This window comes from Symphodus melops, assembly GCF_947650265.1.
Source record: "Symphodus melops genome assembly, chromosome: 15".
Taxonomy (NCBI): domain Eukaryota; kingdom Metazoa; phylum Chordata; class Actinopteri; order Labriformes; family Labridae; genus Symphodus; species Symphodus melops.
Window position 1 is genome coordinate 7,564,052 of NC_136705.1, and position 144,179 is coordinate 7,708,230.

At 38.3% G+C, this 144,179-nt stretch overlaps 3 protein-coding genes across 15 annotated transcripts; 1 reads left to right on the forward strand and 2 right to left on the reverse strand.

The window, feature by feature from the left end:
- Positions 1–3,750: 3,750 nt before the first annotated feature.
- On the forward strand, positions 3,751–24,863 carry LOC306835550 (uncharacterized protein). Of its 2 annotated transcripts, XR_013780659.1 has the most exons (8): positions 3,751–4,543; positions 11,781–11,942; positions 16,489–16,651; positions 19,654–19,772; positions 21,146–21,267; positions 22,632–22,742; positions 23,284–24,316; positions 24,363–24,863. XR_013780659.1 is itself a non-coding variant. In XM_079362163.1 (7 exons), exons 1-6 carry the CDS (start codon positions 3,797–3,799, stop codon positions 22,732–22,734), a joined length of 1,416 nt encoding a protein of 471 aa, XP_079218289.1. In that variant the 5' UTR covers positions 3,751–3,796; the 3' UTR covers positions 22,735–22,742; positions 23,284–24,863. The 2 variants fall into 2 exon arrangements, 1 of the variants encoding a protein (XP_079218289.1); XM_079362163.1 differs by having other exon boundaries at positions 23,284–24,863.
- Positions 24,864–28,530: 3,667 nt separating this feature from the next.
- Positions 28,531–47,003, reverse strand: prkg2l (protein kinase cGMP-dependent 2, like). Its single transcript, XM_079363265.1, has 20 exons — positions 46,817–47,003; positions 45,970–46,153; positions 44,945–45,307; positions 43,335–43,501; positions 42,735–42,848; positions 41,691–41,796; positions 41,140–41,203; positions 40,958–41,035; positions 40,525–40,619; positions 39,268–39,336; positions 38,798–38,896; positions 38,559–38,706; positions 37,794–37,930; positions 36,606–36,695; positions 35,004–35,145; positions 34,729–34,892; positions 33,246–33,368; positions 32,830–32,892; positions 30,863–30,929; positions 28,531–29,945 (listed from the first exon to the last, which is right to left on the reverse strand). The coding sequence occupies exons 2-20, from the start codon at positions 46,086–46,088 to the stop codon at positions 29,850–29,852; spliced, it is 2,304 nt and encodes a 767-aa protein (XP_079219391.1). The 5' UTR covers positions 46,089–46,153; positions 46,817–47,003; the 3' UTR covers positions 28,531–29,849.
- An 825-nt stretch (positions 47,004–47,828) lies between these two features.
- Positions 47,829–102,375, reverse strand: col13a1 (collagen, type XIII, alpha 1). Of its 12 annotated transcripts, none has more exons than XM_079362996.1 (40): positions 102,333–102,375; positions 98,525–98,560; positions 97,110–97,136; positions 93,572–93,622; positions 91,743–91,778; positions 91,096–91,122; positions 90,805–90,831; positions 89,386–89,412; positions 89,253–89,279; positions 88,966–88,992; positions 85,717–85,779; positions 83,436–83,519; positions 82,775–82,816; positions 82,647–82,664; positions 82,079–82,105; positions 81,806–81,850; positions 78,105–78,131; positions 77,192–77,236; positions 73,547–73,582; positions 73,403–73,456; positions 71,935–72,021; positions 71,750–71,776; positions 71,588–71,623; positions 71,416–71,472; positions 71,302–71,325; positions 71,167–71,211; positions 70,821–70,865; positions 70,524–70,658; positions 69,073–69,144; positions 68,835–68,876; positions 68,660–68,710; positions 67,265–67,291; positions 67,049–67,135; positions 65,950–65,985; positions 64,453–64,506; positions 64,293–64,346; positions 63,518–63,553; positions 57,970–58,056; positions 54,591–54,629; positions 47,829–51,718 (listed from the first exon to the last, which is right to left on the reverse strand). In XM_079362996.1, exons 2-40 carry the CDS (start codon positions 98,543–98,545, stop codon positions 51,686–51,688), a joined length of 1,785 nt encoding a protein of 594 aa, XP_079219122.1. In that variant the 5' UTR covers positions 98,546–98,560; positions 102,333–102,375; the 3' UTR covers positions 47,829–51,685. The 12 variants fall into 12 exon arrangements, with proteins under 12 accessions (XP_079219122.1, XP_079219128.1, XP_079219127.1 ...); XM_079363002.1 differs by lacking the exon at positions 85,717–85,779 and adding an exon at positions 86,275–86,316 and having other exon boundaries at positions 83,436–83,516; positions 102,333–102,353; XM_079363001.1 differs by lacking the exon at positions 85,717–85,779 and adding an exon at positions 86,275–86,316 and having other exon boundaries at positions 102,333–102,353.
- Positions 102,376–144,179: the final 41,804 nt, after the last annotated feature.

Sequence of the window (144,179 nt, forward strand, 5' to 3'; positions counted from 1 at the left end):
AGCTACCGAGGACATAATCACACTAGAAAAAAAACAACAACAACAATGAGCTTTAGTGACCTGCTGAAGTCATAATGGAAAGCTGTATGAATCCTACTACTTTTCCCAGTATTTGGCAAAACACAGGAAATGAGATTTCCATCTCCTGAAAAAAATGTTTTTCGACTGACAGCTTGAGGTGAGCCACTAAAATGAAAAGAGTATTATAGCAGCTAGTGACATACTCCAACACCAAGAAGTCACCACATCTTACATGTCTCGGTGATGAAAATATGTTGTTAAAAGTGAAATAAAAGGCAGACCTGACTGAATATGTAACAATAAAACTTTAAAGTAAAGACAAATATACACATGGTGTCATATTCTCAATCCTTTATGGGGTCACTTTGTGTTACAGTTAGTGTGTCAAGAGAGCCAATTGAATGTCCCCCATTTCTAAAGCTCAAACTCCCCCACGAAGAGATAAAAAAAACATGGTCGCCGGTTGTACCAAATCTGATCTGATTGGTCGGCTGAGCTGCTCTCTTGTGATGGTCAGTCGTTCGGCTTTGTTCTGGGCTATGTCCCGCCCCTTTTACCATATTGGGAATGCCGCAGTCAGTCCAAGGGGAGCTTGTGCTTGCTACAACGAGCCAATGGGCTTGGATCAGTGACATCATGGGTTTGTGATAGCCTGCAGCTGGAATCTCACTGGAATTTTCTGATTTAACAGTAAAATAAGCAGGAGCTCAAGCTTTATTGTTTATGACTATACAAACTTCATGTAGGCCTAGAAAAAAAGACACATGCAGTTAAATGTGTTTCTAATTAACGTTAGTTACAATAATATAATATTATAAATGGTAAAATAACCTAAATTATGAAAAGTAATGTCATGCATTCTGTTATCCATATTGCACCACATATTGCAATTTTAAGCTGCACAAAATACTGGCACAGTGGCTCGCTGACTCTGGTGCTAGCGTAGAGTGAAGAGACACATCCAATATGGCGGCAACGTTTGATGCGTTCCAGCATGTCATGAGGCGTCTATGTATATTTTGTCCATGGTTTCATGCGGCTATTTGCTACTGCTAACAGAGGAGGTAAGAGAAACCATATTTCCGCGGACTTTGAATTTTTGCACATAGATGTACCTTAACATGCACAAGACACCTGGAAAACACATTAAAGAGGATATAAAACCAGAAAAAAAACAGAAGATGGGACCTTTAAGACATTTTAAAATTATTTTTAAGATGTAATTATAAGCTCTGCTGAATATAAAGGTCAAAGTTCGGCTGAAAAAGCAGTAACAGATGATAAGGTTCATAATAATGTAAACAGTTCACACGACAAGTTGCCGTCCTTTTTCATTGGAACAAAGCAAAAATGCTTTTGTTTTTTGTTGGATTGCCATGTTAGAATTTACAATTTCATCAGTAATCACTGGATCAGATACATTTAGTGATTGCTTGATTCTGGTTACTCTTTATGAAAACAAAGGAGGCGTACATTTGATGTTGATGTTTTTAGAGGCAAACTTCTTTGTTTTTGTGTTAACTTCTGTGGGAAAACACAGATGTTGTTTGACATGGGAAGAGCCCCAGAGCCTCCAGAAGCTGATATTGCACAACCAAACATGGTACTATCAGTGCTTTGGCAGAGTCGTTCCACAACAGAGTTGTCAAAACAAAGCTCATTTTCCAGGTACCGTGACTGTGTTGTAGTTTACTGGGCCACATTTTTTGATTAAAATGGTCTGTTTATAAACCTATCCTGTTTTCCCATTAATATAATGTACCTTTAATTCATCATGAAGATATTCAACATTTGAGATGTTCAATCGCAGTTACAATCAAAGTTGAACCCTTCTAAAATGAGCTCCAATCAGCTAGCATCCTGTTTGTAACTAATTACTTGGGATTCATTCATCCGTCGTTGCAGGCCCCCACCCTTCACAATCACTGCAACCCCTCTGCCAAGTAAGAACCACACAAAAAAAGTGGTTGTCCTTATATACACACACTGAATTTGCACTTTTGCTCCTGCCTTTTTGTGCCTTTCATCAATAAGCCGGAGACTTACACTTCAGTCCAAATTCTCACAATATGCTTTTGAGTAAATTCCCCTCCAAGGACTCCCTCCTCTTTAGTTCCCCTCTGAGGGGATAAAAGAGTCAGATTTACCACTTCAAAGAACTTTTAATCTCATATTTGCCTGGGCATGAGCTCCAATTCAGCCTGCAGGAAACTGCCCAGCATTCACTTTTGTTTTAGTGTGATCTAGCACTCAGGGAAAAATATTTCTTACAAAATAGTGCTTGGCTGCAGTTTTATCTATAGAGGACTTATAAACCATTAAAACATCCCCTATAAGCTTATCAGGGCCCCTGCCTCTCCCCGAGGAAAAAGGGGGCTGTTTTTTGTCTTTTCTCTTAAGTTTAGAAGGGTGAAAAAAACATCAGTTGACTGACAGACAGGTGTATCACATTCCCCACAGTGAGAAAGTGGAGAGGACACATTTGACTGCTCCTGGTAATGGTCTAAGCTGGAGCTTCAGATCAAAGCTGGACAGTCTGGTAGAAGACACTGATAAATTGTACAAGTCCTGTGGTATTTGAGTTATAATATGCAGTATTACGTAAATGCCACTCCTTAAGTTTCACCCAGGCTTAGCTGTTTAAATTGATGGTGCATATGGGTCTTTCATAGTCAAAAGACTGAATCCAGTCCCCATAAACGAATGTTCATAGAAGGTGTGGAATACCTGAGCTTCTCTTCATTTGAAAACTTTTCACATAGAATGTCCTTCAAATTAATTATAGTAGTACCCCAGTAAGGTATTACGTGATCTAAATATCACTGAAATACCTCAAGTCGAGCTAATCCACTCTTTGGCAGCCCTTAGCTACACTTTTGGCCAAAGCTCAGGTATTTCAAGGTCTTTGTTTCTTCTTTCATAATCATGTTAGACTGTGAGAAAGCATTACACACTAGCAGCTCAGGTATGTAGATGGTACTTCACCATAATAAGTCAGTTCAAAGGCCAAACAATTAGAAAGGTTTATCTTATAGAAAGACCTTTAGGGTCCAGAGGATCCACATCTCTTGCGATTGGGAAAGTACTATGTTTGGGTGACATTGCTGAAGGGAAACTCTAACTGAGAGAAGGGGTTTGGGGATTGTGATGTGTTCACAATCACACACAAATAAACAATAAATTATTTGCCATTTCTATCTTCACCAATCATGTGTACATTATAACACCAAATAAAGACAACAGCTTTTTTTAAATGACACAAAAACACATCTATCTTCAAAGAAACAATTAAAGGAACTTCAAAATGCATGCAATCTCCTGCACAGACAAACATGCAATGTTTTTGTCTCAACATGTTGTTAGTACAGTAAGTTCATTTAAAGTAAGACAAAGTGCAATTACTTCCATATGAACTTGTCTAATAAGATAAATGTGCAAAGTTTTTACTGGTAATGTACAAAAATCTACAACATTTTTTAGGGGTGGCCATGCCAACCGTGGCTACCCTTCTGAACTAAGTAACATGATTATTATTGTTCATAGTATTATAGACTTGCACCCTGGAGCACAACAGTAGGACATTATAGCAGTGTTAAGCTTTAGAAGTTAATGTCCACCAATTGAATTTGGTGAAAAGAGGCACCCAAAGGAAAATATTTTCAAAGAGAAACTTTGTGTATATAATGCAGCTAATTAACTCGAATTTCTCTGTCGTCTGTTGTCAGGAAAAGGAGACAGAGATGCTGTACTGGACACAGAAGTTGTCCTGACAAAAATGAAGCTCTTCAGCAATCTCCGTGAGGGCCTTCTGATCAGCGACGACTCTTCATCCACCATCTCCACAGTGTCAGGTCTTGAGCAACAAATCCCAGACCACTCAAATGCCTCTGAGGAGCAATCACACCAAGGTGACAAATCCATTCAACCAAGGATTGAGACAGACTACCTGTCAACCATTTTCTCAGATTCTCAGCTGCCAAGGTTGTATAAATTTGAGTCAGAAGACTCTGGAGTGGAGCTGCCTAGTGGAGCTAATTCTCCGTCCACACCAACAGGCTCTGAGCAGAGTTTTGTGGTGCACAGCCGAGAATCATCCTGCGACTCCTGCAACTTAAACTCTGATGCTACCGCTATCCCTGATAAACTTGTCACCTTTGGACAGATATCAGAGATTAAACAGGAAGAGGACTCAGGTGAAAACAATCCAAGTACAGCAGTGGATACACAGGACAATGTGTTCATTCCCTCAGTAGAACTTCACATAGGTGAGGAGGATGATATTGATCCATGTAGGGCTTTAGGAGTTAGTCCTGAAGGAGAAGAAGACGTTTCTGTACAGCTAAAAGAGCAACATACAATAACTGAAAGGACCTGCTTAGAGGACATGGGGCCTGGGGCGAAATCCTCAACAGATGCATGTGATGACATGATGGACAAAGATTTTGAACCCGAATGTCGATGGAGAAGTGGCACCAGTGAAAGCTTGGAGGAGTACATGGATGAATGCTGCAGACTAAGTCAGGTAAATAGAAAAAGCTTTGTCTCTGTCCCAGCTATTGAACCATCTTTCCCTTTTCAACACCATATTATGAGCGACGGGTACTTCAGTTGGCACAATAGTCATTCGAGATTGTCAATATGACCTATCCTCATTACCCAGCTGGAACCAATTTGAGCAGACTTTTTTTTATCAACCACAAATGGACAGGATACAAACTATGCAAACACTAGTTGTAAATTACACATTTGTGAGTGCATCATTTATGCAGAAATACTTTGAATGGAACAAAATGCATCAATATTTGACAGTTTAAAATGAGGTACTATATTTGAAAATATATTCACTGAAACACATTTCAAGAGCAACAAATGTTCTCCTTTGATTGATGGTTCATTAATAATTGAAGAACTATGGCCAGGAAATGGTTTGAAAAATATGTTAGTATTCTCTGGTTGACAAAATATTTTATGGAGATGCTGTTTTATAAATGACTTTTAACACATTTTTGCAATTCTGGATTAAATGTTGCTGATAAGTAAAAGGGCCCTATTACAGAATGACCTGTTCTGCAGGACTGGTCATGAATTCCAGTTCACCACTTTTAACATCTTTCAACAATGTGGACAGTATGTCAGAGTGTGTGTGTGCATGTGTATTGGTTTATTCTTGAGTGCTTGCAAAACTCTTGAATACGGACAGTTTTTTTTACCAGCTCCTCCAGACTTTCTGGATGTGCAACAAAGTAATTTTGTGACCTCTGTCATTACCTCTAATTTTAAACTCTTTCCAGTCTCTATGTCACCAGGTAAGTGCATCATTGAAACTGAAATAAGGTCAACACAGTCAGTCATTTTGCAGGCTGTAGTCAAAGGTGTTATAAACACAGAGATATCTTTTGATTTTCCTACATACTCTTTAAGCCAGTAGTAACAGTTCAATGTAAAAAGCCCTGCAGCTGCACCTATACAAAATCCCTTCCTGTGAAGACGATAAAAAAGCAACTGTATTCATTCATAAGAACAGGTCTGGCCATGCTTCATTCATGTCATTAGGAAAACATAGTCATTTCCTTGTTCACATACAGTGGGCTGTACAGAAAGAGCACCTGACAGCTGTGGAAGCTGCAAAGTCATAATCACCTGTTTGATGTTCTTGAAAACATCACAGTCAAGCGCTGAGACTGTCTTTCATTAGTGGCAGCTATTAGACTGAAAATCTGATACAGCCTTCAGTTTCTACATGAATGCCTTCTGTTGTTTAGACTCCAGAATCCCGAAAAAAGCTACTTACAAAGAGTTTAAAGTAGCTTTTAATTAGTTATTGAATTCCCATATAAGGATACAACTTTAGCAATTTGTCATTTTCCATTTATCACATGGACACCTCCTCAAGTTTTAGATATTAAAAATAAATGTTATTTGTTAAGAGTCTAACAATTGGAAGTGAGGAAAAAAATTGATTGATGTAAAAATCAAGATTATTCGCTTCTAAGATTTAAAATCGATTCATGAATGTGTGTGTATATATTTCTATGAATATATATATATATATATATATATATATATACACACGTTTAATGCATGTAAGTATGTATGTATATGTGTGTGTGTGTATATGTGTGTATATGTGTATATATATGTGTATATATATTATATATATATATTATATATTATATATATATTATATATTATATATATATATACATATTATTATAATATTATAATATATAATATAATATATTTTATTATTATAATAATATAAACATTATATATATATATATATAATACTCGCCATACAATGCATAGGTTGGCCAGATTGTGACTTCATTGATTTGCATTTATGGGACTAATCAATAACAATAACAGATGACAATTCTTAAATAAGTCAAATGTTAAATTACACTTACTCAGTAGTTTTAAAGAAAGTTCCAGTCGCTCTAAATCCCAGGTGCACTGGGATGAAATCAGCAGAACATAAACAGACCTCGGCTATATAAAACAAAAGAGATATATTAGCCTTAAAGTCCATGAACTATATTTCAAATGGCTCAGTCTCTGCAAGCTAAAAAAAAAACTTCTTGTGAAATACAGATTTTCCATCGTGTTTTTTTTTTCATCTTTTCCTCAAAGACCTTTCAAAATAATGGCATGTTCAAAGGCTTTTCTGAAGACAAGCCTTTTATTATTTTTGGCGCATCAAGGTAACCCAAACATAAGGACTGTTTGCACTCAGACAGAGGCAGGAAAGGGGGGGGGGTGTTACAGTCTATGGCAACTTTTTCATGGATGTCATACAGCACCTGTTCATCTGTATGAAGGTACTGGAGATTTTTTTCAGCGATACTGTCACTGAACGCTGCCCCTCTCTCATCTAGGCTCCTTCTTGTTGCTTGGCTGCCTACCTTGATGCATGAAATAGGTGTCAAATATCTCAAATTACACACATATTTACCCAGATAAAGGCTCTTTGAAAAGTCCCTGGGGCCCCTGTGAGGTAATGGCATGTGGCAGTAGCTTTTAGGGGCCTGGCATGATGGACTGTAGGGGTACATTGCTGACAGGCTGTATGGTAGTGCGGCTCCCACTGTCATCTGCATCACTTGTCACCACAGCTAATAATATAATTCCTTTCCCTGCCAAATTATTCTCTGAAGTCTACAGCAGAGGGACATTTGATTGGCTCATCTCAAACATCAACATTTACCCACACGTCCCCCTTTCTCCTGCTCTAATCCTCTGTATGTCATTGAATAGATCAAGAATTGATTCTATAATCTCTTTATGTCTTACCATTCAGACATTTGTAATAGAAGGAATGCACTGCTGTCATGTGTCTGACACCAGGTAGCGACAGTTATAATGTGAAGGTTAAAATTAATGCTTAGAGGGAAAAAATAACCACTTTATTGACTAAATCCCTCCACAAACACAACTAAAAAGAAAACAGCTTCGACATAACATGACAACATACAGGCCGACTCACAGATATTGAAAGGAAGGCTAACATGATTTCTCTGCAAAATGATATGCCACCAGTTGAGCAGTTAGATACAGACAATTAGATGGAATGCTAAGTGCTTTGAAAGTTAATCCCATTTTTAAATGATCCAACTCCCACTCAGTAGCTATTGCTTCAAAATATAGACCATTTGTGCCATGCATTGTGGTTGGAAAACTGCTGATTTAAACAAATGAATGCACTCTTTTTAGAATGCATGACATTGAAATGTTTTTTTTTCTTAATGACAATGTTAACATGGATATTTTTGCATTAATAGATGTTTTGGTGTCTGTTGGTCCTTGCAGAGTCTAGTACAGTTTAAGGCAACTGGTCTGAACTACAGCATGTATTTCAACAAAGACTAGAAACCATAGAATTATTTTGGATGCCTAACATCGACAATAGCAACAAAAACCTTTTCAATGTTCACATTAATGTTACCTTTGAGCTACCAGATAAAATCTTAATCAAAGCTGTGTCCCCCCCATGTTTCGGTTAATTGCCACACTTCTACTCCAGTTCCCAAGTCATCTGTTTGAAAGTGATGTACCATTTATCACCATCGAAAAGCCACATAATATTTGATGGTATTTGAAAAGTATATTTTCAGCTGACCTCATAATAGATGAGCACAACATGAAACCAATTAAACAGTTCCACTAAAGGATGGTGTCAGCTACAGCTTCAGAATGTGAAAAACTATAAAAAATGAATATGAACATCTACTGTAATGGCTTTATACTTCTTTGTTAAAACTTTACCAAGTTAAGAACAATAAAACAAGAACATTTTATACATTTTCACAGACTGAAACTAAATCAGGATCAGGTGCCAAAACTAACAGTAAACAGAACATCTCCAACACACAGTCTTCCAACTCCATCCTGAGTTCTTTGAAAGATAGACTGCAGAGAAGTGAGGCAGAAACACAATCTGTGTGTGCTGAGGAGTCTGGTGTCTGGCTGAGAGAAGCCGTGTACGTGATCTGCTTGTACTTCCCTCCCTATCTGGATGCTCCACACACATCTGGCGGTTCATTCCTTTCCAACACAGTCATGGTCAGGACATTTTTTGATAGAGCCTAAATAATGGAAAGATCGATAAGTGAAGAGAAGACGTCACTTTCCATTACCACCCTCCCGACATTATCATTTAATCTAAAATGGATAAACATGGAATCTTACAGAAACTCATATTTCTCAAAATTGAAGAAGTGGGTTGGTCCTTGTAACCGTCAATAATATTCCCATTCTTTTAAAATCCTTTGAACCCGTACAGACAAACAATAAACCTTAATTGTTCGATACTTTGAAAGTATCTCTTAAACACATGGTAATGACTATTTTCTCTCCGGCTAACAAGCAGCTCAAAGCTTCTAAAGTTGCTGCAGAATGATATACATGGAGTTATTTGACAGCCTGAAGAATTAGAGGCTTAACATGTCCCTCTGTGTCGTATAAGTACCATGATAAATTGCGGTATTCAATAACTTGGGAATGAAATGGGACGTGTATGTTTGTAATAATAAAGGTGATATATGTGGTGTGACTGATAGTGGCTAGTTCCAAGCAATTTATCTCTTCAAACAGTCCATTCTGGAAGAGACCGAGGGTGGTTCTGATTTAACCCTTGCATATTTTCGCTGCAGAAGAAATCTGGGAAGCCACTTCGTGATTATGATCCTAAAGATGAAGTTCTAGCTTTACCTGTTTATATAAGTAGAGTAAAATCATCAGTTATGGTTACAGAAACAAATAGTGACAATAGAATTGTATTTTGTAAGTGCAGCTGCAACAGCATCACTACGGGTTTAGGAGGCTTTTTTGCCTCGACAACTCCGAAATGTTTCCCTGTGATTTTTTTTTAAGTATGTCCAATTTGAACAAGTCCCAGAGTGAAACAAGTAGTTACTGTCAAACCATATGCCCTCTCTAGCTCTGGATAGTCATGAGTTACCCAAAAAGTTCTGGAGGTCATGGCTAGTGAAAGTCTCACAGCCTGCTTTCACAGCAACTGAATTATTAATTTATGTCAGGACCTACAGACAATTTAAACCAAAATCTCAAAAAGTGTATCTGGAGAAAATTACCCCCTACCTTTAAATAATAACACCTCTCACTGAAGTTACTCTTGACTAGTGCACTTAAAATACTCTATTAAACCCCTAGGATAATGGAACATATTGCATTCCTGATCTCAGGCAATAGTGGACCTAATGTTTCATGTCAATACAAGCACACAATGTAAAGGTCCGAGATTTATCTAAATTTGCTTTATTTCTTGTTTATGGCTTTCAGCATTTCCCATCCTTTTCACACCACTCAGTTCTCACGTGTGACATTATTGCCCCTTGAGTCATGGGATTAGAGGAAACTCAGAGGAAGTGCAACTAGGGCGCGCGTGTTTGTTTGTGTGAGTTTGCCAATTTTAAAATGGGTTTGTGCACGCAAAGGGGGCATTCCTGAGCCCCACTCTCTTCCCGACAGTGGATCACTCAGTGGTCTTTGTGTGGCTGTGGATAAGATCAGCACCAGCCCTGGTAATGTTACTGTCAAAAGCCAGAACAGTGCCTGATTACGACCCTCCCCCCTCATCAAGGACTATACCAGTGAGGAAGTGAGGGTCATCTCCTGGAAGGAATACCCTTCCTTATCTTAATTAGCCACGAGAATCTGCAAGAGTTCTGCTGTATGGATGTAGTGGTGGGTCTGAGCAGTTCATGGATTAGGACCTTTAAACCAGAAAGTGTTTGATCTAAAAAAAAAAAAAAGTGCACTCACTTGTTTGCTTGGATATAGCTTTTAAAGTACAGTATCTCTATCCCTCCAAACAAGCTAACTACTACTTTTCTTGCCGCAATGCTTGGAGAGTATTTTGTTGTAAATGTTTACTATAATCTAACAGGTTCATTGTCAAGAGCAATTCAGGTTCGTCCATCAGAGGAAATAAGTGATAAGTGATGTCAGTACCTCAGCCTGTTAGCCCATTGTTTTGCAAGTGTTTCCACCAGAGCCCCCAGTTGTCTGAATGGAGTTTCAGAGTCAGCAGCCTGGGAAAGAGGGGAGGAAACCCCAACCTGAGCTCACATCCTGCTTTTGTCGGGACACTTTTAGGAATGTAGATGAATGGATAAATATTTGCTCAAAATTTCCTTTTTTCATGATCCTGACGAACGTGAACATCTGCAACTCCAGGGCCAGCAGGCACATAAACCCAACACGTATTCAGCCTATTCATCCTTCTGTGGTGATGCAATAAAGCATGTTTCAATTTAAACACATGTGACTGAAGCTCTGTAAATCCCACATTAATCCTACCTGTCCAGTCCATACTGTAGTTGTAGTTGATGTTCAAATCTTTTTTTTTTCTTTACGCTAGAGTACCTTTAATATGTTTTGTCTATTGTTTATAATGCATTAATTTCTACCCCGCTATTGTAGAAAATAAGACATCTGACAATTAGTCAAAAAGATTTACTGTCTTTAGCATGTGATGATGCAACAATAATGAAGGGGTTAGGGTTAGCACCAACTCATTAGATTCTGTTATTCATCTTTGTTGGATGAGGTTGACTCAAATGTATTGAGAGCAGGCAGCCAGCAACAGTGGAATGCTTTTATGAGTGCAGCTTATGTGAATCACTTGTGAAAGTGCTCTGGGAAACCTGTTACTACTCTGTTTCCCAGGCATGGTAGAAATCAAACTTCCCACTACATGTTTACACCAAAGAAGGTGCACAAAAAATGATGATGTTACAATGGACTTCAGCTCGTATAGCGCTTAGCTAGTCTTCTGGCTTGTCAGACCAGCACCGCATGTCACACCTACCCATTCACACACTGATGGCTGGTTGCTATATATATTGACCATCAAGTGACTAATCTAAGCTGGTTGGGAAGGAGAAGGTCAGGGGGGGTTTATTTACGATCATATGTGGTCATATTAAACTAACTAACAAACACTCTACTGAATGAAGAACTGGTATGGCGGTCCAATTGAACAATTTAAAGGGGACACTATTTTGACGAGGCATTTAGTACCAGCACTGATTGAGTTTGTAATAGTCTGAAGAAAAGCTTTTATTACCTTAGATATATTTGTTTTGTCGTATGAAATATTAATGTCCACAGTGAAGCATTCTGTAATGTGATATTCATCGCAAATAAACGTATTATCATCCATCCTTGTGCAAAAATTAGCATAAACCCAGTATTACCTCTGGTATCTTAGCTAACCTTCACACTTTCTGTTTGTCCAGTCACAGCAGGTGAGTTCAAACCCTCTGGGTTCAGGCCTCGGTTACCTGGAGCACATCTGCCAACTCCTGGAGAAGATCGGCCAGCTGCAGGAGACCAACCTACGGCTACAGAGGCAGGTCTGCTGCCTGCAAAAAGACAGCAGGATGACAAAGACCAAAGAGGTGTGCCACTGTTATTTTTCTTCCAGTGTTTCAGGGTGTTTGTGACCAAGTAGTATTTCCATCTTTAGAAGACAGCTGCTTTTGGAAATTGACTACCTAACAAAAGTAAATTAGCATGAACACAGCAGGTTTTCTTTGATAATATATTGAGACATATACAGCACCTAGGACATGATTTACAAAAGGACTGCTCTGCTTTTTATTTGAATGTTGTGCAAAGGAGACAAAAAGACACTCTACTTCAATAGAAATACAGATACAAATACAGATAGACTGTAAATGTGCCCCTGAGAAAACACCATCTCAGTGTGCCAGTGTTTCCGGTTTATATTTAGATATGTCATTTAATATTTGGGCCAACATTTTCCTCTTGTAATGCATAAAAGCCTCTTTACAATATATATGAAATTAAAAAATGACGGCCCTTATTAGCCATTTGCAATTTGGGTAAAACAGGCTCAGACAGCTCATATCCACAACAGATACAGAATAAGCAAACTTTACAGCAGAAACCCAAGCTAAGCAGGTGTTTAAATAACGGGAACTTTTTTTGTTAACATTATGAAGCTACATTTGTGTTCAAGTTGGAACAAAAAAAATGTTCTTCTTCCACATCAGAATTTTTATACCAGCTTCTCGAACCTTTTGCATCGGTATAATCACCACTTTTCACGACACCACAGTGACAGTTTTGGGCTACAGTTCTTTGAATAAGAGGAATGTTCCTCCTTGGTAGAGATCTTGGCAAAACATCTGAAGACGGGGTTTTCGAAATCGCTGACTGACACTTGCGCAGTCAGTTTTGGCTTGGACACTAGAACTTCTTTTGTAGCAACGACTAGAGTCAGCAGGAGATGCCGACTTCAAAGCTCCCAAAGCATCCAAGCAAAGAGGGTGACTGAGAGAGAGAGAGAGGGAGAGAGAGAGAGAAGAGAGAGAGAGAGAGAGAGAGAGAGAGAGAGAGAGAGAGAGAGAGAGAGAGAGAGAGAGACAGAGAGACAGAGAGAAGAGAGAGAGACAGAGAGAAAGAGACAGAGAGAGAGAGAGAATGGCTCATTGTCATGTTTCCAATGTGTACAACCACTCATTTGAAGTTCATAAATCTTAAAATCTAAAATGGAAGTTCAGAATCTATGATTCACTTTGAACTTTCTCATGACAGAAAGTGAATATTTGCTCTTACGAGATGGACCACACCAGCTGCTCATTGACTGACTCCCTGCTGTTAGGCTCTCTATAGCAAATAAAAGTCTTCAGACCTGAGTGAACAGTGTCTAAGGTGTATTATGGACCATTACTGACAGCTCTAAGTATGCGTGGCGGCATGGTCCACTGTTCAGCACTTGATTTAAAGAAGCTAGGTCATCGTCAAACAAAAATCAGTTCTCGTCAGTCGTATCATCAGTAAGTAGACCATTTGAATGATGTAGTTTTGTCAGAGAGCATTTCAGTAGCACACTTAATCTAGATCACAGTTTTGAAGTACATGCAGCCTCTTGTATAACAAACTTTGGTTTCCCTCATTATCACCTCTTTAGTATCTTCACTTATTCATGGGCAGGAAGCAATGGAAGCAACATTCCTTAGTGCCTTTTTCTCCTTGACTAACTTTGTAATACCTCCAACAGCCTTATCCTTTGATGATGGGTTAAGGGTCATTGGTCACCCCGTGGGTGTCTCTTTTCAATCCCTAAAGATGTGATAAACTGCTGTTTGAGGGCTTACCACACAGATTGGACGTAACATTCACCTGCATTTTAACATGTGAATATATGAATATCAGCTTCAAAAATATATTGTGGTCCAATACAATTTAAAGATCTGCTTTTAATGTTAAATTCACAAAGACAAAAAGGTTTAGATTGTGATTACATTAACTACATGTTTTCATAGTTGAAAATTGCAAAGTTGTTAAATTAACCTAATACTGTATATGAAATAGGTTTTTTTCTATATTCCACCCCACACTTTAAAATGTGATGTTACAGTAGGGTTGGGAGTGGAGCTGGAACCGCCATCTGTTTAACACTGGATATAAAATACATTGAGTTTGAGCTCAGAACATTTCCTTTTACCTTCCCTTCAAGATAGCAGGACAGGCCAGTGAAACCTCCTTTTAATTTGAAAGAGCTAAACATAATTACGTTTAGTTTATTCCATTCTGTCCAAAATGAGGGATCCATAGAGGAGACACTCACATGCCCCTTAAAATGTCCAGAGACCAGGGGGACAGTTGCTTTCCAAGCAGGTTTTCCAAAGTTTGACCCCATATTTCCTGTTTTTTTTTTTGTTTTTTTTCAAATAGACTGCCTTGCCCAGATGGTTGCACAGAAATGCTGGCCAAAAGGAAACTTTTTGTCCACTTCCAATTTCCATTTGGGAAAGTTTTGTTCCTGTTTTGATGCTAATTATATGTCTACTTCGTAGGACCAATAGGAACCTTTGTGAAATTGTTACAAAGGTCACTAGTATATCTTGTTACGTTCTTATATTTGTACCCCCAAGAAAGGTTCTCAAAATGTTTATAAAACACTTGTAAACACAACTCATTAAAGTAAAATGACTAATCCATTCTCGAGAATAGCAAATGGATTTGAGCTTTTATTTGACTACTCACAGCACTTTTATAACGCATCACACCTACCCATTTACACACTGTTGTTAGAGGTTGCTATGTAAAGTGACCATCAGTATTAATTTATTCATTCACATACATTAATGCATCACCAATCAAGCAGCGGGAGCAACTTAGGGTTAAGTGTCTTGTCCAAGGAACTACAGAAGCTTGGTACCTTCGGGTGAAAAACATGAAACTCATCCACTGAGCTACAGTGTGCTGACACAATAAATGCTCTGTGCAGCTAAAAGACTAGAACAAGATATAAGTGCAGTCTATTTTCTATTCTAGTTTTACCAAAATGGTGGACAGAGATTTTCCATCGATAAGGCCATTTATTTATGAATAGGCAAAGTCAGTTTTCATTAATTATTAGAAATCCCTTTGACTTGACCCAGGAGACAAGGAAACTATGTAGTTAATATTTAGATATTAAACTTGTACTATAGTCTATTTTTGTAACTCATGATTCATTTTGTTACCCCTAATTAACTGATGCTCTCTTAACTCTTAACAGGGGTTAACAATTTGTATCAATTCATTTAAGATCTGGCTAACTCATCCAACTTTGCTAACCGCCTTCTGAACCATTTCCACGAGTAAAAACAAAGAATAAATAAGAGGCATGACGGACGTGGACTTTCAGCTCTCCTCTTTAGCACTCCTAGAATACAAATAACCAGCTATTGTATGAAAACGTAAATATGGATGACAAGATGCTTTTCTGTTGAAACCAGGAAGGAAACGTATGTGTATGTTGACTTGTGCTCTGATATGTTGTTTTAGGGGCCCATGTGAACTTTTCCCCCTGAGAAGGTGACACTTAACTTCAGTGCAGGAAAAGAGATCATGTAAAAAAAAATTGCCATATTGTAGATCAGTCATAGAAGTGAGGAGGGATGTGAACCTCAGTTTGACTTATGCACTGGGATGACTCAAGTGTTTGAATTGTGCTTTTCAGTACTCGGGTACAAAAGTCACAAAAGATAATATACAGTATGAAGACATACTACATATGTCATATTGAATAATATCAGTGTTGTCCTGTCAAATAAAACGTTTGCTTACAAGCAAAGACAAAGTAACACACGTCAGGTATGTTTTTTTTAGGTAATTTTTATCTAAATGCATTTGTATGCCTCAACATCACACTCCTTTATGAGGGTCCAGATGTAAGCTCGCAGTGAGACTCACAGTTTGTTTTTATCTACACACATTGATTCTGTAGTTAACATGTTAAACGTTCAGGTTTTGACATCATACTGTGCTGATTAAATTACTCTCATTAAGGCATAGTAAGTGAATCTTTCTAAGCACTTGAACAGTACTCTGCTCAGTCAGCATATGCGCAGGCTGTCCCCACGCGGAGAATATCAACAGATCCATCACATGTTGTTCAAGCTGTGTATGAGATCCTGCCCTCTGGCAGACACCATTAAAAACCACAGATTAAATTGTTTCTAACAAAGAAAAATAAAAAGTTTTGGTGCGTGGTGTTTGTACCTTTTACTCCTAACAAAAGTACTAGACCTACATGTCTTTGGTGATTGTAATTGGTAAGTGCTAATCTGTTAACATATCGTTTAATACTGCATGTCTTCAATTTGTATGTGTTCATAATAATTTGGTCACAGCAACATATGTGAACACATTGTCCCAAAGTCACTATAAATCTGAATCGTAACATTTCTGATTGTGTCACATTTTATGAAATCGTATTGTATCATAGGCTATCATATTTAAAAAACACTATTACAACTGTCTTATGTCACAACTGAACCAATTTAGATACCCACTATGATAAAATTACAATAAAAAAACACAATACATGTATACGTTCTTAAAATAAATCATGTTGAAATACTTGATTTAAGAAGTCCCATATTATCATGCTGATTGTATCTTTTCCTGTCTTGGCTATCTCCGCAGGACTTTTTCCAGCATCATTGCAGCTGTGGAGCAGCCAGTCTGGCCTTCCAGGAGGTCCAGAGGAGACACACAAGAAGTGAGTGTTTATCACCCAGTGGGACACTCTCCGACCTGTCCACCATCCCAGAGGTCACCCGGCATCCATTCATTTACGCCAGGAGAGGTAACTGTGAATTGTGTTTTCCTTTTTTAAGTTTACAATGAGGGATTCAACAGAAAACAAACTGAAGATAGCAATTTATTTCAAAGAGTAATACAACAAACTTACCACAATGAAAACCTCCGGGGGACTAAACAGATTTTCGTCGTTTGAGTGTTCATAAATCCTTCTCAAGTCGTTTTTCTTTCAGTACAGAATGTGACACATGCTTGAAAAACTCTCAATTTAAAGATTGCTAACTTTCAGTTTGACATCTACAAAAGGAGGTTTAGACAGCTTGTCAGCTTGAGCATTCAGTCATCAAGCTTTTTTTGAACAGTGCTGCCCACTAATTGCTCCGGTAAGTGCATTGTTTAGTGGTCAAGATTATAAAGGTTGATGTTTCAGGGAGGAGCAGGAACAAACCAAACTAGCAATGGATTGACCTGCAGAATTGAAGGATGAATGGTGAGCTTATATGGACCAGAATTTGATTTCTAGCCTTTAGATTCACTATTTAGTTTTCTGAGCCCTGTAGAAATATACTGAGTATCTCAGGGACATTTTTTCCTGTAAGTCTGAGTCAAGCTGAGAGCCCTGGAGGTAACTGAAACCAGCCCTAATTACGAGAAAGATCAGCACTTAATAACCTGCTCCAAAGGGATGTGTCAACAAACAAAGACAGGCCCAACCATGAATTAAAGTTTTTAATTTCAGTGTTCGTCTTGAAATGGATATGTTATTAAAAAGCTTTATGTTTCACAACCTGACCCTGAAGCTACCCCAATGTTTTCCACCTGGGTGTTTACCCTGTCATCAGACGCAAGCTCCAGGTGATGTTTGTCATACGGGAACACAGTCATTTCCCGAGGTTATCATTACTGTGTTGTTTTCCGAGTGGCTCACGTTGCCTGAGGAGGTGATGTTGGCCGACGGCTCCTGGTCCCGGGGGGTTAGAAGATGAAATTATAACTCGAGTGGGAGACTCGAGCGGAATTCCTGGCATCCTTCTCATGACGGGAACACAAAACGTCCCGTGGACTCAGGAATGCCTCGGTTCTTCCTCAGATGGGCAGGAAACTAGAAAAGAGGTTGAGAAGTCAGGAGAGATGTGGGGCCTGGATTAGGTGCAGTGAAGAGGAGGGGACAGCTCTCCCTCAGGCAAGGTTAAATGTTCTACCGCTGAGCTTTGCTATGAAATATTTGCAGAATAAGGGGAAAAAGTGGGGAATCATTTATTAGAGACAGACAGAACTTTTAAAATTGTTTTATTTAATAGTGATGATGCAATTTCCAATGGTTCCAAAGCAAAGCATGAAACTGTGATGTGATGTCCAGAGAGTTTATAGCTTTGGCTAATTCTCAACTGCTACAAAATTATGTAAAAAAATTAAAATACATATACCATAATAAATCAATAGAAAATTATATACACCAGTATGAGTAAATAATTTAAAATACAAGACACTTTTAGCTGGCAATTAATCCTTTTTCATTTTTAACCTGGGAATTTTTTTTTGTATTACAGTTTTTTCCAGAGTTGTCAGCCTTTTAAAAGTGTGTGAATTGTGGCTCTTACGCAATGCCTGTTCAAGGCAGCTACGAATGCCCCTTGTTACGTCTATAGCCTGCAATCTGAAACACATGGAGGCTGAACGGTGGGGAATATCTGCTCTGGCCCTGATCTGCCTCAAGTGGTGGTAATAGAAGTGTAATGGGGGGAAGACAGCGGCCATGTGTATCCTTGGAGACAACAGGGCCTATCAGCTCCGCGTCTCTGTGCATGTCTGAGTGTTTGAAGGTTCTTCCATAATGGGATGTAAAGGCACACACTGGGATGCCAATATTATGCTGTTTCACATGCAATATCTAACTGTAAAAACAGTGGAACTTCAGTAAGGAACAGGGTTTAGACTTATGTTGTTCTTGGATTTTTGGTTGTTGCATTCACTGATGCAAAACACCCTTGAGCGAGTGTAAACAGGACATACATCTGTTGCTGTAGTTTTCTGTTGTTGTTTTTTTTTTTCAATCTCAGGGTTCAATGATCAATAGAAACTCTGAGCCTATGTGACAAAGGGAGGTGTGTTTACATGGTCTTTGGAAAAGTGAAGAGTGGGATGAACAGAGGCTAAAAAAACAGGCCTGTGCGGATTTCCATCACCATTTGTCATAACAGTCATCGCTCTCCTCCCAACATGCAAGCAGAGGCCTCCAGCATGCCAAAAACACCTCTCATCACAAACCAAATATAAACAGAACATTGCATAAGCCTTTACCCCCTTGGCCTTTAAAGATTTTTTACTGTGGAAAAACCTGGAATTCAAATACTGACTTGTGCTTTTTATCATTGGATTAACAAACAAGACCAGTCCAAAAAGCCTACGTCTGTTTGACACATAAGTTGCCCTGCAGTCTGTTGGTTGCACCTGCTCTTTGTAATCTTTTACTTTTCACAGCAAAGCACCCGCAGCTTTTCACATCTCATTTGTGTATTAGTTTCCCCCACACCTGACTACACACCAAACATCATCAGAATTAATGAGAGTTTGGTTTTGGTACACACAACACCAATAAAATCCATTTAAATGGAAAATGTAAATGTAACATTTGGAAACAATCAGGAGACTTGATACTAAGGAGAGGAACTGTAGTTAATGTGTAGCAAAAAAGCTTTAAACAAAGCTGAGATTAATACATCATTCTAACATGCCAGGCTTTGAAGTGGTCGTTATAGTTTGAAACTGGTCAAGGCTTTTAGCAGCCCAGTTTAGGCCTCACAGACTGATACCATACAGCTGTTTTCATCTTAAAAGGCTCTGATATATTCACTGTATAAAACCAGCTCAGCGGTCATTTAGCAGATATGGGCCAAACTGCAAGTGTTTCTCTGAGCAGAGCCGAGATACAACAAGACCAAGGGATGATTAATCTGGTGTTGAACCTCTGTTTTTTGCACTCTAATCAACAATAATGCACAATTATTTACTTTATCAAATAACAGTTGTTCATGATTTGTGTTTCAGACACGAGCTGTGAGGACTTGACCCCAGTGTGGAGGAAAAGCCTGAACCGAAGGAGCTACACTGAGGGGGAGGTCCGCTTCAGAGACAGCACCGAGGGACTGTCCATCCCCCATCGCAGGGTGGGTATCCTGCACGTGTTTCCAGGTCCACAACAGAGATCATACACTGTTCAGCAGTTTCTCCCTTTTGTTAAACATTTCAAAGCTCCCGACACACCTACATGCTGTGAATCACAGCAGGTTTTCCGACGTCCTAATGTCAGCTGAACAGAAATATCAGTGATGAAACATCATCATCATGATTTTTGTTGCCTGTGGGAGTAACTGGGCAGTATTCATTGGAAGAAATTCACAGGACGGATATTCATTCTCTAAATTGATTCTCGTTCTAAGCTGTGATACAGCAGTCATACATGACCAATTTTTCCAAAGGTGTCAGATTAATTTAAACTCAATTTTCACTTTCTGGATTTCTTCCTATGGTTGTCACAAGTGAACATTTTAAATGGAAGGATACCGACTAGGATACCTTTGACATACTGAGTTTGACTATCTCGTTCATTTCTTTGTGGCTTTAGAGCAACGGGCCTCTGAAAAAAAAGCAAGACCTTGTGCTTCAAGTAAACTATTGTGTATTAAAGGTAATAGAAAGTTCTTAACGTGTCGACAAAATGAAGGAGAAAATGTTGCTCTTAACTTGGAGTTTTGCTGTTTTTTCTGTTTCAAGATAATTTAGATAATTTATTGTTTATTCTATCTTATTCTTTATATTGTTAATTTTTTTGTTACCTGCTATATTTTATTTTATTGTATATGCTGCTGGAACCTAAATTTCCTTGAGGGAGTCATCCCAAAAGGATCAATAAAGTTCAGTCTAAGTCTAAGTCGTTACAGTAGTCAAAATCACATTGATCACATCAGGCAAAAAACACCACATTTCAGTTTCTGGTTAAAGAAGTTAGTTAGTTAGTTAGATGCTTTATGGTCTCCCGTAGGAGAACTTTGCTTTGGACACAAGAGAAGTTATAGCACAAAACAAGGAACACAGCACAACACAAACGTCTGTATACTGTACATGTAACATAAACTTCCAAACAACACAAAGTACACATACATACCTTCATTTAAAATTCCTGCACACACTCCTTCTGTTGCACATATGCTCGTATAACATTAATTATTTCTATTGCACTGATTTTTATTGCACTGCTATTATTGTATTGCACTTCCCTATACCATTGATTTTATTGCGCAGTCCCTTTATGAATCTCTCATTCACACACTCACAAACACTCACACACTATATCTTGCACTATTTAATAATTTAATGGAGGTAGGTAGAAAAGACAGCTTATATCTGTTTAACTTGCAGTTTGGCACCCTGAAGATCAATAAAATGTTTAATCTTTTGGTGCTTTCCAGCTCTAGCTTTTGTTTGTTGCTTGTCACAGCTTCAAATGAATGTTGTTGTTCTTGTGTTTCCCTTTGTTCAGCTGAGTGAAAGCTACTCATGGGGCCGAGTCAAAGACTTGGTGAGGAGGACTAAGCTGAGGAACCAGAGCCGACTTGGACTGACCTCCACCTCACTGAAGATGTCCTGTCCACAGCTGTACAGGTGAGGAGACTCCAATATGTATTATCAATACTGCACAATTATTTTATAATTCAATATGAACGGCATTTAAGACCAAATACCTATGACCAGTTATAATTTAGGAAAAGAAGAAACACTTTAACATATCCCCCTTGCTTTTTCAACTGACAAATGTATCTTAATTAATTGACAAAAACGGGGATTGCTTTTCATCTGTAGAAGAGGAATCTTTTTTGTTAGCTTTGTTTTAGTTTTAGGAGTTGTTACCTCTTGCCTAGTGAGGGCAGCTTACATCCAGCGGATGGGGAATCTTATTTTCACATCGTACAATTATATTAGAGCAAAACAATGCTGACAACAGTCATGACACAAACGGCTAAAATGTGTCCACAAACACACGCGCGCGCGCGCGCACACACACACACACACACACACACACACACACACACACACACACACACACACACACACACACACACACACACACACACACACACACACACACACACACACACACACACACACACACACACACACACACACACACACATAGGACAGTTTGTTGAATTTGTACACTTTGTACACAATAATTGTTGAATCCAGTTTTCTCATCACTCTTTTTTCAGTCAAAATCTTATACAATATTTGTTTCCAAACTGTCTAAACAGGCACAAACCTGATCCTTTCTCATCTATTTGGGTTAAAATGGCTCCACAGTAACTCCCCTGTAAAAGAGCGTTGCTTGTTTCCCTTGTTTGTGAGACTCAACTTAAAAAAAGGGGAGAAGGAATGTAAGCTATTTGACTGCAGTGAATAAAAGCCAGCATGAGGGGAAAATGATTATTTTCTGTGTGGAAAGTAGTGACAGCTTCTGTAAATTTTTCAGTAAGAAGCAGTCTGTGTCAGGTTCCTGGCAGATGGAAGTATAAGTAGCATTTGCTCCTTTTTGCCTGATTGAGGAGCCTCTGAATGTGGATGAAGTGAACTTTTGAAAGGTTCTGCTGTGTAGGAATCTGAGGGGAGGCGGAGGAGCCTTCAGCCTCTCTCGCTGTCCTGATCAGGGTTTGGCACAGAACCAGCCGGGTGGAGGAGGAGGAGGGGGAAGGCGGGGGGGGGGGGTCAGGCCTGAGGTATGACTGGAGGAGTGGGATCATTCCTGCATGGATTTAAGCTCAGGCCTGGTGAGATATGGCTGCAGTCCAGGATTCATTAGAAAGAACATCACCCTCCTACTGAGACGTGCACGCTCGCCTGCTGCAGACTTTCTGACACTGTGGGGAAAAAAGGACAATTAATGTTTTCTTACACTAATGGAGGAAGTGGTTTATAGATAAACCACATAATGTTTAAAGCTCTCAATAATTAATATATCTCCTTCTTTACAGACCTGATCTGGAACCAGTGGAACCAGCTGTCAGGAACAGAAACAGGAACTCCATGATCACCTTGGGCCACCAGAGCAAACTGGACTTCCCTTGGCAACAATAATAATCCAGGTCGGTCAGGCATTTTTTAAAATGTTTCCTTAATTTTGCCAAACTTGATAGCTTACATAACAAATCACAAATCCAGATTGGGGTCAAAAAATTTTCTTAACAACAAATCCACTTTACTTGAATTACTTAAATAAGGGAAATACTGAGTCAAACTTATGACCAGTTATATACATCTACACTTATACACTCACATACACAAAGACATCCCAGCTTGCATGACATGTACATGTCAGTCATAGTAAAGTATGCCATCATAAAATCCTCAATGCATATCCAACTTCTCAATTACAAAATATAACATATACAGATTATAATCATACATGTCCTGAGTGTATCTTTGATGGAAAGTGCTGTTCATTGTGAAGTGATAATATTGTCACCACTGTCTATTTATAATATACAGAGCGTGGACTCAGGATGCAGGTGTAAGGCTAGTTTAAGGTCACTATCCTGTTTCACGCAGAGCGAGGAGGGCTCTTCAACTTTCCCTCTGCATGGTGTCATTTAATGTGTCTCTAAACTCTGCTCGATGTCTGCTCAGATCACGATGACGATGAGAAGGGGAGGACATCAAGAAGTTACACAGAAGATGATAGAAGACAAGCAGAAACAGAGAAACAGAGAAGAAGGAGGGGATGAAGAACAAAGAAGAAACCAGAGGGAAATAAAGGAGAGGACTCTTGAATAAGGGATGTTCTGCATGTGAGGGAGGATAAGAGAGAAAATGAGACTGACCATTTGTATACAGTATATGTACAAAAAAATAAGCCATGCTGTCAATGATGTTACATTTTTTTAAATCATGTACACTGTGACGAATGCTACCATTTTATGTTGATACCATTTACACTATACATGTTCATGAACCACACATCTCATAACTTTTTTTTACAGTGTTGTAAATATGTTACGGACGAATGACAGAGTGCTTGTACATTATGTCTGAGTTGTTGTGTCAGTGGAGTGAATGCAGAGATCATGTGTGTGAAGAGAGCCCGAGATAAACCCTTACAGAATGTACAAAGCATACATCATGTTAGCATGAGGGCTGGCGATAACACGACAGATACCACAGCTTGCCTCAGAGAGTACTTTGAAAATGTTCAGTTCATAAACTCTGACAATGTCAAAAATATATACTGCCTAAGATTATTGACCTGCAGAAGTATTGTCTAACACGTTATGTGCTGTGACTTGTATTCTGAGACAGTCTTGCGTTACTGAAATTCACTTGTTTTCGTTCCAGACACGACATGAATAACAGTTCAAGAAAATAGAATCACTCTTTTTAAATCTGGAATCAAAGAGAAAATTTTTCCAATGTATTATACATTTTGAAACCAGTAAACCAACATTAATTTCCACCCTTATACAACGATTGGTCATGTGTTTGGTGGTCTTTCTGACTTGCTTTAAATAAGACCGCAAGCAACACCATGCAGACCAATGAGAGGACTGACAAAAGGTCGAAGAATAAAATGCTTTGTATTTGAATGGTAAATGGCTGTTACACCGAAGGTCCAACTACCCAATCACACGCTGATAGAAGAGGTTGCTACGTAAAATGTACGTCAGTATTTACTTATCCATTCATACACATTTATACTTTGCTGTACGAAGCAGCAGGAGCAACTTGGGGTTACATGTAGCTGCAGGAACTCGGGATTAAACCTCGACCTTTGGATGAAAGATGACCAATTCTACAACCTAATCATAGCGGCCCCAAAGACAATACATGTTTAAATCCTGACAAGCTAACGCCTCAACAGATTCAAGTCCAATTCTTTAATCATTGGTGGTAACTAAAAATTGAAAATTGAAAATTAAGCCATTGCGGAAGTACAAATATTTGTTTTGTCTTAATAATACAAAGAGTAACTCCTTCATATACTATTACTTTAAAAAGGATACATGTTTGGACTTCACTTTTGTAAGTGTCTGTTCATTGTTAAAGGGACATATGTTGAACTTTGTAATGCAAGACAATTTTTTTTTACTTTTTGTAAATTAAAACTGATGTTCATCTGTTGGACATCGGACTACACTACATTTAATGTATGCTGCAGTATGCATATTGCATCAGTACACAAATTTATTTTTCAAAATAAAGTGAATGAAAAGTAGACTTGTACATGCCACTGATTGTTTTTCGAACACACATCTTTGTGTTAATTGAATGCTGTTCTTTACATGGTCACAACAGTGAATGTCCTCAATCAACTTGTCAAATATCATGACAGCAGAGCTGATAGAATAAAAAAGAATTAAATCACAAAGACAGAGGCTAAAGCCAAGCAATACAAGGGGTCAGAGGTTACTCAGTGATTTTCAGTAATGAGCAGTGATAATGTAAGACAGGTTTATTGCATATTCAGTTGGAGTTAGCTTCTTTATTAAGTAAATAGGCTCTACATAATCAACAGAAAGTCCAAATGCTGTTTTATGTTGAAATGGAAAACTCTAATTACAGAGCTTTATGAATTTTGCATTGAAAGTAACCTGACATACAGATGTCTAGAACATTGTATTTCTATAGATTTATTGACAGCTGCCCTTTTTCTGTTTTTCACCTGCAGGCAAGACAATTAGCCATGTAAGGAAAAAATGTAACTCTTTGACATAACTGAATAATTAATGATCACATCTGTGCTTTTACTATTAACTTAAACAACAGTCAAAAACACAGTTGATGTTTGAGTCAGTTTTCTTGGCTCAGATCAAGACTCTAATGGACTTTGCCTGCCGGTGCTGGAAACTGCTGTGAACACATGAAACGTTCCTCAGCCTTGAGCGGCCTCAGGTGGTGACACAAAGTAACAACAAACAAAAGCCTTCATATTCTTACTATGTCTGTGAGGAAAAGTGTCCAAATGTTGCTGTTGACGTTTTCACCGCACTATACAGTTTAGGAAGTTAGATTCAAAAGAATAATTAAAATCTTTGTATCAGTTTCCATAAAGGTCAGACCCAAAAACACCTGATCTGCATTTTGTACACCTTTAGGTTTTCGAAACAGTAAAGGTGTTCGTGTTTTGGTTATTAAGACCTTTAAACCTTGCTAAGAACATTCTGTTTTTTATTGTTCCCTGAACAGACTTCCGGGATCAAACATTCTCTGTGCTGTGGGAATGACAAGTATCCCAACATCCCATCAAACACTCAAAAACCTCTGTGGCAGAAGTTAAACTCTGAACAAAGAGTTGTTTCTCTCACTCTGGAGTGAAAACAACAAGCAAACTGTTTGCCAGTATCCTCCTTCAGATGGGATCGAAAAAAGTGTGAGACATGCATTCAAATGTGATAACCCACAGAATTATTACACCCACTGCTCTGCACATCCAGTATAAGCAGAATATTACAAAACCTTCTCTCAGCTGAAAATGATGGTCTGTTATTACAATTATCGCTCCTCAGAAGGTCACCAAAGCAACACTGTAAACATTGTGCCAGCATAAAGAAGACAAGTGTCATGTTTGGTGTGTTTCCATGTGCTGTTGTTGTGTCTCCCCTTTCCCTCACTAATCATTCAATTAGGTTCAGCTGCGGTCACAGGTGTCCACCAATTATCATCACCATCCTCAGGTTATTTAAACTGGCTCCTTGCAGGAAGCCAGCACCAGATTATTGTCTCATCTCCATGGTTTGTTCTCTAGCGTTGCTCTTGCTCCTCGTGCATTCTGGATATTTGTATTTACTTGTGTTTGTTAACCTCTCGTGTTTTCTCATTTCCCATAGTTCCCGTTCCCGTCCTTCCTGCGCCTCCGTCTACCCCTGTTCGTCTCGTGTGTCTGATCTGGCTCATCTTCACGCGTGCTTTAGGTCTAGGGTTGTTTGGTCACATTAGAGTCACTTTGATTATTGTATTGCACATTTTCACCCCGTGTCACATATTAATAAATTGTTGTTTGTTAATCATCTTTTTGTCTCTGAGTCGTGCGCTTGGTTCCAAAGATTTTCTGAATCGTAACAACAAGAGACTTAATAAACACTATCATCTGTCTGTGAACACCGGATAAAAATCACTGACATAAGACCGTTTCTGTACAGGTATACAAGTGCCTGAGTCCACATAAAACCTGCAAGCATGTGACTTTCAAGTTCCAGATGTAAGCCTTTTAAAAGCAAAGTTACATTATGCTGGACTGTATAAAAAAAAAGATGCATGAAAACGCCAAGAAGTAGAGCCAAAACATTTAGAGCTCCCCTACAGTCTGGTTGCTGTATAGGTCATAAACCTCATCCTCCTACTGTACATAAGTATATATATAAGTATATAAATATATAAGTTTTTTAGAGCAATAGAATAGAATAATGCCAGCTTTGGTAAGCAGAAGGTTCAATTCATGGGCTCCATACCAGATACCTTTCTGTGCAGGTCTCGTCTCCAATAGATACTGTATCCCCAGAGGTGAAGAGATATATCATCGATTGGAATAAGGACCAGGATAAAACAAGTTAAGTATTGCATTGAGGAAGATAAAAGAAAACTTTAATACTGTGAAAACAGATGTGATATAAAGCTGTGTCGAAGTTCTTCAAGTGTAAATTGAGTTCCTGTATGATTAGAAATTAAAGGGCCACATTTAAAGCAAGAAGACACAATACAATTGTAAGACAGATGGTGTGGTTAAGTTTTTAACATCACACAGTTAAAGCTGATTCCCCCCTTAAAAAAATAAAAAAACCCTACAACTTAGAAATGTCTGAAATGTTGACTATAGATAACAAACAGTATTTAAAAGCCAGACATTGTATGACTTTAAATACTGTGTATGCTTGCTTGCTTGCTCTCACTCTGCTCTGCGGAGTTCTGTCATCTTTAAGTAGTCATTATATCCAATGGTTTCACTACATTAAACACTGGCATTAAAGCTGTTGGCACTTAATGCCAATCAAACCTCTGTTGTTTGAAGTCACTAACGTTGCCATGGTAATAAAGGGATGGAGGAGCTCTTGAGCTTAATCTGCAGGAGGGAAACGGATTGAAAGACACAGAGCTCAGAACAGAGCTGAGATAGACGAGGGAAGCCAGATGAGTTTCTTCTTCAGTTATTCACAGACAGCAGAAAAAGCAGGAATGGAATTCAGTTGAACTCGTAACTTTTCAAGCTCAAGTTATAAGATGTAAACTACATAAATACTGATGACTAGCTGATGTGCCACCATGTAATAGATACATGAGGAATAACTCCATTGATGTCACATATCAACATCAGTCTAGTGACAAAGGAGGTACTGCTCAGTCTTTTGAAACTGTTGTATAATGTCAGATTACTTGAGTTTGAGACAGACTCAATAGGGACATACTCGGATTCTTCCCACATATAAAATGTGTAACTCTGTTTAAAATATTTTTCACAACCATGTCTGTTAGTTTGGGCGTTCAATTGGACTCAAGTCCATTTATCTTTCACTACAAATCCAATGTTTCCTTCCGAAGATGAAAATCTGTAAAAGCAGCTAACAAGATCACATGTATATAGCTGGTCACAATATTTTTTAACTAACTTTACTTGAACAGGTGGAAGAGCACCGTCATTTATTAAAAACTGGTGAGCTGCTTTTGAAAGGAGTCTAATGTCCACAACAGAAAGACAATTTTACTTACAAACGTCCATCTATCCATCATCTATAATAATTTTGGTGTTTTGTGAAATTATGACTGATTTCCAAATTTAAGCAATGACATGTTTTATTGTACTTGACCAGAATGCCTCCTTTTAAAAAAGTAATCATTACACTTTGACAGACAGACAGTTGACAAAATTGACAGACATTTTGTCTTTTAGTAAAGACGAAATGAACAAAATACTTCAAAGTACCTGCTAATACTTGAATATGAAGCCTCTTCGAGAAAAACAACAGTATTGAAATACTGAGCATGAAGAGAAACAATTTTTTTATTCTTCATTTACTGGGAACCTATGAAGTCCTGCATGGAGAAACAATATTACAATTTGGGATAAACAACATCACTAATATTTTGCATAATGAATTTCATTATAACATGTTCCCAACAACCATGACACAAGCTATATCAAATGGGTTTATTATAATTAGCATGGATCAAAACAGTGGGTTTGTAAATTAGTCAGATGACAGGTTTGAGTCCAAAGTCTCTTTATGAATAAGCTTGTGAGTGGACAGAAGGAGAGTGGATCATATAACAATGCATCAGGGGCAGCTATGGCTCAGTGGCAGAGTCACTTATCTCTCGCCTGGAAGGTTGAGAGTTGAATTCCCAGCTCCTTTAGCTCACATGTCCAATGTGTCCTTAGACAACTCCAAGATGCTTTAGCGATATGAATGGATTAATACTGATGGACACTTCAGCAGCCCCTGCCATCGGTGTGAATAGGTAGGTTTGTGAAAGTGCTTAAAGTTGTCAGTAGATCTATCTATCAATCTATCAATCTATCAATCTATCTATCTATCTATCTATCTATCTATCTATCTATCTATCTATCTATCTATCTATCTTATATATCATATATGCATATATAAGGTGTACATGTTTGTGGAAGATGTTTATTTATCCTTAATCACAAAGTCACTCCTTCTGTACTATATGTTATACAGAAACTGAGTTCAGAGTTATTGACTTGCAGTTCCACCTACAGAAGCTCTTTTTCATACCCAGAAGTAAACTCAGCTACAAAAGGGTTTTGGCAATATTTCTCTGCAGGAGAAAGGTTTATAAGAGATTTTAAATTTGACAGGATTAAAATCATTTCCTTGAATGCAGGACCCCTGGGAGTGGCAGGGTTGGTCTTCTCTAAACTGGAAGGTCTGGGGTTCAATCCCCAGCACCTGCATCCGAATTTCTGATGTGTCATTGGGCAAGACACTAGCCAAAAGCAGCTCCGACTGCTTCATTGGTGGCATGTGAATTGTATGAATGTGATTAGTCAATACTAATGGACACTTTAAATAGCAGCCTCTGTCATCAGTGCGTGAATGGGTGTGCAAGAGCACTTTGAGTAGTCAGAAGATCAGAACAGCGTGACAAGCTGAACTCCAGTCCCTGTTACCTGTGTTACCTGTGAGAAAAACCAAAGAAAAGTTTGTTTTGCCAGGTCCTCTGTCCTTTTAACATCCACAGAGTCCTCAGAAGTCTTTATCCCAGCCGGACAGCTCATCAGGAGGCTCCTCCGTCTCAGGAGGAAACATATCGAAATGACTGTGATCCAGCGGCCCCTTCAGCTGCGGACAAAGAAAATCATAATGAAATCATTACATCTGTCTGTATGGGGCCATTCTCAAAATCCAGGATTTTTTTTTATCAGTGCTAATCCACACTGCAAGTTGAAAATCTGAACCTTAAGAAATCACAATATGCTCAGTAATCGCACAATGAAATGAACTTTTATAATCCTATTTATTTAAGCTTAGATCTGGTTGATTGCTTCAATGAATTTGAACAAGAGACAATAGACATTGATAACTACTAATTTGCAAACAGAAAATATATCCATCTTTATTTTTCTTTAACCACACATGTTTAAAATATCAGTATGAGTAAAATAATTTCAATTTAATTTATTCTTTTAAACTTTATTTATTTTATTTTCAACTCTAGTCCTTTGGCAAGATGTTAAGCTAGGCAAAAGGTGGCTTAAAGATAAAAACATATTACAGAATACACACAGCAACAGATAACAGCAGTTTAACATGATGCCAATAGACTGGCTCCATTAAAACATTTAACCATAAAACTATTCAAACAAACCATCCAGGGTTAGACAGGACAGCGACAGCACTACATAGCAACAAAAAAAAAACATGCATTCTTAAATTAAAAGAATTCATTTTTAAACATTCATAGTGGATAGCCATGTGCATATTCTCTTATCAGTAAAGAGACCCTCCATTGCAATACATGAACACATGTAAGATGCTACATTACTTTGTTTTTCCATTTCTTCTTCTTTCATTTTTTTTGTCTCTTTCTTCTGTCTTTTTCTTTTTTTCCTCTTTCTGTATTTTTTTCCCTCTTTCTGTCTTTGTTTCTCTTTCTGTCTTTGTTTCTCTTTCTGTCTTTGTTTCTGTGGAGAGTTTTCACATTTTCACTCCAGCATGCTGTCTATACTTCTCTACAGTTGGTAAATGGTCATACGCACTTCTCTCCTAAGTGGAGACAGCAGCTTGTGGCGCCTTAGACCCTCCCAGTTAAAGCCCTGGAACCACCTACAATATGAGGACACACAAACAAAGACTTAAAGAAACTGCAAAGTTTTATTCTCCACTATTGCATATAAACATTAGATTAGGTGATTTTCACATATTCCTTATCCTGTGAACATTTGCACAATCTTGGAACAGTATGTTCAAATCTTTTCTTTAAGAAACAGACTACATGTTTTTCCACATTCATTTATTTCATTCACTTTATTAACACAATGCTAGCTAAAAAGAGCTGACATAATATTTAGGCTAAAAAAACCCCTTGATAGATAGTCCAGTGGGTCCGGCTGTTGGATTTGGAACAGGAGAATCATTGAATCAGGTTTCTGTATGAACCAAAGTGAGGATTTTCTGAGAGAAGCCAGTTCCCTTTCCTTTGCCTTGAACAAGGCACCTCAACATCCAAGGGGCTCTTTTCATGTACATCCCTTCACTCTGACACCTTAGTTAGTTAGCATGTTCAAAAAGAGAGGAAAACATCTGAAACATCTCTCTGGGGTTTAAAAGTTAGAAGTCTTCTTCTGTTTCCTTCTTCAATATTGCTACTGCACTATTTCTCAAGTGCCAACCAAGCATCAAGCATCTGGCATTGAAAAATGAAGCCAATGGGAAAGTGAAAAGGGTCTGATTTTGGCTGGCTGCAGAAGCAGTGGAAGTCGGTCAAAAAAAAAAAAAAAATGTTTACAGCCTGATACAAAAATCAGGCTAATTAACTTATGTCTTGTTTGACACAGACTGTACGGGAGGGATTTTTTTTAATAACAAACCTGTTTTGATTTCATAAATGATACAAGTTATTCACAATAAGGGACGTAGCTTTGTCCATTATCATCTACAGTCTATGGTGTCTTCTATACAAATATGCGTCTTAGGTTGTTTAAACAAGCAGCACACTCATACACTTCTATATAGAACAACACCAGACAACATTATCAATAAGAAGTATGGTGGTTGGTGGTTTGATCCCCATCTGAAGTTCCTGCGTCAAAGTGGCAAGTCACTAATCCCCAAACCAAAACACTGTTTGAGTATGTGTAAATTTGTTTTATTAATACAGCACTTTCCATAACATCCTCTACCATCAATGTATGAATGTGTGTGTGAATATGTGAATGTGAAATGTCTTGTTAAAGTGCTTTGAGTGATCAGAAAACTAGAAATGTGCTTTAAGTACAGTAAGGATTAGAACTAATGTGGTTACACATTAACACAGGCCCTGTGTGGCAATTACTAAGTGTGAGAAACTCTTGCAAAATGTGGGATTCTTGACGGAAAGGGAATGTGCAGTACCAAATGCTGGAAATAACCTGCAAGTGAATGAGTGAGGGGTCATTTTCTTGTGTCTTGGCAAAAGATTTGGCGTACATTGATATGGCGTGATACAGACTTTGTGATGACAGAAAGATGTTTTGCTTATTTTGTGGAACTTTTAAGGCAGATTAGTCCATTTTGCTTTTCGTGTGGTTGGTCTCTCAAACTTTTCGAGGACATAATTAAGACGGAGGGACCAGATATGCACTTCTGGTATTTGATACATTCCCTTTCGTTTATAAATTTGTTTGGGGACTGGTAAAAGTGTTCTTCCATTTGTAAATTTGTCTCAGCGCTTGTAAGAGTGTTTCACATCATGTACATTTTTTTCAGTCTTTGGTAGAAGTGTTTTGGGTTTTGTAATTTTGTTTCATAAAATGTAAAAAGGTTTTTTGAAATGTACATTTATCTCAAGCTTTGTAAAAGAATTTCACACTTTCTAATTTTGTTTTGCACTTCCCAGCCACCATAGTTGTATCAGTACTTTGGAGTTGTTTTTATAGTTTTATACGTAACCTCAAGGAACATAAAAAACAAAAAACAAAAACAAACTAAAGAAACAGGGGTTGGTTAAAATAGAAGATATACTTACTTGTGTTTCTTGATGTCAATGATGCCGTTCTTTTTGTTTCCCAGCCTCTCTACTGGGTTAAGTCTGAGAAGGAAAAAGTCACTACTTTCAAAGGCTTGATAACCCCTTGGAGTGTTATATTTGAAAACAAACAGAGGGGAAACCAGGAAACAAACTTGATCAAATTAATCTAAAACATTGTTAAATAATCCAGCAGCGCCACCAAACACAATTAGTTGCTGCAGCGTCTGATGACAGTATGACAAATACAAACCAACAACATCACTGTGATAGTTGTGCCTAGCACTGGTGAAACAACATAGTAATACAATTACCCATAATTATTGTCAGTGACACGGTCTGGTCTGCCTCACACAAATGAACAGCCACCAAGCTTTATAATCTCATATCTGATTGTACTTTCTGATTCACCGTACTTGCAGAGTCTCCTGATGAGGTCATCTGGACGCTTGCCTATTTTCTTGGGAAAGTCCACCTTCTCAATGCCATGGAGGACCATGGTGTAAATCTTTATGGGGTCTGAGCCAGCAAATGGTGGACTGAAAGACAAACAGAGGTTTAAATGTATTGTTCATTACAAAGATAAATATCCAGACTACACAGTTTAAAGGCAGAGTTGGTCATTTTCTCCAAACATATTTTTCAAGATTTTGGTTGAAATTGTCATTCAGTCCTGACAGAAATTAATAATTTATGACCACTGAAAAAGGAACAAAGAAAGTGCGTCATCTGAAAAAAACAATGTCAATGTCTGACACGAGGTACAAATTTGATGAATTAATCATGCCTCCCTGTCTCCCTGCTGGTACACTAGCCAACACTCAAAGTGCGTCACAGATGACAGAGTTTATACTGTGACATGTCCTTACCGCTGAATGAGACATGACACAGCATAGATTCTTCACAATGCAAGTGTCAAGCTGAGATCCGCTTCAGGAGCAACAGCACTCATGCATGTAAGTGAGGCCCGTGGCTCTTGAGGGAGCACAGAAGGGTGGGGATGGGTGTAGATGGAGCACTCAGGGAATGCTAGTTTTCAACCCTGCCTTTAAAATTGAGGTCAAAATAAATTTTATCTGAACAGTTCAGTTACAAAACACATCATTATGAAGAGCCTTTTTAATTATACGTTGATGCAATTCCTACCAAACCAATTCATTTTCTAAATAGCATTGTTGCTTTTATACCAAAAGTGTAAATTGTAATATTCCTCTGGACTGAAATGCAGATAATGGGGTTTTATGTAATTTTAATGGAAAACTGTGGAAGTGAAAATGAGATTTGACGATGATAATCCTGTTAATATATATGTAATATGTAATTATACAGTAGACAACAAAATCAATAGTTCAAACAGTTTACAAATCCAGGGAAGATTATATTTCTGACCCTGGAGCTACATAACCAAAAGGTTGTTGTCACCAGGACCTCAACCACAGAACCAAATTTAATCCTATTCACCATGGGGTTAGCTCAAGTGCAGTGATTATGAAGCGCATTGCTCATTATGAGGGTTTTAATTGGGTCATTTGTTTAAACTGCTATGCTGATGAGACCTTATTGTATATATTCATATCACACCTGCCAGTTATCTTTAGATTCCATCCAGCATGCCAAAACGTAAAAGAGGAACAGAACAACTATAACAGTGTTTGGCCACAAAGACTGAAAAGCAAATCCGTTGCTTTAAGGCAACAACATGTAACCATCTTACCTCAAGATAAAAGCTGGAGAACAAATTTACTCACTCACTGAACTGTTCACATCCTGTTAGTGATGCATAAGTAACTCTTCGCTTGATATTGCAAAACATTGCTAGATGTCGCTTGATGTTAAAAATTCATTTGTGCATTAAATTCTTTCAAATCTTTAAAGTGTTTTGTCATTTTTCTTACTTACTTGCCAGTGAGCAGTTCAAATATTAGGATTCCTAAAGACCAGCAGTCAGCTCCAAAGTCATGGCCTTTGCTCAGGATGACCTCTGGGGCCACATACTCTGGAGTACCACAAAAAGTCCAGGTCTTCTTTCCACGGCCAATTTTTTTTGCAAAGCCGAAGTCTGCCTGAGGAAAATTAGATGAATAACAGAAATTGTTTTTCTTTAAGACAGATACAGACTAAATAACATCCAATGCAGTAAATCAGAGCAACTAATATTTAGAGAAACGGCTTACCATTTTGACATAGCCTTCAGCATCCAGTAGAAGGTTTTCAGGTTTCAGGTCTCTGTAGACGATGCCCATAGTGTGGAGGTAATCAAAGGCCTCTAAGACACAACCGGTACAGAACCTGGCTGTGGCATCATCGAAACAACTCCTGTCAGGTTACAAAGACATCAACAATTGCTAACATGATGAGAGCAAACTTATTACAACTAAGGGTAAATGTGTTTTCTTTTAAGGGAAAACCCTTTAATTTCAAACTCTCTCTGTTATTAACAGAAGAAATAAATGCATTTATAAACACTGACAGTAGAGAAAGAACAGGAAACAAGGTTCAACATTGTAAAGTCATAGCATGGACTAAACTGTTAGCTTTCTTATTTTCTGCATGTGGCAGTAAAATTATATTTTTTAAATTGGAAATTCACTTTCGATGTTTTCCGGCTTTCTTAAAACTGATTTAATTTAAATTGGCATAACTTTGGGTTTAGATAACAAGGAAGTTCTGGAGAAAGTTTCATGATCTTCTCTTGTTTAGTTTGTTAGTAACTTGCTCTTGTTGCTGAGCTTTGATTTCCTGTTTTATTTTTTCATTCGTATCCTCAGGTTTCTCTGTATGCTGTGCTTTTTTTCTGTTAATATTTCTTTGGTTAATGATTTACAAAAAATGTGGTTTAGGAGTTTGTGTGGTGACAGGGAAAACAGAGTTTTGGGCTTGTAAAGACACATTGTGAGTTTCTCCTGCGTTTGACATCACTATTCCTTTTGTTTACATGAGATTAATGGAATAGCAGAAATAATCAAACTAGTACTCTCACTATGTTGATGGGCAGAGGTGCCTGAATGAACCCTTTTCTATATGAATTGGTCATTGCAGAGGAATGGCATGAACATTCATCATCATTTTTGACTTGGCATGCTCATGACAGATTTTCGTGTGGATGAGCATGTTTTTGAGAATGTGGATGGGATTATTTTTTTAAACAAAGGAGGAAAATAACCTTTAAAAAAAACATGCCTATGTGTGGACTAGGCCTTTGTCTCAGCGTTCCTCCCCTTCTGTGTCAGTTAATTTGTCTTCCACTCACGTGTCTTGTTCTTTAGTCGCACAAAAAGTCCTGTCTTGGATGTCACACAGTCTACAAAAAAATATCCCATACAAGATTCGATGTAGCATTCCAGGGTGACATGGTAAATGTACCTTTTGTCTGTAGATCAATGCATGTATAAATAGACTTCTACACTTACAGACAGTTCATCACTAATGACTATTTTTGTTTAGACCCTAAAGTGAACCGTCGGTTAATCTAAACTATAAACAGGCTTTTTAGGAAATTGCCTGATTCAATCCTACTGCCTTGAACAGCTTCCAAAGCAATTAAGCTTTGAAGAGTCAGTGAAGAGCAGGAGGAAATCCTGTCTTTGTTGGACAACAGCTTTTATGTACTCATGCATGTGTAAGTACACTGTTTGCAGTGGATGGCAACAGACTTTCAACTACAGAGGCCAGTGAGACCTTTGTTTTAAAGCCAGTACTTAATTCACTCTTTAAATATGAAATCACATAGTTTCATGGGTAGTTTTCATGAATGTATCTAAAGAACCTACACTCACATGTCCCGCAGCACAGTCCACAGCTCTCCCCCGAGACATGCCTCCAGCAGCATGTAGACGTACTTGTCATCACGAAATGTTCGGAATAATCTAAAACACAAATTAAGTGACTGTTAATTAAAAACTGTGTCACAATAAACAGCTTACAGTTAAACTGCATGCTATTAATGCTGTATATTGATGTCTCATAGAGGCCTGTCTCTTGCTTCATTTTGCCCACATGAACTTTAAGCTAGGATTAGGGACTCTAGAAAGAAGGGCTTCATTCCTGTACAGCTTCAAATACAAGGACTTGAGGACTGAGGCGAGGGTCTGTTACTATACTGACTGTCCCACACCAGCAGAATAATTTGTTTTCTGCTAAGGTATTTAAGCATTGGTAGAAGCGCAAAGAACAATAGGTGGGAGGAACCTTTGAATCGAGTAACAGGTAGCTCCTAAAACTAAAAGTCCTTAGTGTTTTAAGAGACTTTTTCTGGGACACAGACTTTGTATTGATAGCTTGTATGAACAAAAAAAAGGCCCATAACATACAAAGGTTACAATTCTATTGGCCTATAGAGATGAAATGCCACAAATTAACCCAGCAATTTGCATAAAATCCTTTTGATCCAGGCTATACAATGTCTCACTCTAAACTTCATAGCCAACACACACACACAAATGACACGTCTTTCTCAGTTTTTGGACTCTTAGACCAACATAAAACATGTAATAGAACTGAACTGATAAGAAAGAAATCAAGTGAGTGATAGTTGGAATTTACAGGAGAGTGCACATCACGTTTGAGCTGAACTTTTCTCTCGGACTGACAGTCAACAGACTGCTTGAACAAGGCCTTTGTTCCTCACAGTCACAGTCCAGATAAATCTCAGTGCAGTGGTCAGCAGCATTCTCACAGCGGGTTACGTAGCAACTCCTCTGAGAAACCAACACACCGACCCGTCCCGGGTTTTTCTGCTTTCTTGAGAATACAAGAGGTTATGTGGATTGATCCTTTGCTTAAGTTACCGATGCTTTAACCTCTTTTGTTCAACATCTACATGCATCCACCAGATAAGGTTGGGAAAAAAACACTCAATACTGGAACATAACACTGCAGATTGACAATACAGTTACTCATAATAAAAACATTGCTGTTTGTGGGTTGAAGAAACGTGAATGTGTAGTGTTTTGCGTGGCCCACACCTGATGATGAACACTGAGTTTGTTTGCTGAAGAATGTTTTTCTCAGAATAGATGTGCTCCTGCTGTCTGGTGTCCACAATGTGTTTCTTCTTAATGCACTTCAGTGCAAATGCCGTGTCCTCATCCTTCAGCTTCACCTTAGAACGAGACAACAAGAGCTTATTGAGCAACGTCACTGGAATAAATAAACATTAAATATATATCACAGTTATCATTACTATAACACAACAAATCTTGTCTCAGATGTTTATATATGAATACTAGTTTGGCTAAAGAAAAACTTTAGGAGACCAATAGATATAATACGATTACGATGAGAAAAAACACATGTGATTTGTCATGGTAACGTTAGGTACAGTACTATATGGTTCTAAGTAATGCAATACAGATGTTAGTTACAATATGATATAATACAATATGATTCGATGAGATACAATACTGTCTGATATGGCGATACAATACGACACGGCACGACATAACAGGATATGATGTCAACAAACTTTGTGGCCCCTGTAGGGACTTTGGGACACAAATTCTGCAGCAAGTCAAATTTCAGTGGTATTAATATTTAGTATCAAACAAACACTTGAACATTTTTGAGAATAACTATTAGCTGTTGGTAACCTCATTATTGTTTATAATTGTGCTAATTATTGTGGATCAAGAAAGCAGAAGAAATTAAACTATTGAAACCTCCCTATAATTTTGGCTAAGGTATACATGATCTTAAGTAATAGTAGTTATATAGTTGTTTATTCAGCTCACCAGCTCCACTCGTCCAAATCCTCCCATGCCCAATGTAGCTACGATCTCTAGCTCCTGGAAAGGCTGGTGTGGAGGCAGCAGGCTGATCCTCTCCCTCAACCTTCTCAGCTCCTGAGCCTCTGCAGAGTCAATCTGAGGTGAGTAAGGCCTACGCAAGGAACAACACAGGACAACAGTTACTTAGCAATAGGAGGGCTAATTTGCAAAAGATAACTTTAACTGAAGAAAGCAGCACTCACAGAGCATTTCTTCTCTCATCACACCTGGAGAGCTCTTCCACATATTCCTTAAGGTAAGCCTGAAGCTCCTCATAAGTTCCCACCATTTGGTTGAAATTACTGATGGGAGAAACAACAACCTGAGTGCATGTTTAAGTTTGTAAAGTTTGAGTTTGCAAAGGCAAGTCTGTTAAGGTCTGCAAAGGCAGATTCTCTAAGAGTTCAAAATAAAACAATATGATGCAGTTTTTCTCACGCAAGAATAACTTAGTTAACAACGATCAATGGCTAACCGTGTGTAGTTAAAAATGCTGATGGAGTTTATGTGGATGAGGTGTCACATTCTTGTGTGACACTTTGTGTGTTAAACTGGATGAGCTCCTAAATCAGGGCAAAATATTTATATATTGTGTAAAACTAGAATTGAATGTTGAAATACTTGACAAGGTACGGCTAATAATATTGTTCAAAAACTGTCCAGCTATACTCACTCTCTGTCCACCACCAGGCAGTGGGTGTCGTTCTCATTGCAGATAATGTTTGCTGAACGCACATCCTCACTGCAAACAAACATGTACAGTTCAGTTGACCACTCTGCAAAACATCTGTACAAAATATGTTCAAACACTCATGTCTGCAGTGTGAGGAGGTGTCTTTGTCAGAATACAAGTGATCGAACATACTGATGGTGAGTGTGTTCATATTGTATCACACTGCTGAGTTATCTGTACTGCTGCTGGCTGTGGGCTGTCACAAGATAAATTCAGGTAAGGGAATCTAATTATGTGGAAACATATCATATCATCATTAAATGACGGGCACAGACTGTATTGCGTTGATAACTTTTTCATCGCTAATCTAAGAATTAAATGTGGTAACTTTTGCTTTAAAAAACCAACATGACCACAGCAAAATGCTAAACTCAAGGCTTCAAAAGGGCATTTGACAAATTAGGCAGCCTATGGTCGTCTCTTCAAGTCAAAGCACACTGAGCAAGCCAGTGCACCACGTTAAAACCTGGTTCGGTCACGTTTTACTTTACAGGTCCGTAAATTTCATTGTAAATAGGTGATAATTAGATGATAATTGGATAAGCTTTTTATTATTTCTTTAAAATTACCCCCAAATTTCATAACAATTGAGAGCAAATTACCATGTAACTTCTTTGAAACGATGCCTAAATTTCATTGTAAGCAAGTCCAAACCTGATCGCTGCACCATTGAGGGTGCAAGCGCCATGACGCAGGCTGGAGCAGAGCAGTGCCGAGTGCAGAAAAAGTACATCAAAAAATAAACTAAGGCCACCGATGTGACACATTTCACAATGTACAGTAATGTGTAAGTTCAGAGCTGGTGATGAGGCTACCTGTGCCGACTGTGAGTGGACTTATTGATTGGCGTGAGACAAACTCTTTCATTGTTATTATAATAACATGTTTTAACAATGACATGAAAGCTTTGCTCACTAAAAGATGAAAACGTGTTACAGAGTTGGTACATTCAACTTCAAGTTTCATTTAGTTTTATAGGCGTTCCAGTCTTAATGTTTTTTTGTTAATCATACAAAGCTGTGCTCAATCATTTATTACTAAAAATTGTAATCGTTGTAATCGTAATTGCTTACAATTAAATGGTCATTATTTCAAGTTGCGTGCTAATTTTATGTGGCTTTTAAATATTAATGTTATACCTTGGATTTAAAATTCCTCTGCTGTATCCTTAGTCATGAATGGAGCTGTTGTTAGTACCTGATCAGAGCTTTCTCTCCAAAATAGTCTCCAACTCCCAAAGTCTTGATTTCCTGTGGTCCAGCAAACCCATCTGTGCTCTGAGTGACAATGACCTACACAAATAAAACAATAAAAGTGGAACACTCAAAAACTTTTATTTCACGAATGAATAAGCGACATCTTCGTCTTGTGATGTCACACCACACATTTTCAGCGTTTTTGCAGACTTTAATTTTTGCAAATAAATGTGCCTACACATGCACAAGACACCTGAAAAACACTAAGAGCAGAATATGGGAACCATTTGGCTAAGCACACGTTTCCCATCTATTCTTGGTTTGGTTATAACATAGTGAACATGCTACATAGTCTAATATTCAGAAATGTTAGAATAATAAGAAATATCAAACCTCTAGTACAACAGTTTGTAAAGATTGTGTAGAAATCTCACCTCTCCATTGGCGATGATAAAAAATGTGTTCCCTTCTTCACCTTCTCGAATAATATACTCCCCTTTTTCAAAACAGTCCTGCAAACACAACAGGGCACTCGTAATATTATTTTCAACTTTCACAATCTGAGTTGAAACGAAGTCCAAGCAGAAAAACAATTGGTAAAAAAACACTTTCTTACCACTTCTAGACAATCAACAATCCTGGCTAGTTTCTCTTCAGGCAGTCCTCTCAGCAGAGAAACACTTCACAACAAGAAAACACAAACTCTTTGAAGCTGTCAGGATTTGTTATACAAAGAGTAATGGACGGCTCAATTCAGTGGCTGCTACATCAGTGCTCATGAAGCATGTAATGTTTTCCTGAGACGTATGTTCTCATAGAAAAAAAAAATACAGTATTTATAACTATTAGTGAAACTTAATGAAAAGACTAACATTCTCATGGTGTATACAGAATACACTTAGATAGGCCTGTTAATAATAATATAGTACTTACCTAAAATTAGAACCTGCAGTTTATTCTATTATTGAGCACTAGCCCACCAAGCTTTGGTTATACAAGAATTCTTTTCTGCCCCCATCACTGGGCATTCAGTATCACTTACATTTTAGTCTTATAGCCTATACATGTAAATATCAACTATATAAAAATAGCAAGGTCCTACTGTCTGGGCAGAAAGGTTCAATGATGTCGTATTTGTCACTTTAAATCCAGACCCTAAAGGTTTACCTGCTCAAAAAGCTGAAGTACTCTTCATGTCGGGCCTGTGTGGTCCTCATCATGATGGTCTGAAAAGTCTGACGCTCCAGAGCCCAGATGTGAGACTGGGACACAGCTGGATGGAAGCAGAACCATTAACAATTCATTAGCCATTCATTAGGAGAGTGAGGGGTCCTTCTTAATAAACTGGGTTCTGAATGGAGAGTAGATAAATGTGTTTCCCTTCTTCAAAAATCTTGTGAAATTGTAACACATCTCCATTTTGTCATCTAAACTGAAAAAAAAGAAAAAGGTTTTAGGTTCGTGTGCATACATGACATACAGTATATCACTACATACTATGGATGTAATTGCTAGACTGGGCTAGCTTGCATGTTTTTTATCAGTGATAGAATTAAACTTAAAAACAGGTGTGCTTTGATAAAATACTTAAATAAGAGTATTTATACCAAACTCACAGGACGGAAAACTTGGGAATGTACATATATGAATTTAGCAGTATGTTAGGATACAAAATAAAACCTATTCATATTAGTATGCATTTTAGCGTCTTGTGTAACAACATTATGAATTAAGTGTTTCATTTTCCATCAGTGTATGAATGTGGTGTGAATAGGGGATTTTATTTAATTTTTGGGCTTTTTTGCCATTATTGTAGAAATAGGACAGTGCGTAGAGATCAGTGAGAGAGAGTTGGGATTGACACGCTGAAAAGGAGCCACAGGTTGAATTCAAACCTGAGCCACTCGCATTGAGGACTATAGCCTCCATACATGGGACGTGCACACTAACCACTGCACAACCAGCGACCCAAGAATAGGGGAACTTGATCTGCTTTAGTAGTCAGAAGACTGAAAAGTATAAAATGTATTTAATGTTGCCCTTTGAGAATTATCATCTGTTCATGCACCATACAGTGGGTAGGTGTGTTACACAAGACATGGACATGGTTGTCAAACACAATACATTTGACTCACGAGCTCCAGGGAATGTATGCAAAAGGTGACATGACTGTGTTTATCTTATAGAAGAAAAAGAGCTTCTTCTACTCACACTTCACTGTTGCTGTTCTCTTACAGTTGTACAGGATCGCCAGTTCTCCGAAAGCTGTGCCAGGTCGCACCTCCCCCAAAAGCTTCCCATTCTGGATAACCTCCAGCAAACCCTCTACAGGAAGGTAAACACAGAAACTCTTTTTTAATTATCTTTGCACAACTGTTTCCCTGATTTATCTGTCAATCACTTGCCCCCTGTTTGGACCTCAATTAAACCAGAAGTGATCAATGCAAAACCTTAGGGGATTAGAGTCAATGGTTCTGAGAGGGAATCTTCCAAATATACTTTTTTTGGGGTCAAATTATATATAATTTTTGGTCTTAGAATTCTTCCAGAGAGTAGCCCCTCCATGGTGTGACAAAGGCCTTTCCTGTGTTTCTTGCATCCTTATTGCTATTTATTTCATTTCCTAGTACCTTAATTGTTTCAATAAAAATCTTTTGATAATTCTAAATACTTAATATATACAAACACTTCAACTGCAATTTAAAATGCTTAAACATACATGCATCCAAAATGATTTCTTTCTAAATCTAGTTGCTATCCCAACATGTAATTAAAACAAGGACATTATGCCACACATTGTGCTGAACTAACCTGCGAGGACATACAGGTAGTTTCCAGGTTCCCCCTCCTGGATGACCAACTGGCCCTCAGTGTAAACCTTCTCATACATACAGTCAACCATCTCCCTCATGTGCTGAGCCTCCAGCTTATTAAGGAAGTCATTTTTCATGATTGCACTGTTGATGAGCTTCTTGGTGCTGAGATGGAGAGAAGAAACAGAAACAAAGAGTGACAGTGTCAATATAAAGCCAGTTAGCCAGTTAGCCTTAATGCATTACAGCCTGACCCATTCATCTGAAGGATAATATCGACCAATCAAGTGACTATCAGTATGGTTAATTTTATCGCAGATATGTTCCAATATTATCAGATTTACTCATTATTCAAATGTCATTTTATTTCACTAGTAATACAGAGAAAAGTGAGCATCATCGCATTTCACAGTGTCACGCAGTGATGCACGCACATGAGCAGTTACTTTTCAGTTAAGTACCCATCTTGTCTTTGTCAAAACTCCCTCCATTTGAGAGATCAACATAATAAATGTGTGCATCTAAATCTATTTAGCTCTACAGATCGAACAGAGATCAAAGGATTTTGGCCAATATATCAGTATCAGATTATTTTCTCTCGCCAATATCAATCTGTAGTGGCCTCCAAAAAGTCCCATACTGGTCAGGCCCTAATATGCACCCAAAATTAGACAAAAAATCTCAAATCTCAAATGTCTGTTTGGAATAACAAATCACATTTTCTTTGTGTTGAGATTAAAGAGCAGCAGTTATTGTTATTACCTCTCCTAATCATTGACCTCGCTCTGAATATGATACTGGACTTAGCTTCATTTTTCAAAAACATGTCTGATACACTATCAGTGTTGGTTCATTTTTAAAGCGTTGTAAATCTGGATCCTAGGTTAGACCTCTGCATTAATTGTGCCGTTTCAATTTATTTGCAGATTCGATTGAGACTGTTTTTTTGTGAATAACTGATTAGCACATCACACGGATAATTTTCTCTAGCATTCAGTGAAGTAGCGAGCTGAATGGGTCTCAGAGTAGTGGGCAAGGGAAGCAGCAGAGGTTGTGTAATTGAAGCTCATAATGACCCACCCCCTGCATTTTGATTCTGAGGCCTTTTGTTTCCCTCCATTTCTATTATGCTGCCATGCTAATAAAGGCTTTCAGATGTTCAATGATATTACAAAGGCTCCGCTCTACGTCCTCCTGCCAATGACATCTATGGGTCGAACATGGTTAATTAAACTGTTTAAACAGTTGTCATACGTTTCACACAATTGAAGAACTTGGTATATGCATTGCTTTTCCCTAGCAGACTGATTTGTTTACTGCTCGGCTCATAGTATTACCAGCATGTAAGGCTCCAGCAGTGAGCTCAATCAGGCAGCAAAGATGGGAGGAGAGGACATGCCTGGCACTTCCGGTCTGCTGTGTTTTACAGCAAAAACCAAATTAAGAATGTGTGGACTTTCAATCCCAGATTATATGAAGTTGATATTCATGTGTGAAATCATTCAATAGCCTGGAATTAACATGTTTAGCGTTAGTCCCTTTCAAGTCTACACAGGGTGTCTTTCACATTCAAAGCATACATTTCTGTTGGGTTTCCTCTTAACCTACCCTGAATCTTTACGGATGGTCTTGGCGATGGAGATGTTTGTCACCCTGCCCCCTCTACAGAAGTTTTCTGACGTAGGTTCAGCAGAGACGCCCTCTTTCGCTTTGAGCCTGCGGTGGACCTCCACAGCGACCTTGTGGAAGCGGTTTGACCCCTGGTTGATGACACTGAAACGTCTGTGGCTGTGGCGGCACAAGGCTGGCGACGAGCAGCACAGGCTGTTGTAGCCTATTGCATCCTGGAGCTTGTCAATCTGGGAGATCTTGGCCTCCAGTTCTCTCTGGAGATTCCATAACTGAATCTCTTGGGCTCTGAATTTTTGGTTCCGATGAGCCAGGTCCGCTTCCAGGTGAGCAATCCTCATCCTGAGTAAAAGAATGTGTTTAATCTGACAACAAATGAGGATGGAGACTAAATCTGCAGTAGGTAAACTCAGTTTTCCCTTTCAGATAAATATCCAAATGTTGACCTGAGTTTACATCAACTCTATGAAAGAATACAATTCTTTCTTCTCAGATGGAAAATATATTAGATGCAGTTTTTATCCTTAATAAAACAAATATTCCTACAACACAGGTCCCAATGTGCACTCATAAATCCCTTCAACGTGGTAAGGTGGCGGTTCACCTCCCAACAAATTGAGAAAGGTAAAATTTTCTGCCCAATCCCAACCCAACTTGGCCAATGTCCACAGCTAAGTTTACAGAAAACAGATACAGTCACACTGATAGATCACCACTTAGAAACGACAAACATCCGGGGGGATGAGAAGACAGTTTGTAAAAAAATTGCCAAGTTTTCTAATCTGCGTTTCAAGGGATCGACTATACATAGTTTTTATTTTATTTTTTTAAAAAGGCTATAACTTAGACATGTGTTATGCATATGTGAACAGATTTCAGTCATTCAAACAACTTGAAGTTGAGTTATTGAAACAAAAAACACATCAGGTTTTAGTAGGTCCTAAGGCAAGAGGGTCAGTCAGGCTTGATTTTTTGGGCCTTTGGGTCATGAGCTTGTTTCTAACCTGAGTTCTGTCTCCAGGCCGGTAGGGTCCAGGTGGATGGAGGCCAGGCAGCTGTTCTCCTCAGCCTTTGGGGCTTTTATTGAACCGTTGCCCATGGCCAGGCATTGGCTGGCCACCATAGGAAAAGCCCTCAAGTCAAAATCCCAGCAGTGAAGGCGTCCTTATCTTCTTTAATACCGCCAGTCTTCAGTGCAAAAATATTTCAGAGATAAAAATGACCAATAGGACTACAAATCAATTAATAATGGCTTCTAACAGTGTTTTCTTTGATCAGCCTAGACGACTACAAACTGAGTGCTCATTGGCAAATAAGCGTTAGACTAAATAATAGACACTGCTGTCAAAGTGGTAAGGCAATTCAATTTAAAACTCACCGGTACCATCTGTTGGCTAAATAATTGGGACATTTCGCTGACAGAAAAATCCCTTTAGATTACACTCCTGGCCAAGATAACCATAAATCATCATTATGATAAAAAAAGACACATTAAAAAGCCTATGGCTTCATGAAATGGGAAAACGTTTATATTTCTGTTGTCATTATCTGCCACAACTGTAACAATGGGCAGGATATATTCATGTTGCTTAGTTTCTCAAATGAACACAATCTAGGTAACAGCAACATCTGACTGCCGTTTTTTTTAATTTTACTTTTGATCAAATCATCCCTCAATCATGCTATCAACAAACTAAAGTAGCAATGCATACTCACGTGCACCATCCTGCCAAGTTAATGATATTGTATATAAACATTAGTCCCAAAATAGGGTCATTTCAAGAATGCAGCCTTCAGTTTACCCAAAATGCATTGTCTATTTAGAAAGAAATAGAATTACGCATTACTTACTCACAGAGCTGCTTAGAACATGTGTGGAAAAGGATGATCTTGATGCTGGAACGACTACATGATCACATCATCACTATAAAACAGCGGAGTGTTGTTTAGTTGCAGTCGAGAAGCACACTGACATCCATCTGTGTCTGGAAGAGCTCCTGCACCGTTCTTCTCAAATGTAACAAGTGGATCTTCTGACGATGTGGAAGTATCTGGTGACCCCTGGTGGTCGTGTGGTGTGTGACACGATGAGAGAGTTGGAGTTGATGTCCAAGTGAAATGGACATCAAAAAAAGAAAGAAACGTAATTATCTAAAGTTAACAAAAGTTAGAAGTCATTGAATACATGTATGACACACATTTTACACATTGTTTAAAAGTGAATGGCTGGACTTATAAACATACATTTTGAAGAGGCTTTCCTCATGTTATTGGTGCTAGAAAATGAATGTCATGATGGCAGATACATAATAGAATGATCACTTCCTATTTAACATATATATATTTAATATATATATTTAATAGAAAGAGAAACACTGCACTCCTATGTAGAATTTCAAACGCTGATAACAAAATTGCAAACAGACAGAGTTCTGTTTGTTCTAGCTCAATATAGAAGGCTGATAAAGTCGGTCCTCTCTCAAGAAGATTGGGACCCCATGTTGCTCCTGCTGCTTCTTCAGTGGCATATAAACGAGTATGCATGGTATTAACTAAAACTGGTGGTCATTTTAAACGGCAGCCTCTGGTAGATGTGACCTATGGTTTAAAATAATTTTGAATAGTCAGAAGACTCGACTTCTTCTTTTATTTATCTATTTGATGGTTACATTTAACCCCTAGTCCTTTCAGATCACATACATTCTTATTTCAACGCACTGATATGGTAGAGAGACCTTGAAGTTACATTGTATTTTTGCTTACCTTTTTATTCCAGAAGAATTATGCCAGGTGCAAGTAAAGAGATTTTTTATTCTGCAAAAATCAACTACAAAAGAAATACTTGACCATCAACACAAATGAACTTGTTCTAATAAATGTTGGTTTATTTATTCTGACTCAGAGGCAAATTGCTTCAAAATCGTATTTATATTGAACAGAGAACCTTTTTGGCAATCAACGACAACAGCTGCCCTTAGTTGATTATAAAAATTAAAAATAAATCTTTTGGAAAACAAAGAAAAACAGAAGTTTAGCTTAAATACGTTCAGTTCTGACACCACACTAAACTCACAGATACTCACATGTAGACTGCAGTGAATACTCGCCTGTGGATGGAAGTCACACTGAAGCTTGGAAAACAAATGTCTATGTCTGAATTTAATGCCTGGGGAGCACAGAAATCTGAAAATGTCACTTAGCTGACAGATTTCAATGAATGTCCAGATAAAACATCAATTGCATCTTATGTTACATCAGGGAAAAACAAGAGAAAAACAAATGTCAATAGTGCTTCATAAGGATGATCAATAGCATGCTTATTCTGTATAATGCCCTCCTATCCAGATCTTGTTCTTATCTGACAAGTACAAACCAAAAAAATCATTCTAATTACACATAGTCATTCCTATTTCAATCATATAAAACAGGTTTACTGTGATTATTGCCACCTTCATTGTCTACTTACTCTTCTTTGAAAATACAGAAAATGTCATCTGGAAAAAGGTTGTACAACTGTTGCTGTGACTATGAAGCAGAAAGTGTTCAACATGTAGAGTAAGGCAGGAGTACAAACAACAAAGAATCAAAGGTCTTAAGTATAAAGGTAACACAGTAACACAGTGATTCCTCATTGGCCATAGTATAGCACCATATTGCCACAATTAACCAAACGAGGGCACCGGTTTGAAGTGGTGTTGTACTTTTTCCTACCTGCAGTGCTGAAGTGAAGTCAAGAAATATCAGCAACCTAATTAAGAAGATGTAGACTAAGAAGATGTAGAGATACAAGCCTGCACCTGGCTGCACATTTTTGAGTAAATCCTACTCTTCTTCCACTCTTCGTGAGTTATAGATACAAAACTGCTGTTATGAGAACCAACAAGAACACAGTTGCTGTGCTAGAAAATTAAATGAAAGTTGGGAGTTTTGATTGAGATTGGAGTCATGCAATGTAAGGCAGAATGCTCCCATATATTTTATTTTTAACAGAAATTCCGAAATTTCAGGGGACCCCATTAGGGGTTGGGAACCAAAGGTTGGGAATGCCTGCCTTAGACAATAGAGCAAGTTCCTGTGGATGGCTTTGCAGCTCAAGTCAAGCCTACTTTTTAATCACACAGACAAGGAACGTCATTAAATGTAATTTTGAAATGTTGTTTCTGCGATTAAAACCAAATCCATTCTGAGAGTGAGTGCTGTTACAACCTGAACCAGAACAAGACTGGGATGAAACTGTGAAAGGACAACACATACAACACACCAACAGTCGTTCTGTCACAGGTCTGGAAGATCAAGAGAAATTGCTAAACTTTCAAATCTAGCAAGACAGATTTCAGTAGATTAAGCTGTTTTCCACTTCAGACGTTGTTTTGTTAAGCGAATCACCTCTACTATCAGATGCCAACAAGAAGCTATGTGATCAGCTACTGTACATCCCAAGCTGCAGTAAAAAAAAAAACAGGACATGGACATTCCTACATACCCAAAGTTTCTAGGATCTGCTTATAAGCCTTCCGGTTTTTTGAAAATTACTAAACTTGTAACTTATCCAAATAGAAACCAGAAAACAAAACCTGATATAAAACAGATTTCTTTGTGTAACAAAAAGGAGGTTGGATTATCAGGCTTATTTTGTCCTGTTTGATTTTACTTTTTGACTATTGTTTGATTGCATAAAAGCTTTTCCCCCAAAGCTAATCACACTAAGTATATTACATATTTCACAGGCAGCCATTAAAAACTCTGTCAAACCAACCACGTTATACAGTTACAACTTTGATACAAAGAGTTAATGCATAGAGTTCATGTAAAATAAGTCAAATAATGCCTTTATAAGTTCACATACATGATGATCCAAAGTTAAAGTCAAATATTAAAACATAAAAACTAATGTTCTGTAACCCAAAATCATGCTCAATGTATTTTTTTGTCCTCCTCTCCGCAGTTTTCAGTGTGTAACATAGAGAGAACACCTTTTCACCCTTTAGGCTGAAAGCAAATAAAATAAATGAAAAAACCTTTAAAAAACGGTGCTAGTTTAACGGATGTGCAAAATAATGTAAAGCAGAAGATACTTAGAAACATTGAGATGTAACATGATCAATTCTATAAAAATCTGAGGAAGATTATCTTTTAAAATACACGATTCCTTGAATTTGAAAATTTTTACATATTAAATAACGAATTTTGAACATATTTGATTTTCTAAATTGGGAATCCTTGATCAAATCCTCATTTGTTTGATGTCTGAGAGAGCTCAGGGTGCTGCAACTCGAGATAACCCAAAAGTTTACAGACAAATACAAAAATCAAATCAAATATGAAACACCTTCACAGATTGGTGTTATGATGATGTCATCTTAACACAAACATTTATACAAAACACAACCAGATAGAGAAAGAACAGAAAAGGGTCATGGTTGTAATTTGTCTTTGTGCTTGTGTATTGTGATCCTGCAGTCCTCGAGCTCTTTCAGTTATTGTTATTTTGCTAAAATTAGATATTTTTTCTGGATCAAACAAGATTAGAGTTTTTCTATTTCAAAGTGTTCTCAAACACTGAAAAAATAAAGAATAAATACAAATCAAACACCATTTTGACGCCGGGCTGTTTACAAGGCAGCTGTCAAAATGACTTAAGGAATGCTATCTGATTTTCATTGAAACAGGAAAGGCTTCTTGTGTGTTTACAATGCAACAAAAGGGCATTTCTTTTGAATGATAAATAAATAACTTACTGAAAATATCTTTGTCTGTTGACATTGAGTAGGACAGAAAATAGAAATACTGTCTTTTCACGCAATAGATCATGTCGCATGTTAAAGAGATTTTATATTTTTCAACTGTGGAAAAGTAAAGCTTTGAAAAGTGATAGTGAAAAGAAGCCAAAAATATTTGAATTTTGTAAATGTGTCAAGAAAAAATAGTCAATCATCTGCATATAATGCAGTCGTCAACGCATCATCACATGAAAACTGCCCTTTGAGAATTTCGCTGCTTTTTCCGCATGTAAAATCATGTTTCATCAAAGCAACCTATTTACAAAGATAGAGTACTTTTATACATACAATCCCTTGTCTTATATTACATAATAATTACAATTACAGCATTGAAAAAAGCAATATCATACAATACATAACCAGGCATGATGTGTGATGCTCGGTTTAAAGTACTCCCTATTCAGCACAATCATTACAAACAAATGCCATAGCTGCAGGTAAAGGGATTTTTGAAATGGCAGTGAGTGAGTTAATATCAAGAAGGAATCATCAAGAGGGTATCCCTTTGTTTTTGTTTTTCATGGAAACACATGGCATCTATATCTGCTCTGTGAGCTGCTCTGAAATCTTTATCACAGTTACAGTATCGATGTCACATCAATCACAACAAATATAATTATGCTAAAGTGTCCATGCCACCCTCTCCCCAATTTGATCAGGAGTTAAATAGATAAAACTGTATGCAGTCAAAAGGCAGGTACAGTGATGGTTGTCCCATCCTGAGAGCCTTAATTGACCAACCAGAGGATGGTGCATTGTCTCTACTTTCCAGTCTTATTGAAGTGAATGTGCTCACTGCTGCTGACTTTACTGGCCCTGAGTCCAGCCTCCTGGAAAAATGTTGAAATGCCAACTCCAGGTAAAGATAAAAACTCAAAGATATATCCAAATGTCTTCAAGTTTCCTTTTTGAAGCTTCATGGAGGCAGCCTCTGGTAGCCCTACTTCTTGGCCAGTTGGAAAGGATGTTGTCCCTTGAAACGTGTGAATAGAGTGAAATTTAGAAACATGAGGAAAAAGAATTTCCAAGAATTTGTGGGCCTGTCATTTTTAAGGATAATTTCTGGCATTTTGGCCATTACTATCTCTGCAATCATTGGCATAGAAGAACCATAATGGGATGAGAGTAAATTGCAGTAGCCTTCATGTAGATGCACATTTACTGAATTTATTTATCATTTATTAAAATCAAGTTTTGGTCCTCACACATATAACCTTTACAGCCATTAAAACGCACACACAAAAAGATGCTGTTATTCAATCCATGCCTTGATGCACACACAAATTGATCTTTATATCAAATAGTGGAAGCATTCTAAAGAATGAGTAAACCAATAAAACTGAACAAACTAAATTGGCTGATTTAGTTTCTGTTCAATGTAAGAACCCATCAATTATTTATTTCTTGAGACTTGAGTTCACTTCTGTAGCTAAAGTTTAGCGTGTAATTCATTATTGAAGCAGGACTACATTTTTCACATCTTCCAGTACCCAATCTAATTGCGCTTTTTTCAGTTTGTGATATTGTGAATTGGTTAAACATTTGTTTCTTTGTGAGCTTCACTTACATCTACAATCTTATCAGTTCAGTGATTACTGGGGGATATTATTTCAACGAGAAAAATAATCTGCTTTAGATAAAACTACAGGTGAAATGTTATAGGTAGGTTTCCTACTTTGTTGGCCCATTCAGTCATGGCAGGATGATTCCTTCAAATTAGTCTGGTTCTGCCCAAAGTATCTGTCTGTTAAGTCTTCATTTTTCTCTTGCCACTTTTAAGTGTTCACCCATTGGTGAAAATTACATTTAAAAAATAGTATGGTCTAAACCCTCTATTTAACTTAAGTGTCCTAAAATAACTTTCTTTGGTGCTGTATACATTGATTGATTGATAAATGTTAGACCTCTGTTAACGATCCAACATTTCTGCTGTGATAAAAACTCCAAAATTACTTAAGAATACGTTTCACTTATTTTGATTATAAAAAATTAACTAACACCACATTAACAGACTGTAACCTTCAGTAAGTCCTTAAACTGAACTCTGTGACATTAAGCCTCAGCTAAACCTGGTTTGCATTATTAACATCTGTACAATTGTAGTAAGAATAAAACCAATATAGTCAGAGATGTTTATTTAATCATGATTGTCACTTTGAACACAATCAACAATTAGAACATTTCAAAACAAATCTGTACATAAGTATTTAGGATCAGTATGACAGCAAAATGAAGGCTTGCTAGTGTCTATGGCATGAGTTAATGTGAGGTACTGTGCAGTAAAAGGACACAAAGGATATTTTATTTCTGGAATGAATCCACCAACAATCTCTCATGGCAACATCAAACCCAGGCAGAGCATAACACAAACAAAGCTTAGTCAAAGAGCAGCAGCAGATAATGGACCAAGCTCCACTCAAACCAGTCGGTCCATTTCTTCAACACTGAGGCACTCAGTAGAGTTAATGAGGTTAGCTTAATGAGCTCCATAGAAAAATGCTTTTGAATAAAATGTTCTATAATTTTTGATTATAAAAAGGTCTAAACTCTCCAAACAGGTAACATTTGTCTTCATAAATGGATGAGATAATGTGACGATTGCAGCAGCATGCCTTAAAGGGGAGCAGCAATATTTCCATACAACAACATGGGCAGTATACTGTGCCACAGAATAGAGGACAGACAAACACCCTCTTACACACTACAGTTAATACACAGAACCTGACAGCCGTTAAGCAATAAGTAGCTGTCAGTAAAATGTGGCAACACTATTTACAATGACCTGAAACCAGAAGCTACAACATACAAGAAGCTAAAACATAGTGCTGTTGCTTTCCTGCCGTACAACTAAACATTTGGTTTTCAGGCTTAGTCTTACTTAAAATTCAAAAGCTTCAAATGATTAAGAGATCTTGGCTGACGCCCTCCTCAAGGACAAGTGTTGGGTTGTCAGGAAAAATTGATTCTTCATGAAAATGAAAGAGACCTAAAACTTGAATGCACAAGCCATTCAAATCAACCCTAATTCAATTAGTTTAAGCAGCACAACACATTAGATAAAAGAAAGATAAGCATCTTCTGATCATTGCAAAGCGTATCTTAATCTGATTTCCCTAGCATTTTGGGTATTTTTTTTCCCAAAGAAAATTAATACGGATTAAGTTCGATATGAAACTCTCATAAAAATCTCATACTCTGCTCAGCCATTAATATGATCTTTAAGGATAACTGTTTGTCAGTATTATATGACCACATGGCCTCAAAAATAGAAATGTTTACTCTAATAGTTTTAGCTTGTATTGCAGTGCTTGCCAATGTTTATCTTCAACACTGTATCCCTAAGAGATGAGTTCAACTAAGACACCTCAAATGTTAACATCATCTTTCCAGCCCCACAACTCAGTGCAGCATGGTCTATCACAAGAGAACACAATAACATAATACAATAAGTTAATAAGCATCATCCAGTTCACATTATGCACAAATATCATGCATATGTAGCCACATTATAACTTTTACTTATCTGTCATATGAAAACAATGCATAGATATAACAATCCAATACATAAACACTATCATATGTATTAAAATAAACAATCTGTACAAATATTTTGCCTTTTTTTTTTAGAGTTTTTAATTTTATTTTTCCACATATAACAAGTAAAGTAAAAAAATAAATATCCTATGTACAATCACACAAGCCATTCCAAAGTTATCGTCACTGCAAGGAGAAAGCAACATATTAAATGTTAGATCAAACCAAAATCATGGTTAAGTTAGCATTCAGTATGTAAGTTGGTAACAGTGATAGGAACCCAAACAACAGTGTCAAACCCTCCGACTTACTTTATTCCAACATCCTGGTACAGGTAAGCCGTCGTCTCCCTGGATAAAGTAGAACAAGACACTTAATGAGAAATGCTGAATGTTGAGATGGTACAAAAATGTATCATACCAGTGTGCAACAAGAAAGTATACAGTACAAAGCAATTAACAAAGACATTTTATATTTGGCAAATAGATTATCTAGACTAGTATCAAGTATCATTGTAAAAGTTCGGCCATTCTGATTTGTGGAAGTAAAAGTCTGGCTCCAATTCTATACACACATTGCAATCAAAACATACTTCTTTTTTTTCAATACTGAATTTTATTCAATGAATTGTTTGCGATTCGCATAATTAATGGAAGAAAAGTAACCTTACTGAAAACATAATTGCGACAACAGTGCAACAGGTCGGTCAGCTTCGTCAATATAAAAGTTAAGAGATATTACAATAGGTAGAGAAAACTATTCCACCAATCAGAAGTTGAAGATCCTGATTCTGCATATGCATGCTGGGTGAGTAAGACTGCATTGAAACAGCAATGAGTCTACTTATGTGCACCACACAGTCTGATGGAAAATGTCAACGTTTCATCACATCTCTTTTTTTTTTCTAGTTTACATATAAAGAAATTGAAGTTGTGAAAAAATACATTTACCTTAAGTTTTGTTGCCACAATTTAGAACATGTAACACACCCTGCTTATTGATAAGACTGACAATTCTGAGTGTCAAAACCAGCACATGAATCAGTCCTCGTCTTTGGTAATCTATTGAAATGACAAGAGTTCTACATTTTCTTCAACTATAATGAAGCTAATGACTGACCTCTTCCCCATTGTAACAACCATGAGTACTGGGTTGATTGCCATTTGCATAAGAAATTGAAGAGACTAAAGCAAGATTATTGAATTATCCAGAAAAGGGCCACACACTTTTGTACAAGTGCATAAAATATTTTCAAGGAAACTTCTGCAGTAGTTAAATTCACTTCCAGAACCAGTTGATTCCCTATAACTCTGCTACTCATTAGCAACAAAAAATACAGATAGCTTCCCTACAAAGATAAGCAGTCCTTTTATGCACACATTTGTTAACATTGAGGCACTATGTTTTATTTAGAAGTAAATCAAAAGTGCTCAATGACCAAACACAAACTGCTTTGTGACTCAGAGGTAGATATCACTGAAGTTTTTGTCGTTTCTCGAAAAGGCAGACTGTTGGAAGAAAAATAAACCAATGGATGTTAGCTATTGCTAACCTCAGTCCACAACATATTTCAAAACAAGATTTATTCCCAAGTTTTCAAGTAATTTGCAGGCATATCGATGTGCTAAGATTCAAATATATAGCATTAGCAGGAAAGATGAAATCAATCAATTTAAAAAAAACTGATACTTTATCAATCACCTTCATCAAAGTTAATAAAACATATCTATGAAGCATGATGTCGTTGGTAAGGTATAGTATGCTCCAATGCTAAATCTAACCAGCTAAAAGCCAGACTGCATGAGTCCCTCAGGACTTAATGTGCAGAATGTTGGACAAAAAACAGATTGAGACTCCTGTTTAGGAAATTACGAAAAAAGAATTAAGTTGCTTCTAGTTGTCCTTTTTGGGATGCAATGACACATTTGCTTTCAATAACAATTCACAGCAGTGAAAAATAACAGTATTTGGATATTGTATGAAGTGTCAAATTCTGACAAGTGTCTATATTCAATACCTTGAACCCACAGTCAGAGCAGACAGAAGACAGTGGAAACAAAAGCAGAAACCATGTGAAGTATTGGATATAAAAATGAATCGTGCTTCAATGATACGTTCCATGCCTTAACCAGGTCTTGCTTTGGCTGAATAAAAGCAACTCAATTGCCTTTCACCCCATGTGGTATTCTGATGCCTTAAAGATGTAAATTAAAGAATAAGATGGTGCTCCATGCAAGACATAGTTTAGCAAACAATGGCCAATTAAGACAGGCTCTAGCATTCTTTGTGACATAAAAAATGAACATTATTTATTTTATATAACTGGTGATGTCTGAATTAAAGATGTGCATGCAAAACTAGCAAAGTATTAGTGGAATACAAAGATTCCAAAGTTAAACAGAGATTACTTTTCAAAATAAAAGTCTTGTTCATGTTACTTGTAAGGGTAGTCAATAGGAAAAAGTAACATATTAATAGCTGAGCCAACAGATTTGTTATTAGATTTAACCTTCCATGCAAACATGCATGTTTTTGTTAATGTTCTTAGGTTGCCCAGAATCTGGGTTTTGTTTAAAAATAGTTCGAGGCATGCTGGGAAAATGAAGGGAAAGAAAGAGCACCATACCACAGGGCAAGGGGCATCCAGCCCATCCAGGCCTGGCAAGCCTGGTTCACCTTTCTCCCCTTTAAAGCCTCGGAAACCCTGTTTGTGAAATCAACCATTTCAAAACCAGTTTTTCAGTGTGCGTAGCCACGCCGCACTTGTCCTCCGCTTCTCCACAGCAGGAGGATCTCCATCTCTGTCCACTGCGCAACTGGATGCAGGTTTCCTACACATGCAGGTAACCTGGGGCTGACAGGAACTAGGCTCGCTGTGTTGAGTTTTTGAGGAACAAATAGGTTCTGGTTGAAGAAAGGAAATTGTTTCTTTGAGAGCAGAGTGGAGGTTGGATCTCTATGGGATAGGGGTTTCAATTTGGAGTTCTGCCACTCCACGTGTCTGGATCAGAAAGTATTCTCAGGATCAGGCTTGGGCCAATTATCCAATCCTGAGCAAGAGGCAAGGTCTGGGAATTGATCCTTTGCGTCAAGAGCCATTGGTGCAGAGATAAGCTAGAGAAGGCAGATACACAAGGCCTTTACCTATCTGGTTTAAGAACATCTTGAAATCTGAAAGAGGACACTATTAAAAGTGTTGAGCTTGTATATTAAAAATATTTGTCCTGCACAGAATTATAGATGTCTGAAATCTGTCCCTATAAAGTGTTTTGCAAAAAATGTTCAGGAGGTGAATGATCGACAAAAAAATACTTTGGTTTATTTCAAAACTCTTCAGCAGTTGGTGCCTGGATCCTGTCAGCCTGACTCCTGAAAAAAAAAGTTTCCTCAGGCAGAGTTGGTCAGTAGTCCAAGCCATTTTCAACCTGTTTTCAACTGAAAGCTAGGACATTACCTTTACAGGCATGGGATGATTTAATGGATACCGTTTGGCATATTGTCCATTCGACAGAATTACACATAATCCCTCAGGCTGCTGTGACACTTGGACCAAACCCTTCCTGAGGTTGATTAGAGCCACTTATTACCAGAGGCAAAAGGAAGCTGGCAACGATATAATACATGTTGTAGTATTCTTCGATAGTGCTCCTTCCTTGTGCCTCTTGGTTACACATTGTACTACTGACATACCAACGGACAGGGGGCATCTAATCCAGGTGCTCCTTGGTCTCCCTTATCCCCTTTGGCCCCCCTGTTTCCTTTCTTGCCCCTCTCTCCCTGCAAACAACAGCGTATTAAAAAAGACAAACTTTAGTCCTCCTAATTAAGCCAGACATAAAGCAAATCTTTGTTTGTTGTAGATTTCAAAAGTGAGATTGACATAAATGTAGTTAAGACAGAATAAGAATGTTTTTACACAGGCCTGCTAATGTGTTTGTTTAGCCTTTTGCTTTTTTTTTTAAAGACAAATCATTTTGTAAATTTGTAAATCTAGTGAAAAAGGAAAGTAAGTAGAGGGGGTTAGGGAGGAGAGATTAAAGCGAGTGCGCATATTGGGTGTTGGATCATTTTAAACCCATTGCCATTATACTTTGCCCATAATTACAAAGAGAAGTCCCACTGGGCATTGTGGAAGAACATATCTGAACATATTTGAATCCTAAGAAAATGGATCACATCAGTCCAGTTCTGAGGTCCTTACACTGGCTGCCAGTCTGTCAGAGGATACATTTTAAATTCCTGCTGATGGTTTATAAAGCGCTCAATGGTTCAGGGCCAAAATACTTGAGTGATCTGCTGATGACCACTCAGAAACAACCTTCAGCTTCTATGCTCCTTATATCTGGAACAAACTCCCAGAAAGCTGAATCTCTCAGCTCTTTTAAATCAAGGTTAAAGACTCACCTGTTTACTGCTGCCTTTAACTAAAATATTTTAATAAAGGTTTTAATCTTTTACTCTGCACTGTAACTTTTAAATCCTTTTTATATTCTTCCTTAAATTAATTTTATTTGGATTATTTTTACTTCAACAACTTTTAAGTTTTAATAATGTCAGTGATTTTTAACTTTTTATTATTGTTATTATTTTTTGTGTATGGATCTTTTCTTTCCTCTGTCATGATGCTTTTGATGTCTTGTGTAAAGCACTTTGAATTGCCTTGTTGTTGAAATGTGCTATACAAATAGACTTGCCTTGCCTTGCCTAATAGGAAGATCTATGATCTATGATGATTTTGACAGGGGAGGAACTTAATGTTTTTATGTTTTACTTGAGTTAATTCAATTTAATTCTATTCAAAAGACTTTATTTGTCCCTTGGAGGCAATTCAAAGGCACACAGAGCAGTAAATGAACAACAGTGCAGCTATATTAAAATCACAGAAAATAAAGCGTTGATAAAAAGTAAAGATGCAAAATTGAAATACAAAAAGTAAATTGCAAAGTTAAATATATCAAAGACGAGTGGAGGTACGTATAACTGGACCGTTATCGGACTAAAGATGTAAACAGAAATATATACAGTAATATTTCTGTACAGAATGATGGTTAATGTTGGTTGGAATCCTTTTCCTAGACAATAACTGTTTCCTATTTCTTCCCAAAGTTCCTGTTACCAAGAGGATAACGTTTCCTAACCTAGACCAAAGAACTCTTGACCTAAATGGGCAACTTTAACTTACACAGATTTGATCAGCAGAAATGGTTATGTCAAATGATGCTGAATGGTCACATTACAAGTAATTGAAAAAGACTCAGGGAGCAGGGAGACATCTAAGAGTCTGAGGAAGCCAGCCCTCCAGGACTGGAGTTTGACACCCCTGGTCTATGTTGAACCAACTAAACACAACGAAGAAGAAGACTTCGGAAAATATTGGAACCTTTTGATGAAAGATTGTGCGAATTGGTTTGGAACCGCAAACATAAGATGTTACCTTGCCCAGTCAAGGGAACTACGACAGAGCAAATTGGTATAAACCCAATGTCACCCAATGTCAGTTAAACAGCAGCAAAGAAGAAGTGGAGGTCTGCGCAAGCCTGGGTCCACCATTGGATGTATATTATCAATGTCCATCCCAACATAAATGGTGTGTGGGAGTAAAATGTAAGTGATGATTATTTTGTTTAAATGTTCTTACACATGTATTTCCAAGATAAAGAAAACCTTAATTTAGACCATGGTCCCAAAGTGAAGCTGATGCTGTAAAACAGAATACTAAAGAATACTCATATAAATGTTTTTGTGGTTGACATATGCAGTTATATGTGGGTTCATTTTGCCATCTGATATATATTAAATTATCTTTGCCAAAAGTAGATTATCCTCTGCAGGCCACGAGGAATAATGCAGGTTATAGGCGCCACTACATTGGCTTTACTTTGAAACCAGTGGATTCATCCATTTCTTTTATACAGTCTATGGTAAAAACTGGCGGTGCTAACGTAATAAATGCAGGTGTTGACAATATCTACTGTAGCATCAACCTATTTTGCCTTTAAAAGTCTACCATGAGTACTATCATGTTTAATAAGTACAATACTATATCAGTGCACCACCATAAAAGTAGGAGCACTTGGCAAAAAAAACCCAACAACATTTCCTAGATGTTGCAGATCATGATAAATCATGATCATAGCATTATCACAATAACAGAACCCCCCAAAAGATTCTACAAGCGATATTTATAACACATATTTTGAATACATTATAATAGGAACAATAGCATGCTGCTTGCCTTTCTGCAGTGCTCTTCTATTACTGCCCAAGCATCACTTGCTAAACTATAATCACATTTTCATTATTTTTATTATGTCTTCTGTCTAAAAGGATTTACTGAATTTGGCACACACTCAGAGCCCTTCTGTGAGTGATACTGAAAACAGAGGCAAATTTAGGCAAGGCATAGGCTAATGCAGTTACTTTTATAGCCATGAAATGTTTCTTCACGCCAACTTGCTAAATATTAGATGTATTGTTGTGTCACTGGTGTAACTGTCACCCGCTGCACATTGGCTATTTTAGCTTGCAGATCATACAAAGGAGAAAGGACCCAACAAATGAATCGTCAGCACATTTTGTAAAGGCACTGCTTACATGTTGAATGTCCAGCCCTGACATTTTGTGAGATCAAATAAAAACATCTTCATAGTAATGACCAAAATCTAAAAGTACATTTTGACAGGGATGGGTGCGCACCGCTTGAAAAGTAAGGTATGCATAAGGGGTCAGTAATTGGAGGGAGAGCTTAAAGGCTAGCAAGGAAAAGGTTCTGTTAAATATTAAAGTAGTAGAAGGTGAATAAGGTGAATTAGAAAGGAGGTGTAAGAGGAGGAAGATTAACCAAGGGCTACATTAGAATGCAGGAGGAGGAGGAGGAGCAGGAGGCCAAAGTTTGTGAGAGGGAGAGAGGGCAACCCCGGCAATAAAAAGAGCCACAGGCCACAGAGCAAGGTGGAGGGAGGTAAAAGGGGATAGGAAGACCTGCGGAAACAAAGGAACAAAGGACAAAGAGTAAAAAAACACCAACACTATCCCATAGCTTTGTCTTCAGCACCTTCGACTGACGAGCCACATTCAGACTGGCTTAGCAGAGGATTCTGTTTAACATCCTGGAGATATTCATTTTAAAATAGCTTCTTTTGACTGGAAATCAGTTGAAAGTGCTGAGAGAGCTTATGAAATGGGAAGACTTAAAAGATGGGAATGGAAATATTAAAAGAGGCACATGTTAATGGGAGGGAAACATTCTCTTAGAGGAAGGGTATTTGTACATTTCAAACAGATACTCTGGTACACTTTAATCTTAAATAGTGAAAAACATTTTGTAGAGCTGTTTTGATATTAAGGCCTACTAATAAATGTTCAAGATAGTAGAAATATGCTTTTTTTTATTTCTGTCATCGATAAGAAGATGCATAGATATATTCTACAGAGCAAGGAGTCAGAATTTGAAAAAGTATCTGGCTAATTAGGAGCTAATTTCTTTATTATTTTCTCTAGAAAGTTACTAACTGTGTGGGTCTGCTTGGTGCTGGGCAGGTACTGCAGTGATTTAATCAATGCCTTCCAGTGAACACAAGCCCATACTTTTGCTTTACAGTAGGAAATGCTTTTTACAATATTCACACAGCATCCATGTTTCTCTTACATTATGCCACAGGTTGGTAGCTCAAATCTGATTTTATATTACATTACTGTACTAATGTAATTAGGGGAACTCACCTTTCATTTTCAAGTGACCATTTCTTCATAAACGATTACAGGAAATTATTTTTGATCTTAAACATCTGGAGGGCAACATTTGTAACATTTTAGCTGTTGCCTTTAAGAAGTAAATAGTGACCATTGCTTAAGCTAGAAATACCTTACCTATTGTGTTGCAAAACTCAAAAACTTTTTTTTATAACTAATGTTGAAGTGGCTGACTGCTCATGTTACAGTAGCTGCCGTCTGTCATAAACTAAAACTTTTAAATGGTCACATATTAATCGCCTTTTCAACAATTTTAAATACGTCTCAGAGTTTCCCAAATCATGTCTTGAAGTTTCTGGCTTAAAAAATCCACTCTGGTCCAATATTTTAGCATGCCTATAGACCCCCCTATTTCAGACCTATTCAGAACAGGCTGTTTCTGTGACTATCACTTTAAATGCAAATGGATTGTGTTTGACCACACCCCTCTGGAAGGGGATGTGGCTTGGACTTTCTTGCCCCATGCCTTATTGTTTAGAGTTGAGAAGTCAGATTCAGAGGGCAAACCAAACACGTAGCTGTGGGAGTGCCACCCAACTGGGGGAGGGGTTACTTCCCATTGTGATAAAACAAAGGTAAAATCTACAAACAAGCCATTTCAGCAAACCTTAAATGAAAAGTGGGGCAAGCAAAAGACAGAGAGGATGGAGTTTTCTTATAATTGGGGGGTTTGTAGCCATTATTAGGGACACGTAATAATGTCAGTAATAATGAATAGAAACATGGTCAAGATTTTTGTGACCGTTAAAGTATGTTTAGCTTAAAATATTGCCATATTGTATATCTATGTGAATTGCTCTCCAGTGTCTCTTTAGTTGCAGATCAATCGAGATCAAGTCAAATTATAATTATTTATCAGATACTTTGAGCTTTCCAACCGAAGCAGGACATCAGAGGAAGATGGCCTATGTGTGAAGTAGAGCAATTATAGCACAGACAGCAAGCCCAAACAGGATATTTATAGGCTGTAAATATCAGTAAGCAGATAAAATGTGAATGCAATGTTCTGTGAATTTGCTGTTGATATACATTTCATGAAATATTAATGTCTGTTTTGACAAACAATAAATGACAATAAATCTTCTCTTAAACTAAACGTAACTTCTTTAACTTTACATTTTTCTCTTGCATTTAAAGTTTATTTGACATGAATTTATAAACTCTAGCTGTTCTAATCAAAATGCTGAAAAAGAAATACATTTGCCTTATAAAGCACGAGACATCATACTGAAAATGATGAACTATTAAAAAGTAATCAAAGCAAACTATACAACTTATCTGGTCTTCTTCCAAGTCTGATATTAAAGATAACGGCTGATCTACTGATATTCAGCTCTTAATGTCTCATGTTCTCCTTGAGGGAGTCTTTCAAGTAGAGTGATTATGCATGAAGAAGACTAATGAAGTGACCTTATCCATGTGTGATTACAGATCCTAGTCCTTCGTTCTGCATTTTTAAAACTTGCAAAAACATGTAATTTCTTACCCGATTCCCTTTGAATCCTTGTGGTCCTACTAAACCCTGCAAAAGAAATAATTGCCATTATTAGATGCCGCACCTTTGTCCCATGAAGACAAGCTTAAGTGCATTTTAAAAAACCTTGGTCCTCTTTCACCAACAGTTTGTGAGAACAAATGTGTTCTTCAATCCTACTAGTGAGCCAAGCAAGAAGATTCTGGGATTCACAAATGGTTTCTTTAATTAACAAATATTAATTGAGTTTATTGCATTCCACGTGTCTTTTTTGTGTTTCTGTCTAACCACTTCTTGCACTCCTGAATAAAACAGCATGTTTGCTGCTGAATTCCTGCAGTAGTACCTCCACACAACAACTCATGAAGTTTTTTTCACCATTAGCATTCCGTTGCTCCACTGATGCCATATTCAGCGCTTCATTAGAAGAGTGTTTCTGTATCTGCATGCATGGCCCTGCACACATGCCCTTTTATGGGCATTAGAGAATGATTGCCTATGCTAACTGGGAACAACATGCATAAGTGAACACATTTACGAACACAAGGAGATAAGAACACAGCTGCAGCTATTTAAGAACAACTTAGTGAACCTGACAGAGGGTTTTCTTGGAAATCTTCTTAATAACTGAACACATAAGTCAATTCAATGACGCTGAACTGGCCAACCTTAATCCTTAACTAAGGATATATAAGAAGTTCTCTTTAGTCTGTCATTATACAGGCTTTAATAAAGTAACAGATGCTACCTGATGTAATGAATATTTAAATTGTAATTAAAGACTTACTGGGATGCCTTGAGGCCCAATTGGTCCTGGTATTCCTGCGTCTCCCTTTTCACCCTGTTGAAATAAAACAATACATAGGTGTTATATTCTTTAAATGTTTCTGTAAAACTATATAATTTTTTTGTCTAAAAATTGAGAACACAAACACAACTATACTTACTCTCTCTCCCTTTGGTCCTGCCGGCCCTGCAACACCTGCTGGTCCTATTAGACCCTTTCCAAAATTAAAAAAAAAGCATAGCCTGTCAACTAATACAGAGAACAGTACCACTGAAATAATCATTATCAAATACCTTTAAATCAGCAAATCAACAAGCTTTCTGGTGGACATGAAAAGATGTCATCTTATACTGTATATCACTGACCGCTTTTTGGGGTCTTAACACACACCAAGCTTGTTGAAGTACTGTCAAAACCGTTAAAAAGGAGGGAAAATGAATAAAATGTCAACAGCCTCAGATATCTGTCCAATGAACAGTCAGAATTTGATAGGATGATCTTGCATCTCAGGCATATCCAGTATGTATTATGCTGTGTGGAATACAGATGTGCAAATGCACTGTATGACATGTCAACATGCAGCACAGGCTCCTCTGCATGCTACTTTTAAAGTTCCTAGCAAAGGCTACTTTGCAGCCTGCCGCAGATACAGGCAGGAAACGGTTAAAGCAGGAAGAGGACTGAGGATTTACACTGCTACTGTTTCACATATAAGACAAACAATTTCAAAGCAGCACTGGGCAATATTGCACATTCGTGATTCCAGTTCGGAGAATTTGAAGAGATATCAGGAATAACAATAGGTAGCAGTAGCTCAGTCCGTAGGGACTTGGGAACCGGAGGGTCGCCAGTTCAAGTCCTGATGCGGACCAAAATATGGAAGTTGGTCTGGCACCTGGAGAGGTGCCAGACCAACTTCTCGAGCACTGCTGAGGTGTGAGGTGCCCTTGAGCAAGGCACCGAACACCCCACCAGCTCAGGAGGTGCTTCCAGTGGGGGCAGCTGCAGAGTATGAACTAGATTAATAAAGTATATAAAACAAAAATGAATTAAAAAAAGGCTCAAATAATGTAACTTTCAAAGTATGACTTTTTTGGGCTTTCTACCCAAAGCCATTTTTACAAGGTAACTCATTTTATGGTAATTAAAGTTTTTTTTTTCCTCAATTGTATCACAATTAACACATTTTGGATTTAAACACTATACATGTACAGTAATGCTCATGACTGTGTGTATGGAGTGAGCTAACAATAACTTCACCAGGTCGAACAGGCAATGTATCGCTCTGAGTTGAAGTCTTATTTGTCTGCAAAAGAAAAGGCTGCTTCGCTTGGATTTCAGACTTCAGACTGACTTCTTTAAAAGTTTATTTTAAACCCTGAAATGGTGATATATACAGTGCAGATTTGCCATGTGTGCCATGAAAATACAGTAGTATCTTCAAACCAGTGCATACTCAGAAACCTGACTTGAACCGTCCTGTCATCACATAGCTACTTCAGGAAGAATAAAGAGAGACAGGACAAGCAGAAAGGCAAGCAGACAAGACGAGCAGACATAGCAGACATCAAGCAAAGTGCAGCAGGGGGGTGGAGGAGAAAGAGGAAGAAGAGGAGGAGAAGGCTGATGGGACTGGAACAGGACTTGCACCACTCACCACAGGACCTGGTCTGCCGTCTAACCCATGAGCCCCCTGTATAGCGTTGTACATAGTTAGAGAGCAGAGATGGTGGGATGAAGGTGGGGGAGGGGTGGAGGGGGTGGGGGGAGTGAGTGAAGCTGTGACTCAAGTGACACAAAAATCATATTCAGATGATGACGGGTGATGGAAGTGGCGGAGGGATAGTTAAAGTAAGTGAAAGTGATTTGTGAGTAATTTATTTTACTGGTTATAGAAGTGGCATCAAGTCTTTGTCACCATGATGGTCATTTATAACCTGAAACCTATTATTTATAGCATGTACTGTATATGTTTATGTAGCCGTACTTTTCAAACTGAAACAGCTGCAATGGTGGAGGTTGACACAATGCAAGGTTTTCTACTTTCCAGAAATATATGCCATCATCCATCTTTGACCTGATGCAGAATGTTGCCACCTCATTGGCCTCCGTACAATACAGTATATAATATACCTTCAGTTGTTTTTTTTCCCCTCCAATGTTCTAAGCGCATGTTGGTGCCCCCAAAAACGGCAGTCTATTTCAAGTGGAATTTATAGTTCCTGCCATCACAAGCAGTGCAAATTAACTACAAAATAATTTGATATAGCTTTCTGCTGTCAAAGTATGATGCAAACCTTCTTGTATTCTTCATTCTTTGTGGTTACATCATAGATTAATTAAATATTTTATACGATACAACAAAGATATAATACGATTTATAGTTTGACATTAACAAAGAAGATACCATGCAAATTCTGATGGCTTTAAATTTGAGTCTTTTGAGTGATTTTTGAGTCAACCTTATTATACAAAGCTTGGTTCTCTGATAGAGTTTTAAAGACACTGGAAGGACTTAATACAGAATAGAGCCATGATTTTGATTGTGTGTGAACAAACAAACAACAAAATTACACACTGATGGAAACTGAGAAACGGATTACAATGACATAACATCTGAGACATAAGACAAAAGTCAGTAACACATTTCTAAACCAGAATTAAAGCAGTATCAGTTTTGAACACATATTATGATGCTAAAAAATATGTTTTGAAGCTGCCATGTATTGCAGCATTCAGGTCAGGTGTTTACTTACAGGAAGTCCAAGATGGCCTCTATCTCCTTTGTCACCCTTCAGGCCTGCCGCTCCTTTTTCTCCTCTGAGACCTATGCCTGGTTCTCCCTGAAAGACATGTTGGAATATAATTCCATTCTGAAATCCTTATGTATAAGATGGCAATGAGTGGACAATGAATCAGGGACTTGATAAAATCAGAAGCATTTGGATAATATTTATACTATCATAACTTACCTTAGGCCCTGAAGGTCCTTGGGATCCCTAGGTGAATCAGAAAAGTAAGACATTACTATCACAATCTATGCTAAGTCTACATGTCTTCCATTAATTACAACCAGAATATCAAGAGATAAGTACAAGAAGTACAAGTGTGACAAGTGTGAGCAACCTTATTTTGTGGGGATCCATTTAATTAGCAGCTTTTTATACTGTTACTTTGTACCTCCAAATAAATATAAATAGAGTTGAGAACACTTTTGTTTTGGGGTATGTGATATGAGGTCAAACAATTATTTAAAAACTAGAATACCACATATCCTTTATGCAGACAATAGTAAACACTACATGTTGAATCATAATGACCTAAGCTTGACCACATCAGATGTTTGAGCAATCAATATATACTCAAAGAAAGAAAAAACTGGGTGTTGTAAATCCAGTGGACCAAATTCAGTTTCCATTTTGTCATTAATTTAATCTGCAGAAGGTTTTAAGGGGGCTTAACGAGTAGTTGACGTGGAGATTTTAAAGGGAAGTTTAAAAAATATACTTCCATGGTTAGATTATTTAAATGGTAAATGGACTTGGACTTATAAAGGACTTTTCCAGTCTTCTGGACCACTTACAGTTGCTTTTACAGTACATGTCAAATTCACCCATTCACGCCACTTCCCACACTGATGACATGGGCTGTATGTAAAGTATTATCTTATCCCAATCAAAGGCATTCACACACTGCTGGCTATGCCACTCATTGTTCATTTGGGGTTCTTTGCCTGAAGACAATTTGACATGTGGATGCAGAAAATGGAAATAAACAGTAAATCCCAATTTTCCATTTGAAAGAAAACTTTCGACCATTGAACCACAGCCAAGTCAATGCATTTAAACTTAATTTGATCTGAGTGACTACAAAGTACAGAGCCAGCCACTTTGGATGCAATTAATGATATTCTTAGAAACAAAGTTGCATCAGTTTTTGTATTATTATTATTTTTTTAATTTCTTTTTGGCCTTTTAAGCATTTATTAGATACTGATAGAGGACAGAGTCAGAAATCAAGGAGAGAGAGAGGGGAGTGACATGCGGGAAAGAGTCGAACCCGGGCCGCCCACGTTGAAGACTATAGCCTCCATAGGTGGGGACATGAGCACTAACTACTGCACCACCAGCGCCCCCACATCATTTTCTATATTAAAAGCCCTTTACATTCTTAGCTCTTTTATGTGATACTGATAGCCTTCTTACTGATTAACTCAGTGTCAGAAGGAGGTCATGTTTTTCTCATGACACAGTACATCTGCCATACATACAGAACATCACTCTGAACTAAAGATTATAAGTGAGATTTAGTTTGTTTAAGTCTAAACTCATCCTGAATTTGAGTTGTTCATTTGGATAATAACTTACTGCTGGGCCAACTGGTCCTGGAGGTCCCTGAGGCCCTGGAGGACCATAGATCTAAATACAAACACAGAAAAAAGGCAACGTTTCCATTCAAAATGATTGCTTGTGAAACATGTTGTGCTTTAAGTCACTAAAAAGTGCATTGAACTGATATGCAGGTTAAATATTTCAGTCTCACCATTTCTGACCTTCCTCCTTCTCCAGGTGAACCTTTGGGGCCCTGTGACATAGATGAACACATATGTTCACAGTATAAATCTCCACATCCAAAAAGTATAAAGTGAAGGTAAATTGAACTCAACACAACACTTTTTTTTTTTTTACAAACATTCACACAGGTTTCAATTCAAAATGCATTCCAGTGTCCCCCTTTTGCCAGGTCAGAAAGATGCAACCTGAGGGGCACCATTGCGTACCATTGCACCCGGTAATCCAATAGGGCCAGGGGCCCCGTTAGCCCCCTTTTCACCAGTAGGGCCATCTAAACCCTACAGAACAAGGAAGGGAGATAGACATCACAATAACGACAGATAGTTCAAATTGTTTGCCAATTCCAATTTGATGCGCTGATCTTAATTTAACTCAAGGAAAGATTATATTGGCAGTTTTGTTTAATCAAGTGTTGTTAATAATATTGTGAACCTAAAACCAATTAGAACAAGGAGCTACATCTCTTATCTATTTTTTACTTTGCAACGAGAAATCTGGAAAGTAACTGTAAGTGCTGTTGAAGCAGTTTATACAAAACAAACGCATTCATCATTTTTGCGCCACATGGATTTAAAATTGGATTAAGTGTTCCATATAAATCTGTTGGATGCTTACTTTGTCATACTCGGATCTGTTTCAAAGGGCTATTCCCATATCTCCCCATCACGCCCAATGCACCTGTTTAATGATTTACTTTTAAGGTGGGCTGGGTTTGGATGTTAAGTCAAAATTTGAAAGAAAAAGATACAACAGTATCTAAGATTGAGGCTTTAGCCCCTCCTCTTTAAAGCAGCTGGTCCAGCATTCACTGTGGTCATAAATGATACAATTACTAAATAATTTATTTGATCATATGTTATCTTTAAGTAATATTTTAAATGATAAAAAGAGGGAGTGTTTTCTTTTAAAAATATAAACCTTTCCTCCCATTTGCTTCACTTGAGTAAACAATAAAAATATCAACTAAGATTGTTAATAAATATAGGCTATATGATGAGACCACATGGGATTGGTTCTTGAACAGAAAAACTAGCATCCAACTGTTATTGAAGAACAGTAAGTTAAAGTATTAAACAAGCAAGCAAGCAAGTATGTAGAAATGCTTTTCCCCCCATTCCTAATTTTAAAAACCCTCCCCCAAAAAACAGCAACCATTTTAGACATAATTACCCACAACTGAATCCTTGCATATGTTTTTCTACAACAACCCAATATTTATTTTCTTAGATTTATGAAGATTCAGTTGTCACGGATGCAATGCTGTCCATACTCTTTCAACAAGAAACACGCCTACTAAGGTTTCCAAGAAGCATACAAAATAAATTCAGTGTCAAATAGTTTAGCTTACTATCACAAACACACTCAGGGCTGTATGTACAGTATGTACCAAAGTTACACTAAGCTACATATAGCATAGACATTAAAAATGGGACACAGTTGGGATCCACATGACAGGAAATTAATAGTTTAACCCAGTGTCATTCCTTGGTCTCCTCCTATCTAGCGAGTCTCTAATTAGAAAATAAGAGGGCAGCTGGAATAGCCAAGGTCTTTCCACAGGCGTAATTACAGATGACAAAACCTAGTTTAGGTCAGAAAACCCCAGACATTGATGTGATGTGACGTGGTGTAGTTTCTACTTGAAACAGTTACTTACAGGTGATCCAGATTGACCCATGTCTCCTTTGTCTCCCTTGGGTCCAGGAAAGCCCATGACACCACTCTCCCCTCTGGGACCTTCAGGACCAACTGGGCCTGCGGGACCCTGCTCTCCAGGCTTTCCCCTGGGTCCCTGAATTACAAGTGGTAAGTGTCACCTCAAATAGGTGGAGGGAATCTCAAAGCTGATCTCTACATGCTAGTTTGCCGTCACAATTAATGGAATGCTATCAGAATACACGTAAAATTAAAACTTCTTGTTTAGTAATACAGAGTACTGATAACTTAATGTCACCTTTTCTCCATCTAGTCCTGGGGCGCCTGGTAGTCCAACTTCACCCTGAGGACACACCGAGTTTCAACATCTGTATCATTTTAGTCTTCTCATTCAGAAAATAATCTTAATACATCTGAATTCCAGAAATTAATAATTTAAAATCTGTGTCCAGCTAAACCAGGAGGGACCCAGCTGTCTTTTTTTTTTGCTCAAATAGCTCCTGTCAATTTAATGTGGCTATACTGAAGGGCACACATAACATGAACACATTAAACTATCAACTACTTATTCATTTTCTGAATTTATTAATTGGCATTACATTTGAAGACTAGTGTCATGAAAAATGTTTAAAAATGGGTCCTACCTTGGCACCAGAGATACCAGGAGGTCCTGGTAATCCAGGAGGGCCCTAAGAAGAGAATGGATCACATCATTTAAATGAAGTGTATAGTATAACCAGGTTTGCTCATGTCATGGCTTATGCCTGGAAAGTACTTACCATCATGGGTATGTTTCGGATATCCTGTGGAGGAATATGAAATGTTAATTCTACAATTTATTATAATATTCAGCTTTTCTACATGCAAATATGCAACTCCATTACAAAACATACATTTTCATTGTTTTGGATTTCGGCCTTCCCTGGTTCCCCAGTTGGGCCAGGAGGACCCTACAAGGAGAAAAAAAATACATAAGTAACCTTCATCCTTAAGAAAGTGTTTCTAAAATGGTCGTTTGTGCTATAAGTCACACGTTGGTATGAGCTTGCTATGGTTATGACTTACTCTTGGTCCAGTTACACCTTCAGGGCCTACCTCCCCCTATAGGTGGATGAAGGTATGATGTTTAATTTCCCCAAAAACATTCTAAACTTGTGTAAGTATAATGATGATCAAGTTTTATTAAAATAAAATGTTCTTTTTTTTTTAAAGCTATGCATTTCTTACCTTGTCTCCCTGGTCACCTTTGTCCCCCTAAAAAAATATCATACATTTATTTCTTTGAACTCTGGCTTTGGTTAAAGTTACTCCATAACCATGTTGCAGTTACCTAGCATGCAGATATACTAGAAGAAGAAGTTATACTTTATTAATCCCACGAGGGGAAATTCAGTTGAACTATTTCCCTTTACCTTCTGTCCCAAGAGGCCTGGCAGTCCTGGTGAGCCTGGTTCTCCTTTTATTCCCTGGGCTGTAAGGCTTGGCTCTCCCTTGTCACCCTGCATTCAAAGAAGATAAAGTCTTAGCTGAACTGATTATATCTTGCAGCAGAGAAGAAAATAACAAATGGAGTTGACTGAAACATAGATCGATGATGCCACTGTAAATACTCCACTAGGAACTTGTCTTACCTAACTTCCATTCAGTTATGTTTTAGTCATAACTCTTTAATAGGAATAATATTATAATTACCCATAGTTCATTTACTACTATTTAAATGTCAAAGTGTTAGTTCCTAAGGATGTAAATTATATTATCTGGGTCTCTTGTTCTTAAGTCATAATGAGATTCTCATCAACTGTGTCATGTACTGGATGATCTGTACTTCCCCTTGACCAGTTTTGACTCCCATCAATAGTATATCCTTGACTTCACTTATACGAGACTTTGCTCTAAATAAACGGGTCTTCATCTTGGCCAAGTGATTAGATCCAAGCAAATGCTGATTGATACTATCATTTCCACCATTACCGATTCAACATGGGACTACAGTGTAAAATTAACATCCCACAGACTTTATTTTACCACCTGAAGGTCCCTGTAAACTTCTGCTGAAAGTAAAGGGATTTTTTGTATGCCTAATCAGTTCTGATTAGGAGAGAACTGGTCTGACTTTTTTTTAACTTGTCAACAGACTGATCTTTAAAAGTCTTCAGACCTCGGCTGAAACACTGAAAACCATGGGCTTGTCCAACCTGTATTCCCTTTTTTTTATTCTCCCACTCCATCTTTTTTTATTGTTTGATTATTTTGTTTTATTACTGTTTTATGCATAGTGTTGCTTTTACTGATATTGTCTCTGTTGTTTTATCCTGTAAAGCACTTTGTAAACCCTGTTTTGGAAAAGTACTATATAAATAAAGATTATTATTATTAAAAACAAGCTTCGCAAAATCAAAATCCCCTGTGACTCCGATGGGAATGCAGTTCATGCTATGGAGATACATGGTTTAGGTAAAAGCCAAGTAGCAAGAAGGATTATTGTGTAAAGTGTGATTGTAATAATGGTGTCTTACAATCCATCTTCGATTCAGAGAGATACAAGAATGTTGTTAGAAATGACAAATGGTATTACAAAGTTTGTAATGTGCAACACACAATGTTTTGCACAATTCTTCCATTCTGAAGAAGAAATTAAGACTGGCCAATAGTAGAAGTACCATCCATCATAAAGACAACAGCACTCCAACAATTACCAAGTAAAAAACAGCCAACATCACAAAGATAGAACACAACACACTGAGAATGTATGAACGTATATGCAAGTCACAAACAAATAACAGTTGTGATGAATATCTGACTTGACAGATGGCCAGTTAATATTGACGCATGACTGACAGAAGCACAACCATTCAGTTAAGATGCTCAGTCCAGTCCTACCCTGTAGCCCCTTTTTCCAGGGATGCCAGGAGTACCATGGACGCCGGCCTGGCCCTTTGCAGCAGAGGAAATACATTTATGACCTGGTGATTTTATTGGGATATGTAATAAACGCCAGACACACTGTTCAGGAAATGACTTTACCTTAAACCCAGGAGTGCCTGGGAAACCCCGTTCTCCCTATAATGTCAACAATGGCATAAAGGTCAAAGATTGCAGAAAATTAAGAAAAGGAGATCAGTCGATAATCTTTTTCTTACACATGTTCAAAAAAAGACCTATAAGGTAATTGTTAATACGATTACTTCCTTAAATTTGGCAAACAGGGCACACGCCAATAGGTCCAATGGGGTCAAGGCCCCTTAAGCCAAAGCCTTTGTACAATGTGACAGTTAGAATGCATTGTAGTCATGAAAAGACACTCAACAGCTACCAGAAAATTACCACAAACACATGTAAAACAATTGCACTGACTATATCTTTCAGTCTGACTGTCCTTCGTATGAAAAAGGAGCAATAGATTAGGGCCTAAGGTATTAAAAATGATTAATTTAAGAATATACTCTTAAATTTAAAACTAATACTAATTAAAATCTGCTCAATCAAGTGCTAGCCACAGTGTTATGAACCCTCGCAAGCTGGTTGTTAAAAATAGAAAGGAAACATGTATGAGTCATTAGTTCATCTGTGTTGATGCACGTCGTTTAGGATAACGAGTAGAAGCTTGAGAGATTATTAGCTATCACAGCTGTGACCACACAAGCAAAGACATTGCTGGCTAGTTAAAGGAGTTCCTACAATTCAAATCCCTTTGGAATCAGCATGCTAGTTTTACACAGAGACCAATAACAGTTACCAATGAAAATGTTGTCTTAAAGAGCTTGGTGGCTTTTTTTTTGAAGATCCACAATGCACCAATACTAGACCAATATAGGCTACGTGTTCTCCACACAATTGTACACATTTAATCTGCTTAAGCAATGACTCATTCTGCTAGTCCTTTGTAAAAATCAGTCTGTTCTAATAGTGCATCCATGGATACAATTTCTTCAATATAAATTGTTGAAAGAGCCATATATTTCACCAAACCTACCAAAAAGGGAACCCAAGATCACCTCTTTTACAATTGTAAATTGTACCCTAACCCTATCTTTGCAGAAGTACAATCAGAGAACACTACAATAAGTTAAGGGGCTGTTAATCGTGATTGTGCTAACGCTATTACTATACTAAGACAAAATGGCAAGCCTTAAAGTTACAGTAGATTTTGAAAGTTCTTTTTGCATCTATAGGAAAGCTGTAATATGGAGATATGAGAGACTGCATACAGAAGGAGTGTCTGGAAGAGTTACAAGTTTGTGGTCAGATACTGTAAAAGCAGTGCAGGACCTCAATTACAAGCATTATCCTCAGGAGTGCCTTGGTGCTGATGGCTCCAAATGCACGGAGAGGTTCAAACAGACACTCCCCAACAACCAACTGCCCCAAACAGGAAACAACCCCTTCTTTTGATCTATGATTGCTCCAACTAGCTTTTAGCATGCCTTTGGTTGCCTCAAAAGTGTGTCCTTCATCCACCTGCTTTCTATTTAAACAACTAGCTTCTGTGAAATACATCAAGCGTAAGCCTACATGGATTTTTTATTTGCATGACATGTCATCATTTATCAATATGCTAATCTGTTTGTTGAAACCATGCAGCCACAGGCCCTTCAATTCAGAGAAGTACAAGTTCAAACCAATCAGTCACTCGCAAACTAAAAACAAACTGCAATTATCTTACAATGATGCTGGACGGTCATTAGTTTTCATTCTGTTTGTGCAGTAGCCAAGTCATCCCGTCACACTACATTTCAGAGGAAGCACGAGGGCATGCAGCTATTCACTGCCAGGATTTCCATAAAGTACACTTTCCATGTGCACTCCAAATAGTAAAATAGTTTGATTGGCTGCAGAACAACAGGATTAGTATGATGGCGCAAAGTGTTGTGTGTAAGAACAATTGTACCTTTTTTCAGATTTTAGAACAATAAACAAAATATTAAGATATAAAAGATTTATGAGCTATACTGTAGCTGTTTCTCAGTGGGGAAACCACCACAAATACATCAGATTTAAGCCTAACAAGGATTGGCTTTCTTTTTGGGTATGTCCTCAAATGGACTATCTGTCTGTCTGTCTGTCTGTCTGTCTGTCTGTCTGTCTGTCTGTCTGTCTGTCTGTCTGTCTGTCTGTCTGTCTGTCTGTCTGTCTGTCTGTCTACTGATTAACACATATATGGGTTGTTGCATGCTTGCACTGCCAGTCTGCCTGTCCAAAATATTTGGGGAGAATAATAAAACGAAGATGATGAAGAGATGATTTCATTGCCATCTTTCTCTCTGCTTATAATATTTCCTCCAGCTGGGCAGCTCATTGCCTAGCATTTGCTGTGAACAAAAAAAGACAGGAAGAAGCAAAAAGTGAAACAGTTGGCATACACTCTCCCTTGTCATGAAATCCAATCTCTCTGTCCCTCTCAGTTCCCACATGGAAAGTTAAATTCAAAGCTGCTTTCGAAGGCAGAGATTATTGGATCATTCTAGAGCAAAATGGTATTTCATCATAGTGACAGACGGGACAAGGTCCTGCGGTGGTACTTGTGTCTACTTCCTCTATGGCTAGACATTGGCCTTTTGCCCGCTGAGAGGTCTCGAACGGAAGTGGTTGACTCTACAGGAGTCATCATTTGTGGTCAGCACCATGCAGACAAAGTCGGTCATCATGTACAGTATACTACAAAATGCTTAAAATGGAACATTTTGTTTCATTATACCAGGTATTTAAGATTATATGTTAAACAGATTCCCCCTGGAATAATGGACCTTCAATTCTAAGGCAACCGCACTGTTACATTAAGTCTTTATTATTAAGCAGTATGAGCCTTCCCAGATAGTTGTTGTTAGAAGGTGGCAATGGATATGCACTTTGCTTGAAGTATTTCACGTTGTTCTTTTTTTCCCCACCTGTCTATTTTTGAGGTTTAATGATATAAACACACATGCTCTGACAGCTACTACACTGCTACCATGGCCAAAGGAGGCCTACAATCGATGCAGGCCAGCAAGGACTCATGCAGAACTGGAGTCCTAAATGGCCTCAGCTCTCAGCTGACTGTGCCGAAAGCTGTAGTGCAGAAATTAGAGACAAAAGGTAAATAATTAACAGTAATTAATTTTGAAGGACACTGCTGATGTATTATTATGAAGAGACAAGAAAAGGTTTGCTCATGAAATGAAGCCTGGTGCCAGACCATAGCAAAGATCTCAAAAAGGTTACTTTGCTTTGGTTAATCAACTTATAGCTGGTTCTCCTTTTAGTAAAACAAACAAAAAAAATTAAATAACAGAATGTTGCGGTCAGGTATCTCAGGTCAGCTATTTGGCCTCACCATGGAAACTAACAGTTTGTGCACAGGTCATTGTAAGTCAACAGAGTACATTCTTAATTTGCCACATTAACTTTATCAACATGAAGAGCATCAAGTAATTGCCCGACAATAACTAAATAAATCCGAGGTTCAAGTGTTTGTCAGTCTTGCCAGACATAGCAAAACTAAGTTAGCATAACATTCATTCTATTACCATTCCACTGCTACTGTATATAGTGCCATGATTTTAGTGCTCAACCACAAACAGCAGCTTCCCCAATAAAATCTAAACTTTTGAATGTGCTTGTCTGTTATCCTGCCATGCATAAATTCACCTCGACATGCCACACATGCAACTGCATGCTAGCCTGTCACTCTACCTTCTCTCCCCTCTCTCCAGGGAAACCTTGTTTTCCTTTATCTCCCTGCAGAGTGGATGGAAACATCAGCACAGGGAAGCAGGGAGACAGTAAACGTTTCAACCAGTGGTACATCAAAAGATGAGCCAAGCTCAGAGGAAAAGGGAGTTTTCCTTCTTGACATGAAGTAGACAGGAGGGGACCTAAATCTTAAAAGTTCAAATGAGGGGTCTCCATGTTTGTCCGTGGATACAAAGAGCAGGTGGTTACTATGTGAATTAAACAAAACAGGGCCATAGCTACTACTGAAATAAACATGACAGGAGCATGTCAACAGGATCACCTTGGATAGCGTGTCTCTGTCAATGAAACTTGATGGGTCTTTCCCATCGTCCCTAATTTGATTGGTGATCTACCTGCTCAGAGGAATTAATGTAGCACAGATTTTGCCATTCATTTCTACCCCAACTATTTCTGAGATTTTTTTGTTCAAAATTGAACATTGGACTAATCTATTGTATAGTTCTTTAAATTAAGAAACATATCCCAGGGTATGTAACTTAAATGTTTGGGTATTTCAGCATATTTTATTAGTGTGAACTTAAATGATAAATCAGTCCTGTTTGTTCCCATGTCTAAGTCATCCAATTAAAAGAGATCTATAAAGCCCCTGCACCGAGGACACATTTAGCTTCTACAGGTTCTTAATTGTGAGAATTCCAATTTTTCCGACGATTCCAACGCCATTTAGCTAGCATTAGGCTGGATGTTATTCTCAAGATACAATTCTTCCTTCAAACAGCATGGATGAAAGTTTTTTTCAATTGTTTAAAACTGTCAGGAAAGAGGGAGCGTCTCGAACGTCTTGAAAGCTGTTCCCAATCGGTTATGACACTTTAAAAACATTAAAAAGGTCAACATAAAATTAGCTTACCTTTATTCCTTGCTCACCAATGGTTCCCTGTAAAAGCAGAGAAAACTCTTCAAATATAAAACACATATGGTACCAGTCCACCAGATGGAGCACATGATCCTCTGCATGCGTTAAGATAAGAGCTGAGGGAAGCGTCAGTGGCTCCATAGAAACCTTTGAAAGCAGTTTGCATCTCATACAAGAAGTTGTCTAATCCTTGATTTGCAGCCTCTGGGAGAAAAGGCATCTGTGAAGGCCTGTCTTCTGTCCTTTTTCTGACCTTTAACTCTATACCGAGATGTGCTAGTAGAGCTTATGTTAGAAAACAGGGACAGGATTTTGGTACGCTTTCATGTGAAAACAGAGTGAGATGAAAGAATGGTGGGATTGGAGGTCTACAAGGCAATAATCTGCAGAGGAGCTCACAGCAACACTGTTCTTCCAGCAGTCCTATTCTAAGAAAAGCTGCAGTACAAACTTCAGAGGGACTCTTTGTTTGTTGTCGCAGTGAAAACATAGCGGCTTCAGTAAAAAGAATCATGGTATATATTTACTAAAGAGCAGCTCCCAAAACAGATGACAGGGATGCTGGGTTCGAGTTGAACAGGATTTAAAATGAAGGGAAAGAGTCAACTGGGATTAAGATCTTTATAGCTAATGCTCTTCTTCGGTTGGAACATTGCATTTTGAGGTGATTTTAAACATCATAGCAAAATCATGGGTAGTAACTTTATATTAACAATGATAATAATAATAATAATAATAGTACATCAATAATAATATATTGATGTACTGTAAATGTTTTGCTAATCTATTCACTGCTTTGTTTAGTCATCTGATTTTTCAGTGTTATCTTTTACATGTTTTGCGTCTTTCCTATTCCTGTCGTCTGCAATTCCGTAAAACTCAGTTTTCTATTAAATCCACAGAATAGCAATGAGTTGTGTTGATCAGTTTTCGTGTACATGTGCACATGCTTGTGTTTGTCCTCTAGAGGAAGTCTGTTAAGCCATGGAAAAGTGTAGAAGGACAAGCACGTGGAGAGTGTGGAAGGCATAGCTCACTTTGCCCCCCACAAAACTTCAAAGCCAAGGTTAAATCCTTTAGCCTGCTGTCCACACACTGTGTTAGTATTAGTGTGTGCAACATGTGTTTGAATGCTTTGTACATCTCTGTTTGTTCAATATTAGGGAGACTATTATGCAATAACCCAACAAACATGTTCCATTGAACAAATGTCAAAACCATAAATGTGGGAGCAGATGCTACCTGACTCACTTTGTGAGGTCAGGGCCTCGCTATTTATTTGATTTGGCTTCAGAACAACTTTTATAGCTTCATTTTAAACTTTCACTTTCATCATATCATTTCATTTGATCTGATATACACTCAACAAAAATATAAACGCAACACTTTTGTTTTTGCTCCCATTTGTCATGAGATGGACTCAAAGATCTAAAATTCATTCCAGATACACAATATTACCATTTCTCTCAAACATTGTTCATAAATCTGTCTAAATGTGTGATAGTGAGCACTTTTGCTTTGCTGAGACAATCCATCCCACCTCACAGGTGTGCCACATCAAGATGCTCATCAGACACCATGATTAGTGCATAGGTGTACCTTAGACTGTCCACAATAAAAGGCCACCCTGAAATGTGCAGTTTTTGCTTTATTGAGGGTCTGGGGACTCAGAACCAGTCAGTATCTGGTGTGACCACCATTTGCCTCATGCAGTGCAACACATCTTCTTCGCATAGAGTTTATCAGATTGTCAATTGTGGCCTGTGGAATGTTGGTCCACTCCTCTTCAATGGCTGTGCGAAGTTGCTGGATATTAGTGGGAACTGGTACGCGCTGTCGTATACGCCGGTCAAGCACATCCCAAACATGCTCAATGGGTGACATGTCCGGTGAGTATGCTGGCCATGCAAGAACTGGGACATTTTCAGCTTCCAAGAATTGTGTACAGATCCTTGCAACATGGGGCCGTGCATTATCTTGCTGAAACATGAGGTGATGTTCATGGATGTATGGCACAACAATGGGCCTCAGGATCTCATCACGGTATCTCTGTGCATTCAAAATGCCATCAATAAAATGCACCTGTGTTCTTCGTCCATAACAGATGCCTGCCCATACCATAACCCCACCACCACCATGGGCCACTCGATCCACAACATTGACATCAGCAAAGCGCTCACCCACACGACGCCACACACGCTGTCTGCCATCTGCCCTGAACAATGTAAACCGAGATTCATCCGTGAAGAGAACACCTCTCCAACGTGCCAGACGCCATCGAATGTGAGCATTTGCCCACTCAAGTCTGTTACGGCGACGATCTGGAGTCAGGTTAAGACCCCGATGAGGACGACGAGCATGCAGTTGAGCTTCCCTGAGACGGTTTCTGACAGTTTGTGCAGAAATTCTTTGGTTATGCAAACCAATTGTTTCAGCAGCTGTCTGAGTAGCTGGTCTCAGACGATCTTGGAGGTGAACCTGCTGGATGTGGAGGTCCTGGGCTGGTGTGGTTACACGTGGTCTGCGGTTGTGAGGCCGGTTGGATGTACTGCCATATTCTCTGAAACGCCTTTGGAGACGGCTTATGGTGGAGAAATGAACATTCAATGCCCGAGCAACAGATCTGGTTGACATTCCTGCTGTCAGCATGCCAATTGCACGCTCCCTCAATGCTTGCGCCATCTGTGGCATTTTGCTGTGAGACAAAACTGCACATTTCAGAGTGGCCTTTTATTGTGGGCAGTATAAGGTACACCTGTGCACTAATCATGGTGTCTGATGAGCATCTTGATGTGGCACACCTGTGAGGTGGGATGGATTGTCTCAGCAAAGCAAAAGTGCTCACTATCACACATTTAGACAGATTTATGAACAATGTTTGAGAGAAATGGTAATATTGTGTATCTGGAATGAATTTTAGATCTTTGAGTCCATCTCATGACAAATGGGAGCAAAAACAAAAGTGTTGCGTTTATATTTTTGTTGAGTATACATGGTGGTATAATGTTTGCGAGAAAGGGTCAGATAATGCTACATACAGTAGATGGCCCACTGTCCTGTATCTTAAAAGAGAAAGACTTTTTAAAAACCTCATGCCACACAAAAGCTAACACCCAAACAGTAAAATCCATATTTCAAAATGATGCAATCAAGCAAGAACCAAAAAACTGCTTTTCCTGTAGTAGCAACTTCATTCTTTAAAATTCCATCCCGATAACGATGAGCATGGTCTTGTTACCTGCTCTTTTGTTAATGTTAACAGAAAAAAATAGTAAGGTCCTTTACCTCCTTTTTGTAAAGTGTCTCGAGATAACATCTGTTATGAATTGACGCTATACAAATAAAGATTGATTAATTGATTGATCCCCATAAACCCCACATTTTAAAATCAATCCATCCACCTATTAATTTATCCATCTTTCCATCCCCTCATCAAACTATGGCTCCACCCTCGTTCCAAATCAAAAAGGAAACCTGCTTTAGCTCAATTTCAACAAACCAACTTGGGCGTGGCAAAATGACATGGTGGCAACATCCAGTTTTGGAAGTCCTTGCTCACATCCCATATCTTAAAAGCCAAAGCAGCAATGATGACTATTTTAATCAACTTGAAGATGCTTGTTTCTATCATCCATCAGCTCAGTATAACTTTCATTCCAAATGATCAAAAAACACAGTTACTCAAACAGAAATACCTTTGGGCCTTCAGGACCTGATGTGCCAACATCACCTCGATCACCCTGTGAAGAAGATGTAAGCACACAGTTAGCTGACACAGCCAAAGACCAAAATCTTTGACTTCTCAAAACAATTAAACTGGATTTTTTCAGTCAGTGAAAAAATCAAGCATTATAATGGGATGGAAGTAAGTCATGCACTGGACTAATTATTTAAGAGTCAATGTAACCATGTCTTTGATTCTTATTACAATGTTTTTTGTTCATAATGTTATGCATTCAAGAGCTCACCTTTTGTCCCGGCACACCTGGCTCACCCTGGAGAAAAACAACAAAATATGTACAAATACTGTATGTACAGCCAATATAACAAATCCAGTGTTAATTATTGACAGATTCACCTATAGACCGGAGACTGAGGCTGAGTTTGAGGGTTTAAATCTTTCCAATTAGATGCTTTCAGATATTACTGCTAATGCTGAATCACATGTGAGAGGCACATCTGTGAGCTTCAGTTGTTTTTCACAGTCTGAGGCATTTACAGGACTCGGTACGCTTCCCTGAACTCTCAAGCAACATTCCTCCTCTTAAATAATCCATGATGCAATTAATACATCATGTGGAGATCTATACTCATCCAATCCAAAGGCAGTGTGTAGCCGAGGCTAACTTTCTAAACATCTGCACTTGGTCCAAGTGGAAACATCTTGACTGGATCCGTTTCATGTGGCCTGTTGTACTTGGATCTGAGTGTGTTTGTGTGCAATAACTCTGAAGTCATCATAAGAGACCACAGTGATAAGTTAAGCTTTTCAGAACTGTAATTATGCTGTTTTGACAAGAAGAGAAAAACGTTTACCTTCAGTCCTAGTAAAAGCTGCAGAAACAAAGAAAACACAAAATGGTTAACATCACATAAAGCAACCTTTCACCTTTGAGAAGGGTCTGGAAAAATAGAGGCAGAGGATTTAGTGAACCCAAGCTTACCCTTGGGTCTTTTCCTGGTTTGCCAGGCTCACCAGGTTTACCCTGTATGAAAAGAAGAGACATTGTTTTTATATACTCGGCACAATATCAACAAATGAGCCAAATATGGGCACAGTTTGAGCCAAGCAGAAATTTTAAATACTTTTCATTCTAAAATAATTTAACCAAATTAGCAAAATAGTCAATTACACTTGCAACAAAACTGAACTCTAACTTAACACTTAGAAGACTGATCAGTGCTTGTTTTAGGTCATTGGTTTGTACTATAAACCAACATAACATAACATAAGAGTCGCAGACAGCAGCAAGTCAGGTTTAAATGGTTTCTGTGAACAAAGAGAACCTATTTGTAATATTCAAACCTATACAACTCTCAAGAAAAAAAAGTTTGATAATCACAACACAATGTTTGTAACATAAATTATCCTGTTTTCAACATTTGACGATTTGTGAGTCTACCGCTCAGTACTGTAGAATGGTTTTGGATTATAACATACTGAATTGTTACAGTTGGGCCACTGATTCTGAATGAGTTGATTAAAATCTTTTCAATATATTTATGATTGTATTCCCAACATATTGTGTTTTCTTTGTAAAGATGAAATATTTATTCAGGTGGAAGCTCAACAGGTGTAAAAAGCGAAGTCAAACTGGAATTTACCGGTGGGCCACTGGCTCCATTAAGGCCTGGGGGTCCAGGGGGCCCTGGAGGTCCTGGGGGTCCCTGCGCTCCAGGCTCGCCCTGCTGAGAGACCTTGAGTTACAACCTGCCATGCTGGAGGGAACCTCTTCACACTGGTCATGCCAAATCAACAACCTCACACTCCACCTCAAGTAAGGGTGGGGGTGAAGAGAGCAGGGTTAGCTGGGGGGCAAGCCAAGCTGTTAAGATGCTTGAGTGCAATATTTCATTCAGGACTCAGGGAAGTTTTATCTGGGCTAAATAAAAAGGAAAAATAAAAACAGAATTAAGTTCACTTTGAATCTATTTAAGGTTTTCTCTGGTCATTCGCTCACTTTGGGATCAATTTGCTCTTAAATAAAATCAAAGTCACTAAATACCTTGTTAAATGTTGGGTAAGGTCACTTAAAGGCCTCAAGATATTGAGGTCCAAACAAACACACAATATTCACTCTCAGTGACCTTCAGTTTAAGTGGTTAAAGTCACTGTCTGGGTCATGTTGGAAAAAGTCCATCCCTGAACAAAGACAATTCTTATAATGTTGCTGTTTTTGTCGGTAAATTGTGTTATGTCACATAATGTAACGACTTCCATCCCCTGACATAGTGTCCAGAGAAAGTAGACATTGTGCTTCTTAAATGGGGTCAATTAACATCGCTTGATATATATATATATTTTTTTTTCTGTTTATCTATGTATAATGAAGGTTTTTATTGTTTGTTTTGCATTTTTAAAGCTGCAAAATATCATGGTAATAACAACTGTCTTGGACCCGCCATTTTTCAGCTATGGTTGTTAAAAGTACTCTACCTCTTCTTTGTTCAGTTTGAATCCTTTACTTTGTTATTCATTATGTATGTTTGAAATTAGTGAATGGCCTTGACTTTAATATCATTTATTTTTCTGTTGCTTCTAAGCAATGAACAGTTATTCTGTGTGTGGATGTTGATGCTGCCAACTGACAGCAGGAACCCTGGAAATGATCCCCAGCTGAAGCCAAGACTAAGCAAAATAAAACGAGCACAGGATATGAAGAGAACCTCAGCGGCTGTCTGTTACACATCTGAATCTGTTTCTCTTTTGTTTAAAGCAAAATTAATCTCCCCAACTCATCATTTAGATGTCAAAAAACTATCCTCAATTTCCTGAATGTATTGATATGTTATACAGAAGGCGCCACCAAATGGAAATAACCATTGTTATGAAGGGCAACAAGTTTACTGGGCAAGTAATATATGATACAGACAGTACACTATTTATTTGCACATATGGTCCGACTTAGGGAGTTCCTAACACAAAGCACTGGTTCTACTTCAGTCACTCAGCAATCACTGTGTTGTTGTAGGAATACACACACAAACAGTAGCTCAGGGCTGCAGAGGGCTGCCAAGCTTCTGAGATAATAGAGAACATATCTAACCACATTAGATCTATGTTTTGTCATCCATCTTCTTCTCTGCACGGCCCAATAACTCCATGTGATTCATAGGTCAGGACATGACAGGCCTTATAGACATCGTTATGGATCGACTCCAGCTGCTAATGGCTGATATAAGAATGTACTGTTCTGAACAATTTTAACACTGTTTTGTCCTGGCGTAGAGCAGCCAAGACACACTAGATGTTGACTGGTGTTCCTTAGTTCTCTGTTTGTCTCGTTGCATGTCAGTAGAGTTGTAACAAAAACTGCCTTCTGGATTTGAATTAAACTTTGTGGAAGGGCTTAGCATAGACCTAACTGAACTCTTTTCCAATAGCCCCCAGAGTTTTCACATCTCTGCCATTGCTAACATGCTGTAACTGTTGTTAAAGATAAAGGATACAGAAGTTGCTATTTTATAAAGATTAGAAATAAAAATAAAAATGTATTGGATGCAAATCAGGATTTTGGGAACCACTTTCTTCTTGCCATTTTCATTTTTGATGAGGGTACACTGAATGAATTTTGTTTTCCAATTTCTATCAATACAACTCGTATCGTATCAACTTGTTTGTATCTATTTATTTCAGTATTTTTATCCTCACTTGCCACAGACTACCTTTGCTTAAATTGCAAGGTATTTCTATGGATTCCCCTTCACACAATACTGACCTACATTTTTTTAACATATCTAAACATTGAGCAGCAGTAGCAGCCAAAAATTGGTTAATTTCAACATATTTGCAGGGGGGGAGAGATTTTGGCGGCAGATGGCGGCGGTCAACAGCCACAGGGCGGGCAAAGAAGAAGGGGCGAGAGTGGGGCAGAGAGAATTGTACCTTGAGGCGTTTAAGGATTAGAGGGCTTATTGAGGGCATGTTGCGCACGGTGATGGGCAACATCTGCCGGGGGCAGTCACAAAGCACAGGTGGCCAGCGGTGAAAAAAGGTCACAGGGCAAAGGTCACCAGGAGGCCAGAGAAAGGAGAACGAGGGATGACAAGGTGGAGGGATGTGGAGGGAGAAGAGAAATAGAACATTAGAGTGAAAGGCAAACAAACGGGAATGCAAGGGAGAGAAAAAAAGAAAAACAAGGTTGAAGGAAAAAAAGACAGAAAAGGTACCAGCACAGCAAACTACAGGCCTGGAGAGATGAAGGGGATAGTTGATGTACAGTGATGCTTCTATTTTCCAAAACATTGCAAATGCTTGAAATTTCTTTGAATATGTTGGAGTCTGTTTGTTGTAAGTCATTGTGTATCCCATATTTAGGACTGTGTGCATCAGTGTCCCCATGAAGGTAAGTCAGGCCTTTAGATTGCAGCTGAGCAGAGGTGGGCACCAGTCTTGCCAGAAAGAGAGTACAGCAGTAAAGTTACATAGCACATCCAGACTTACTGTGGCCAACTGTCCAACACAGGGCTGTACAATACGCCGCTTCTGTTGAGATGACCAGCATGATCAGATACAGATTTAGAAAGGATAGAACACGTATGATCTATATCCGTGCTGCTACATTCCTCATTATCTCCAAGTAGAACCAGCTGCATGCAACTTACCTACTTTTGACATAGCTTATATAGATGTATATATATTTCCACTTTTTTTTCTGCAAGCACCAATAAAGCAAAAACTATCCCATCACCCATATACCTCTAGAAAGTTTCTCCTTCTAAAACTTCTAAATATGTTATCTATAATTTGGTTCATTTTGGAAACTTTCTTTTCCCAGTGTGTGAAAAGTCAGACTATTGTTTAGCAGCACAGTTGAAAGTACAACAAAAATCTAGTGCTACATGTGCTATTTGTGTGGAAATATATACAGCATGTTATAAGTAAATATAAGTAGGGGTATAAATGCTGTAAAAGTAGGCAAATGTGCAGCTTTGTCCCTCACCATGTCCCACTATCCTCCACAAGTTGAACCATGTTTTAAAGATATGAAGTCAAAGGCTGCCAATATTAGAATGAAATCTTTTAACAGATAAAAACTGATGGAAGCACAACATATTTTCTTTAAAATAGATCTCAGATAGGGTGTGTATTTACAAAACGGTAGGCTTGATAAGACAAAACATTACATTTATTTTTTATTTTCTGATTTGCAAATAATTTGAAGTCGAAAGTTAAAAATAAACTTTCATCTCAGCATTTATCATTTTTGTAAGAGAATTTTCACTCAAAACACAATTTGTACACTTATGCTAAATGTAATTTCTCATTTAATTCCATAATTTCTTTCCAATATTGGTGTCCTTTGATTTGGAAGCACAAGTAACCTTAATTTCAGTAACTATTCAAGTTGATAGTAACTGCATGAACCAAACCAGTAGCAGCTTTGTTCCTATACTGATATCTATACTTTTTAGAGTGGAGAGGTGAAGAGTGCCCTGGCTCATAGGCACTGGCTATCTCTTTTTGGCATGACTTGGTGTCACCCCCTCTGAGAGTTGTCTTTTGGGGTGTTTTCAGGCACCCACAAACCTTTAACGTCAGAGCCTGACTGGAGCGCAAGGCAGCCAGGGTTTTCAGAGGAAGATCCTGCACAAAGAGGCCCTAAACACCAGGGAAGTGGTCATTTCAGTCAGTGCTAGTAATGTTTGCAAAAAGTCATCATCCTACCACACAAAAGTGTGTAATGTCATGTGAAGACTTGAAAAGTTTTAATTCAAAAGGAACATCTCCAAATGTGAATTTCTTCTTTTCCACATAGTTCAGTGTCAAGATAGATGCTTTTTTGTAAACAAGACAGCTTCAGTCTGGATGTGGTTAGCCTTAGCATAACAATTTAAAACAGGAGAACAGACTGTTTTTTTGCATGTCTTTCCAATGCCAATTGCTCCTTTTGATATGGACATACTAAAGCTATTACTTTTGAAACCAAAACCAGAGTGATAAAGTTTGTCAAATTAGATTCATTATAACTGACCACAAACTTGGATGAAAAAGGGATGCAACCTGGTAAACTTTTAGCAAAAGGTTTAGAAATAAACCAGGCTAGCTGTTCCCCACTGCTTCCAGCCTTACACCCAAGTTAGGCTAACCACATCCATACTCCAGATCTGCATTAACACAGAAGAGATTGATCAATTGTCCAATCCAACTCCCACAAAGAAGAACAAAGAATCCCATGGGCCTCACTTTAACAACGGGTTGGCTGTTTGAGAAATGTGCAAGCTGCCATTCTCTTCCATACTGCTGAAATAAATGTTACACAAATATTTGCTGATCTTGCTCGCTTTCTCCTGAAAGACCAAGCACTGAACATTTTACCTCCCCCTACAGCTAGCCCCCAAACCCCAGGGGTATCACTTGACAGAGGTCTTTCAATTTCTTAGACATTGGGATTGGACCTCCCATGCAGACTGTTGTAGGGAGCTCAGAGAGGTAAATGGAAGACAAACTCAACAGGCATACATCTTGTTATCAAAGAGTAACTTGGACTCCTTATTCGGAAATATATGTAGCCTGTTTAGAGATGTATGTCACAATATGAAGGTTAATGAATTACATATAAATCAATCTGAGCATTGCATTGTAATGCTTTTTCAGGGGGAAAACTGGTGGCAAATGTTTAATTATCTCAGTATTCGTATTTATTCAATCAAAGGTTGAATTATGCTGGAAATGGATTTTGCTATCTAAAATATCCCCTTTGCACAGGAGACTCTTATTCTTGGCAGCTCCACACACGAACCTTTATCATGCCGATTGCTGGTAATTGCTTTGTTTTTCCCTCAACTAACCAAACCCCAAAGACGATAGGCCAAAGAACTGCTTAGCTCCACATATGCTACCTACATGTGCTACCTATCATTGAGCTACTTGCAATTTGCCCGTCAAGCTTCTGCAGTAGTTTCTCCTCTTCCAACTTCAGATTTCTGTAATTTTCTGACATTACAACACTGTACATACAGATGCTGGTGTAATCTGTTGGATAGAGTACAGGTTCAGTTCAGTCCATTAAAATAGAATTTACATTACAGCGTTAAAAGTAGATTCAAATCATTTTAGAAATTCAGCATCAAGTCTAATTTATTGAGAGTAAAAAAAAAAATCTGGTTTTGAAAATTGTGAAGATTTACTTACCCGGTGTGTGTAATCTCCACAAACGCCCTAAAGATAAGAAGGACAAAAGGCTTTATTTAAAAAGACCACATATACATGTAGTAGAGTTATGGTTGGGAGGTTCGGGATTCAAAGTCGGAAAGTGCTGAACCTCATCTTGCACAATTACTGTATGTTAGCCTCTTTATTTAAATCCCTAACTTATAAAAATTGCAATGCTTATTTTGCAAGAGTACTCCAATGAATGGAGTAAATTGAACCAATTACTTCCTGGAAAAACAGTTAACATATTGTAAACTGCGTCTCACCTTCTCTCCTTTGGGTCCAGGATCCCCCTAAAAAGTAAGAACAACACATAAATTAGATACAGTAAGGTCAGGTGTTTAGCAGTTAGCTTAAATGTTAGCTGGTTATTATTTCAGAAATGACTTTTATACTTACTGGGAGTCCTTTAGGACCACGCTGACCCTGAAATTCAACATCAACACAGTCAGTCTTTAATGTGATTTGAGCATTGGTTTACAACTTTACAATGAATAAAACATGACTCAACATAAATACCTTCAATAAACATGAGTGAAATGAGGAAATGTGTCAAGGGATCAATCAAACTAATGAAAAAGCTGTTGCAGGAGTCTCTTCCAATTACTTTTTTGGTCAAAGGTACTTAGTTTGACTTCCCATCAGGCCCTGGGGTGTGCCCAGTGTAAGTAGCTGTCAGAGCTCAGCAGCCAGTTGATTAATGAACTCAGGGAGAGGACCCAGTAGGACACATCCAGAGCACCCCATGCTGGTGAACTCACAGTCACAGATCTTAAGCCACATTGTGAATGCAACAGCACCTCCATACATTTATCAGACAACTGCTCAAAGCCCTTTTCAATAGAAGCTGACATTCGTCAGGAAAGAGTCGAAGAAACAGGAGCTCATTACAGGGCCATTAATCAACATTAAACGTTATTTCAACAGTATCCAACCCCACTCAGCTTCCTGGAAATGTTGTCATTTGTGCTAGCCTGAAATTCAACAGGACTGGACACAGAAGGCACAAGTCCCCCTCTTATGAAAACAAACTCAAGTGAAATGACTTCCCCCCGTCTGGCCAAGAGTAGTGGTCCACAAGCAGAGCCATGAGGAAAGCTAATGAAACCACAAAAAGCCGTCTAAAAGCAAGGATATCAACACATTCTATTGTTTTTGGGATTCACTGCCAAAGAAGAACATTAACATTGAATATTCTGCACTGAATATACAGTATAGCAGATTTTGCAACGTCATACATCACCAATGGTCATATTTTAAATTCAAACTTTAAATTCTCACTGTTAATGCCATCTAAGGTATAACTGTGGCTTCAGACAGATCAGTATAATGGCAAAAACACGACAACTCCATTTTCCACCTTAATAGAAATGAAGGACAGAACTGAAACAAAAATTTGAACATAAAGTTAAACAGACCATGAAAGCTGGAGATCTGCTTACTGGCTTTCGCTCTTTAACAGCTGATAGTCAGCCAGAGTAAGTCTTCTTCAGATCATAAGTTATGAACAACACTGTCATGGACAATTTAACTACTCTAGATCTTGTCTGCTTTCACTGTATGGCTCATAAGGTACTGAAGGATTTAAGATAATCCTTTATTATTATTTAACAATAGTAGATATGTTATTATCTAATATTATGTAGGAAGACAGAGTGCTAATATTTAATATTTGAATGTTAAATCTCATGAAATATAGTCAGATCATTGTGTGCCACCGTCAACGAGCAGCATTGACCAGCCCCAAGTGAAACATCCATTGTATGCAAGGTTTTCCAGCTACACTTGTGAAGAATTCAGACTTATAGGACTTCTTACCATGTCTCCCTTCTGTCCATTTTGTCCCTGTATGAATCGATAAAACAGAAAACAGAGATGGTTAAACAAAAACCCTCATTTGATTTTAAATAAAGAAAAAAATATTCAAGGCACGTTTAACCCCACCCTTTAATAACATTAATGACACTAATAGAGATTATATTACAATAATGATCAAAGTTATTCTAAGCTTAATTACACTCATTATCATTACAGATAATCACAGTTCTGGGCAGTGCATGGAGCAATTTCACAGTTATTTCACTCTGACCAAAACGTCGGGAAACTCACAGACTTGCCATCCAACCCGATTGGACCCTTTGGAGAAAAGAAGAGAGGGAGATGTGTGAGCACGTACAGAGATTTGCAAATGCATCACACAATTTCTACTCCAACAGCTGGCCACAGTACAACATCACTCAGAAAATGAGCTGCTTGCAGAACTGGATGATACTTTATGTAAGTGGAATATGTTGGTAGGTTGTGTGGGTATAGATGAAAGTAGTCATATTGTGAAATTAAACAGGCAGTTGAAGAATAATGGAAATACCTCTTGGCAATGTTTAAGATGAAAAACAAAGACTTTGTGTCACTCGGAAGTAACCAAATTTAAGTTTTCTTCCCAAACCTAACTTGAGTAGTGTTTGGCTGCCAAACACTAATCAACTTTTCTAAATAACTATTTAATATTGTGCATAAATTGCACAACTTCAGAGGAAACCAAAAATGCTGGCTTTTTAAATTTTTTTTTAATATATACTCACCTTATTACCACCGTTTATGTATTATAGAAGAATGTATAATGTAAGAATTTTATGATGCCTGGTGGTCTTTAGAGAGTCTGATTTAAATAAAAATCTCAACTATTCAGTCATTGCAAAATGATTTCAACATAAATATGACCCTGACAACCATGACAAACAATAGTCATGACTTACTGGAAAGCCTGGAAAGCCCCGTGTTCCAGGTTGTCCCTAAAGAGAAACAGAGGAACAATCAGTGTGTTTGTTATGCTTCAAAAAGTTTAACATAGAAAATATACTAGCAGAGTAAGAAGATCCAGTTTTTCCCCCAATCCATCTGCAGAGGTATTTACAGAGTACTGAAATTGATTTTGACACTGCGATTGATACTGTAGACTTTGGGGAATACACCAAGCATGTGTACATGCATTCTCTCTGCACAGGAGAAAATCAGGCACTTTAATGGAGCACTGAAAAGAAAAGTCCAGGGAGCAGTAATCTAAAATACTTGTACTTCAGAGAGAGAGTGAAGGAGCTCAATGAGCATACAGTACAGCATGTCAATAACAATTAGCCAGCATTGGTGGCCTGTTGCAGTTTCTCTACCTTGCCTGTTGGACATTCAATATCCTCGGGAAAAAGAGTGAAGAAAAAATCAAGAAGCAAGGGAATAGAATTACAAGGATGTGACTATTGAAACATTGTAGGGATAGGGTCACGCCAACATGAACAAAAAGCTTCCGAAAAAATGATCAATCTTAGGATGAAGACCCCGGCATCCAGTTTACGGTTATTGGAAAGCATGTAACTTTAACTTCCTTTGGGTTTCTTTTCTTACAGAATACTTTTTTCAAGAGCTAACACTTGCCGCTCAAATATTGTGCCAATCGAAATGTATTGTAAAAGAGTTCCAGAATATGGACACATCCATCTACTGATGAAGACCAGATGTATTCATTATTTCCCTTTTAGCAGTTTCTTGAAGTCAATGTGAGTGTGCTATAAAACATCACGTCTCTAAAATATGACTTCTTTGCAGCCCATAGTCTAGCTGTTAAGTTGAAAACCTTTCACTAAGTGGAAAATATCTTTACACTCATCCATCTAACCTGTTGAAATGACAATGTGGTGAAGAAGTCGAGCCTTTTGGCTCGCCTAAGCTGTCATTTCCTCTAGTTCTCACCTCTCTCTTGAATCAACTCCCTTGTTCCATCTAAGGTCATGACTGGAGTCTCTTATGTCAATCTCACCTGCTGTGGTAAACTAACTTCTAAGTGTTTCTGACTAACTGGACTTCTAAGTTCAACATGGCTTGTCCTGTATAGAGATTCCTCCACAGCCTGTTATTCATCAGAAATGCCTATTACCATCCAGGAAGAGTGGGCACACCGGTAAAGATTGTAATAACCCTCAATTACAAAAACAGATGTAGACACCACTTATGTCTGCTAGACTCATAGCTGTGCCACTTTTTAAAGGCGTATTATGCAACTTGAGAGGCAACATTGTTTTTGTGAAAAAGGAGAAGAAAAAGACACACTAAACTTATTAGGGCTTCCCAAGAACTTGCATTTATCCATTAAGGCAAAGACCTGGTGTCTGGATAAAAACCACTCACCACATTTGGACCAGAGTGGTCCAGAGTTTTTTTTCTCCTGGATTCCTGATAAAACAGGCGTGACTAATGATCCATTTTTTGACTAAACCACAGTTTCAAGAATCGTCTACAATACAGCTGTTTCCACACAAGCTGCTATTAAATAGCATATTTCAAATATATACTGTGCATTCACACAGTTTTGATTTAAGATAGTGTTGCTACATGAACATCCACCAAAGCTCAGTAACCCGCAAGTCAAACATCTTTCCTATTGTCTGGTTTAATCAACAGAACTTGATAACGTGGTATCCCAAACCCTAATGCGTTAAGCAGAGGTCTACTATAATGGCTATGTAGCTAATAAAAGAAGTTTGGCGTTAAGCTAAGCTGTTTATTAGGTGAAGAGAGAGGTGCAGAAACTTACAGGAGGTCCTCTTGGTCCAATGATAGACAGACCTGGCTCGCCTGGAGCTCCCTTTAGACAGATAGAGAAAGAGGAAGAAAGCAGAACAAAAGAAGATGAAATGGGTCTTTCCCATGGTTTTCCCCTATTTATATAATATAACACAAGTTCAGCACAATGAAGCAGTCCTGAAGATAACTAGCTTTAGCAGGGCCAAATCCAGCCACTAGCGTGTGCTTGACATCCAAACAATTAATACCTCCTTTCACACAACTGCAGAGGACATTCACAGAAATGCAAAGCTCTGGTAACAGTTGAAGGTTCCACATTACATTAATACAACTGTTTGTAGGGTTAGTTGAAGCTAGCAAGTTTTCTGCTAACATGCTAAAGCTTTTCTGTCACAATGGTTCTCTAAGAGAAGATGACAACTAGAAACTCATGTTACTCTTAACAATGCTATAGTGAGCAATATATCTTATCTTATGCACTGCACATTAATTAATCAATTAATTAATGGAAACTTCTTTTTTTTTGATGAACCTGTTCTAAAATAACTGTGACACAGTTGCATAAGTTATGATCAATGTCCCTTTGTCTGTCTTAATGTAACAACACCTTGGCACCCTTCACCTCATTGTCTTATCCTCATATTTCATTTACATATCAAAACCATAAATTAAATAGGGTGAGAAAAAGCCTGCAACAGTTGATCATGTAACGCCTGTCTGCATCTGAAAATAAACTATTTCTATGTATGAAAGCAGAACATTTCCAGTCCAATTCCAAAAAGCACTGCAGTAACATAAAGCTTAGCCAGTAAGACACGTAAGATAAATTGATATGCAGAGAGCCCTGAAGCTGAAAGGAATTAAATAAATGTGGGGAGAGAGAGTGAGGAATGACAGAACACTGAAAAATGTCAGGAGCTGGGTCTACATAGTTCCAGTGCAACAAGGACTGGAGCCCTTGCACATTGGGTGCGCTCTCCCACCTTAGCTAAACCAGCACCCTATGGCTTGTCCATGTCTGAAAGTCTCAGCCATCCATCAAAGACAAAGGCCATTCTAAATATTTCTGAATAAATGTCTACTTTAGGAGGTTAAAAGTTTGTTTTCTCATTCTTGGTTTGCTGACGGACGAATCACTTAGGGGCCAGAAGGCAAAGGTACAGGCAGAAAAAAGGTTCACATCAACTGAAGCAGTTTTCAGTTTCTTCTTTGGTTTTCTACAAATTTGCTGCATCAGACAAGTGAAGATCTGCAGATACACTCACAAAGAGATTGGATTACTCTGGTTTTAAGAGGTCAAGGTAACAAGGAAAACTTTAGAATCAGATCTTAAACTAGTACCCAATCTGTGCAACTACACGCGCGCACACACACACACACATTTACACACACATCTACAATTACGTAGAACAACAAGCAGACAGATCTCATTTCCTCCTAAATTAAGGTAAGTGTTCATCTTCTATGGTTGTTGGTTAGTGGCTTTTTCTCCACATAACCGATCCATCATGTCTGACTGCTTTTCCTTCCACCCTTGCCAGTCTCTTGCCCATAACACTCTCCCACAGAACCCACAAAAGCCTTTTGTTTGAGAGTGCAGTGTCTGGAAAAGGTATAGCTTTCACTTACACTATTTTTTACATCAATTTACTTATCATAAGTCTGCCCCATTCCTCCTTGTCTAAGGAAGACACTTCCTTGTAAGAAATGATCTACAGCCAAGTCTGCAGAGTGTAAATCCTTGATTTCTACATCCCCTCTGTCCTGGCAGCTACTGTGAGACAGTCTGGGCCAAATCCCAATTACGCTGTTACAATATGTTCCCTGCCTAGAAATAAAAAGGAAGTCTGTAGATTATTTTGGATACGGTTTGGAAGAGTGATCCAAATATCCGCTGCTAAGTTGTCTGCTTCTCCGTTTACTGCCTTGGTGGTCAGGTTACTATTTCTGTCCCCTTACAAGTCAGGCAGAGGTTATGACAACTTTAGTTTTGAATGATCATATTGAAGGTGCTTGGCTGACAAGGAAATATGTCATTGTGGTATGAGTGTCAAGAATTTGGACATAGATATTACAAATCACGTTGTATTTGACAAAAAACAAATCTGTAAATCAGACGCTTCTGGCTATGACACAGCAGATATATAGAAAATTATGATTGTCAAATGTGTAATGTGAGTAAGTTTGAATCAGATTCCAATCCAAAATGCACATTGATTTGCATAAGAGATATCTCCTTGAGCTGAATTTATCTTTTTTTCTCAACTTAAGCAGCAAAATATAGGAAATGCAGGCTAGTTTGTTATAGGGTAAGTGTAAACTTGCTTTTGTACATTACATATCCTATGGTGTTTCTAGCAATGGTACTATTGTAAGGACAATATTTCTTCTTCTCGCTATGATTTGGTGACAACCATCTGCTCATCCATCTGTCCCATTAGTCAACACTACTATTTTTGTCCAGGGAAGATGCTATGGCTGGAAATATGAATATAAAAAAGAATGGACAGAGAAACCAAAACAATCCCAAATAAAAGAGGGCAAACGGGTACTGTATTAAACTGTTAATAAAAGGCCACAGATGTGTTAGATGTTATGAGTACACAGCTCCTCATTTATCTTTTTGTCACTTCCACGCCAAAGTTCATTTTCATAGATGAACTTAAATTCAACCTAGACTAAACCTCAGCAGACATCACTTCCTCTTTTATTGGAAAATTCATTTTAGTGATGTGAATAAAAATTATTATTTTGATTTATAGGTTCCTGTAATGCTGACATTGGCAGAATAACTGAGTGATTGCCTTCTCTGTTGACACACTTCTGCAATTCATGAAGCCGAGTGGGAAAATTCAGAACCTCCTGTAAAATTTCTCTAACATGTAATTTCCACCTTGAGGCAAATATAAATCTTTTTTTGTCCCAGCTGGCAACTCATATTTATTCAAACTTCAACATGACAGAGAGCTAGGATTCAACTGTTACACAACACACCAGTAACAATATTTATTTATATCAATGTATAACTCTATTCGTTCGAAGGACTCTTTGAGAATCTCCTCATGTTCTCTGCTGTGGCCTCCATAAATGTCTCTGCACTTTCTTTGGGGAGTCTTAAATTAGAACTTTCAGACATTTGAATGACAAATTGTTACGATTGTGTTTCATGGTGTAAAAGTTCAGGTAATCCAACCAGGGTGGGAAACCATTTACAGAATGTGACCCTGATACTTTTTAAAAATACGGACCTGAGTCCCTGATATAAATCACACGCTACCTGTACACACAGTACACAGCACAGCATGCTACTTCCAACCTTCACCACCACCCACAAAGTTACAATTTAAGAAAGACTCAAATGACAGCTGGTTTGTACTTCAAAGTTGATCTCCTCCAAAGTTTATCATCCTACTTTGTTGGACACCGAGTCAACCATGGATGACCAAAACAACACCAAACTACAACCACAAAAGTTAACTACAATGTACAACTACAAGTTTTTTTGTCTTCTGCTTTTTTGAAAATAACTGTTCCTATTTTAAACTTACCTTCTCCCCTGCTTGTCCTTTTAAGCCCTGGGTTCAGTCACAGCAGACACAGTGGCATGCAAAAAGGTGTGAAGAGGAGAAAGACACAAGAGAGAGAGGAACCAGTGTTAGAGACATGGAGAGGGTTCGGGTCATGCAGCATCCTCAGGACTGGTAATGGGGAGGTGGTGAAAGAGCTAAGGGAAATCATTGTATATGAATGTTAAGTGGAATTGAGTACAATATTAAGGAAAATGGCCAGATAAGAAATGCTCAAAACTGATCAAATTACTTCTGTGGTTAAACCTGCAGGCTGTAATGACCGAAGTAGAATAGATGCTGCAGTAAGCCGGACTGGGTGGGCTGAAATGACCATCAAACACAAGCTGCCTTAAATATATTACACAGCAAAATGATATATTATTTAAAGGTGACAGCAGTATGGCAGCAGCAAGTAAGTCTTGAGTTTTTGTATTCAGTACGGTACAGATGCCTTAAAAGGCCAGGGGTCTAATATAAAAAATGTTTTATACCCTGTGTTCATGGTTAAAAAAAAAAAGCAGAATACAAAGTCTCAACAAAGGAAAAACATTTTTAAATGAAGTATTGTAATACATTTTACAATAAAATTTTACAATACATACATTACAGACTTTGCTGGTATACACCTACTATTAAGTCTTTAACAGACAAATAAAAACATACTGAAAAATATAATTCCAAGATTTTTCTTTGACTACCTCTAGTGGCAGCAGTTGTATGGAGTTGTAAAAAAAAAAAAGTCAAGTCCACAGACAGCTTAAAGGTAATTCAGGGATGTTTGTTATATCTTACTGATGAATAAAAATGATGTAGTGTTAAAACGAGATAAAAGAATCAGGTTAACCTATTGATTAATGAATGATTAATTGGGTATTCCCTGAAGTCACATTTGTCAGTAATAGTTCCAAATACGTAATTGTGTGTTACCTGTGTTATGTCAGTTTGGATTTAAATATGTGGTTAGTCATAATGTACTGTTGGAAACTAGACTGACAAGGATAAAAAAAATGAACTACCTATAATTCAGCACACTATTAAAATGTCTGTAGTAGATATCATTGTTGTAGTCCATTGATAGATGCATCAATCAGATAATTAATACTGTTCATATTTTTTTGTAGAATTTGCAATATCAACAACTCTACAGCACTTAATAGAAGCTTCCTAAACTTAGAATGTTCATATTATTAATTCTGATTAAAGGCCCTTGAAACCCCCACATAGTTATTGATAGTGTGCACATGTTGCTTCATACACTATTTAGGAATAGATAAATATAAAGAATAAATATATATCTCATACTGTGCTCCCCTAAAAACACATGTATTGCTACAGCCGTGTCAAAATGTATGCAGCTATTTCAGTGCATGATGCACAAACCCTTAGTCACTCACCATTCTCCCAGGAATTCCCATACTGCCTTTGTCACCCTATTGACCAATGCAGATTCAGAAGGAACAAGGGTCAATGATTAGGTTAGACTGAAATGAACTCTTAAAGGGATACCTTGTCATGTAGACTTAAAGGCTTGTTATTATTTTAGCACATCACATAAATCAAATGGCATCTACTTTAAATACACACTAATTCCACTTAAATGGAAATAGACAGACCTTTCATTACTACCATTGATTTTAAATGATTGTTTATGGTGTGTAGCTATTTTTTTAAGTCTAGAAGCCATGGTATCCATTTAAGGAAAAATAATTGGGATTATTGGGATTAGTCGGTTCACCATGCCATGCCCAATGACGAGCTAGAGACATGCTTTCTAGAAAACTATTAAAACACAGGATGTAGTCATGCCCAACTCAGGAGCCTGGTGAATTTGAGAAGTTTGGAGTTAAATATCAGTAACATTATTTAAGGCAAATGGTTTGTCACTATCATGTGACTCTTTCTTTCTGCATCTCCCTCTATCGCATTTTCCAATCCCAGCACGTTTTTTTAACAGATGGTTGTTCAACATGAGTCTGGTGTTGCTCGAGGTTTCTTACTGTTAAAAGGCAGTTTTTTATTGCCACTGTACCTTTGCCAAATGTTGCATTTTGCTGTACTCACGAGGGAATAATTTTAGGTCTCTATAAATAGTATAACAATGAGTAGGGTACAAAGTGTGTAAAGATAACATTTGTTATGAATTTGTGCTGGACAAAAACATTACTTGATACATCGAACCAAGGCCCTGCTTCATAGCTTCATAAATATGTGTATATGTATATGTATAGTGCTTGCTGTAGAGAAACAAAAACTATCAACTTCTGTTCTTACAGTGCAACAGAGGCTTATAAATGGAATCATAGCGTTATATTTGAGATGTATGGTTGATCCCCCCATTTACAGACATGAAAGGATTGGATAGATCTTTACTATCTGAAATGGTAAATCTCCATAAATACCAATTGATGCACTGATTAGGTACCATAACCTAGTAACCTTTCATATGATGTCCGAGTCGAATGTAAAATAACTTCAGCTAAAGTTATATACTTAGATGTGACACATAGTCATGATGGGTAAAAAAACAGGAACATACAAGTCAGTGCTATCCTCCTTTCAATCAGACAAAGTCCATCTCATCTCAAGTGCTTTAAACCAAGTCTGAGCTTGTATTTAGATATGTTCAGTCTTGGTACATCAGATGTGCTGGTATCTCTGTCATTAGTATGAGGCATGTTTGTAAAAGCCTCTAAATATCTCGCTACAGCTGGCTGCTTTGAAGCCCTGTCCAAGGTCCTGATTTATACAAAGGCCTTGGGGAGAGACTGGCACCACCAAAAATGGTTTCAATCCAGAGCTAGGGGCTTAACACAGCTCCACACGTGACTATTTGCTGTAAACACAAAACACAACCTTCACTGAGGCAGGGTTTATAACTGTGAGACAAAAAAAGAGTTCTGGTTCAGGTCATGTGTTGCATTAGACTTAAAAGACATTTCATTGCTGTGCACTACTCCTGCTGCTGTATGTGCCCAGAATCTTGTACCCAGCCCCTGCACACACATACATCACTGTACACTCACACAAGCTATTATCCAACCTCCATTCTTCGTCTGTCACTCTTTCTTGTGGTTTTCAGATTTATTAGAGCCTTGGTAGTTTGTTTCGAAATTATTTATGCTATTCTTTAGCAAGTTCGAGTTAGAGGTTTATTAAGGAGGAATATTCAATGCTGGAATGACCCTCAGTTGGACCATCGACTTACACACACACACACACACACACACACACACACACACACACACACACACACACACACACACACACACACACACACACACATCAATACAGTCAAACAAGTCTACTCACCACTAGTTTTTGGTATGCCTTGTAAAATAGAAACCCAAATGACTATTTCTTACATCCAAGAAAAGAAAGCTCACCGGCTGTGTCTCCTTCGAAAACTATGTTTTGCACAAACATAGCATAGCATATCTATCCTTCTTTAAATGCATGGTAGCAGCCAAGAGGTTAGCAGGAATCATTGTTAAATCTGTAAACTGTTAAACTGGGTCTACCTGCATGTGGGGAAATATATTTTTGTGTTTGCACGTGTGTGTATATTTGCATGTGTATGAGGTGAGAAGGAAACAGCGCATGTATGATCCATCCATCCATCACTGTCTACCTCCTTTGGTTATAAAGACCTACATTATGTCACATTCCTAAATAACCACATTTGATGGAAAACACGACTCCCTCATTTTCATTTCTTACAGGTCCTCTTTCTGAAAACCACAGCCTTCCGGCCTCTTTCAGTCGAAGACCGCTCCTGATTCAATTTCCCGCTGTGTGACAGCTGTAATCAATCACAAATCCTGGAAGCAATACCATCCTCGCTTTGACACAAAATGTCAGCAAAACCCAAGCAATGGAACAAAGCATGGGATCAATCACTGCTTTTTTTATGGACCAGGTACACCACTGAGCTTGTCAGAAAAAAAAAGAGGAGTTTGCTAGTTGCAAGTGTGAACCAGGACAGAGGTCAGTCATTAGATGACCACCTGCTGTCGTGATAGGAACCATGTGGGTTTGACATGTTGGTTCAGCAGAAAGAGGGAGTGAGTGTTAGACTAAAGACAAAAAGACAGGAGAAGACAATAAAACTGAAGCAGCACTTTTTATGAGAGATTATAAAAGTTTTACATTCAAAGTGTAGCAAAATAGATAATGGGGTTTCAAAATTAAACTTATCCAGCCAACAGTATTATCAATACTAAGTGTTAAAGCTGTAAGCAACCAGGTCCACAGCAGTACTGATATTTCTGATGTTAATCAACTGACAAGTGAGCATAATAAAACATTTGACCAGATTATTTTACAATGTGTAACTGAATGCATCCTGATATTACATCCATAGTTCCCTGACATTTTCTCTGCTGTAAATATGCTCAACTATTAATGCTGGGAATTTTTGTCTGATGAAAAAGTGCACATCTGATGAACTATCCTGTAGTTATTTAGTGAACATTTCAAACTGAAATCAAAGCATCGCTTGAAATGAAAACAAAGTATTTTAGTTTTTAAGTAAAGATTAACTTCTCTAAAACAGTAGAAAATAAATAATTTGTATTTCATGCAAACTGTTTTTCCTCAGTGTTTACATTTGACTTCTTTTTGTTCAGTGTCGTCTTCCCTAAAGGCAAAATGTGTCAAAACGACGGATTGGACGTGTCTTCATGTAACTCTGCCGTGAAAATAATAAGAAAATAATTGATATGGGTGTTTAAAGGTTCTGAATGTTGGTTTTGATTCATTTTATAGAAATTGTACTGCCCTTACTTTGCCTATCATCAACTGGAAGCGCCATTCCCAAATGAAAAGCAGTGTAGATAATGGATGCATGTATTGAACACATATTGTAGTTCTAAAATAGGCTTTGATAGATTTTTTTAAAACAGCAGAATATGCTGTGACTAAACCTAAACTGTAGTCCCTTGCTGTGCAAATTAACCACTTGGTCACCGGTTCCCCTTTGGTGGCTAAACTTGAATGTAGGGAGTGAAATTAGGCTGGTATGTTAAATATATGACAAGGTGCACTTTTTTTGATTTTATGACAGATTTTTTTGTAAATTATACCAAATACTTAATCCAGTACTTCTCAGAAGAGAGCAGGCAGAAAGATCAATACTGCAGTGGTATCTAAACATGCAAAGACTAAACACAGAGACACAAAGACACAAGTTAAAAAGAAAGTTACCGGAAAGCCTGCTCGTCCAGGAGGACCCTGAAAAAGGGGTAAGAGAAAATTGGTACAAAAAGAAAGTAGATTTTACACATACTGAAAGATATCTGAACAAGGCCAGAATCAATAAAATGAATGAATAAAAAAGATTATGAGAAGGTACTATTTATACAAATATTGCCTTGTTTACAGGAAACAGACAGATCATTGTAGTGGCATGCCTTTTTTTGATACATTTCACAGGCATTGAGTGAATTAAAATCTCAAACGACACACTTTTCGGTGAACACAAAGAATAGTTTCTACAGTTCTCTACAAAGACTCATGCAAAGATCAGTTTTGGAAAATCACATGCTGATGAAAGACCTTACAACAAACCCTTTTCCTAACCTTGAATACCATGCTAATGTGGATATGACAACATTTCAGGATGTTTGCCTCCTTCACACACAAATCACAAGGAGCAAGAACACAAGTGCTTTCGGTAATGTCCAAGAAAAAGCATATTGTCCAAAGTCAAGTGTGTTTTGTTTTTGAGTAGAATACGACATAGCAGCTCTTAAGTAAAGGATGGAGCGCTAATTAGCAGGAAGTCAAAACAGGAACTCTTGACATTTTATAAAGCCCTACTGAGGCATTGACGCTTCACAGAGGAGAATGATAACTGCCGGCTCTTGAATGCTGGCATGTCATCAATATCCCACCATGAGGACTCCAGTGAGAGTGCTGCACTTCCCCGAGACAGAGAGAGAGATAGAGAGAGAGAGGGTGTGCTAATGTGTGTACGTGGGTGATTGCTGGCTAAGAGTAGGAGAGGGGAATTTATTCCTCTCCCATCCGTAATCCTGGATGGAAGATATTTCAAACATTCATCTGAGCTCTTGCTTATTGGGTTTGATTGATATTGAATATGTTGCTCTGTTTTAAATTTGTTTCATGGAGTGGCTTAAATGATGACATGTGATTTAATGTTGTTCAACATTTAACCCATTAAAGAAATGATCTGCCAAAAATATTTTATGAGCATACTAATATGGCTCCAAAAACAAGGTTATTTGCACCACTAAGAATATGACATGTCTGACATAAGGGTCTTGGTAATACTCAATTCTGATTGGCTGTAGGGTATTAATTATTTTGTGACCTTTGCAATATTTGTACCCTGTTCAAAAATGGAATTATTACAACAATGTAAAGTGTTTAGTGACTGGGATAAGATTAAGAACTTAAAATAATATTGTGAAACTTCTTGTTCTTTTATTAAAGATCAACATTGTCTTAGACTCTAATCAATTATGGAATCTTTTTTTTCTTACAGGTCTCACTCAATCTGTCAGGCGTTACCATGGACATGGATCATATGTAAAGTTTTAGGATTTGTGTCCAGAATTTGTGGAAAAAGGATAGATTTTCCCCATGGTATGCACTTGATGATGCCTTGGAAATGTCCATCAACAGTGAACTCAGCGGTAGCAACAAGCCTTTCATTCATTTCTCCACCATCCATTCATCTGTTCCACCTTTTCAGGAGAATGTTGGCCCTCATGGCCCCTTTATGAGTCGCCATCATCACGAGGTTGTAATGGAAGTGGAAATAGTATTTACAGTGACATCAAGCTTTTAGTGGAGCACTTCACATTGGATGGATAAACAGTTCAGAGCCATCTTTCCAGCCTCCTGGTGGTGAAATGTCACAACCCTGGCCAGCTATCATATGCTTTCTGTTGTCAGCTGTTTATTCTGCCAAATGTCAACAATCCATGTAGAAATCATTGGAAGTAAGCTCTTTGAGCCATTGCCATCACCTTACCTTCCATGCCCAGTGACTCACCTGCCATTCATTTCCCCCTTTCAAACTCAAAGTACTTATACTGTATGGGCCCAGTTTCATTCTTTCCCTCCCAGGTCATATAGTTCACATCCAGCAGAGGTTTCCAGCCTTTGATGAATTATTGTTGTGTGACCATTATAATACCTAGATTACTTTTAAACAATAAAAGTCAATCACATTCGTTATCTCCCCATGCTGTTTCCAAATGATAATTTAGGGTTATGAACAAACAAAAATCGGCAAGTGGGGAAAAAGGGACCATTTCAGGTGAGTTTGTATGCAAGCTCAGTTCTACTGTATAGGCCTACCACATACTTATATAATTGTGGTATTTTGATATTACTGTCATAGGATACCTTTGGGTAATTAAAAAAATATGTACTTTTCATTATTGTATTTTCAGCATTGCAACAGATATAGGTGTTCCCCTTTCTAGACAAACATGTCATGTCTAACATTGTCTAACTTCCACAAGTCAGTAATGCATAATAGTCTGGGTACTTGACCTACCTTCAATGCAATCATTTTTGTTATTCATGTACATTTTAATCAAATGTATCACTATTCAATATATTGCTGATATTTTAAGCTACGCTTGTATTTTTCCCACTTTTTGATCTCAGTCTGCCTAACTGTGTGTTGAGCTGAACTTGTGCTTTTACACAAATGAAGTACGGTTAGTAAGTTGATGGCAGAAGGATGTTGATTTTCTTACGTCTATCATGTGTTCATCAAACTTCACGGCGAACGGAAAGGGAATCGGGACAGACTCAGAAAGGGAAAATGTCTGACTTTGTTATGTTAGTGCTAGTGTGTTTGGTTAATATGTTCTATTTGATAACTTTAAGGTTACTGTTCCTCAAATTACAGCCAGTGGAAACTACAGCAGTCACAAGGAACAGCTGGAAAGTCCAAGTGCCAATGTTTTGGTGTCCCTTACTTATTTATGAAACCAAACCAACATTTTCCAGCTTGATTCTTAATTTGATACATCGTGCTGATTCATATGAAAACCATTTACTTGCACTACATTTTAAGGATTCCAGGTCACTGTGGCTATTTATTGGCTCATTAGTTAAACATATTTCTACTGCATAGAAGGTTGGCAGTGCATGAAGGTGCATGGCCAGGTGCTGAGTGTGAACAAGCTGCCTGCCAGTTAGCTACTAGGTCTTCAGGGGCTGTCTGAAGGGCCAGAGGTCACCCACTGCCGGAAGGAACCCTTCACTTGAATTACACAGTAACCCTCCAACATGTGGCTCCCATTTGGCAAAGTGCAGCTGAATGAATGAGAGGGCAGCGGGAGGGTGATGGGAGAGGGGGCTATCTGGCCGTTGTACGTGGGATGTATGGTACCCTGGGTGCACATGCTCAATAAGAGGTGAGGTTTGATATATAGGGGAGCCATTTGATTTACTCTATACTTATTGGTGTTATTTTACCCAGAGTCTGACTTCAGTGTTACTGATTTTTTCTGAACTTGAATACACAAAGAAACATTAGCATTAATTGTCCGTGAATCAGGTTACCTCCTCAGCCAAGCTTGGTTAAATATTTGTTCTTATCTGACGCTGTAAATTGTGCTTCAGTGTTTTGAGAAGTGCCCCTGCTGTTTTCCTGTTCAGCCTCATCAGAGTAAGATTGTGTTATCCATCATCTTTGTTTATTTAAAGCTGTGCTACATGCATAAGATCTACTTAAAGGTCAACAGGACTTAGCCCCTGTGATTTTACCTGTGAATAGTCACGTCCTTTAATAACTTTAATTTTAATGGATAAACAAAAAAGCTTATTCATCGTCACATTACAGCTGTGTTGGTTTATAATTTAAACAAATACATCTCTGAAAGGATATTGTAGCCCTGAGCTATCAGTAATCATATCTTGTGTTCCTCCCATTTAAAAATGCAAGCTGCCATCGGACCCATATAGGAAAAGATGTAATTAGGCTTTTATTTTTTAGAGTACTATAACCTAAGCTACCATAAACTCAGTATTTGCAAAGTATGTCTAAGTACTGAACAACAGCTGTTATCCTTAAGCACTCCAAGCATAAAGTTCCCTTGTTTTACATGGCTTTCAACATGTACAATCAAATCAATCAAATAATCTCATACTGGCTTTTTTAAATTTTATTATGTTTCTTATCTGTAAAACAGGAAGATAAATGGTTCGATAAGAAAAATCATACAATTCTTTCAAAAATGTGCCAGCCTTTTGCAATTCAAAGTTGCTTTTCCTTTGATGAGAACTTACTTTTCGTGTTTTTCTCTAAGAATCTCTGAGCAGCAGTTTTATGTGCTTCTTTCTCATTTGTTCTTCTCTACTTTTACAAGAGACATTTTAAAGTTGCTTTTGTGAGAGGCATTCTGCCAAATAATAGTTTTAACCAACTTCTGCATTATTTACATTTATATTAATTATTCTGCATTTATTAGAGAAAATAGGTTAAAACCTAAATTGTTTAGCTTAGAAAGGATAAGGTGTTCTTACTGTAAGTCAAGCAAGAAGGACATTAAGAGACTGTGAAATCTGACCATGTCCAAAACTCTCAGATCTTGTGGAGGTATAAGTCTAGAAAAGCTGGAAAATCCACCTCGCTGTTTGACCTTCCTCTGTAGGAGCAATCCCTCAAACTTTCCAGGGAGGATGATTTGGCAGGGGTTATTTTAACACTGACGCAGATGTACAAAAGTCAAACTCATAGAGGCCAGATGTTTGGAGTAGTGTTCCTAAACCTTGTGCCATCAAGGCACAGGAGTGAGACTGTTTTCCATTTAAACCAAAAGCTTTATTTCAACTATTTACATGCATTTAACCAAACATGTAATTTGCTGATCATGTGCAGATTTGCCTCAGACTGAAGTCTATTGCACTATGTGGGCTCAAAGGTTGCTGTATTGCATCACAAGACAGAAACCAAATCACAGTCGCACCTAAAGGCAATTTAAATTCTTTAAAGTCTCCAAATAAGGAACATCAGCTGGACAGCAGATGTTAACCCTTAACCTCCTCTTTGTAGGATGTTTGTGTTTATGACTGCTTATCACCCATTTAACACGTGCATGACCCTCTTGTACAAAATGTGCACAAGCAAATTGTCCCAATTGACAAACTCAGTTGACCTGGAATCTATCAAGACTTTTTCATGCCTTACCTCTCGTACAGAGACGTGTGAAGTCTAGGTGAGTCGATGCGTTAACTAGTCTGGAACATTCGCAGTGAGCCAAAGTTTCTTTGCTTTGTACTTTCTCTTATTTACCTCAGTGTGGCAAAGCTAAATCAAAGTTAAAGGTAAATAAAATTTATACTAAACATTTTTTCATGGAACATTTATTCTACAGATCCATCTATAGATTGCCATCTTTCCAAAGGAAGAAACAAATTATCACTGCAACCAGCTATGCTAAATGCAATATGTGGCCAATACCAACTTTACAGGCATCAGACAAGTTGGCGCACTCTTCCAAGTTCATTTACTTCACAGCAAAGTGCAAAAAGAATACCAAAAGAGTTACTTTACCACATGCAGCTCACACAAGGGTCAGGTCTACTTACTGGAGGTCCTGTAAGACAAAGAGAGACAGAGGAAATATTTAAGTTTTTAGTAACAACACACACACCATGAGTAACTTCCCACCCCTTAAAGGTATATATATATGTTGAAGGCATGATGTTTCTTATACATCTGACACAGCCAGTCTAGACCAACATTTTTAAAGACACGTCATGTCCAATCATTGAAGTATAAACCACCGTATCAGTTTCAGGGCTCTCCATTATCATGCTTCTCAGTAGCTCCATGTGTGGTCCCCTGGGACAGCACAGTGAGCCCTGAAACTTAAAAACATTTCACTTCCTTGGCAGAGTTGGGAATAGTCTGCCTACCAATCAGTCTTGGGATGGATGGAAGGAGAGAGAAAACGAGGGAGTAGCCAAATGTAACATCATCATGTGTAGCTGCTGAGCAGCATCGTCCCTCTAAGACTTTCCACCGCACCCAGTCCACATGAATGCAAGACTCGTGGCCTGAGCAGCGAGACCTTTTTCATTCAGTCATATGCTCAAACTCCCAAGCTGCATTTCTTCTGTCGGTCTGTACACAGCCAAGGCAGCTACATATCCCTCTCGTACCACATCCTCTTTCAGTTTTGACTTTTTATGTATTTTTTTCTGATGCTTCTGTCTTTTTGTGACACCTGCAATACAACACCCATTACATGTCATCTCAGTTTTACACTCTAAGGGGCGATATATCCTGTATAAAGGACCAAAACACACAATAAAATATAGACATTGATACTAATATAACCTGTAAGGGGAAAGTAATGACAAAACAGGTCAAACTACTCATTGCAAACAGTTCTACAACCTTTTTTGATTGAATCATTCCACTAAGAGAAATCCTCTATAAGACAATGAGACTCATATGTCAAGTGAATTTATTGAATTGCTCTGTTTTATTGGTATTTCCAGACAGTAGGACCTTATTGAAAGTTTTCATTATAGCTCAAAAACTGTCATGAGAAGCATATAAGAGGGGACAGGCAGCCTAAAACCTTTCACAACCAGGATCATGCTCCACCATGACCTTATCACAACAGTGAGAGATACGGGAGTCATCTGACAAAATCAATTACTGCTGAATGGTATCGGGGGCGACTAAAGGTGTTATGACGTCAATCACAGCAAGGCAGGGTAAATCAATCATGACAAATATGTTCTGTGAAATGTCAGAACAAATCCTCCATGTTTTTCTCAACGGTAATTCTATCTGCTGCACAGCCTGAAAGCCTGCTACCTGCTTAATTTGTTCGCTTTGTCCTTTGTAAAAGAAAAAAAACTGGTTATGAAGACATAAGACATTTTGAGGAGAGAAGAAACGGTTTTATTGATATTCAAACAAAAGAGCGTGTTAAGAGTAGGAATAGAAAAGCACAGCACATTTTCACTAGTTGTATTTCCTCAAATAGAGAAAAGACACATTGTATCCATCTGATTTGCCAGGTACCGTTTCCCTCACGCAAATAACTCTCTGAAAGGATATTTAGTGCTGCAACACTAGTGCAATGGACCTTTGGAATGGGAAGGTGATTTTCACTTCCCATATATTTAAATAAATAGCATGGTGGCTTAAATCGCTCACAGTCCTACATCAGACACATTCATGCCTCAGTTCCGGTTTCATTTCATTTCTTCTAGCAGACTAATTTCCACCATTATTGATCCCGCTCAGGCCTGTCACAATCGTTATCTAGCATTATGTGAGTTTAATACAATGACTGACAGAGAGGTGAGTCACTTATGGTAAATGGATTTGAGCTTGCATAGCACTTTTCTGGTCTTCTGACTATTCAAAGCACTTTTACACCACATGTCACACCTACCCATTCACACAATGATGTCAGTGGTTGTAGTGAGACCATCAGAAGTAACTAATCCCATTCAAATACATCCATACACTGCCAACAAAGCAGTGGTAGCAATTTGGGTTTAAGTGTCTTGTCCAAGGACACATTGGACCTGTTGCTGCAAGAGCTGCCCCATGGTAGTTTACATACTATTGGTTGGTGTTTGTCAAGCTAAATGCGAGTTGTTTATGTTGAACTTCAACAAAGACAAAGTTGTTGAAACCAGCTACACAGTCAACTCGTAGATTGTGTTGCACTGATTGGTATGGGTTCCAGAGGTTTTATGTTCTTGTTGTTGCACCAAGTGGATATATGTTAATTTACATTTGTAAATTTGTCAGGTAATGTCAATTTGGACGTTTGATTCAAACACAAAGTTGTGAAGGTTGTCACATTTCAAAGAGTAACTAATCTTCCTTTACTTCCAGTGCAAAAGACATATCCCTGAGTACGCCAACATATGTTGCATGTTTCAGTGTGAATGTGTTTAACCGAAATACATTTTCTAACTTTCTATTGTTTTCAGAACTCAAAAATGTAACTGTCCCATCCCCGTAATACAGTGGGCTATCTTTGTGTGATTCTTAAAATGGTACACAGTTTAAAAAATTAAAAACATACTTACAGAAGTTACTAGCATTTTCTCTGTTAAATAAGGTACAAAAATTCAACATTTAGTTGATAATACTTTACATTTTCATGACATTCAATCACACTTAAAGTCAAATTCCCCTAGCTTGATGTACATTTTCCAAACAATTAAGTATTCCATGTTGGACGACAATGTACAATTCTTTAACTTTGTTAAATAGGCCTCTATGTCTCTATCGCAAAAACATAGATCAGATGAACAGCAAATTGGTATGTATTCTGCGATGCAGGTTTGCTACTCACTGTGGCTATTCTTTAAAGCACAACTGTGATTCACCAGAGGTACTAAAATCTTAGAGACTGTTAATCTAAAACTAACAAGCGCTACCCAATTTGTCACACACTATAAGCACCTTCTGTCTAGTGAATTTGGAATTCTGTGTTATGAAATGGTTTCAACGTCATGACATCTCAGTTACAGCAGGGCATGGCTGGTACAGTCATTCTTGCAGTTGTTACCCACTCCCTAAAGGGTAAGCTAAGACCTTCTATGCATGCAAGCTCAGGGAAAGCAAACATGGACATCGGATTCCGGTTGCATTCTGGGCCTGCCAGCACATCCTGTTGGCTGGAGCTACTCAACCAAGAGTCATACATACTGTAAAAAACCTTGATCCAAAGGCCCTTCGGGAGGCCTGAGGAAAGGGGGGTTCAAATATAGTGCATGAAGTGGCGCCTGACGAGGGGCCGCTGAGGCAATAGCTCTACATGCAACAAGCAGTGGGCACAACATGAAACAAACCCTACACTCATAAACACACTCACACACACACTTTAGGGGAAACAGCTCAACTGCATTGATAGCATGTACACCAAGCCTTGACTGGGCTTAGCTGTCTAACTATGGCTGACACCTGTTGTCACTGCTTATGTAAGGACACTGGTAAGATATGGCCGGAAATGGAGATCTAATATTGCATGCCAACATGCAAAGTCATAGGTTCTCCTTCCTTTCCTGCTCCTATTCAAGTCAGAAATTTTTACAAATGCAATAAAATGTGTGTTACACTTAAACCAGCAAACCAGTACCACGTATCAGTACCTTTAGACTCCAAGACTTTAGACTGCAATATTGTACTCAGTATTCACAATATTTCTAAAACAATGAATAAACCCCAGAAGTGCCTCTTCTATTCTCAGCTGTCTTGACCCTTCGTGTTTCAAAGAGCAAAGTTGTTCGGTGGGCAGGGGGGCTGCCATCTTTAGACTATCTCAGTCCCTGCAGGAATTTCAGTTCTGAAAATATCCAGATCCAGAAACCCACCACACTGTCCTCTTTATCCTCTTCTCCAATTCCCATTTTAAACACACAGCAGCAGCCGGTGCAAATGTTTTGACCGTAAGGCCTCCATTTGGTGATTACTGTAGTAGAGGAACCCAAAAAGATTGAGTGACAGTTGTTTTTATGTTTTAAAGACTGATATGAGTTGGATCCAATAAGTCTCTGTAACCAATAAATGGTAATGGCACGAATTAGCTGCCTAACTTAACATCTTGCTTTGCAGGCTGCCAGTTTTGAAGATAAGCTACCATGACTGCTTTTCTCATGATTACTAAGATTTGTTCTTGATACTAATATCATGCCACAATCTGGCCATGAGGAAGAAGACAACAAGGCTCACAATTTAACTATTTAGACCTCCCTTCTTTAGTACAGCCCTTCGATTAACATGGTGAATAATGCAAAAACTGTAGGGTCTTTTGGAACTGGCATTTCATGTCCTTGTATTTGAAACACATGTTAATACTCGTTTACAGGGTAGGAACAGAATGTTTAAGATGAAAAACAAGATAGGGCCTTGAAGAAAGATCATCTTCAGGATTACCACATATTTGCACACAAAACAAAACCATTGTTGTAAGTCCAGGTACTTCCCCATGCTTCGAGATACCAAGGCCATATGGGGCAAACCGAGTGCTGTTATGGTGCCTGGAGAAGTGGGTAAAGTTTATTTCTGCCCCAAATGATTTCTCAAAGCAAGCCATCCAGCAATAAAATAAACAGGGACAACAGTGTAGCTCAAAATGAGATACACATTGTAGCTGAGCTGCTCATGGCAGATGCTGGTGAGATGGCAGATTGGACAGGGACAGCCTTATGATGTCCACATTTTTTCGTGTGTTTTTCTAACAGGGCAGGCAGGTACAGTGAAGGTGATATTTTACTGACCCTGTGAGCCTCATATTCTGCAACTGATTGACTTACCCTAGTATTCATACCCAACAACCAACCAACAAAAGCATCTAAATGTACCTAGCGACAATTAACAGAAGGGCAGGTAACACCCTAACCATCTTAGGAAAAATATTGCAGCATACTACTGAATGATGCTAACCAGACAGTATTTAGAAGTTAGTTTAGACCTATGCAATTGGCACTAAAAAATGGAAAAGGTATACACCATATACAGTACCTGCACGTAGCCTACACTGCACAAGTGGATATTTGGTATGATCCCCACTTGACACTCATCTCTAAAGCCCAGTATCAGTTGAAAACACCTCAACTGACAAGTTAAATATGGCACCCTTTTAATCATACTGTAAAATTGGTTGTACAACATCTAAATGCAAAACTTTTTACACATGTTCTGGCATTCAACAATTGTAAGATGAGGCAAAAGTTCTAAATGCAACTAAGAATAAGCAACTTTATGATCCAGTAGAAGTCGCCCTTGAGCAACAGCATTAAACCAAAACAACTCGAGCTGCATTGTTGTGCTATCAGGCTAACGGTAGCACCCTTTAGTTTTCTCATAGCTTCACATTGCATGTACATTTTCACTGTTAATCAAAAACCTTGGACCAATAAGTAGCCAGATGGCTTGGGCAGGTGGTTTGAGATCTTATTCTGCATCGTGCAAAAACTCAATCCAGTCTGACGTCAAAGGCTTCATTTAGAGAGATGTTGACAGGAAAGTGAAAAGCCAGTTTGCATTGTCAGCAGAGCATGTCCAATCACCTTCACAGCCGTACATTAATCATCAGGCTCTGAAGCCAAATTTGGAGATTTTTAGTGAAAAAGAATACTAGGCTATGTAAATTCCCTTTCACACTTAACGGATTTTCAACTGCAGTTGTGCAAACATTGGCAGGGATTTACTAAAGGGTGTGTATCTATCAAAGGATAAAACTGAACTTTTGCACTCCTCTCTGTCATGGGGAGAGAAGGAAAACGTCTCCAACCTTCAATGAGAATCCCCCGTCGTTCACCATTGGCTGCAATGCCCCTCCCCCATTACACTTTAAGGCTTTCAATTGTTTCCAATGGGAAGGAAAAGAGATAGGCCAGTCTAAAAAAATTATTCATAAAGACCTGTATATGTTTTAAACCACAAGGGAATTAATGTACCTAACCAGCACCAATATAATGTTGATAGCCCATCGTAAAAAATGTAATTGAGACAAATTAACACTTCATCAGACACAGTTTCCCATGTTCATCTCAAGCCCCTGCTGTAAAAAAAAAAAAAAAAAAAAAAAACACTTCTGAGCAGAAGGAATAAGGACAAAGGCCCCCATTCTTCCTCCTTATTCACTGTATATTAACTTTATATAAGGCGGTTCAGCCTTTCCCATGGAGCACTTATAGCTTTGTCGTCTTGTAAAACGTAAAGTCATTATTTTAAAGCTGCCTGTGGTTTCTTTGGCTCCTTGCTAATGTGATGTCATAGTGAATATACAACAAATGTGAAGAAAAGAGGAGGCATCCTAATGAGGAACTATTCTTTTTTAAAAGCTAAGAGAGAGAAAGATTCATGGCCAAAAGGTCTTGTATGGGGAAAGACTTTATCATCCATAGCCTCTGTGGGATGTGACACCTAGTCCAGACTGTGGAGCCAATATGCTTCAGGGTTGAAGTTTGAGCTGATGAAAATTCCATATGCAGACTGTAAAAGTGCTATTACAACATTTCAGAGGGATATCTGATGCATTAAATCAATTAGAGGTTAAATTGCCTTGTATAAACAGCATCTAATTGTATTAAATCCTCCCTGCCTTCTTAAAATGTTGTGCAATTCCTGTCGATCACGAGGTTCTTTCAATGCCAAAACCCTTTTGCGTTGAGGCCATACACCACAAAAAAGCTAAGCTTGAGAATACATAACTACACTTCAGCTCTGAGAGCAGATCCCCTCAATGATGACATTGTATCTTTGCCAGAAAAGCCACTATTAACCTGGCTCAGTGATTATTCTTGTCGTTACCCTTAAGAAGAAGAAAATCACTTACTTCCTCCACTACCATTCTGAACCGAAGACAAGCTTCTTAATGCAATAAATGGCATGGCACTAAGTGGGAGGAGAAGCTGAGGTGCATTAATCATATCTTTGTTTATCCTTTCAATGCACATTTTCTTTTCTATTAAATGGTTCCTTTGGCCTCCATTGGGTAGCAGAAATAGTCAAAACACAACATTTGACCTTTTGACAAGCCCCTCCTCATTTCTCCTTGTTTGTGTCAAGCCACTTTTTATGCCAACATACATTGATGAGATAAGGAATCCATGCCTATGGGCTGACTTTTAAAGTTATTTTAATTATAAAGAGTATTAAGCGAGGCAGCAGACAATGTCAGCTAATTGCCAAAGGCCAAATCCAAAAGGTATAGGTTTGAATGTTCTAAGCTTCCAAAACCATTGAACAGGTGTCAGCCACTTTAGTGAAGAAAATAACGTTTATTTTAATTGTATGTGAACTCGCCATGCCCTCCCATGTGTCCCTTGGCATCATGGAAAGGAAACCCCCTTCTGCCTGACCCTACAGCGTAAGCGGTACAGCAAAGTTTAAAACAACAAATTCACTAAGGCAAACCCTCTACAGAAAGTGTTTTATGTATGGGTTAAAACAACAGAGTACAGTTGCCTTTCTTTCATCCTTTGACTCTTATTGTGCGCTTATACAAATTCTATGTTAGATTCTTCTGAATCTTTTGTTGAACATTGTCTTAAACTGATAAACTAATCATTTTAATTCAAATGTATTTATTCAATCATAACTGTGCAATGTATGATTGAGCGGGCCTGTGTGTGTAAAATGTTTTACCTGCTAACATGTCACGTGCAGAGAGGACTCCCATGATTCCCCACCTGCCTCTACGTCATCTTTTGATATTGTAGTGTTGATTGAGAGGCCCTGGTGGCGTAATCTACTTATTGTATCTTTAGTGATGAAAAACAGAGCCTACTATATTCACTACACATAGATGTCCTTTAAATCCCGTTAGACTGTGTTAGCTCTATTTTCCCATGCAACAAAAACTCCACTGGGAACTCAGGAAGTTAATAAAGTACAAGGTCTATCATTAGGAAATTAGACTAATCATCAGTGTCCCAAACACAAGGTTACATTTCCCTGACTTGCTAATTTATCTAACCACTAGAAGTGCACAGTCAGGAGTTTTTTTGCAATAGGGCAGAGCTTTTAATGAGCCTGAAACCCCAACTCCTCTTTCATTGACTTAATGGCAGGGTTGGATTCAGGCACACTAAAGGTTTTTTTAAGTTTTGCTTTTGTATGCAGTGTTGTTATACCTAAGGGCAGGGATTAGAGAGACACAAAAGATCTGTGGAAGGAGAATAAATGAGATTTACTTTCCAGGAAGGGACATCAGTGGTTTGGAAAAGTGACAGTGGTGGGCAGATTTCCAGCAGAATCACCGATCACCTTCACGTAAGAATGACAAATATAGAAAAATTCAAATTGCCCAATTAGTCAAAAAAAAAAATGGAACCAAATAAGTAAACAGTACACTTTCTCTTTAAATAGTGAGGAGCTGTGTAAAAAACTTCCCAAAGTGGACAAAGATAAATGTAAAGGATTCCACCATCAGAGTCACCGGAAAGGGGCTTCTTCTCAGCGCCCTTGGCTAGGATGAGTCCACCACCCACACTGTAACCCAAGAGGGGCTCCTTTACTGTTAAATAACCTTCAAAAGTCCTCTGGCCCCTGTCGTGAAAACCAATACATCATCCAGCTTTTATTTCCTGTGTGACACCAGCTGTAGGAAGCAGAGGAGCTATAGGAAGTCACAATGATCTGCTTTGGGATTTTCAAACCCAAAGTGATGGGTGAACAGATTTGAACAGACAGAATATGTGCAAAAAGAAGAGATCTTTAAAAAAAAGGGGGGGGGGACATGGATTTGATCCATATGCTAAACTGTAGAATGCAATCCTTTCAAAAGTCACGCCCGCAAAATGTAAACAGTGATGAGATGGTTTGGAAACTGAGGCCAAGTTACTATCTGAGTTTCATTTTGTCTGCTATGATTAAAATGTTTGGATTATGTTTTTATTTTTCAATGATAATGCATTTATAATAATGCTTTTGTAAATAGACGTTGTTTTGGGAGGGAAATCACAATTCTTTATTCTTCTCTGAGAAAGTCTCAGGATAGATTTTTAAACGTATTGACTAATTCACTCATGCATTCTCAGAGTTTTACTGTGTATTACTCCTGCCCTTCAAATTTATGATTCTATTTTTAGCACATGACAACATGATTCTCAATCATCCATTGAAGTCAGCCCTTAATAACAGGCTGGGCACGTGGCAGCTCTTTCCAGGCGCCACTCTCTTCCTGTCGGCCTCACACTAACAAGAGCCCATGGGCGTCATGGGAGGGAAACCCCACCTCTGCCTGACCCTACAGCACATTACCGAGCCGAGACCAATGACATCTCAGCAAAGGTTACAACAACAAACTCACCAAGGTAAACTCTCTGAGTGTTTTATGTATGGGTTAAGACAACAGAATACACATTGTGCCGGTTGTACTGTTAACCTTCCTCCATCTTTTGACCCTTTATCTGTGTTCTATGTAAAGATTTGTCTGAGGCGTTATCCTAATAGTGTTATTGTTTTCAGAACCTGATAAATGAATTATCAGTCTTGTAATAACAGCTCCATTAAAACAAACAGGACGAAGGGAAGGGAAGGACACACCATATTCCATCTTTCAAGTTGCATTAGTTTTGCTTTATCCAACTTTGGTATTATTTCTGGGGTTTGGCCATCAATCAAATGCACTAGGAATGAGTTGAAATCTATTGGGGTGGTTAGGGTAAGAAAGAAAGACAGAAATTAAAAATGGTTTACAAGGAGTCTCCATGTTTGTCTAACTTATTTGAAGGAGAAAATAAAGACAAACATACGATTGCCTGCCTGTTGTCATTGTTAAACTCTTCAGGTTCCTCTGGTTCAATTATTTATTTATTTTCTATTCAACAACAAACACTGTTAATTTGTGTGTGACTTTACCTGCAAAACTCAAACTAGATCATGGAGGTATTTTATGAATTATGCATGAATGAATTATTTGTTCTACCTTGTTCATTTCTAGTTGTTGTTTTTGTACCCTCTTGTGTATTTGTTTTAAAAGGACGATGGACGAGTATTGCAATTTAGCATAGATTGTAAGTAATGTAGTGTGTGACATCAGCTTACATGCTTCATATTTTAAACGTAAACATTCAATAATTAATCATTATAAAAGGGGTTACAATGTAAAAAATAATAGTAAATTAATGAGAGACTGTTAATTAATATCCTTTACCTAGATAAAGTGCGATTGAAGCTGAAAATGCATTAGAGCACCAATTTTCTGAATTCTTTTGATCATGGCTGCTTATTTTGTAGTTTTACTGTGAGTGTAACCCTGTTGTAAAAGGAGAAGAAGATGAAGAAGAACCAATGGTGTCAGAGCCATTTAAAGTAATTATGGTCTTTTCCCGCATTCATAGAGACTCTGTGAGCTCAAGATGTAAAAGGAAGCAGGATCTTGTATTTTGACCTAAAGCGCCACAACCAATGATCTGCAGGAATTTTTATGTTCAGTTTCAAATCATCAGGGGGTACAATACAGTACATCATCATGTTGTGCGGTATGGTAGCATGGATTTTATATGAGGATTAGATGCTTTCCTGACACCCTGGGGTGTTAAAAAACCAAACACACTGGTCTCCGCAGGTCTAGAACATTTACTCTGTGCTGTCATCTTGCTGCAGGGAGTGAGGCAGAAACTTTCAGTCCTGCTTTGTCACATCCCTAATATCACTGACGTCAGAGCTTCTTAAGGAGCGGCGGGGCTGGGACCTTGGTGCCTCATGTGACTTCATTGGGCGGTTCTCTGCCAAGTTTAAGAATGAGGTGCTGCAAGGATTTAAAGAAGGTGATTCTATCTTAAATCGACTTACCAGGCAGGAGAAATGGTAGCTGACACATTGTGCTATGCAAGCTATTAAAACAGAAGCTCAGACAGAGAAAGAGGGAATAGGATTGGTAAAAAAAAAAGCATAAAGTGAATACTTTTACCATGTGTGCTGGAGGAGTTTGGCTTTTGTCCAGCTTCCACTCTTAGTGTTAAAATGAAGGCTCTTGCTCTAATAGCTCTCGCCTGAAAGCCTGATAACAAAAGCAGAACCCTGCAGCAACGTAAACATCACAAGTATAACACGTTAGAAGGGACTGAGGGGGTCTGGCTCTAATCAGACAGGGTTAAACCAAACTGTAAAGAAGGAAGTGAAAGAAAATACTTCAGGAAAATGCTGCAACAGCCCCAAATATTTGACCATTTTGAGATGCTATCATCAAATGCTTTGATATGTGAATGGGGAAGATTAGATGTAGGCCTGAAGTCACAGACTGACAGGAAACCTGAGGCCCCAGCACCTCCCCAAGCCCTCGCCGTGCATTTTATTAATAGTTGGCCACCGATGTGTCTCCAAGTCCTTGAAGTGTTTCTGTGGCTCCACAAATGCGAAAGCTGAGCTCGAGATCCAGGCTAAGGCCCCCCTTCATGTCGTCTGATGATGCGACCACAGCAAAGCTTGGATTTCAGCTTCTCTAAACACCAAGGCAAGAAACCATGCAGCCAAGCCTACATCACCCACTGCCCACTCTGTGATTCTTCCTAATACGTTCCACAGAGTACGGCTTTACGTTTCTGAAAGCTAATATGGTTTTCAATATATCTTAAGACATGCCAGAGACTCAGTTAGCATTCTTTGTTCTTTAGTGAGCTCTCTCTCTTTTTTAGGTTGAGCAATTATCAAGGACAGTCTGCAGGTACATTAATAGACAGCCATGAAACCAAAGCTGAGAAATTGTAAAAATATGCACATCAACATTTCAAATTTACAAAAACAGCAAGGTGATTTTGTTTGTCACTAAGCATTACTTTAATACGTTTAGGACAAGTTCTGAAAATAATTAAGAGTTACTGCTTTGTCCACAGGGGGCGCCACATTCAATATAAAGTAAAAGTTTCTCTCAGGAGCTGTAAATGTTTCGTTTAAAAACTGTGAGCTTAGAGTAAATTACTGCTGATATTGATTGCCAGTTAAAGTCGCCTGTAGAGCTAAAAGTAAAAACTTTCAAACAGAGCTGAAACCTAACTGTTACTAAGCTGAGAGAAGACCTTAAAAAGATATTCATGTTTTTTCAATTTTCATGATAAAAATGTAGTCCTTATCTATTCGACAATTTTGCAGGGAAATAAACCCCAACAGACTTTTAGGGTTTGTCCCACTTTTAGTACTCCTTGGTTGATACTAAGATTGATGCTGTGCAATGTGAATTTATTTCTGACAGTTTGGTTTAAACTTCCAAAAGTCCCATTTGAGTAAGCCAGCAAACTAACTGAGCAGTTATATAAAAATGTGTAAAGTCGTGCTCAGTATCCAGCAGAGGGACAGCCTCTATGGTCATATGAACGTGTGCTGTTTGTCATTAGCAGGGACACTTGAATGTCAAAAGGCCAGGCTCAGAATGGGAGCTGTCATCAGAGACATAAGTCAGTTGGAGCCCCCAGTCCAACACAAATGAATCAAGCTCACATGGAGCCATGATGGATGTAAACAATCATTTTAAAATAGCACACAGAAACTCTCCATTTAACTTCAGGTGAAAAGTGAGACTTGTAATCACACTGTCAGAGTGAAGACAAATGAACAGAAAATGTTTATAGGGACAGGAAATGCAATGTTTTTTGTAGTGCCCTTTAAATTCACATAGGCTGCAATAGCTGGGAGATTGGTCTGGCTTAAAAAAGACAAGAGGCTATTGGAAATGTACATGAAGTGTCAAACAGTAAGTTTCACAAATGTGCCCAGAGAAAAAAAACAGTTCTGCCTGTTCTTTGGGTCCGGATATAAGGAGTGTCAGGAGGAAGAACAGACATTTTATTAATATTTCCATGTGGAACAAATTATTTGACATTGTTTTTATTTAACCCACAGAGGCTTAAAATACACACATGCATAAGACCTATACAAACAAAGGCAGTTGTTTCTAATGTGCTTAAATACACTACGTTTTTATCCGTTAAATTGTTCATTCATATATATATATAGAGTTCATAAAATAGAAATCTCATCATCAAACATCCCAGTTAGGATTTTATGAAACACTGTTTTTATTAAGTATTCCATCATTAATCTGGTGTATGGAAGCAGTTTGTGATACTGCAAAAGGAGAAGCTTTTATCTCTGAGGTGCAGGCCTAATCACTGTGTTCATCTTAGTATGCTAACAATAGTGACCCAACTCAACCAGATTCTAAGTTCAAGTATTCACGATAAGTTGACCTGATACTTCTTCTGCATGTTTAAATGGGAAATATATAATAATGTGCAATATTTGACTCCATTTCAGCATTAGTTCTAACCACCCTGTTATGAATAAATATTTTCAAGACCAAAAGTCACAGAATAAAGGTTGTGAACTGTCATAAGAAGACAAAGTAAATCATACTAAATGAAGATCTGAACCACAAGGGGGGTTGGCTAATTTCTGTAGGAAACCTTCAGGTCAGCTCTCTGAGGATTGTCTCGTTATCCTTCCCAAACATCCTATCAAAATAAATAGTTACAACTGATGAGGGATGGCACGTCTGCTGCAAGACAAACAAAATGAAAAGCTCAATCACACGATGGGATCAGGTTTCATACGAAGCAGCCTATAATGAGAAAAGCAGGCCTGGCCACAAAACCGGCAGTTTACCTCCAGCTTGGCAGAGTTACGACTGACAAGGCATTTTCACATTCCTCCGTCACACCACCAGCAAACCTGGCAGCACTTTCCTATTTCTTAGCCCTCTACTGTCCAGAAAAGAACATGCTGTTCAGAGAGGGGCACCACAAACATTTGACTGCCCTATAACAACACAGTGTGCATGCACTGGTGACCAGTGCATGCACCTTTCCATGTGATGGTAAGGTAGAAATGTAGCCCTGAGAGAGCTGCTTCAAGAGAAGTCATGGGCAACCAAAAAAATTAGGAATTAGCCAATGATAATTCAGAACAACAAAAACGTTAATTTAATAAAGGAAAGAGGAACATAACTGCCATCATGCATCCATTTGTTGATTGCCCTTGAGAAACCCCTTGTCGGGCATTTTGGTCACCGTGTTGGTTTTCTGAAATCACAAGTTACCAAACAGGATTTGGTCAGGACGGTGGTCCTAAAAATGTTTACCAGGTAAGAAAATGCCTTGTTGTTCAAGCTTTACAGTGTCAGTGTTTCAGTCATTAAGGTGGCATGTTAACTCATACCAGCAAGAGGATGTGCTGTTAGAACCCGAAATGTAACAACGAACCGAAATGTTATTAAAAAAAAAAAGTATCAAAAACCAAAATGTAACAATTGGTTGATAATTTATAAAAATGCAAGTGTTACATTTCGGGCAAAAAGTTGCTACATTTTAGACTCAGCATTTTGTTACATTATCGACCAGTTATTACATTTTGGGTTTTTGTTAGATATAATTATATTTCTGCTTGTTGTTACTCTTCGGGTTCTATCAGGTATTTTCACAAGGACTGTGATGTTGACTCATTGTTACAAGCAACCTCAAGTGGACTCTCAAGGAAGTGCAGTTTTTGGACCTCCACAATGGCTTCATTTAGTTTTCTTTTAAGGAGGTCACTGATTAGTAGGGCATACAACAAGAGGGCCCCAGGTAAAACTGTTGATTTTACAATTACATTGTTAGTAATTTAAACCCTTGTTCAGGAGGAAAAGCTGTCTTCCCCAAAATTATCTGTTTAAAAGGTATTTTCCTTGCCTCATCATATCATTCTCTATCTGTTTCCCTTCCTTCGTCAGTCTATCTTTTCTCTTCCTACCTTCCTCTTTTACATAAACATACGTTTCAGTGTATGTGTTTCCAGATGTCTTCTGCACTTCTACACAGGATCTTCTTGGGATTTCCTACACATCTGCCTATCAGATCTACAGAAAGACGCACACAATCTCTCTCTCTCCCTGTGTATGCCACCCAGGTTCTAACACAGAAAGCTACAGCTGGGAATCAATTTAGAATATTAATTTTAAAGTTATGAAGTAAGAAATACATTATCACAATTATTGTGAAAAATTCAAACTTATCGGCTTGTTATCTTCTACATCCTCTCCCCATGAATTAAGTTTGATGCTTATCACATTTTCTTCTAATCTGGAGACTAAATGATGTTATTTAAAGATCTGATCAAGTTAGCGATCTGTTCTTCTTTCAGCCTCTCTCATAGTGTAGGACACTTTAAAACACCTTTGACTGGTAAATTTATACTTTGATGTTGTGATTATAATATAGCAGCTTTAACTGGATTTATGGAACATTTGTGTTTCCCAAAGTTAGTAATATTAAGTTGTGTTTTCCTTGCACTACTGACCTGAGCATAACATTAAGAACTCATAGTACAGCTAAGATTTATTTATTTATTTATATATTTTTTAAAGATTTGTTTTTGGCCTTTTTGCCTTTAATGATAGAGGGAGGACAGTGGATAGAGTCGGAAATCAGGGAGAGAGAGTGGGGAGAGACATGCGGGAAATGGGCCACAGGCCGGACGCGAACCAGGGCCGCCAGCGCGTGAGGACTGAGCCTCAATACATGGGGTCGCGCGCACTGCCGCTGCGCCACCGGCGACCCCGCAGCTAAGATTTTTGAGACGCTTTAAAATGCTGAAATGTGCATTAAGATAATGAGAAGAGGCTAATAAGGTGATGTTTTTGCTTTAACAACAATGTTGGTAGCTCAACAATATTAATCTTGGTTATATCTAAATATAAGTATCTTTCCAAAATCACAATGAGTAGAAGAGGGAGCAAAAGGAGTGTGGCACTTGGTACAGCACTATATGGACAGCTACAGTAATTTGACAATATCACAACATGCCGCCATATCAATCTGTTTAATTATCTTGCTGAAAGACATTCAAAGTCCTGCTGGAAAAAGCATGACCACCAGGTGCCACAGTGATAATGTTCCAGTGATAAATAAGAAACAGGTTTAAGGTTTCGTCAAACCCGTTTTAGGAAGATGATGTTGCTTTGGATATGTTCCAGAAAGCACCCTATATCTAATTATCATCATTTTCACCAAGTCTTATAAACAGAATCAGTTGTCACTTGTAAACACATCATTTAGAATGTGCAGCTCCTCCACACCTTTATTCTATTTGTTATTTTGCTGGATGAAAACATTGCCAAAGGTATCACAAAGTCCAAGGAGAGGGCAAAAAGCCTCTCAAGGAAATTGTAATCTGCATTAAAATGTATCCTGTCTCATACCCTCCCCCAAGATGGCATTTCTTGACTTAAGTAAACACAGACACATATTTGATGCAAAACCCCCGTCTGTGTGTGCCTGTTTGCCTGTGTATCTGAATAAGTGATTAAGATCAGGAGGTGGTCACCAGTCATGCACCTCCAGACATCAAAGTTTTCAAAACACAGACCTCAGTTCGGCCATAAAATACAATAACAAATGCCAACATTTTTGCCAACTCCTTGGGGTGCGTATAAAAAATAACACCAGGGTTTCCTGACAAGGGAAGCTTGAAGCCTGTGAACACTGGGCCTCTGCTCACCACTGACCACATTAGTGCAGATCAACCATCTGTTATCCAATTGTGACCCAAAGAACAAAAACTGAGGACACTGTTTGACTCTGTGTCTCAGATCAGCAGAGCAGAACCTTTGAGCAAACATGCCTTTAGTCACCCTGTTGGAGCACTGACACAACGCTGCAGGCAGGGGAGCTGTGGGGTCCATTTTGGCTCGCTGGAGCGAGACTGAGCCACTGTGGGGGGAGACTGGTTGTCCGAACACCCCTTTGGTGGCATCAGGCCTCATAATCTGGGGTATCCATGTCACCACGCGTGAGCAGGCACAAGAGGGTCAACCGTGACAGCAAATACTAAGCGTCCACCGAAAAATGAGACAAACATATTTAAAGCTCTTATTCAAATAACTTAAAGCGGCTATGGAGGAAAACCATGTGTGGTTGAGAATGGCTCTGTCAGGGCAAAGGTTTTGTGTTACGTCACAGAGTCGCTGATTTGATCTCCCTCAGGGTTCGTAAAATTTTAAGTTGTCCAGAGCAAGGCCTTTGCCCCAAAGACACTGTGCATTTTAAGGAAACCAGACCCCCAATAATAAAACATAACGTAAACCCTCTTAACATATGAATGAGGGACATATTGAGGAACTACAAATTACCCTTGTTCATTTGTACAAGGCTGCAAAACCACACTTAGTGCTAAGAATTTCAATGCAAGTTTCCTGAAGTCTTTCTATAAAACTGACAGTTGCCTGTGCTTAACTTCAAATTGGATCCATGACATCATTATAAATAAAACCACATATTTGGGGCAGCAGTGGCTCAGTTGGTAGTCAGTTGTCTCTTATCTGGAAGGAGTTCAAATCCCCGGATCCTGCAGCCACATGTCTGAAGTTTCTTTGGGCAAAACTTCTCCCCGAGATGCTCCTTCTGCTTTGTCTGCAGCGTATCAATGTGTTTGAATGGTATTGATTACCTTTGGTCACTTTAAATAATCGTTGCCATCAGTGTGTGAATAAAGGGTAATGGGTAGGTGTGATCTGTGGTGTAAAAGCGTTTTGAGTTGTCAGAAGAAGTGCATTTACTATATAGGCTACTGGATTTGAAAAACATCAAACATGCCAATGAAAAATAAACACATCATAAAAAAAAAAAAAAATCACAAAGCCTTGCAAAGAATTGAAGCTTCCGAGTAGAGTTCATTTTGCAAAAAGTATTATAGCACATGCAGTTCAATGTGTTTGTATCTAAAAAGTGTCAAAAATGCAAAGGGGAGCTCATTGTCTTACACCCTAATATACTCATTTGGATGTCTTGTGAACATGTGGAACAAACAAAGGATGAAGGTCATAGTATGTCATCTATTATAAACCAATAAACCTGAAAGTATGCATTCTATCATAGACAGGGTGTGAGCTGCTTTGTGACTGCCAGAACTCAAGGAACCTGGAAAACACACTTTGGGGTGTGTTATTCAGGATGTGTGGAGATGTTGGACCGGGGAGCTGGATCATCCATTGATGGCCCTCCTAAGCTTAAGCTTGATGACAGCATTCTGGGCTTCTCAAGTGGATGATCAACAAGGGACACATAGGAGTCCATGTCTATGATCTCACCAGTTAGCTGCGAAGGTGTGCCTTTGTGTCTAGTTTTGTTTGGAAATATTATTCAGCGTGGATTCCTGTCACATTCTTTTATAGACTTTGTGTCTATCCTACGTCGCTTAATTTGTGTCTGATGTGAGAAATTTAAAAGTCTTTGAGTTGGTTGTTACTTATGGGATTACTTCATTTTAAATTGGTGTCATTTAAGTGTTCAGGTCCAACACAATATCCACTACCAAGCTAACCAATCAATGCATCAGCAGCAAATCAACCCCGCAATGGGGGCAATGAATTTACTTTTTTCACAGAAAAGGTTTACCCCGTAATGATACTCTCTGGAATGTTTTTTTGGGATCTATAATATAAGTCTAAGTTTAAGTAGTGATATAAGTCTAAGTGGAATTAAAATACAATAATATTAGTAAAATACTATAAGAAAATAGCAAGATGTCATAAAGACACCTAACAAAACACATCTACCACATGACTTTGGTTGTGTGCTCTTTTAGTGTACCACGGGAGAGGGAGACCCCGTAGTGTTCTCGCACTCAGCCCCTCTGGATTTAGTCTCAGTCATCACCTCCCTGCTGGGCCGATGTTGACAAAGGTAAATAAAAAAAAACAACCCTCACACACACAAACAGAACCTCCCTCTCTCTCACTCTCTCTCTCTCGCTCTCTCTCTCACACACACACAAAGGGGAGATTAATTCCTGGAATACTATAAAGGGGACCTTGACAAGCTTAGAGCTCTGTGCTTATCAGCCTGCCATCATCATCACAAACTCATACATAGCTGTCTTGGAAGCCTCATACCACATCATGCACACTCACTCGCACCTATTCACAGATGTAAATACAATAGTAAATAAGGCTGATAATAATAGTCATGTTTTGGTGGCTGTCCCTTGAGGCCAGGGTTTTTCTGTCAGATTTGTCTCCCCACTTTCTTTGGTCTACCTTTATATATTTGTTATTATTTATGGAATAAGAAACCCACAAAAATAAGCTTTTATTTTCCTTTGTTGTTTGTAGTCACTGGCATTGCATTTTGCAGTGTTTTTAAATTCCCTAAAGTCAACCGGCAGGCAAAAGCTTTTGTAATTTTCTGTTTTGTAACTTTTTCTGCTTTATAATTTACTTCAATTAGATTGTATCTTGTACTTCTCCAATTGCTTGCTATCAGGCGGCTTAAGTGAATTCTACCCTGTGAAATCATACTGTCATTTGTCTGACCACTCTCTGATCAATCATGACCCAAGTAGTTTAAAGGGATCTAAAAAATTGGAGGAAACAGTGACACATCCATAAACATGGACACCTAAAATATTCCCTTTAGTTGTTAAAAAAATTGCAGGCAGTAGTTTTATCAAAAGACAGGTTCTCATCACTTAAGCAATAACTGAGATAATCAGAATCAAGAAACATGACTTGTCACTTTTAAAAGGGCTCTTATAAACCCTCAGTTGCTAAAAGCAGTCAGCACAGTTGTACAGTACAGAGCTGTCAGTGTGAATGGGAAGCAATCTGCTGTTCAAAAAACAGCATGGTGCGCCTTCAACTTTCCCTGAGTAAACACGCTGGCAAACAACTAAAACACACATTTGCCTGGCAACTCACCAGGGGGGTGTCTGTAAAGAGCAAGAGAGAGTGTCCTTAACCCCCTTCCCCATCACTTCCCCCCCTGCCCTGTAAATAACCCTGTTTATGTTAGCAACATCAAAAGCCTGGTTAACAGCTAGATGAGCAAACCAACTGTTGTAGCAGCACACAGTGCTCTCTCATTTAACAGCTGGGGAAGTCATTGCGCACAGACGCATGGTGTCATCATCTACCTTCACACACAAACACACACAGGCTGCCTGGGGGTTGTGCCAGCAACAGCTTTGACCTCTGGCCTGTATAGATAAGAGGCCTGCTTAACTCCAAATAGCTAGGTAAACTAATTGAACCTCCCTCACTGACAAAACCGTTACAATACACAAAAGTATTTCTGAGGTCTCTTGTATCATCACAGTTCGTAAAAACAACATGTACTAATCGCCATTAATTTCCTCAGATTATCACATGATAATCAAGAATTTTTACAAAATAATCACCAATAAACAGAATATTTTGATATTCAACTGAAGACTTGGACAATTGGAAAACAGCCAGTCTGCTGAGATGATTACAAACTGTTTGCAATATTTCACTTACTAATGGTTACTTTTCTCCTCTGTATATATATTTTAAAAAAAAAAACAGCAATCGAAGGTTCGAGCATGGTCTAAAACAGTTGTGCCTTAGCATGCTGTGCTACAGTACATGGCCTACATATGGGAAGTCAGCTGACAGCTCTATATGTCTGACTGAGGTACTGCAGAGCCAACACTTACCTTTTCCTAGATGGGGGGGCTTTTACAGCAACTGTAATTGATAAGTGTGTGTTGACGTTTGGGAGAGATTAGCATAAGTTCTGGAGAAAAGCTTAACTACTTCAGCTCCAGTGATTTGTGTTCCCAGATCTTGTTGGCAATAAGGCCAACTTCTTCAGCTTTTCAAATGGGTTGCTTAAGTGCTCATGACCAGGAAAACTGAGAGATAGAAGGATTGAATTGGCATTCAAATCACTGCACTAGAGGGAGCTTTTCCAAGCTCTTTGAATGATAGACTCACATGCCTATTTGCTCTATAAGAAACCAGATTAACCTCCCATCTTACAACATTTTTTAATCAAATGTGCAGTGTCATGCAACCTGATCACTTGGATATATCCTATTTCACTTCTCACTTCTTCACAGTAAAAGAAGAATTGCTCAAGACATCCTCAGTTTCAATGCTGTGAGTTTTTAGATTTCTGGCTGACTGGTGCACGACTCAGCGTCTCTGGTAAAGCCATAGAGCTCCTGTTGCATTCTTCAACTCACCTCAGAGACCTGACACACTAACGTCTTTACAAGACAACAAGAAGCAAAGAAGTAGCCCCAACGTGGGAGCACAGCACATTCTAAGGCTACTGCGAGGAATCCTAGGCACTTTGGGTCCAGGTCCAAATTTACAACAACAACCACTTTAAAGGAGAGGACTGCACTGTGTGTTCAGAGTGGGCATGAAATAAAAGAGCAGAAGAAAAATGCACATAGACTGAAGCATTGATGAATGTTGTTTAAGCTGTATTGAGGGATACTTTTTATCTACTGTATTTATCACTCTTAAAGAAGGAAAAATATCCTAAAAGGGAAAATTGTTCCTACAGGGGGAAGCAATTTCTGACATGAATCATTGCTGTTTGTTTTGATAGCATCATACACTCACATGATGAGATGTCAAAGGGCTTTTCCTTCCTCTCTCTTGCCCAAGAAAAGCCCCTTGATTGAGGAGCAGTAGGGGAGATTGATGATGAGGTGGTTCCTATTTTAATTCTGACCCTAACTCTTCCCTTTTTGTTGTAATGTACATAAAGAGAATATAGAAGTTCATGTGCTTTGGGAATATTCATTATCTGTAATTTATCTTGATTAGAGGTAAATATCCATTCAGCTGCAGTTTAGAACAGGAGGGCTATCACTTTAATATGAAGGAAAAAACGAAAGAAGTAAAGGCCTGTTTCTGTACATAAGCATGCTTCAGATGTCTGGTTCAGTTTATACATGTACTCTATTTTATGTATACATCCCAAACTGCCAAATTACTGCTTACAAGGCTTCCTACATGGGTCAAAGGAAGAGACATCAAAGCATGTGCATGTCCGTCATCCTGTCTCTACGTTTTCTACGGCTATCACACACAATTTTAGGGCCAATGTGAGTAGGTGGGTGGCTGAGGGTCAGAGGTCAAAATGACCCCTTACAGAGTCTCTGGAGCCTGTAACTGATCCCTCTTGACCAAGCAGCTTCTGAAGTAACGCTATTTCAACCTCACCTTTAACTCTAGACAAACCTCCCACCCTGCTCCACCTGTAGTCCTCAGAGAGGACTATAAAAGGATAGATTCCTATTCTTGTTGTAGACCAGTGATGGGTCATAGGGGTGAACACTGAATTAGAAGGGGGGGCGGGGGGGCTTATTGGAGGTACGATTTTTAATCAAACCCAAGGCCAACCTGCTCCGAGTTTTCCCTGTATGTATATATCCCCTGTTTTAATCAAGCAGGTTTCCTTAAGTCTAATGCAATGATTAATATCAAGAGGCTCCCTTGTAAATGTTGTGGCTATTAAGATGTGCTTGTGTTAAAGAGTTGGACCGCTGTTTGTTTTAAATTATTGCCAACAACTGTCTTTTAAATCACTTACAACATAACGGTGTATTAAGTTTGACTAGAATACATATGACTTCAATATTGTAACTACCTACCCAACACTTACTACGTCTTACTATAGGTAATCTGATTAGTTATAGGCCTAACCAGCTGTTTAAGGGTAATTTGGTCTGCAACCATTGTTATAGATAAAACAATGTACTAGTTGACAAATTATTACATTCACGTGTTCTTCATATAGTCTTTAGACTCTGTCTTTTGATTTTTCTCTAACATTGTAATTGTATTTCCAAAGTAAAAACTAAGTGTATTATTTCTTTCAAGTGTTCTCTTGGATCATGAAATAAATACTTCTCTGTAAACGGTGTCTGTTTTTAATATTGTTAGTTGGAACAAAAACAATATGTGATAAACCAAGCAGTGTAAAGTCAAGTTTAAGGAGTTTCCATCACAAGGACTTCTGTTGGAATTGCATCAAACATAGCTTAGTGAAACCATCTTATGATCTTTGACTTCCAACCATCATATTTTTTTATGTGACTTTACTGGCTTGAAGGGTGGATAAGGAGAACAAAGACATTTAAAACCTTGCCAGTAGTGAGCTTTCTTTTAGGTTCTTCTACAGTTTTAACACAGTTCACTCTGATATTTATAATGGAATTTCTATAGGACGATAAAGATCTCACCTAAAGAAAAAGTAATGTCTGCAAATGAAAAACGTTTGCAGACATGACAAATGAAAAAAACTATTCTAACTGAAGTCATTGCAGACACAATGAATAGTCCATAACCAGTTAAATAAGGTCACTGCAGCCACTTAAAGTTCCATCCTGGGAAAGAGTTATACATTATTATTGTTGAAGTTAAAGTTCTGCCAGTCAATCTGAGGGCAAAGTAACACAGTGGACCCCCGACCCTGTGGCTAAATGCCTCATATGAAAAGTCCATTGAGCGTAAGGGGAAATGGAATAAGCTCAGCCCCAAGGCCGACCAGACAAATCAGAGCCGTATGTTGGACACAAAAGGTAAACCAGCCACTGGTGAAGCTGCTCATACTGTGAGCATCTGGAAAAGTTCTTGTTGGTATAAATGATGCATGAAAGAAGATTTTTATTCACAAGGACTGATCTGTGAATTGATTTGGCCTTCAAAAATGTCAGACAATACTTTACACACACACACACACAATACTCTTTGATTTGTCTGAAAACCATAACTAAACTTCTAGGAACTCATTGCTTTTGTTGGTTTAACAAACAACCACTGACAAAAATGAGATGTGTTGATTAATGATGTTAAATCTTGATTTTGGGTTAAATATGAGTGAGGAAATCATTGCAACTCAAAGTCCTTATTTTAGTCTTTCTGTATCTCAAGACTGCGTCCACAGGAACTTGCTTCGGAGTCAGTACTTTTACAGTAGTAAAAGATCCATATTTGAAAATCCCATACGTAACTATGTACATCCAGTGTCCATATTGATTTCCAAAGTAGGAAGGAAGTTGTGAAAACAGATGTTAAGGCCATGTTGGAGGATTGACTTTAATGGCCTTGATACACCAAGGGCACAGTCACCTGTCAGTCCGTTGGTGAGTGGTCGTCGCTCGAGTTTTGTGGTGTGTCCAGCTTTGTCCCTAGTGTTCATCTCAGTTGGCCTATTTTTGGCCGATTCCACATGATGAATTACAGTCGACGGCGCGGTTGGGGGTAGGAATCGTTCTGATTATCGTTCTGACTGTTCAGCTAAGCCAAACAGGAAAGCCAAGGCATATGAAGAAAAACGGAAGCACTTCTGTTCTGATCCACTAATAAAAGACCAAGGGCTGTCAAGGCCCGTGCCATTTTCTACTTTTTAATCAGACATTATTCTTGATCAGAAGTATCTACTCTATATTACAAGTGGTGAGCAAAAACGGTAAGACAAGTCGTATCGCAACAACAGTTTATTTACCTGCAGTCTTCTTCGTCCTATCCTGGCTTCACCTTTTTGGAATGACGATTAGAGACTAATGTATTTTCTTTTTGTAACAGACTTTTTTTTTTTTTGCATTCTTATAACCAAAACTGTTATGGGCTGCTGCCAGAAAATGTTCACCCATCACCAAGTGTGAAATATTTCTCATCATTAGCCTACCTTGACCTTAGCTGACAGACACAGATATTTAAAAAACGAGGGACGAGATGTTAAAGTTTTTCAATAAGCTACTCTTGTTGTTGCTCACGATGCCTTTGACGTTTGCATTCAAGGACAGACTGATGTCCTCTGGACAGACTTGTCACACAAATGTTGAACGTAAACACACAATTTGAAAATTAATGCCAATGTCATGAGCTGCTGAACTGTTTTAGAGTCTGATAGTGGAATTTGAGAGTTCTGAAAAAACTACAAGACTGTCACCTGCCTCACAGACGCTTTCTGCTTCCAAAGCTCCATTCATTTGAACTCACCCCTCCATAGAAGCTGAACAGTCAAGCCATGTTTGGCACACCTCCTTTTTCTGTGTCCAGGTTGTAGGTTTCAGCTTTCCACATTCCTCAACCTTTTTTCAAAGCCAAATATGTAGAACTGGATCTCCGGTCACCAATTTTAAATGCAGAACAGCGTAGCATCTCGGCTAAAATCCAATAACTGGGAGAAATCTACAAACCTCACCAAACCTAAGCCCTGGCCAATAATCAAACAACTCAATGAATACAAACATGACAGTCAGCTTTTATTCAGCACACAGGCTGACGGCCAGATTAATGCCATTGGCTGACAAGATGCGTCAGAAGCAGAAGCAGCTTGTAAAAAACTGCTCTACTGGCAGACATGGAGGGAAAACATTCATCAACGTCACCCCAGCAAATACACTTTTCCCCTCCGAGCTGAACTGTTGATGTTTTAGCTGGACAGAAAGGAAAAAAACATGCCAGTCCAGGGTCAGTATTTGTAAAGGAAGACCATTTTTAAATAGTCATATAGGTCTTACTCAAGAGTCAATTTCTTTTGAACAATCTCAAGGTAAATAGAAAGTAGATGTATAAATCATTTAAAATGATAGAACATATCTCTTGGCTTTAGAATTGTAAACATGAGTACTGTATGTTCATGATCACAACACTACTTAAATAATAATGAGTCAACAACAAAGTGCCTAATGAGATAAAGTTATCAATGCATTATCACGCTTCATGGTCACAAAATGAAGTGTTACATTAAGGTTATAAATCCATCTGTTGCTAAACACCAGGCTGTGGATACGAACAGAGGATAGTTTGGCAACTGATAAAACAGACTGTATAAATAGTATCAGGGATATCAAACATTGTTCTTTTTGAAAAAGAGATGACGATTGCTAAATTAGAAATTCTCTCTCAAACTAACTTTAGATCACTCAAGAAACAGGCAAAGAGATTGACAGGTGGGCCCACCTCTCAGTCAGCCCAGTCTGCCCCTAATTCTGGTAGTTCAAGAAAAATGTTTAGCCTCAATATTTTAAATGATCGTTTAAAAATGTCACCACCCTGTAGGTTTTTGACCAACAAAGAAACAAGCTATTCCTACTCAAAGTTATACATGTTCATTGCACATGTTTATCTGTGCTATATAAATGAGCTCTTTAATATGGGACCTTAACAATAAATTGCAATTTCACCGCCTGTTGATCCTATCATCCATTATCAAATACTAAGTTCTACTCTTTCTGTAGGGGTCCAATGTTAGAGGGAATTCCCTGAGGACATATTACTTAGTTTCTGTTGAACTCAATAATTAGATGTTAAAGTGTGTGTAATGTAAGTACATTCCTTGGAAAATGCTCCATTTGTGTTTGTTATATTTTTAGACTTTCAATCAGACATTTTTCAAATTGCTTAAAGTTAAAGTTGGTGATCCCTTTTTAGGCCCAATGCCATATGTTGAAGAGGCTAGTGTGGTGAGTGTGTGTGCACGTGTGTGTGTGTGTGTGTGTGTGTGTATTTTCCCTTTGGCCCAGTCTTTCAAGTTCCCGTAATTATAAATGACCTCTGAAGGTGGTGCTTGACCTTTCGCAAATGAGCTACTGCAATTTTAACTACCATTCCGTTTTGCAGAAATATGAAGAAAAAAAACAAGAGTTTCTCGTTTCTGTTCTGAAAAAATTCTCTGAAACGTGCTGTTGTTGGCAGGCTCCCAGGCTCTGTTAACATAAGGGTATGCTCCCTGTGGGTTTGCTAAATCGTTCTGATACCCACAGGATGTCTGGAGCGGAGTAACGCAGGCCTCACACACTGTATGCCCAACTGAGACTTTGTGTGTGTGTGTGTGTGTGTGTGTGTGTGTGTGTGTGTGTGTGTATGTGTGTGTGTGTGTGTTTGAGAGGTCTCAAACTTCAAAATATTATTTAGAGTTATCATTTTGATATACTTGGTCAGTGTGACTATGTATATTTGATCTAAAATCAGTAGGTTTGATGGCTTACTGTTATTGGGTCAGTAACCAAGCTGGGACATAACCAAATATGTTTGTCTCACCCAAATTTGGCTTTAAGAATGAAAATAGGCAAAACATCCGAGTGAGTAATCAGCTTTATGCTTCTGGATGTTGAGTTTGACTGGAGAAGCATCAAGCTACGTGTATGAGGTGAAATGGTTAAATTCAGTTTTTTTGTTGTTGTTGTGTGAAGCATTATTTCAGGTTTTAAGCAACCGGTTTCAACATGCAGCCACTCAAAACAGTTTCTATCTTTGCTGCTCTATTTCATACTAATGCCTCTAAATACTACCTATATAAGCAAACAATACCATCTAAGGTTGGATATTTCTGAACAGTTATTCGACATTTTAGGTTTCTGAAGCAGTGCTTTACAAATGTCTCCTCAAAGTCTAAGTTGTGAAGAGCTCATTATAAAAGGCCACTGGAACTTGGTCTGTGTAGTGATGCTGAATTTGCTCACTTAGTGGTTTTAAGGTATTTTACAGCTTGTTGCAACAGTAGTAACAGTGTGAAATCACAAGTGTGATATTCACACATAGAACTAATTAACGCTGTAAAAAACCTGAAATGTGTGAACACGAGCAATGTGTCAGAGAGGCGTGAATTCAACTGAAACATTTGTTCGGAACAGACTGACATGTCTAACAAAGATGTCAACTGTTCACTCCCAGGCTGCATATTTTCATATATATCACCAGAGTCATTTATTTAATATGATTTGGACAATCATAGTAAACATCCGACAAACTGAAACTGATGTGAATATCGCAAATGTTTTTGTTGAGCATTTTTGAACCATCTGGAAAACAACTCAGCTGTCCATGAGAAAAAACATCGGACTTTGAACATAAAGCTGAGGTTCATGTGTATTAGGGGTTTTCTTCCAATGCAATCAAACGTTGTTTTTGCATTCACATACTTTACTTTTCAGACTCAGCTTCTTGGCTGCAGGTTTATGAGGAAGCTTTCAGCCAAATCTCACAAAACATCAGATAAAATATCTTCCCTTTCCCTTCTCAGGGTATAACTGTTTCTTACAACTCAGATATTTGGGGGATTTTGTTTTTACTATTGTTGTGAACACAGCAAGATAAATATTTTTCAGTCAATCCTCTAATACAGTATTTTAAAGACCAAAATCAGGTAGAACCCTGATATTTTGTTAGAGTAATACTGTATTGAAGAACTATCCCAGATTAAAGACCCTCTTTCTGCACTACCTTCAGCTACTGTACTGACAGACTGTAATTTTTTGTTCTATTTGAGTGTCAACAATTGTTAATAATTAATTCTGATCCTTATTCAGATTCAGTCAGAATAAGAGATTATTTCAAAAATCCTGATTGCCTTATCTATACATTCCCATGTAATACTCATAATAGTCATCTCACCCTTATCAAAGTTCTTAGAAAAAAACAGATCATATCGATAAGTCTAAACCTTTCACATCTCAGATTATTGCAGATATAGATAGTTGTTCTGTGTTGTTTGTGAAACAACTAGAGTTTAGCTGGCAGTTTTTCTTTTTCGTTTTGTACCATGGCGAAAATTCCTTTGAACGAGACCAACGTGACAGGCCTAGATGGGATTGGCACAGCTGTACAGTATATTGTTCTTATGTGTTGTAGTTAAAACAGGCATGTAAAATGGACAGTGTGAAACACAAAGGATCAAAATCAGTGGCCAAAACCCGAGATATCACCGGTTGAAAAAGTTGTATAAATTGGATGTTTATATGAACCTGAACTCCAGAATGTGGTGGGATGTTTGATTCCGTATTCATGCAGCTAATGTATAGGCCGAAGTCTCAGGCCAGAAAACAGAGAAGATCAGGGTGGCTGAAGAGTCCTGGTGAGGTTAAAGCCTCTTAACTTCATACCTTAAAAGCCACAACCAACGCTCACTTGTAACAACTTTTTATGTATACTGTAGTTCTCCAGACACCTGGAAACACACTAATCTTCTAAACAGCTGGAGTAAGTGCCTCTTGCAAATTTTATCACAGCTTCTGTGTTAACTGTAAATGTCCTTGACAGGATGATTTATTTTGTTTTAAAAAAGAGTCATCAGTCCAACGGAGAGAATTTGACGTTTTCTACTCAAGACAAACCCAAATCAAAACAATTTCAACAGTGTGGCAGCAAACATTCTAAATCAATTGCAGCAATCCATGTGTTAAAAAGCCCAACTCCATTCAGGCTCCTTTTTTCCCATAAGAGGCTGTTGAAGAGTAATTGCTCTTTGGGGGGTTGATTTGCTCAAGGGGGTGGTCAGCTTCAATTACATCTAATTTCACCAAACCGTATTCACGAGCATGCCTTTACATAGAACAGACGAGATGGCTGCTTGTTTGCGGTCGGCTCTTGCTGAAGAGCCGTGCAGTTCCTAAATCCAATTCACGCAAAGATGTACAGTATGGGCCAAGATGAAACACAATACAGAGGATTCCTGTTTTGGAAAATATGCCAGTTTTGTTCGTGGTGCAGGTACTCTTTGGGGAAGTTAACACTCGCATAATGGATGCCGAAGGAAACTCAGGCAAAGACAAACTCCATCCCTGTTTGAAATTCTCTAATTCAGTTCTGACGAGCTGGAGAGCAGGAGGCCAAATGGCACACTCACTCTGAGTTGGCTGTGAACACTTTTCAAACAAGATGCTAACAAGTTTATGACGTGAGGCTGTGCTGGGTGTGTGTTGTGTTCAGCCTGGAACAGTGGGAGAGAGAGGAGATCAGGTAGCTGAAAACCCACTACAACATTTATTATGAGGAAACCAGATGGCACATTTGCCTCACTCACCTACTGCAAACACTTCTTTAGACTTATTGCTGTACTTACTGTGAATGTGAGAGAGACAACAAACCATTTCTTCTTCATGCATGATCTTCTTTCTGAAAGGGGCAACCTGCTATAGCTTACTGGAGGGGTTTTAGGATGGGTTTGGAATCCATTAATGCGTAAATGAGTATAACTACAGGTACATACATATATAATCATTGTAAAAATATTACATTTGCAAATGAAACCTCATGTGTCCAAAGCAGTGTTTCCAAAGAGTCTTTCCAAAGTGAGATACCTGAAAATCATGAAAATATAATGAAGTCAGCTTGGGTCTCTGTTTTCTCTGTCTCTTTATAGCACTCAGGTATATCACAATGGTTTATACTTGGCCTGAATCATTGTAAGGTATAGAAAATGCTTGAGTAAGATCAAAAGACTCTGGGCTTAAGATACTGGGGGCTTAATCCCTGTAAACCAATCATGTGGGTGGAAGTATTACAGAATCAAGGACCCATGTGTGTTTGTCAGGGCTGACAAAAATCCTTGCATGGAACTCCTTTGTCTGAACTATAGTCAACAGAACTGTGCTGCAAGAAATACCAGCTGTTGCTCAATGCCTCCCTCACTACAAACAAACACACCTGTTTAGTGAACTTTAAAACATTTTGACTGAATACTAACAAATAAGTAAATAGTTTGTTACGTCATTGCTTTGATCCTGTTGTTAACCCGAAATGCCGTTGAAGCGTAAAGTGTATCTACATTATTGTGTCCTTTGTCATTTCCATCATGAAGGTTTGTTTTGGGGTGGGGTGGTCACAATACAACCCTACTTATAATAGGTATGGAACTAGAAATCAAATATTGACCCGTTTTAGTACCTCAGCAACAAAATAGAAGCTTTTGACACAAAGTCTGGCACACGAAAAATTGCAAATGTAGTTGTGCAATCAAGAACAGTGCTCAGGTTAAAAATATGTCTGAGGATCTGCAGTACTTCTCAGTACTATTGATTACTATTGAAATGTTAAATTAAGCATTGGTTTGACATACTGTCATAATGTTAAAGATAAAAATGTATACACAGAACAATTCCTTTTTCTGTTTCACTTCTCTACTCGTTCCTTTTTCACTTTTTTAGCTGTCTATGTCCCATCTTTTCCATCTGGCTTCCACATTCCCCCCAACATGGCCACATGCTGGCAGCTGCACTGTTAACTTTGACTATCATGGGCAAAGAAAGCAGATCTGCCGCCTCCCTTCCTGTCAGCACACATGTCAAGGTGAACTTGGTGGACTTAAATAACCAGCATGGCGACCCTGGGACCCTCCGGCCCCCCTGTCAGCTGCAAAGATTAGAGGGAGCCTCTTGTTTACAAGGGCATCCTGGAGTTTCTTTTTAAGCAGCAACCATATTAACCATACAGTAAAGTAATTCCTCTGAGTTTTGTGAAATGACAATGGTTCAAACTGGGTTTCATAATGATAAAGATTGCATTCAGAATGTAGTGTTTTTATTTATTAATTAATGAAGTTTAAGTTTTGATTAAAGAACTGAAGTATCATAGACATCATCAATAGAACAAGTTAGATACAGGGAAGATTTAAAATCGTAACATGAATCACAACCAGTATTCCCCCACCGACTTTAAGCTATAAATGAACGAATTAAAAACTTTAAGGACAGCTTAAAAAAATCTGCCAGTGAGCTAAGATGTCACATCTCAACACAGCTGAATTTATTTGGATCAAGGAAGCAGGGTGTGAGGCAGGAGATTGACAGGGACCACATTATTAAAATTCACAGAACAAATGTGTTTCAGAGGGAGCCTATTGAGGGGAGTTGCAATTGGAATAGCCCTCAGGTCACCCGCAGGTGAAGAGGTCAAAATGCAAGACCTGTACTTGTTTTTGTGGAGAGAGCCAATGAGTCCCAAAACAGTTTGGGTGACATCCATCTGGATTGTCCTTGGCATTGAACAGCAACAAACAATGAAAGTAAAACATGTCCAAAAGACTTAACATTGGATCAGGTTCACAGCCAAGAGTAGAGCCCACAGGTGGTGAAAATATCATTCCACGGTAATGGGACTAAAGAAAAAGCTTGTGTTTCAATGACTCAAGAGAGCAATTGAATTACACTGCCCCTTTAGCAACAGTTTATAGTCAAGCATGGACATTAATGTTATAGTTTCCTATCAATGTTGTCAGGTGTGCTTCGAGGTAGCCACCTGGCATTAGTTGATCAACATATTCTACCTTACAAATTCCTCTACAATGACTGGAAGGGTCAGTTTGTGCAAAAGAACGTCTAACCACAGTGGGTGAAGCAGCACTGTGCTACTGCCTGGTAGGGCTAGTGCTCAAGCTAGAGCATGTTCTCAACGTAGCTAGCCGGATTGCAATAAAACTCACTGTCAAGAAGAATTACAACTCGTAAGTTTGACATCTCAATTTTGAGTTTGCTCTACTTGGTTTGGGTATGATGGTGTTCATCTGTTTTGCAACCCTTAAATCAGATGTGATCTGCTTTATTTTATATAGACATCCAGTTGTCTATCACTTTTTGAGGTCCTACTCTACTTCTCCACCCAAATGAATAAAAACACACGTGTGAACATACACACGTACACGCACACACGCTAAATCTTGCAACTCCCTTTGTCTGTGAGCAACAGGACCGTCAGCAGGAATAATGCTATGAATACTCTGAGTGCCCACAGATCCAGTTGCCCTATACCTGAACCACCATCCTGGCAGACATTTTAGTATCAGAGCTCCTTGATCAAGGGTTTATATCTTTGGGCAATAAAATAGTCACATTGTTCCTGCATAGCAGTGTCCTACAGGTTGCTGTCCTGTCCTAACCAGAGTTCTATTTACATCTCACATACAAGCACAGCTAAGCTCCTCTGAGTGTACAGCCAGTTCTGCTGGTGAGAAGACAGTTTTAGAACTATTTTAATGGTGGAAATACTACAGAACATATCTGCCCATCTTTTTGTGACATCTTTGAACAGAAAATAACAGGCTGCATATGTGCCTGATTAATAACCCATCTAGAAAAATGTATGAGATTCAAACTGAGAAAATAGAATGAATCTTTGTGGGAATGCAGCTTTTTCCCGAGCGTTAGCCACCATGATAACTTTGTATACATCAACAAGCGTCAACCAGAATGTCATTGACTTGAAACTACAACCTCAATACATCTCACTTGGGTGAGGACTAAAATATGCCAGCCATGCCAGGCTGTCAAGCAATGCAATTGTCAGGGGAGGGGGGGGTCACAGTTGAGGAGTCAGATTACATGCCTGTGTTCTGTCGTCATTGCTTCCCATGGGAGCCTAGCCAGGTAAACTGTGAAGCCCACTTCCTCCCTCAGAGGTGTCAGGCTTTGAAGGCCTTAAACTCACTCAACCCTCCTGTCCCCTTTTCCACTAAACCTTTCTATCTTACCCTGATTTTTTTTAACCAGCACTACAAATGTTATACCAAACCATGTTCCATCTAAAACAGAGTGGGTGAAGGAATAATATTTTTTTTTCCTCAAAGGTTTGGATGATTGGGTTAATACGCACATTTATTTGTCTCTAGTCTGATGACATGCCACCATGACATTGGCCTTAATGCATACCATGCTATATAATCTTTTCTACTCTGACAGGGACCATGATATTAAGAAAAACATTGCACAATGATTAACATTAAAGTATAAAAGCAATTAATAAGAAAGTGCTTTTAACAATTGATGAAACCATAAAAAAATTAGCTCTTCACATGCGAGTATTCTTGAGACAACATGGAATTCTTTTCCAAAATAGCTCATTGATTAAGCGCAAAACACTGATTTTTCAGCTGTTGTATTTAGCCACATGTTTCCAGACTTAAGCTTGGCTCCTAATATAGATCAGTACACAGACCTAGCTTCGACCTGATGACCCGCCAACGTGTACTCGCACGGCTCGTTTAAACAGACATGACCTTGGGCTTGTTTTGCCCAGAAGTAATCATGAGAGGGACTTGTCATTTGGCTCTGTGTACCGTGCTCTAAATAAGAATGCAAACATAGTAAATCACTGCGTAATGTATACAAACTGTATCCCTTGTCCTGAAACACAACAATAGACTGATCTCATAGCAGAACATAGAAACAAGAACACACACGATCTGTTTATGTAATGATGAGGTGAACTTCCTCTGATAGTCTCTGAGCCCATTTTACAAAGCTTATTTAAAGCTGCAAAAATGCATTATTTACAGTAATGTCATGCAAATTTAGGTACCTATTATTTTCATGAGCAGAGATTCACTTAGTAGTACGATAGTTCATCTTTGGAAACAGGATTCTACCTTACTGTCCAGACTGAGTTCATTTAAGAGAGTAAGAAAAAGCTTACAAGTAATATATTGCTGTCTTTTACCCTCAGCAAAAAGGAAAAAGATTGTAGGGTACGTTAATTAGAAATCTGAATAAAACTAAAGTATGGAGGACATTATAACAAACACACCTGACGAATCATGCTGGGGTTGCCAACTAAAACAAAGATTCTGCATATTCTGACATCCTCAGGGATTTATTTTTAGTTCTCAGCATGGGCTTTAAATAAGAGGTACCATAATATCCAGTAGTTTACTCTTCCAGTCACCCTGAACCTGTTTTTCTGTGCCTTAGAGATGAAGGTCATTTTAGATTATTTAAATAAGGCCATGATCAAGTTATAATAATAGCCATGTTCTATAGAAACAGAGTACAAAGTAAGGAAATTCAGTGTTCTGTTTATCTGCCCTAGCAATGACAAACAGCTCCAACAACACTAGAAACAAAGCCTTAGATTTATGCCGAGGAGGATGTGGAGTTATTTTTTTTCTTGAAAAATGCTGTTTATATAATTAACTTTACAGCTTTAGTGTGGATAGCATTATTAACATCCTTGCGAGAACACTGTGTGTTTGTATGGAGGATTAAAAAAAACATGTCTGAAAGGTTTGCAGATCTACTCCGAGTCATTCTTTGTCTTTTAATATTGTTCATGCTTTATCTGTCAATCATTTTCTCCTAAATTGCATAAGGACTCATTTTTGGTCTTCGGCAGCAGTTATGGAGCGTTCAGAGACTAATCCTGAATCTTTTAATGCTGACACACTCGACCCATAGTTCATTGCCTCAACTTGCTAGTTTTAATATAAAAAGATGTAAGAGCTCTAGTGGTGTGCATCTGACATTGTTTGAATATAATTAATTCTATATGCAAATGTGTTAGCGCTATGGAAACAGCAGCAGGGATTGTGTGATGCTTGCAGTGAGTCAAAGTACATTAGAAGAATATTAGGTACTGACAGATTAACAACAACACGGTACAAAAAAGAATCTAATATGTTACACATGAGTGTCAGAGCGCGCCATCTGTCTCCCTGAACCCCCTCAAAGGCTTTTCTACATTATCATTGTCCCTCCAAACCTCGTCCTGGTCAAACCCTAATAGGGCCATATGGTGATTGTTGCATACACAACATACCCAGACTGTTGATATGAGGCCCACTCAGCCATAAGCAATGTGGCTGGTTATACATCTCCATCCACTTACAGCAACAAGTATGTCAGACATATTTTTAGGAACATTGCTTTGTTTCATGGCCGCCATTAATATTTGAAAGACAACAGACTCAGTGGCACTCAGTGTGAGGCCTGAAGTGTCTCGTATTCTCCCGCTCCACTTTTAGAAACTTACACAGTTCATTTTTCAGAGGCTGCTTCGAAACATGTCAAGCTGAGAATAATACTCAGTGGTCTTTCAGAGAAACTAAGTCACTCAAACCCACACAGAGTTATAACAGGTTCCGGGAAAAACATATTATAAATATATTCTGCTTTACGAAAAGGCACAAAAGGAAATGTCCTTTATTTAAAGGCCAATATTATCACAAAAAAAGATTAATATAGTCGCTGAATGTGAACTATGTGCTATTTTTTTTTGTTTCTTGAAAGATATTAGTTATCAGAAGGGCTTTTTTTAAAAGAGAGTCAGTAGCGATTTCCTAAAAAAATAAAGACGGAGAAAACGATGTGCTGGAGAAGGGCCAAAAGCAGGACCAAAAACCAGAGCCATCTGCATTGAGGTCCACGGTCTGCACACACATGGGCGCACACTAACCAATAGACCACCAGCGCCACCTAATCCTGCTTTTTTTTGGATGCATCTTTTGTTTTGCATGTTTTGATGCAAACAGAGAATGCATACAATGCGGAAAAATCATAGATGTATAATGAGTTAAAAATTGTGAACATAATCCTCAACAGATAAACTTTCAGATGTGTTTTGCACTGGGAAAAAAACCATCATAAAGAACTAGAAAACAGGACGTGTTTTCAGGTGGTTTGTCAGTTTTTGGCTGATGTGCAAACAACAAACGAGTTTCCCTCTCCCACACTCTCTTTCTGTCACTCATGAAACACTGAAAGTCACAAGAAGCTGTAAAGTTTCTGGCCATCTGGCAGCTCCAGAGTTGAAAGAGTTCCACACCTGCAGCGACGAGACAAACCTCCTGTGAAGTTGTGAATACACCGCTACCTTAACATACATTCATGGGCCATCCCACTGACACTAACTGCCACGTTAAAATACTGACATCCTATTGACGAGACCAATTAGCACTAATGTGTGGTGACGGGCACCTCCCTCCGTTCTCACACGTCTAGACAAAGACACACCCCCACACACAGTAAACACACAAAGCTGAAAATGATCTACAAGGTTTGCATCCTGGAGTTTTCTGTCCATTGCACAGAAAAACTTAACCATTTATTAATCAAAACAGAAACCACTTTAATGTGTAAGTATTAGCATCCATTTATATCTGGCATAGGTGACCATATCCTCACTGGAGCTAAAGGTATCCTAAATGAAATGGCCTTCCATTCTTTGACCCCTGGATTAAGATGAGCCCTCCGATCCTTTCCAAAATGCTAAATACTTTTGGGTTCTATGAAGGAAAATGTCCAATCGCTGAATCATATCTACTTCCAAACCCACCTGTGTGCTC

What these genes read in the sequence shown, in the direction of transcription:
- LOC306835550 (XM_079362163.1), top strand. Translation starts at nt 3,797, where the DNA reads ATGAAGCTCTTCAGCAATCTCCGTGAGGGCCTTCTGATCAGCGACGAC. An exon ending in ATTCATTTACGCCAGGAGAG is followed by an intron (nt 16,652 to 19,653) that starts GTAACTGTGAAT and finishes TTTGTGTTTCAG; the next exon opens with ACACGAGCTGTGAGGACTTG. An exon ending in TCCTGTCCACAGCTGTACAG is followed by an intron (nt 21,268 to 22,631) that starts GTGAGGAGACTC and finishes CCTTCTTTACAG; the next exon opens with ACCTGATCTGGAACCAGTGG.
- prkg2l (XM_079363265.1), bottom strand. Translation starts at nt 46,088, where the DNA reads ATGGTGGCCAGCCAATGCCTGGCCATGGGCAACGGTTCAATAAAAGCC. An exon ending in GGCCTGGAGACAGAACTCAG is followed by an intron (nt 45,308 to 45,969) that starts GTTAGAAACAAG and finishes TCTTTTACTCAG; the next exon opens with GATGAGGATTGCTCACCTGG. An exon ending in TTGTTGATTGTCTAGAAGTG is followed by an intron (nt 41,036 to 41,139) that starts GTAAGAAAGTGT and finishes TTGTGTTTGCAG; the next exon opens with GACTGTTTTGAAAAAGGGGA.
- col13a1 (XM_079362994.1), bottom strand. Translation starts at nt 98,545, where the DNA reads ATGGGAATTCCTGGGAGAATG. An exon ending in CAGGCCTCTTGGGACAGAAG is followed by an intron (nt 71,777 to 71,934) that starts GTAAAGGGAAAT and finishes ATATTTTTTTAG; the next exon opens with GGGGACAAAGGTGACCAGGG. An exon ending in AAGGTGTAACTGGACCAAGA is followed by an intron (nt 71,473 to 71,587) that starts GTAAGTCATAAC and finishes TTCTCCTTGTAG; the next exon opens with GGTCCTCCTGGCCCAACTGG.